Source organism: Mytilus californianus, unplaced genomic scaffold (genome assembly GCF_021869535.1).
Source record: "Mytilus californianus isolate M0D057914Y unplaced genomic scaffold, xbMytCali1.0.p SCAF_4, whole genome shotgun sequence".
NCBI lineage: Eukaryota > Metazoa > Mollusca > Bivalvia > Mytilida > Mytilidae > Mytilus > Mytilus californianus.
Window position 1 is genome coordinate 73,217,494 of NW_026262690.1, and position 118,169 is coordinate 73,335,662.

Sequence of the window (118,169 nt, forward strand, 5' to 3'; positions counted from 1 at the left end):
CTTTCGACATGATTGCTTTATGTTGTATTATGTCAATATATGGCTTAGTTTACACGCGATATATGGATGTAAATTATTTACGGTGTGTAACAATAATCTAGACCGACAAATGTAATACTGACCAGATCTCCCGGTATAAAATATTACACCTGTGCAACAATAATATAAGACAAATGTAAATATTGACCAGATATCCCGGTATAAAATATTACACCTGTGCAATCAATAAATACAAAATTGGCTCTTTAAGCGTTTGTTTGTTTGTTTGGTTTTTTTTTTATTATTATCAATGTTCTGTTAAATGCACTTGTAATTTCCAATCCAGCTCAACCGGAAAATGAAAAAATACCAAAGCAGTTAACAAAAATGTATTTTTGTATACATGAGTATAATTCAATCCAGACCAACCGGAAAATTGTTTAATACTAATGTACTGTCAGTTAAACTTAGTGTATGCTATAAGAACAAATATTAACTTGTAAATATTTAAGTGTGACTGAACAAAATTGAAATGAACACTTTATTTCAATATTGTTTTTGTTTTTTACAAATGTTCTGCTCCCTGTAATATTTAAACACGCAAATATTGAACAGAAAATATATGTTACTTCAGGGGAATCAATGTGAGTGTGTATGCAATAGTTTATTACAGACCCACGAGCGAAATCACGAAAATATAATTTCTGAATCCCGCCAAATATGAAAATGTCCGCGTCAAAATAAACACAGAAAAATCTCCATTTATAGCCACGACAGCGTTCACATTTGACACCAATGTTGTGTCTCAGTTACGGGCGTTAATACTCATGGCTACAAACCTTTAACAATCTGTTTATAGGTAGACTTCGTTGTCTTCGAGGTACCAAGATCAGGTAGTACGTCTTGTAGGGTTGAACTGTGTCATCGAAGTGAGGTTTCCGGTGTTGCGCACTGTCACGTAAATGTTCCTCCGTGATTGGAGCACCTCGATATTGAACTTTACCACAATATTACCAAATTTTTCATTTTTACACATTTTGATTTGTTTTTACCTTGAAATGGTCATAAAAGCCTCATTCTGTACAAATAAAGGTTATATATTGAGACAAAGTACAGTTGTTCTATATTTTTGTTCAGGAACAGTTGAAATGTTAGATAAATTTGGAGTTATAACATCTGGTGACCAACTGACCAAAGTCAGATTTGAAGGTGCAAAAAACCTACGTCTGATGTCGCCAACAGCATCGGGAAGACTTGAACATTTGAGACTAGTAGTTATTGAGCTGTGGCATCTTAACACTTACCATGCTGAATTGTTTTCAGAAAATGTCTAATTTCCGTTTATTTGCAAAAATATGCAAATTATATGCAAATGAGCTTTACCCTGCTGCTGAAGCATATTGATTCCTTTATATCTAAGGTAGGTGATCACGGGGCGGGGTGATTGGGGTGAGGAGGCGGGGGTGCGCGGGCGGGAATTTGCCCCAAAGTTGGTCATCAGGTGCAAAAAGCGTCAATTTTGACGATTTTTCATCCTATTTCTTGACCCTGAAGACAGAGGGATGCTGATATAGGTATCCAGCTGTAGTCTGCATGTACAGTGGACCCCAGTTAACACATTAACCCCAACAGTTCTTAGGTTGGAGTGAAACTGATCTGGGAACACCAGTCTAAAGAAGGTCATTTGGACAAAAAAATACGGAATTTCACGATTTTTTCTGATTTTTGACTTCAACTGGACCTGAAACCGGAAGTAGTCGTTTCCTATGCGTATTTCAATAATAATTATAATCAGTAGATATATGCCTGCGGGTTTACACTATTTTTGAAAGTTTTGGGCCTCTGAACTTCCTGTGTAAGACACCGAAGGGAAGCTAGCCCACCCCTCCAGAAAAACCAGTTTTATCCGATTTCAATTTCCAAGTTCGTATTTGAGCTCAAAATGCGACTTAAACATGAGAAACATGACAATAGATAGCCTCAGGTTGAGGGAACATGCATCAATTTCGAAATAAGTATCATAAAGTTGACCTCTAAAAGTATGGAGTGCCATTGGAGCCAAATAACGGTGGTTTGGGTAATCCCGTCATATGACGGGCACAGCATGGTAAGGGTTAAACAAGATTATTTAGAAGTTTTTATGAATAAAATATCATTTTAGTTATAGGATGCAGTTATAAATAGGGATGGGTTTGGCCAAATCTGACTTCAAATAATGGGAAAAATGCATCAGCAGGAAAATGTGCATAAAAATTAAAGAATAAGCGAAAAGGATCCCATAAAAGGTTCTCTGGTTTTTAATCTGATATTGGTGATCATCACGTTTTTTTCCCCTTTTCTTGACAATGTTTATTATAACTCAGTGCTAAATCATTTAGTCTGAAAATATTGGCTATTATGGAATTGCACTAATTAAATTGACCTCACATATGAATAAAAGGAGATGTGGGTTATCCAGGGATGAGACAGCAACCCATGGACAAATAGTAAAATTACATTTGAAGTCTTATGTTTTCTTTGTAATATAAGTTATCTACTTTCATATTAGTAGATTTGGATATTTTAACACCCTGAAGTATCCAAGAACAGGGTACTGAAGGGTGTTAAAATATCCATATCTACGGATATGAACGTAGATAACGAATTAATCCCCGGTCTGAGGCCAAATCTTGCGATTTTTAGAGAAATTCGACCACAAAGTGTAACGTGAAAGCAACGTTTTTTCATTATTTAAAAAAATGTTTTATTGAAATTTGGGAATTTGACATATTTTTAACGGGGTGTAGGGTACTACCTTTGGTAGAACCCTACAGGTAGTCAAATATAAGACGTTTTCAATCCAGAGACAGAGAAACTGGAATGGGTCAAATTTGGCTCTCAATGTTGTGAGAGTTACGTCATAGACGGTGTGACGTCAACGTAGGTCATTTGCATAGCTAGGTCAGTATTCCCATTCATTGACAATGTGGCAGCCAAGTGATACATTTACTAAAATGAGTGCAAATGATCGGCATAATAGGATAAAACCGTTAGTGGATTAAATATTTAATTATCATGGATAATCTACAGAATTCAAAATTTCACAAGGAACAACCATGGAACTAAGGAAAACGTGCGTGAAGTTCCCCGGTGTAATGGGTAGCAATGTCCAGGTATATGGGTTAGCAACACCCGGGGCTATGGGTTTTGTAACGACGTGCGTTAACCAATCAAAATCCCAGAAATATACTAAGCCGGGGATTATATGTTTTGTGTACTGTTGTTTGTCTGCTGATCTTTTTATTTTTTAGACATGGCGTTGTCAGTTTATTTTCAACTTACGAGATTGAATGTCTCTTGGGTATCTTTTGCCTTGCTTTTCTTAGACATGTTTCACATATGATGCAATATAAAACTGGTGCTTTTTAATTTTCAGCAGTATGCAATTTATCTCTTTAGGATTAATGAGATAGGAAAGTTATATATAGATGTTTTCAATACTGTAATTGAAAAGTATACTTACTGCAAATAAAGTAATATTTATTCTCCAATCACAGCTTTAATTTGAGACCTTACAATGTCTGAGGAGAAGTTACTGGTGACGTCACAATGTATGAGGAGACCTCATCAGGCTTGCTTTTGTCAAGCATAAAACTTCTAAGGGAGGGGGAAAAGACCAGTAAAAGGAGGTAAACAAGTTATTGGGTTTCCACATATAATGAAACTTCATGATTTTACTTCCCTTTCTAACCATCGCCCAATTAGTTTTGCAATGTTTGCCAATTTTTCATCCGAGCCTTGTGATTTACACAAACTAGACTCCTTGCTGGGGAAATTTCTTTGGACTGATGATGCAGTTGCTTCGTATACAGAAAATATGCAAAGTCAAATATTCAAAGATCATGAATTTGCAAATTTTATAAACAAAAGCTTCAATGACAGTGACTCGATTACTGAGTCATTTAATTCAATTTTACTAGACTGAACAGTCAGCTAAATTTATTAACAAAAAGCCCATACAAAAACTAAGAAAATCAACCAGGAAACCATGGTTTTCACATTCTTGTACTGATAGTTAAAAGCTATGAGAAACTGGTTAAAAAAAATTCGCAAAATGGACAATATAGAAAACTATATTATACATATAGATCAAAATTCAGAAGACTCTGTAAACATGAACAAAAAATGTATAAACAACAAATTTGTAATGATATTAATGATAATATTGAAAAGAACCCCAAAACATTTTGGACAATGTTAAATAAGTTAGGTAAAATACATGCCAATTCTGACTCCCTTCAGGACATACCTTATGGCAATTTTGTTCAATTCTTTAAAAAGTTAAACAAAAGTGATGATAACTATGGTAATTTCCATAAAACTATAATGGAACAATTTTACATTTCCAACAATTAAAAGATAATTTAGATAATGACACATCTAATAATATTTTAGACATTGATATTACTACAGAAGAACTAATTAAGGCTATTAAAGCTCTTAAAAATGGTATCTAATGAAATGCTTGAATATGGAGGACACAGTATATTAAATCCTCTCAAAAAGCTGTTCAATTTTATTTTAAACACTGGCCAATTCCCCCATAAATGGAATGATAGTTTCTTAGTCCTTTTACACAAATCAGGTAGTAAAATGGACCCTAGCAATAATAGGGGCATTTCTATCACTTCTAACTTGGGAAAACTTTTTGATAGAGTCATTCATTCAAGATTATTGAAATTCATTAGTAACATATCTCTAATCAGTCAATATCAATAGGATTTAAGGATGTTCGCTACTCTGTTTCAAAATAACAAACTTTTTAAAAGACTTTTATGAATTGATAGTATATAAATAAAGGAACTAAAAAAGTTAAGGGTCCGTGTGCTTGTTTTCGAGATATAAGCCATTGAAAATTTGGCGGGAAATTATTCTCTCTAGATTTTTCATACATTTAACATTGACACTTTTTTTCTTTCAAAAACTATGAAAAATTAACAAGGATTTTATAAGATTTTCATAAATGACATTTTAAACTTTATGTAATAAAATTATGGAAAGAAAAGTAGGGGTTAGCGGGAAAAAAATTTTAATGGCACTTCATGGATAAAACCAGAGGATTCCGAAAATATGGCAAAAATTCAAAAACAAGAGGAGCGAACATCCTTAAACAAAATTGTAGAACTGCTGATCATATATTTTCTTTAAAACCCATTATTGATTACTATAAAAGTAAAAAGAAGAAAGTATTTGCTGCTTTCATAGACCGTCGTTAAGCCTTTGATACCATATGGAGAGTTGGCTTATTTTATAAACTTTTAAAATCAGGTTTACCAAAAAAACTTTTTAATATTTTATCTGCTATGTATGCAAATACTACCACTAGAATTAAATTTTCAAATGGTCTTAGAACTGCATTTACTTCAGAGCGTGGTGTTAAACAAGGGGATGTTTTAAGCCCCACACTTTTTAAAATTTTTATTGATGATGTCGTAAAAGATTTAATCAATGGTAACTGTGAGCCAGTTAGAGTTGGTGATTTTTCTGTTAATTGTTTATTATATGCTGATGATATTGTATTACTATCAGAAAGCAAAACTGATTTTCAAACCAGCCTCAATATTCTTGGTACATATTGCTCGAATTGGAAACTACATGTTAATGTACAAAAATTCGTAAGGGTTCCGCGGAACCCAGTGTCTCGCCTACCTTTGCTGTTAATCGCAGGCTCAACAAAAAAGAGGAAAAAAATTAATAAAAATATTCCTCCCTATCTTTTGATTGTTAGAAGCTTCTGTCCAAGTTTGGTAAAAATCCAGGATAGTTTATGAATCTAATAAATGTTTTAAAAACTTAAACTGCAGACTGTATGTAATGTTAACTAGAAGAAAAACTAAGTCCATTTATAAGTTAAATGCGGAAAAAATGGAACAAAATTTTAACAAAATTTCCTTCTAGATACTAGCTTTTAATCATTAACAAGCTTCTGTCCAAGTTTGGTACAAATCCAGGATAGTTTACGAAAGTTGTTAAAATTTTAAAAACTTTAACCACAGAGAGAATGTAATGTTACCTGGCAGAAAAACTTGAGTGAATGTAATGTTAACTGGCAGAGAAACTAAAGTCCATTTATAAGTAAAATATGGAAAAAATGGAATTTTTTTTTTACAAAATTTACTTCTAGATACTATCTTATATCATAAACAAGCTTCTTTCCAAGTTTTTTAGAAATCCAGGATAGTTTAAGAAAGTAATTAAAATTTCAAAAACTTTAACCACAGAGTGAATGTAATGTTTCCTGGCAGAAAAACTAAGTCCATTTATAAGTAAAATACGGAAAAAATGGATTTTTTTTTTTACAAAATTTACTTTTGAATATTATCTTATAATCATAAACAATTTCTGTCCAAGTTTGGTAGAAATCCAGGATAGTTTAAAAAAGTTATTAAAATTTCAAAAACTTTTAACCACAGAGTGAATATTTGTGGACACCGACAAAGGAATGTAGGATCGCTATGTCTCGCTTTTTCGACAAAAGTCGAAGGCTCGACAAAAATCAAAGATATTAGTATTTAATTCTAATGGGAAAACACATTTAAATGAGTTTATTTATAATGATAATGTCTTACAAACCGTCTCAAAATATTGTAACTTGGGAATAATGTTAAAAGTGTAATGGCAACTTTAACTTTTAGAAAAATTATTTGATTCATTAGTAAATCCGATCTTGCTGTATTGTAGTGAGGTTTGGGGCGTTTTTGATAATTCAGGAGACAATTCCATTTTGGAAAAATTCCATATGAAGTTCATAAAAGAAATTTTAGGTGTTCATTGCAAAGCAATTAATGCTTCTTGTAGAGCTGAACTTGGTAGGCTACCATTGTGGTCAAAAATCTCATTTTCTTGTATTAAATTTTTTGAACATATTTTAAAGGTCTGAAAACACCCTTGTATCCAAACTTTTTCTGGCAACTGAAAAAAATAACCCCTGGACAAAGAAACTTTATTCTATTTTAAACAATCTAGGATTTTCAAACCTTGCTGGGAGACAATGTTCTATAAAATAATATCTACCAAGTATTAAACAACGAGTGATTGATCAGTGCACGCAGGATCAATCATCAAAAATTTACAATTCATCCAAACTAAAATTTTATCAAAAATTTCATAATTCAAATCAGCGTAGTTCTTATGTTGATGTTCTAAGGAACAAATAAGAAAGGTCATCTCTGTGTAAAATAAGATTGAGTGCACACAATCTTGCTATAGAAAATGGTGACATTTAGGTTTACCCACCAATGAACGAGTTTGAAATGTATGTAAATTGGGTGAGGTAGAAGATGAAAATCACTTTTTACTGAATTGTGAAAAATATTCTAACTACAGAATGAACTTTAAAACTATTATATTAAATATACTTCCTACAAGTTATAGTGAGAATCAGGTAAATATGAAATGTTGCATTAATAGCAATTCTTTAAAAGTCCTGAAAGTGACTAGTTCTTATATATGTAAATATCTGGATTATAGAAATGAGATTTTATCTTCTTAATCATAACATATTATTTCATTATGCTGTATTCATTGTAATAATGTACTAAAATATGGGCCTTTGCCAATTATTGTAATTGTGTTTGTGCCAATAAAATATTTGTATTTGTTTAATTCTTTTGACATTTGTTCCAACTCTCTCAGGCATATTGACCTTAGATAAATTTGGCTTTTGTTTATATGTCCTTTTTGGTCAAATAGCTCCAAATATTTCTATACACATTAACATAATTATTCATCCCTGGCTTTCTCCTCATCTTTAATGCGTTTTTTTCAAATGTTTAGGTTTGAGCATTCCTGCTGTTGGTAAATCCAGAAAAACGTTTTGAATGCACAAAATTTATATTGTTATCTTCAATGGAAATCAAAATTTAAATTGAAAATGACCATAGCATGAACTGAATGTACTACAAAAATCAAAATTTATAATCGTTGGGTTGCCATATGATAGATCCCTCCAAAGCATCTTAAATAACTACTTGATGGATATACAGAACATGACAATAACATCATGGTATATTAAGAATTATCTAACCTCCTATACATTTCTAAGAATATGATTGGTTAAAAGCAACCGTGTGGAGACCGTGTATATTTCATATTAGGTTAGTAGGCGGGGCTTACTTCAATAGACGGTTAGTAGTGGTGTTACGTCCCTTTGTAAAAACAACAAGGTGTTGAGGAAAAATCAGAAAGGTTTCAACAGACGAAGAAATTGATGATGAACGATTGAAATAAATTCATGAAACACATTTAAAGCTAAAAAGTTATTGTTATTGTTGCTATTTGTTTTTGTATAGACCAATGGAAGTAGGTTCTTAATACTGAGTACTGAAGACTTAATCACTTATATCTCATTGATAGGCCACTAGTCTAAATACCACATGTTAAGATATCGAGTCAGTAAGATAAATTAGTTACACAGTGTGCTAGTGACTTAATATGATATACATGTATATGGGGTCAGTAAATTCCATATGGGGATTCCAACTTTGCTATCACCCCATATGGAATTTACTGACCCCAGGAAACTAGCACACTATGTAACTAATAATATCCACACACCAAAGAGTGACCTTTTATATAAATTTCCTTTACTTAGATGCTTATTGGAAAATCTTTACCATTGATCTGAAGTGCTCACAATTTACAGCAACATCTGTAAAACTTTTAAAATGAAATTTCTATGTGGTTCCACTTGAAAACGGAAGATTCTTACCTAATTTAGGTTAATTTTTATACGCCCGTTTACGGGACGTATTATGGTATACCGTTGACCGTCCGTCCGTCGTCAACATGTTGGACATTAACTCAAAAACGCTTATACCAATATGCATGAAACTTTGGTGAATTGTTTATATCTATTGACGTGAGCTCCCTTTCGTTTTTTATAAATTTTGGATTTACCGTTTCCGAATTTTGGAGTTTTATTCATTAATAAAATGCTTCGCTGGGGCGCAGCTTGATACGACCGCAGAGGTCGAACCCTGAACAGTTGGGGCAAGTATGGACACAACATTCAAGCTTGATACAGCTCTGAATTTGGATTGTTATTAAATATTTGACACAGCATAGGTTTCTGACACAGAAAGAATGTGGTCTAAGAACTTGAATTTTTTTAATTTACCTATTATGGTCCAATGTCCAAAATCAAAATACATGGTTAGATTCAGCATATCAAAGAACCCCATATATTCAATTTTTGTTAAAATCAAACAAAGCTTAATTTTGGACCCCAACTTGGACAAACTTGAAAACTGGGCCCATAATCAAAAATCTAAACACATGTTTAGATTCAGCATATCAAAGAACCCCAAGAATTCAATTTTTGCTAAAATCAAACTAAGTTTAATTTTGGACCCTTTGGACCTTAATGTAGACCAATTTAAAAAACGGGACTTAAAATTAAAAATCTAAATACACGGTTAGATTTGGAATATCAAAGAACACCAATAATTCAATTTTTGATGAAATCAAACGAAGTTTAATTTTGGACCCTTTTGACCTCAATATGAACCAATTTGATAGCGGGGCCCACAAATAAAAAATCTAAATTCATGGTTAGATTCAGCATATCAAAGAACCCCATATATTCATTTTTTGTTGAAATCAAAAAAAGTATAATTTTGGACCCCAACTTGGACCAACTTGAAAACTGGGCCCATAATCAAAAATCTAAACACATGTTTAGATTCAGCATATCAAAGAACCCCACGAATTCAATTTTTGTTAAAATCAAACTAAGTTTAATTTTGGACCCTTTGGACCTCAATGAAGACCAATTTAAAAAACGGGACCCAAATTAAAAATCTAAAAACACGGTTAGATTTGGCATATCAAAGAACCCCAATAATTCAATTTTCGATGAAATCAAACAAAGTTTAATTTTGGACCCTTTTGACCTCAATATGAACCAATTTGATAGTGGGGCCTACAAATAAAAAATCTAAATACATGGTTAGATTCAGCATATCAAAGTACCTCATATATTCAATTTTTGTTGAAATCAAACAAAGTTTAATTTTGGACCCCAATTTGGACCAACTTGAAAACTGGGCCCATAATCAAAAATCTAAATACATGTTTAGATTCAGCATATCAAAGAACCCCATATATTCAATTTTTGTTGAAATCAAACAAAGTTTAAATACTGGACCCTATCTTGGACCAACTTGAAAACTGGGCCCATAATCAAAAATCTTAACACATGTTTAGATTCAGCAAATCAAAGAACCCCAAGAATTCAATTTTTGTTAAAATCAAACTAAGTTTAATTTGGACCCTTTGGACCTCAATGTAGACCAATTTAAAAAACAGGACCCAAAATTAAAAACCTAAATACACGGTTAGATTTGGAATATCAAAGAACCCCAATAATTCAATTTTAGATGAAATCAAACAAAGTTTAATTTTGGACCCTTTTGACCTCAATATGAACCAATTAGATAACGGGGTCCACAAATAAAAAATCTAAATACATGGTTAGATTCAGCATATCAAAGAACCCCATATATTCAATTTTTGCTAAAATCAAACAAAGTTTAATTTTGGACCCTTTGGACATTAATGTAGACCAATTTGAAAACTGGACCCAAAATTAAAAATCTAAATACACTGTTAGATTCGGCATAACAAATAAATAAATGTGATCAAAGATTTTACAAATCTAATGCGCCATACTGTGCAATTAAAGATTACTTCTTGAAATTTTTCAATATTTGAAATTTGAAAAAAAAATAATATTTGAAGAATAATTCTTTTTAATTTCTGAAATCTGAAATGAGAAAAAATTGGCCCCCCACAATTTCTTTTTATCCCCCCCCCCCCCCTTTTTCACCCAAAAAAATTCTTTCCCTCAAGATATGGTCATAATCTCAATTCAAATTTCCAATGGAGTTGGCAACCATAATTACCCATTTAAATTTACCATAGTGCTAACTTAATCTATTTTATAATAGAATTAATAAAAATATAGTGTCAAATCTTTCATATGGATTTTTTTGTAAAAAAAAAAGATGAAAACATTTGCAGATATTTTTACTGGTCTTCCTTTATAAATATGCATTTCTTTAAACATAATTTAAAAGCAGTGTAAGGGAAGTAACCAAAACTTGGTAATTTGGATTACCTCCCTTACACTGTTTTAGATTATCTTTATTGTTCATTAACCATTACTTTATACATAATTTAAAAGCAGTGTAAGGGAGATAATTTCAATGATGTATTTGATTTATCTCCCTTACACTGCTTTAAATTATGTTTTGTACTAAAGTATTTGACCATTAACCAGGACAACCTTGTTTTTCCCCCTTTTTTGCCCCTAATTCCTAAACGGTTTGAGCCATAACCCCCCAAAGCAAATCCTAACCATCCCTTTGTGGTATGGAAACTTGTAGTATAATTTCAGAGAGATCCATACACCGTTCCACAGTTATTGTCTGGAAACTAGAAAATGCTCATTTTTGGCCCCTTTTTGGCCCCTAATTCCTTAACTGTTGGTACCATAACCCCCAAAATCAATCCCAACCTTCCTTTTGTGGTATTTAACCTTATGGTCAAATTTCAAAAAGATCCATTCACTTAAACTAAAGTTAGAGTGCGAAAACCAATATGTATTCGGACGACGACGCCAGACGACGACGACGACGCCGGACGACGACGACGACGACGACGACGCCAACGTCATACCAATATACGACCACAAAATTTTTTTGCGGTCGTATAAAAAAGGGGGGATTTTCCAGTTTTCGGACAATAACTCGAAAACAATTTCACCAATTTGCAAGAAACTTTGGTGAATTGTTTAATGCTATCGACATGAGCTCTCTTTTGATTTTTATAAATTTTAGACTATACGTTTCTGATTTATGGGGTTTTATTCGTTACAAAAAGGGGGATTTTCCAGTTTTCGGACAATAACTCATGAAACTTTGGTAAATTGTTTATATCTATTGTTGTAAGCTCCCTTTTGATTTTTATAAATTTAAGATTTTACGTTTCCCAGTTATAAGATTTTATTCATAAATAAAATGCTTCGCTGGGCGCAGCTTGATACGACCGCAGAGGTCGAACCCTGAACAGTTGGGGCAAGTATGGACACAACATTCAAGCTTGATACAGCTCTAAATTTGGATTGTGATTAAATATTTGACACAGCATAGGTTTCTGACACAGAGAGAAAGTGGTCTAAGAACTTCAATTTTTTTAATTTACCTATTATGGTCCAATGTCCAAAATCAAAATACATGGTTAGATTCAGCATATCAAAGAACCCCATATATTCAATTTTTGTTGAAATCAAACAAAGTTTAATTTTGGATCCCAACTTGGACAAACTTGAAAACTGGTCCCATAATCAAAAATCTAAACACATGTTTAGATTCAGCATATCAAAGAACCCCAAGAATTCAATTTTTGTTAAAATCAAACTAAGTTTAATTTTGGACCCTTTGGACCTTAATGTAGACCAATTTAAAAAACGGGACCCAAAATTAAAAATCTAAAAACACGGTTAGATTTGGCATATCAAAGAACCCCAATAATTCAATTTTTGATGAAATCAAACAAAGTTTAATTTTGGACCCTTTTGACCTCAATATGAACCAATTTGATAGCGGGACCACAAATAAAAAATCTAAATACATGGTAAGATACAGCATATCAAAGAACCCCATATATTCAATTTTTGTTGAAATCAAACAAAGTTTAATTTTGGACCCCAATTTGGACCAACTTGAAAACTGGGCCAAAAATCTAAAATCTAAGTACATGTTTAGATTCAGCATATAAAAGAACCCCATATATTCAATTTTTGTTGAAATCAAACAAAGTTTAATTTTGGACCCCAACTTGGACCAACTTGAAAACTGGGCCCATAATTAAAAATCTAAACACATGTTTAGATTCAGCATATCAAAGAACCCCAAGAATTCAATTTTTGTTAAAATCAAACTAAGTTTAATTTTGGACCCTTTGGACCTTAATGTAGACCAATTTAAAAAACGGGACCCAAAATTAAAAATCTAAATACACGGTTAGATTTGGCATATCAAAGAACCCTAATAATTCAATTTTTGATGAAATCAAACAAAGTTTAATTTTGGACCCTTTTGACCTCAATATGAACCAATTTGATAGTTGGGTCCACAAAATAAAAAATCTAAATACATGGTTAGATTCAGCATATCAAAGAACCCCATATATTCAATTTTTGTTGAAATCAAACAAAGTTTAATTTTGGACCCCAATTTGGACCAACTTGAAAACTGGGCCAAAAATCAAAAATCTAAATACATGTTTAGATTCAGCATATCAAAGAACCCCATATATTCAATTTTTGTTAAAATCAAACAAAGTTTAATTTTGGACCCTTTGGACCTTAATGTAGACCAATTTGAAAACTGGACCCAAAATTAAAAATCTAAATACACGGTTAGATTGGGCATAACAAATAAATAAATGTGGTCAAAGATTTTACAAATCTAATGCGCCATACTGGTCTTCCTTTATAAATATGCATTTCTTTAAACATAATTTAAAAGCAGTGTAAGGGAAGTAACCAAAACGTTGTATTTGGATTACCTCCCTTACACTGTTTTAAATTATCTTAATTGTTCATTAACCATTACTTTATACATAATTTAAAAGCAGTGTAAGGGAGATAATTTCAATGATGTATTTGATTTATCTCCCTTACACTGCTTTAAATTATGTTTTGTACTACAGTATTTGTCCATTAATGAGGACAACCTTGTTTTTCCCCCTTTTTTGCCCCTAATTCTTAAACGGTTTGAGCAATAACCCCCCAAAGCAAATCCTAACCATCCCTTTGTGGTATGGAAACTTGTAGTATAATTTCAGAGAGATCCATACACCATTCCACAGTTATTGTCTGGAAACTAGAAAATGCTTATTTTTGGCCCCTCATTCCTTAACTGTTGGTACCATAACCCCCAAAATCAATCCCCACCTTCCTTTTGTGGTATTGAACCTTATGGTCAAATTTCATAGAGATCCATTCACTTAAACTAAAGTTAGAGTGCGAAAACTAATGCGTCTTCGGACGACGATGACGCCAACGTCATACCAATATACGACCACAAAATTTTTTTTGCGGTCGTATAAAAAGGGGTTATTTTCAAGTTTTTGGACAATATCCTTAAAGTGCTTAGAGCAGTTTTCATTAAACTTTGATGACTGATTTATATCTATTAAGATAACCTCCCTTTAGTTTTTTTTATAAATTTCTAATTCAACATTGAGAAGTTATTGAACTTTATTTGTTTATAGTCTGACAACAGATTTACTAGTATTGCGCAACAGCACAGTGTATTGCACAACAGAAAGAAATCTTTAATTGAATATAAATTCAATTCATTTAACCAATTTCAAGTTCTTTGACTACATTTATTCAGAAACCTATAATATGTCAAATATTTAATTACAATCCAAATTCAGACCTGTATCAAGCTTGAATATTGTGTCCATTTTTGCCCCAACTGTTCAGGGTTGGACCTCTGCGGGCGTATCCAGCTGCGCTCAGAGAAGCAGTTTATTTTTATATGATTTGATAAAATATGAAAGGCGGTCCCACAACCCCTAATCCCTCCTATTGATCTATTTATCATCAAATGGTTCCTGTTTAAGGAATTAAAAATCATTCTAGAACTCACAACCATTAAACAAAAAATTTAAGTTCATGTGCATCAAATTCTAGTACTTTAATAATAACATTAAATATAAATAACTTTAGTATTTTTGTTATTTTTACCTTTTTCCAACATTAAAGTAAAAACAAGTATGCTAAATTTACCTTTAAAGATGAACAAATTATTATTTAATGAGACAAAATATCACAGTTTATTGAATCTGAAAGCACTACATGTATATTAGTTTCCTATGTGTAACACATTTAACGTGAATCTCCTCTTAATGAGAAATTTTCTATCTGCTTCTTACAAACCCTTTTCTTTAATAGTCTTTGTTTTAATGTACATAATTCTCAAAGCAAAGCTTCCTTAATTTTTAATTTAGGTACAAAGTTAATAAAAAGTTCATTTCTTATATATAAAAATGTTATTCTTTTCAAAATAAAACACAACAAATAAATGAATAAAAATAGTATATAACTAGTCCAGCTAAAACAAGCAGACAAAAGCCAGTATAATGCATCATTTCTGTAACAGGAACTTTCCTCACAGCTTCCTTAGCACCAGACCATGCATTTGGTCCTTGTAATCGATACTGAAAGGCTCCACAAGAACCAAACATTAACCTGAAAGCAAAAATGAAATTAATAAGCATCAATTAGTAACAATGAAACCTGGCTATGAGTTTATTAAAAACTTTTGAAAATTTATCAATAACTATTAACCTTTGCTAAAACTTTGTTACAATCAGTAAAAATCAACACAAAGAAACAAGGTAGTGTGCAATAAACATATCAGAATGTGTATTTTAAGTGAAGTGAAAATAATACGTGTAGTAAAAAAAGAACAAATATTTTTTTCACTTTTTTTCTTCTTCATTAAATCATAAGGGCATATGAATTTTTAATGAGAATTTAAAGTAGATAAAAATGATCATAAAATTGACCAATTAAGATATGAATAAATAAATTGATATACAGTTGATTTATTTCAACAGAAGGACAATAAAAGACAAAATGGTATAAAATATGGTGTTCTTTTTAAAGAGGAACAAGACAGGAATTCAAAAATTTACAGAAGAAATCTACATGTATCACTAATGAATAATGAGTTAACCTTTACTCACTTTAATTATAAATAAATTTTAAAAGAAATGTATTTTTTTTACAGGTGAATTCAGTTGATTCTGACAAGATAATTCAATCAAATATATATACATGAAAATACTGTATTGTTATGGTGAAATTCAAGTTATTTTATATATTCTAGTTTTACCTTGTTGCCAAGGTAAATATTTGACCTTACCTCCAAGCTAATGTAGGATGTTTGAGCAGTTCTGGTTTTGCACCAAAATAAGATGAGATTTCATCATTATAAGTGATAGGATCTTTCTGAATCGTATGTCTGGCTGAGTGGTAGTATCTGTTCTTTGTTGCAATCTACAAAATATTTAAAGAAATGCTTTAATATCTAATGATTCTTCATTTCATTTACTCATGATAACATAATGAGCCATAATTACCATTTTATTTTGTTAAGGATTTATTTTTTTACATCTTGTTCAAAAATACCTTTAAAGTGTAACATGTTCCTACTGAAGTTTTCCTAAATTCTTTATTGTCCATAATTGACATATATTTTCATTGGAAATATCTGTTTTTCAATTAAAAAGGATAGAAAGTTGTTTACTCTAACCAAAAAAAAATCACTGAAATTTGCATAAAGAAACATCAGCATCTATTCGATCAACAAACTAAATTTGCAGGCAAAAGTTTCAATAGATAAAATGTTTGTTTGGTACAACTATGAGAGTAGTAATATTTCCTTTTTAAAATGTATGAGTCTTACTTTGACCATTAATTTTGAACAATAGGTAGCCCACTTAAAATGCAATATCAAACACAGGTACTTCGAGCAAAGCTCACAAAGTAACCCTTGCAAATATATTATGTGAGTAAGATTCAGTGAAAATTTCACAAAATTCTGTCCAGCAGTTCAGGAACAGTTGGGAATACAAAAGTATGCAGAAGGACAAACAAATGACGGAAATGACAGACAGCAGAGCATGACTCTTTAATCACGATATACACCCACTTTAGAAAGCAGCAGAGAGGGTTATAACTTTTTCCTGTTAAATGTTTGTTTTAGTGTTGATTGCTTAAAAAGCATCATGGTATTTAGGTTCTGAGTCATAGTTGCTGTTTAAATGCATTTTAAAGGTTTATATTCTCCTGGGTACAATAGCCATGCCCTTATATAAATTAGTGAAAAATATTTATTATGGAGTGATACACATTCTTCCAAAAAATCATATCGGTCTATGTAGGTGGACAATGTTTTTCTGATGCAAAAACTTTCAAAATTTAAGCTGAACTTTTATTTTTATCATAAAGTTATGTAATTATGAAATGCTTACATCATTACTGGTGGATTTTAATGAAGCTTGTTGGTTTTGTATTTGCCTGATATTTTTTGTACATTTTTTATGAAATATTTATGATAATTACTTAATCTCAATTTCTATAAATCTAGGGCCAATATGAATACTTTCCGGACATTGGCATTTGAGAAGTTTTGTTAAGTAAGACTTAGAAATAAAATTGTTTTGACTTAGGTAATTTGATAATGCCTAATAAAATGTTAATAATTTTGTTATGAGCTATATAATCCTACCTGTAGAGTAATTAGCATTCATTTTGAAATATTGCTAAGTATGAATTCATAATAAAGAATGAGAAACGATAGCGAAAATATTTTCTCCAGTACCTCTTCTGCTCTCATATTTTCTTCCATAGCCGATTTATTAGGTAAGCGAACACGACCTTTGATGAGTTCAGCATACCATCTAGCTTGTGTTTCTGACATGGTGAGAATTCCTCCTGATGCAGGCTGTACAAAACCAATAAAGGCTAATGATTGGCCAATATCTGGATTGAATACATTCTTGAATAACTGAAAGTAATGAAGTAAATTATATGGTCAATGAAAATAAAATGTAAGTCAATTGATCTCTAGTGGAAAGTTGTCTAATTGGAAATCATACCATATCTCCTTATTTTATATCGGTTTAAGATGTGAATCTCTGAAAAAACACATATATTTTCTTGAATGGTACATACATATTCTGCCATGATAAGGCCATTACACTTGCTCAATGATTCAATCCTAATTTATATTCGACTTACTATTATTTTAGAGGATTTTTTTATCAATTAAATTCCTATAAGGTTAATGTTTCTTTCATAACATGTACAAATTTTTATCTGGTTAAATCAATCATATTCTAGACTAATCAAGTAAGTTAAAAGGAGCAAAACAAGATAAGATTATTGTAAAAATCACTTATTTGATTAACACCAAAGAATCTTGAAATAAATGGGGAATGTGTCCATGGGACACAGATAATGCCTGTGCTTGCATATCATATAAAGTTATAAAGGGACATAACTGAAGAATGGTAAAAGTGACTCTACCCAAATGTGTACTTGATCTGAGTTTTGTGGTAATAAGTATTGTGTATAAGTTTCATAACATTTGGTTGAGGCAAACTTAAGTTGGAGAACGGAAACAAAAATTCAGCAATTTTTACATTTGTAAAGGGGCATAACTCTAAAAACAGTAGAAGTGAAGCCACCAAAATTCAAAATTGATCTGTATTTTGAAGTAATAAGCATTGTTTATAAGTTTCATAACATTTGGTTGAGGCTAACTTAAGTAAGAGAACGGAAATGAAAAATTCCGCAATTTTCCCATTTGCAAAGGGGCATAACTCTAGAACGGTTAAAGTGACACCACCAAAATTCAAACTTGATCTGTATTTTGTGGTAATAAGCATTGTGTATAAGTTTCATAACATTTGGTTGAGGCAAACTTAAGTAAAAGAACGGAAACGAAAAATTCAGCAATTTTCCCATTTGTGAAGGGGCATAACTCTAGTACGGTTAAAGAGACACCACCAAAATTCATACTTGATCTGTATTTTGTGGTAATAAGCATTGTGTATAAGTTTCATAACATTTAGAGGAGGCAAACTAAAGTTAGAGAACTGAAACGAAAAATTCAGCAATTTTTCCATTTATAAAGGGGCATAACTCTAGAATGGTTGAAATGACGCCACCAACATTCTAACTTGATCTGTGTTTTGTGATAATAAGCATTGTGTATAAGTTTCATAACATTTGGTTGAGGCAAACTAAAGTTAGAGAACGGAAACGTAAAATTCAGCAATTTTTCCATTTGTAAAGGGGCATAACTCTAGAACGGTTAAAATGACGCCATCAAAATTCAAAATTGATCTGTGTTTTGTGGTAATAAGCATTGTGTATAAGTTTCATAACATTTGGTTGAGGCAAACTAAAGTGAGGAAACAGAAACCAACTTTGGGAATACAGACAGATGGACGGACATACCTACATACGGACGGACAAGGGTAAAACTTAATGCCCCCTCTGCTACGGCGGGGGCATAAAAAATTAAACAGTCATAGAAATGCATAAAAAATTCACAGTATACATTTCCATCTTCTGTTGCAAAATCTTAACTCACTTTCAGATTGTTATTATTTTCATCCAAGACAGTCTGTTTGACATCATCACTCAGGAAGGGGAGATCAATCTTGTATCCAGTACAAAGGATGATGGTATCAAATTCTGCTGATTCTCCATTGATGAAGTATACTTTCTTATTTTCTATTCTCTGCAAAGATACGAAACAAGAAGTAGGTTAAATTTATACCTTTGTATTCATCGCTGAATAATAAAAAGTTAAAATTTCTAATAGGTTGATCATTTTTAAACAAGAACAGAAAAGTCTTACAAAATCTACGCAAATTATCTCGTCTTTGCCTACTCATGTGCTCATTCCAAAATTCAACAACAAAAGTATATAGGTCAATATTTGGTAAGATCAAGGGTCATTAACAGGGATTTATTTTATGATATCTACATGTCAAGTTAAACTCCAAAATGTTGATTTTTGACCAAACATTAATAACCTTCAAGTGATTTACAAAATGAAATCCCCCAAAAAAGTACCATTGCCAGAAGATGGGTGACAGATCTTTTGTGTTTTGACTAATTCTTTAGGTTAAAGGATTAAGCTGTCATAAATTTTTTATGTGAATTAGCAATTGTAGCTTTTACCTAAATTCTATTGAAAGTGTAGTCAGATTTTATTTTTTTGTTTGGTTATTGTGTTCAGTGATTACTTGTTGAAGTTGTAACAAGCATTGTTCTTTAGGATTGTGCATCATAATTTTTGTTTTAAATATAGATTCATTCAGCAGAGACTTTCAGTTTCAATTATTGGTCATTTCACTTTTACAAAAGGCAATCAATCAATAATACACATGATAAAATTGTATTTAAAATGTTAAAACTCATTGTAAATCAACTAAGTACAGTATGTAGTCAGGAAAGTCATGCTTTTGTTATGGAAGTTATCATACTCCTCTAGGATACATTCCAACACAAGATCAATGGTGTGGTCACATAGTAAAATGTATCCGAAAACTTTAAAAATAGGAGTTAAAGAATTCATGATGTTTTGTGTACAAAACATACAGTGATGTTGTCAATATCTGTTGGTCATGGAGTATTAAGTATTTTATTATCTTGGACATACTAAAAAGTGAAAGCAGTACGTCACATTAGAATTAATAATTGAGACCTACCTAACTAATTAAATGACTGAATGTATCAGCTTCTGAGAAGTTGCTAGATACTTCAGTACACCCCTTCTCGTAAATTAGCAAAAAAAGTTTGCAGAATTCCACACAAGCAGATAAACAGAATCACATTAAAACTTACCAAGTTATTGATGGGTATTAATAGTAGTTGATTTTTTTTTCTGGTCCAAGGAATATTTATAAATCACATTAATTTATGAGTCAGATCTCCTATTTCATATGCATTAAGGCAAGTAAATCAGTTGTGTCACCTTGTGTGTAGCTTCCTAACAATTCTCTAGTAGACTTTATGTATATTACTGATATATCATTTGCTGTTCTAGTGTTTCAAAAAAAGTTCAGCAGAGAGAGAGAGCTATAAATTTATTTTATTCTGCTACTTTGACTTTTACAAATGTCTTGATAGATTCCTACACCAATTATTTCTTGTTATGTAATATACCTGAATATTAGTAACAATGATAATGTTTTTCCTCTGAATATGATGGAGTAGAGTAGGACTAACTGTAGGCTGGGTCTGTAAAGCTCTCATTTTGGGATTCAATCCCCATCTACAGTGGGAAATAAATCATTGAAAATAAAAATAAAACATACTGGTAAGGGAAATAATGCCCTTTGTTTACTGTTGGTAAGAAAAGTTAAAACTTACATATGTAAAAGTGCTGAACTATATTCTATTGATATGTGTGTAAACTTAAATCAGAAATAAATACATAATAAATACTGTAAATTCAGAACTTTTTGGGATGCATTCATTATGGCAAAAAATATGATGGGGAAAGGTTTCACAAAATCAAAATCTTGCATTTTAAATATTGTTGGTTAAATAAGTGAGTTGGTTTAATAGTTAATAAATATGCAGAATTTTCTGAAATCACAATAACTAATCTTTCATTTCTGGCCCATTGTTCAATAAACACAATAATAAATGCATATGAAAATTTCTGAATTTACAATAATCTTTACAATAATCTTTGCAATAATGAACCAAGTATTCTAGAAAAAGTTGAATAATGAGTATGATAGAAATGTTTTTTGCTGGAATTTTGTTGTTGAGTAATTGGTGAAAAAGTCTGTGAAAAACCTACTCAGTTGTTGCTGTGATTGCAGATATGTTTTAGAGTATTCATGTCCATTTTTTTTTTAAATTTGAAACCCTAAAATCAATTAACTGAAAAAAAGGTGGTGCACAATGCCCTAATTAGAGATTTTGTGAAATTTAAAAATAATTGATTGAGTGATTTAAAGTGCAGGACCAAATAACCAATGGAAATGAGAACTGCCAATCTTTATAAAACTGCATACCGAATACCATTGACTTATCATAAGTCAGTGGCGGATTTACCGGGGGGGCACAGGGGGCACGTGCCCCCCCAGTCGGGGTCACCAAAAAATTTTCTAACATAGTTTTATTGCTACTGTATCTGCTTATCTAGATCGAAAATCAAGACACAGCTTGATTTGACTTCCTAAACTGGTCGTTAATTGACCCCAGCTTCAACATGTGTGATTTATGACAACTTATCGATGGGTGTGTAAATATTGACACCTTTGTGTAATGTCTATATCCAAAAGCATCTATGTAAACTATATGTGCATGTACATGCTGATTGGAATTAATTATTTATTGGTTTCTTATACAATATTACAGGATCAAGATCGATTAACAAGTGAAATCTTCTGATCAGAAAAGAAATTACCAACTAAAATCGGTCTTAAAAGAATATGTAAAAATAGAAGTTTAGTGTCAAAAATGTTAGTATCGATATGAGATACGTCTTTTTCACCAAACACTCACATTGTATACGGTTTCTGAGGAATGTGCCTTTCTCAGAACAGTTTTTTTTGGACTTTATTAAACAACAAACGATTTTTTTCAATGCATACATCATTTTTTTAAAACTGAATGTCGTGTTTTTTTCCTTTATTTTTTTTATGGAAACAAAACCTTCCACAAAACATGAATGGTCTGTGTCTTACATATAATCATTAATAAAATGATATTGTATCTTAGAAAACCTACTTGTATTTGAGATGAAGAACAGCAATAAAAGCTTATTTTGTGTTTTTTTGCTGTGCATGTACTGATTTTGTGTCATGGATGGATACCCCATATCCTTTGTTTTTCCATTATAGTACAGTAATATGTGTATATTTTTCTTGTTGTAATTACCATGTATGAGGGTATGAATATGTTACCGTGAATGAGGGTATCAATGGTTTACCACGAATGAGGGTATGAATGGGGTTTACAGATTAGAGAATAATGGTAAAAAATTAAGGCTAGAAAAAAAGGGCCCAAAAAATATAGAAAACAGATTAAAGCTGTGATAACTGTAAAGAATAGAGTACAATTGAGAGCAAATAAAAGAGTAGAAATAAATGGACCCAAAAATAATGAAAAGATATAAAAATGAAGACCCGACCCACCTTCCCCACCCTAAAAAGACCACCATCATCCACAATACATGACATCAACACCACCCACACTCGCATATATGCATATATAAAAAAAAATCTTTAATTTTGGTTTCATGGTGCCCCCCCAGACATCGAGGTTCTGGATCCGCCCCTGTAAGTGGTTCCCTTTACAATAACCTAAAATAAACTTTTAATTTGTAAACAATGTAAAAGTTTCAAATTCAATGAACAATGCTGCGGGGGTGGGGTCATTTAATCAGCACAGAAAAGAGACTTGCTAAAGCTAATACAACTGCATACCAAATATCATTGACTGAACATTAGAGGTTCCTTTTAAACTGTCAGAGCTAATCACAAACTTAACATGTAAACAATGCAAAACATTCAAAGTCAATATGCCACGACTGAGGGGACGAAGCGAAATAATTTTCATGGAAATAAGATTTGCCAAAGCTAATGCTTTTACCTTCTAAATATAATTGACCTACCAATAGTGGTCCCACTTAAACTGACCTAATCACAAACTAATTCATGTAAACTATGCAAACATTCAAAGTCAACAGACCATGACTAAGGGGGAGGAGCCAAATAATTTCAATGGAAATGAGATGAATTGATGGATGGAAGGAAGAAGGAAGGAAGGAATTGAAGGAATGAATGAATGAATGGGAGCTAGGGATGGATGGATGGATGAAATGAATGAATGAATGAATGAATGAATGAATGAATGAATGAATGAATGAATGAATGAATGAATGAATGAATGAATGAATGAATGAATGAATGAATGAATGAATGAATGAATGAATGAATGAATGAATGAATGAATGAATGAATGAATGAATGAATGAATGAATGAATGAATGAATGAATGAATGAATGAATGAATGAATGAATGAATGAATGAATGAATGAATGAATGAATGAATGAATGAATGAATGAATGAATGAATGAATGAATGAATGAATGAATGAATGAATGAATGAATGAATGAATGAATGAATGAATGAATGAATGAATGAATGAATGAATGAATGAATGAATGAATGAATGAATGAATGAATGAATGAATGAATGAATGAATGAATGAATGAATGAATGAATGAATGAATGAATGAATGAATGAATGAATGAATGAATGAATGAATGAATGAATGAATGAATGAATGAATGAATGAATGAATGAATGAATGAATGAATGAATGAATGAATGAATGAATGAATGAATGAATGAATGAATGAATGAATGAATGAATGAATGAATGAATGAATGAATGAATGAATGAATGAATGAATGAATGAATGAATGAATGAATGAATGAATGAATGAATGAATGAATGAATGAATGAATGAATGAATGAATGAATGAATGAATGAATGAATGAATGAATGGGAGGGAGGAAGGAAGGAAGGAAGGAAGGAAGGAATGGTTTTCCTTTTGTTTGATCTTTTTTTAATTCTGTAAAAAAAAATATAAAAATTCAACTGAACAAAATTTAGACAATGTTTAAAGGTTAAAACGTATTTTTTCCAATACATGTTAAGTACCACTAATGCAAGAAAGAGTTATCATATCATTCAACACCTTATAATTGTCCTGTTTCAAGAAGAATAGGAAGGAACTAAAAGTCTTTGCATAAAATTAAAATGTTTCATAAACAAACCTTTTAGGATTTCCTGAAACAACTTTTATCACAGTCTCAAATATCCATGTTGCTAGTTTCCATGGCAATGCTAGAAATAGTCTATTGGCATATAAATCTGTTGGCTGTCCAAATATGTAGTTAGGTACGACCCATGCACCAGATCTGGTACTCAAGTAAACTGGCTTCTTTCTGAAATTGTAAACGAAGAATATCATATTATATTGTAAGATACATAAACATGTGAGAAAGTGAAATACAATGATTCTGTGGAGGTTTTCTAACAAACCATTGATATTTACAATCCAAATAAGCCAAAAATATAGATTTTGATGAATGCTGACAAAATCTTCTGGATTTTAACCACATTTAGGCCTACGAAACACAGAGGGCAGGATTTGAAAAATTAAATATTCAAGTCAGAAAGGTTATTTTGTATTCTATATATGTGACCCGCCATGACATTTCCACCCTTGTGGCGGTAAACGTCATAATATGAAAACATTGATGTAAAGTCACATAACCTAATCGGGGCACCTGTTATTGAATGTCCATTTATATCATGCGGTAAAAGTAAGTTTAATTTGTTCATGACTTCAGGAAAATTGGATTTTGTATTAAGATATACAAAACAATTAGATCTATGACATAAAAAATTACTGATTTAGGTTAAAATCCCGTTTAGAATCGCGTTCTAAATTCACACAACTTATCTTTTAAATTTCATTGCGTAAATCCCTTTCCCCTGAATCATTAATATGTTTTCGATTATACAAAATGGTTTAAATTATATCACCATTGCATTGCTAGCTATTATTTAGAAAATTAAAGTACTGAAAAATTATAAAATTCCCTAATCAGATTGCAGCATGAACACCAAGCTTTTGGAGCAAATCTCATTGTTTCACATTGTAAGGGAAATATGAACATTTGTATGGACATATACCGGTACATGTAGATCAAGCAAGATATACCTACCCATTAGGACCCTAATAGTGTCTCATCCAATGTTTATTCCTAGTTTTTTTTAATATATGACTGTCTTAGAAATCCATAAACAAGATATATGTGTTGTTGAAAGTTTTCTTACATCCCTTTCATCTAATTCTATTGATCATGCTGTTTGATTTTTCACCTTACTCTGAATTTAACAGATCTTTGATTTAATCACTTTGTTAGGATACATGTACAAAATGTATCACCAATAAGATAATAGATGAACATAAGAAAGAATATTTAATAATACACAGCTCCTTGATGGTTTATTATATATCTTGCTATTCACTTTCTTAGCATTAATGTAGTTTTCCTTACGAAAGAAAGAAAAAAGTTTAGGTCATATTTATATTGATTGAAAAATCTCATGGCTGGTCACATATATGTAGAAAGATATTTTTTTAACATTCCGGCTCATAAAACTTATGATACTTGGCTTCAGCTTGTTCACAATGAATTTGAAGAAAACTTTTAATGTTAATAAATGGAACAAAGAAAGGTAATTCAAAAAAACAACTCTGCCCTATCTACTCATTATTGTAACTATGATATAGTGATAATCATAATGATCAAAAAATATACTGCTTTCTTTAAATTCTCATAAGTTAGGAGAAACATATTCATAAAATTGGATAAAAAAGATATCATATTTTAAAATCCCATATATTTTTCTTTAAAATTAGTGTGTTTTTTTTAACTTTACAAACGAACATCTGTTTTCAAACTTTCATTCTGTCACATTCAAGAACATAAAAAATTAAATCAATTATTGTTTTTCTATTATCAGTTGAGCATGTCAAAGCAGCATGTAAAATCTGAGCAAATTCTGTGATTTTGCTCTTTACTGGTCCATGACCATAAGTGAAATTTAATTTTATTTTTCCCCTTAGCAGAAATCTTTAACATCATACAATATTTTACCTTCCAATAGCAGCAATATTGACTGCTACATCAACAGCACTGTTACCAATTCCCACCACCAAAACTCTTTTATCTTCAAGATGATTGGTTATTACATCTTTATACTTTACACTGTGAATTATCTCCCCTACAAAATAAAGATCATATTTTTTAACTTGTAGCTATTTCTTTAAAGCAGAATGAAATTTTTTGTAGATTTATTACTTTTTTTTCTAAATTCAATTGTACATAATATGCATTCGTATAAATCCTAAACTCATCATAAATACCAGGATGATAAAATTATACACCAGACGCATGTTTCGGCTACAAAAGACTTATCAGTGAGGCTCTCATAAAAAATCTTATCTATTCATGCCATAGTTTATGTCTTATTTTAATTGTTCCTCATCAATACAGGATGTGACAGACAGTTGGTTTTGGTGTTTCTAAATGTGTGCTTTTCTTTATTCTTATCCTTCAGAAATTCACTCTTTTCATTGGTTGTTAACTGTAACATGGACAACACATAACATCTCATTATTTCCGTGTTATTATGGAGGCATTTTATTGAAACTTACATCGTGTTTAAACATATTTTACATTATCTAAACGTGAGATTACTTTATAAATATGTTAGACTCAGATCGACGTCCGGTTTCTAATCGACGTCTGTTCCTCTAATCGACATCCAGTGTGACATCACGTTCTCAAATCAGTGTCCAATATTTTTACCCTCTATTCGACGTCCAATATGACGTTGTGTATTACCAAGACCAAAACGACGTTTGCAATCGGAGTCTCCTCTCATCGATGTCAAATATCATTCAATCAATTATTTTAGTTGGATCTTTGTTTATATTATCTGTATTGTTTTGTCTGAGTGTACAGCTGCATGCTTAAAGAAACTAATTGTTTTCTTATATCTTTATCAAAATAAAAGGACAAACATCAGAAAATGATAATAAGACAACCACCGACATCATATTACATGTACATGCACATTTTGAATAATTAAGTGAAAGTAGTCCTCTCGATCTACGTTGTCGTATTCCTTTCACTTCGGTACTGACATGATTTATAACAAACCTTTCTAAAATTGTCCGTTAATAGATTTTGAAATTATAAGAAACTAAGGTTTCAAATCCCTCAGGCAAAGTTGACCTTAGATGGATTTGGCTATTTTTATGTCCTTTTTGGTGATATAGCTCTTCAACTGTTTCGGTTCTTATACATCCTTGGCTTTCAAATATTCGGCTTTGAGCGTTCCTGATGAAGGTAAATCCAAAAAAGCGCTTCGGACGCATGAAATTTATAACGTGTTGTTTTCATTTTTTTCATATTCATATAAATGTGGATATGCGACAAGGAGACAACAACCCAACAACAAGTGACATCTAGAGGGCAATATACACTGTCTTACAATAAACAGAATAAAAAAGTACAGCCAATTGTTAAAAAGTATTATCATTTGGACTCTTTTAGATTTAAAATTTTATATATATTTCAACAACTTTTTGAGTTTTAGGTTAAACCCACTAATTAATAAAGTTGTGATGTCATTGCGGCAAATCCGTAAAAAGGACATAGATTAGAGAAGCCAAAACTTGGACGTTGATTTGATAACAAGAAGAAAGACGTCGATTAGAGGGGCATATCATGAATCGACAGTCAATTTGGAATCTTATTTTATTATGACATCGATTTTAGGAACGGACATTGATTTGAGACCGGACGTCGATCTGAGTCTTACATATATTAAAAGAAACAATTTCATGTCTTTACCAAACTTTTTCTAGAACTAAAACTTGTGTCCAGATTAGACAAATGTTTAGTAAAACAGAGTCATCTTATAATAAATGTGTCTGTGTGTGTTTAGATACATGAATCTTGTTCAGGGGTTGCAATGAGGAAGTACCAGATACCAGATACTTTTGTCTTCTGAAATACATTTTGTAACTACCTGAAATTGCAGGATTTTTATAATAATTTTAGATCATAATATTGTTAAGTTATTTTTATCACAGAAAAGTACCATCTGATTAAGATTAGTAACACATTTGGTAAGACACTAAGAACTCATTATCAGATAAAAAATTTATCCTTATTATCCTTCAACAAAAACAGATATCAAGAAAATGCCTTAATACCAACTCTGATGGTTCACAAGATTTTAACATAAGAAACACACATTGGATGCCACTAATGAACCAGGATCTGTTCCATTTTGTAGCAGCTGAGTTCATATCGAGTTTTGATATGGCTTATGTTACTCATTAATATTTTTCTGTGTAGTGTTATGTAGAATTTGTTATTTTTTTTTTTTATGTTTTCATATTTTTCTTTTGTCCATTTGTTGTCTGTCCTCCTTGGAACTATAACTTTTTATTGCATCCTTATTTTTTAAAACATTTAAAGCAGCATTCTGTCAGAAAATAAAAATTAAACCTGTGAAAGAATCCTGTCCCATAAATTTTGCCATTGTTGGTTTGGCATGATGTCCAGATGCTATGGCAACATTCTTGGCTAAATACACTTCCTGTGTGTCTTCTTTGACTGTAATACCATCCTCTTCAACTTCCTGTACAATAACTTTCCAATCTTCTCCTAGGTTTAAGAGATACAAATGTATTAATAAAAAAATCTAAATTACATATTTTAATGAAAACTAACTAACCTATAATTTGTAGTACATAATATCTGATTATAGCTCAAGCCATAATCAGCTTCAGTCCAAAGAGCCAAATATTAGTGGATTTTTGGTGGATAGTTGTCTCATTGGTGGTGTGGATAATTGTCTCATTGGCAATCATACCTCATCTCCTTATTTCTATATTTAAAACTTCACTGATAGTTTCATTATTTACTATTTCACAAGCTGTTTTTTTTTGTTGAAGTGATATTTAAGTTTGTATAAAGATTGATTGATTGATTGTTGGTGTTTACTGATACATTCAGCTTTCTTGGATATATCATGGTAGTTACTTTTAAATGGTGGAGGAAACCAAACTGGAGAGAACCACCAACCTTCTACAGGAAAAGTTTGAACAAAGAAACTTTTAATTACTGGAACATTAAGGTTTTCAATGTAAATGTATTTGTTCATCAAATATGAGAAATCTAGTTTTCTTCATTTGGCTACTTCATTGTAACTTTAAGTGAAACTTCTGCCAATGTCTTCAAAAGTGACTATGATAAAAAAAAATCTAAATTTTTAAAGACACTAACTGCAACAATACTGTTTTGTCGATTTTCCTTAGTATACCATTTGAGATAAATTGTCTCATATTGTTATAACCCATTACATGTATAATCATGTTATTTACTTATGCATAAATGTTTATTGTTATGGCTATTTTTATCTCTTTCAAGTACATGTCATGATGTGAATATGACATGTATATGCAATAACGAATAGAAGAATACAAGTTAATTTTACATCTTTGAGGCTACTAGGGGTCAATTACAATACACACATTTATAATTTGAGAATGTAACATGTAAACCACAGACACATAAAATAGGTCTGTATAAATAAAGTTTGTATATAAATTATCATATTACACAAGATTACATCACAAAAAAGTTAAGTATGCTAAAAATGATAATTACATGTAAAAGCTCATTTAATTTATGAAAGGATGTACTGACCAAAAATGGTTGCCACATGCATGGAGCAAATATTATTAGAATTCTCTGTAAGAAAAAGTACATGTATTCATTTACATGATTTAATGCCTTGTTTTGAAAATAACATGAAAATTGTTAATGCAGATCATAAGATATTTAACATGGGCCGAGGGGAAACTGGACAATGCATTTTTACATACATGTATATGTTAATTCTATCTAGATTTGTAAGGCCCCAATCAAACAATTAGTTGTAGACCTCAACATGACTGAACAGACAATACAAAAAAGTCTTGCTTGTCATTTGAATTATTATACCAATGTTGTCTTCAATAATCTATGTACAATGTACGATAAAAATAAGATGTGGTTTGATTTCTAATGAGGTAACTATCCTTTAAAACCAAAGGAGAATGTATACTGTTACATGTCAACATATGCTTTCAACAATGAGCATAGTCTATATTTTATTGTAAGCTTTAAAAGGTAGATCATAATAATAATGGTCATTGAAATCCAAATGTATCTCAGAGTCCTCGAAAAGTGGTGGTTCAAAGGTTTTGACCACCAAAATTTTTCAAGGACAGACACAGTTTTGGTATTTTGCAATAGAAATAATAGTGAGGACCAGCAGACTTTCTTCAAGGACCACCAGGAAATCAACTGGACAATTTTTTCATGCTTATATTTCATATGATTCAAAAGTTGATTTGTGTAATTTTGTTCATTAATTTTTTATTTTTTTTTGTTAACAGTATTATTGAAATAGAGAATACAAATCCTGAACTAAAGGTCTTTCAAATAAATAATATATTATACCTTGTCTTTCAATGCTGACCACTTTTCTGTACAATTTGATGATTTCTTCCAGTTTAAAGTGGTTTGTATAACTTTTAATGTATTTGGCCATATCAACATTGTGTGGGTAATCTGGAACATCGTCAGGAAACGGAAAGTCTGAGAAACAGTAGTTGTACTTTGATACATTTCTAAAATTCATTTTATAGATTTTTATATTCATGCATATGTATCAAAGAGTACTTAATAAAACATCCATAAAATGTAGGTTAAGGTGACCCAAATGTTATGGAACTATTTTAGCCTTATTGTAAAATCATATACTAAATCAATTATTCATGAGGTGTTTTCAAAATAAATTCTGACTGACCAGACAACTTGTATTCTCAGAAGTCCTAATAAATGCAAATTTTTACAATATCTCATAAAACAAACAAAAAATAGATTTATAATATATAATAGTTTAGCAATATTGATACATTAAATAAATAACAAAAACTCAAATAAAATTTTCACTTCAAGTTTTCTTGTAAAAAATTTAAAATCCAGCCGTCTAATCTAACCATTTAGCCTAAGGCTCAATTTAGATCTAATTAGTTTACTGATAGTACATGTTTGAAAATTTAAGCTTAGAACTGCTTAAGAACCTCATTCAGATAAACACGAACTTTACTTTAAGGACCTTCTTTATATTCTTCTTCAGTGATTTCAACAAATCTTCATTATCAATTCGTCTCTTGTTTGAGGGTCAAATACACTACAGGTATAATCAAGTTCAAGTTTTGCTATTGCTAAAGTATGCCCTGGAATTGATGTCTGTGTTACATGTGCATAATACTAATATTTTTAATTTCCCCTCATTATCATAGGGCTTATTTCAAACATATCAATCAAGTTACAAGAAATAAGATAGAATGATCCAAATAAATATACCTACATGTAACAAGTATTGTTCAATAATTAGGGGGGAGGGGGAGTCAGTCCATAAGATATTCAAAGGGGGATAACTCCAGGTCCACATATATATATTCATACATTTATTGTCAATCATATTTTGTCAGGACAGAATAATGATTTTCAGGTATTTTGATCTTATTAATTCAGACAAAGAATTAAGATATAAATTATAATTACACATGTACATGTCATCATTTGACATTATTCAAATCAATAAATCATCTTTTGTTGATTCTTTCAAGTTATGACAATTATCAAAAAATTATTAAGATATGCTTCTCTAATATCATCATATTATAGAAAGCTTTTCAATATTAAATATCTTTAATAAGCTTTGTCTTCAACCTTGTTGAGTGAGAAAAACTGATAGCAGCATATACTATCTTGAAGAGGTAATACAACAAGTTGTTCTTCACTATCCACTGTTTTCTAATAAAGATCTCTCTTACAGACTCTCAATTTGAAGAGTATGATTGCTTAGTCTAAATCTACATAAATTGAATCACTTTTTTAAATTAACAAACCCTTCAAATTAAATTTGAAAAAAAAAAAATATTTTTAATTTGCTATGCTTACCATGGGACATGGAGTCTCTTATGCTTTTCCAATGCTTATAAAAATATAGATTGAGGCATTTTTTACAACCAAGTCATTGCAGCCCCAGTGGATCAAGCCCAAGTTGATCTAGCCCATATTGAAAGTTGATTTGGCCCTATATGAAGGATACTTACAAGGGATAAAAGTGACAAATATTTATTACTTGTAGAAGTTGTAGTAAATGAACATGATGATGGTAAATGAATCTAACCAATATAAGCAATGGTAGATGGATGATCAAAATTGTGTCTTTGAAGCAAATTGCAAATTGCAATCTATTTTTTTTAATTAAATGAAATATTTATTCCGATATTTTTTAAATATTAATATTTAGATTTCCAAGTGGAATCTGGCTATGACACACATCGAAATATATCATACTTTTGATGTAAAATATTTATATGAAAATCTTGTACATTGAATCCCCTTTAATGGGTAGGGATGATCAGATTATGCTGATGCAGCAGTATTACAATGTATATATACATGTACATGTAGCATTTACGTTGATTACGATTTTATCAGAAGTTATTACGCATAACTATAATAGAAAAACATATATTACAGAAGTGAGTACATGGAGTATTAGAACAAGTAAAGTCAACATTAATCAACATTTTTTCTGATGACTTTGATCTTAAAAGTCGTTTTTACTGGCGTAATAAATTTTGGTTACACACAATCTTTCTTTTTTGAAAACTTACAAAAAGCAGAATGGTGTGAATTTATCTATACAGTGTTCCAGCTTGAATCTCAGGGCAGAAGGGTGCTAGTTGTCTGAAAGGGCACTTTAGCGTTATAACCCAGATTTTAAGGGCAATGTTGGACAGTGTATAAATTACCTTGAATATTGCTAGGCTCAGCTGGAGAACATTAGTTGTATTTAAACCATATTCAGAAATTAATGTGTTCTTGATATTGGTTCCAGTAAGAATTTTTTCCATCAAATTATCATACCATGGAGCAAAGCATATCATTTTGATGTTAATCTAAACAAACTTGTACATTTGGTATGGAAAATAATCATCAGGAATTTTAATGTTTTATAATTTATACCAAAATAAACAAGTAGTTTTGAAAGATGGAGTTATACATTTAAAATTGAATGTTGAATGTAATTAAATTATCTACATTTAAATTACTTGTTCAAACATATAGTATATATATATTATTGAGAGTTATTTATTATCATTTGAATTGTTACAAAAAATTATTTTTAAGTGCACACCAAAGTGCTCCTCAGTAAGGAGTTTTATAAATATAACAGGTGAGACAGGAGATAATCATATTTTATATTGATGCAATTATATATTGCAGAAGGTATAAACAGTTACTTTTTTCTCCATCATTGTTAAAAATAACTTTGTTGAGTGCTCCTATGTCAGGAGGATTATAAAATACAAGAAGTATTAAAAACAGGAAGTGAATCTTGTTATGTTCAAAGTACAAATTTCTTTGATTCCTCTTTAAATTTCATACTCATGGTTATGAAACAAAACATTTTTTACCAATTAAGTCAAAACTAATTATGCCTTTAAAATTGTTTAAGATTTTATTTTTTTATGTTATGCCTACTGAGATAAATTTTTTCAGGTGTACATGCTGTACATAAACATTACAAATGGATAACATGTGGACATTTCATTCTGTATTAAATATCTAGTATTTGTTCAATTATCTTAAATCCACTAATTAGCAGTAAACAATCATTAACAAAGGTGATAAAACTGCCAAAGCACTAGGTATTTAACTTAATCCCATTGTCAGTTAATTAGTGTTACACAATCAGGTAACAATTCTACCGGAAACGCCGGTAGGCATGAAATTTGAAAAATTTTATTTTTTTGAAAAGGCAGAGGGGTGCATTCTTTTACTTTGGAGGGCAGAAGGGCGGGGGTAAGGGCACCAAGGGCGGGCCGCCCTTCTATTAAGGGCAGGCGGGAACACTGCTATAGTTGTATGTTAAACTTTCATCAATGTCCTTTCCTTAAAATATTCCTCCAATTATCAGCAACATTTACACAACTTCGCCACTTACCCCGACTCCAATATTTAACAAATCTCTTCAACTTTTAAAAGTCATTAGTCTTTAGTCTTTTTTTTAGTATGGGACTGAGTCGACTTAATACCCTTGTATGGAGACAATTAAGTGCTTGTGGTTGTATAACATTTTTATATTTTGTTTTAGAAATTCCCAAGTATTTGTAACAGTGGTTTGATTCCGCCAGTGTAGTTTATTCAGAGGAAGAAAATCCCCAGTGATTTTTATCCACCAACAAAAAATCACTAGGGTTTTCTATCCGGGTCCAGTGTAAAACATCCACCAGTCATTATAAGGTTCTAAAAAGGTTTTTTTGAAGGGGAAATATATATAAAATGTGGCTTAATACATTGTAATAGTTTTTAGTGTATTTGAAAATTGCATAGTTGATTTATGTAAAAAGTGGAGAGTTTTCATCCAAGGAATGTTCACACTAGTGTTTTTGAACCAGGAATGATTACACTAGTGATTTTGTACCGGAATGATTGCACTAGTTATTTTAAACTCGACGGGATTAATTACACTAGTGCTTTAGATCCATTCATTGTTGAAGTGATTAGTACTCATTTTGAACACACGATAACACAATAATGCTTATTAACGAATGAGATTTGAATAATTTTTCTATGCAAATCTATAAACTCATATGCTTTTAAATTGTCACTAATTGTAATATTTATATTTATTGGATTGCCGAAGTTTTTCTATGTATTTGCTTTTCGGTCGACTTGGATATTAAATCATATCTTCTATGTCAATATCAAAGGATGCTTCTGTAATTGAAACTTTATGTAAGAACAAATCTGCTCTTTAAATTTGGTTTGTATCAAGTTCAATGTCCTGATCATTGATAAAGTATTTTGAGTTATAAAAAATTTCCTCCTCATCATCATCAATATTATTTACTAGATTGACTCAGATGAATTAAACTGGTTCCTTGAAAATCATTTTAATTTTAACTCATTTAGTTACCCGAATAAATACACGACGGTTTACGTATTTACAAGGATTTGTATATTGAGATACAAATCCTTGGTATTTTATATCTTTATTTGATATAATGTTGTCAGTGTACATTTTATCATAAAGTAGCTTTGTGACTTACATATGTGTGAATCTCATTACACCATAGTCATTTTCTCTGAATGTCCATAACCCTCCAATATCACCAGATCTCTCTAAGACAACCACACTCAAACCAGCTTCTCTAAGACATTTTGCAGTGACAAGTCCTGATATTCCTGCACCAACAATTATAACATCGGGATGGTGGACACGATCTTGGGAGGACATGTTTTAAATGACATGTCAAGTTATTTCGGGGTAAGATAACGTAAAAAATGGTTCAAAGTTCATTTTAGCTCTTTTAACCATGTGGGTTTGTTTACATTTTTAACTTCCGGCTCTGCGCACCTGACCCGTGACGTCACTTCCTTCTTGAGTTCGATAGCTATCTTGTTCATCACTGGTAAGCATTTCTCTTTTCCTGTTGGAAAGGAAGCTTGATAAGCATTAGAATTACAGTATTTGTTTTTGTATCGTCGTAATATATCGTATTCCTTCAATTATGTAACCAACACTTTCAAAATATATTAGTGTACTGAAATGTCACAATGGATGAACATTCTTAGAATGCCATAAATTTGTCATAATTTCATTTTTACCCAGTTTTCTTATTTGACAGACAACCCAATATAGCTTGCTGCATGAACTTTGCAACTCTTCGAGCAATCTGTTATTCTTTTAATAGTAGAGTTATATACATGCATGATATGTAAAATGGTTGGCCACTTAGCCATAATTTATACTAACATGACAAAGGGTAATCCCTTTCTGAATCCCAAGCAATTTCAGACTTGGCCGCCCACAGAAAATTGCTTCATACTCAGCGGTAGGTCATTTCACCACCAACACTGCAACACATGGGTGAACATCATCAAACTCATCAAAATATCATCTAACACATGTAACATGAATTATATTCTTTTCAACTTATTTATATTTTTTTACACATATGTATACAAATTAATAATATAACCATAGAACCAAAAAGAACATCATTCTGGTCTGACACCTGCAGAATAATAAAATTTTGTACATATAATTATTGTGATAATCTCACTTTAAATACAATGTTTTCGCTTACATGACTACATTTGTAACTTGAACAATTTATTTTTTTTAATATAAATAAGATGTGGTATGAGTGCCAATGAACATGTTTTTTGAAAATTTAATTCCCAAACAGAATGTACTTAAAAATATAAGAAAATGGTAATAGGATTAAATTTTACATAATTTGATCTTTTATATCGTTTTATTGTGAAATTTTACTGTTTTCCTTCAGGGTTAGTAGTCAATGGGGTGTTCTGTGGTGAAAAGACCAACCCATTCTCCGATCTTTAAAAAGTTAAATAAGGAGACCCTTTACTTTAAAGTGAGGGATCAATAAGGGTTTGTTTTAGGTTAAGGTACATGTATGGTTTTTTTTATGCCCCAGCCGTAGCGGAGGGTGCATTAAGTTTTACCCTTGTTCGTCTGTACATACGTACATCCAAAAATTGGTTTCCATTCTCCAACTTAAGTCTGCCTCAACTAAATATTATGAAACTTATAAACAATGCTTATTACCACAAAACACAGATTGGTTTTGAATTTTTGTGGTGTCACTTTTACTGTTCTAGAGTTATGCCCCTTTACATATGGAAAAATTGCTGAAATAATTGTTTCCGTTCTCTAACTTATGTTTGCCTCAACCAAATGTTATGAAACTTATGCACAATGCTAATTACCACAAAACACAGATCAATTTCGAATTTTGGTGGCTTCACTTTTACCGTTCTAGAGTTATGCCTTTACAAAAGGAAAAATTGCTGATTTTTCGTTTCTGTTAGAGTTAGAGTTCCGTTCTCTAACTTTAAATTTTTTGACATCATACACAATGCTTATTACCACAAAATACAGATCAAGTTTGAATTTTGGTGTCGTCACTTTAACCATTCTAGAGTTATGCCCCTTTACAAATGGAAAAATTGCTTAATTTTTCGTTTGTTGTCTAACTTAAGTTATCCTCAACCAAATGTTATGAAACTTATACACAATGCTTATTACCACAAATCACAGATCAACCGTTCTCGAGTTATGCCCCTTTACAAATGAAAAAAATGCTGAATTTTTTGTTTCCAACTTAAATTTGCCTCAACCAAATGTTATGAAACTTATACACAATGCTTATTACCACAAAATACAGATCAAGTTTGAATTTTGGTGGTGTCACTTGAACTTTTCTAGAGTTATGCCCCTTTACAAAAGGAAAAATTGCTGATTTTTCTTTTCAGTTCTCTAACTTAAGTTAGCCTCATCGAAATATTATGAAACTTATACACAATGCTTATTACCACAAAATACAGATCAAGTTTGAATTTTTGTGGTGTCACTTTAACCATTCTAGAGTTATGCCCCTTTACAAAATGAAAAATTACTGATTTTTTTGTTTCCATTCTCTAATTTAAGTTTGCCTCAACCTAATGTTAAGAAACTTATACACAATACTAATTACTACAAAACTCAGATCAAGAACAAATTTGGGTAGTGTCACTTTTACCCTTCTTCAGTTATGTCCCTTTATAACTATATGATATGCAAGCAGGGGCATCATCTGTGTCCACATGTGGACACTATCCACATTTATTTCAAAAATATTATATCCGTTTATAACTTTATATGATATGCAAGCGGGGGCATCATTTGTGTCCCATGGACACATTCCCCATTTATTTTTCATCTTATGTAAATTGATTGAAGAATTTTGTGGTTGGTTTGTTTGTTATTCTGTATAAATTAATTTTCTGAATGATATATATATATATATATTGTTTTTGATGAAGCAAACTCCTTTAAAAACTAAGCTTAGTTTGTCTATTTAAAAAACATATATTTAGATTTCTGATTTTGGGCCCAGTTTTCAAGTTGGTCCAAATTGTGGGGTTCAAAATTATATTGTGTTTAATTTGATTTCAACATAAATTAAATATATATAGGGTTCTTTGAAAAGCTGAATCTAAACCTGTATTTATTTTCATTATTAATTAGATAATACCCCATTGACATGATTGAGGTCCAAAGGGTCCTAAATTAAACTTTTGTTTGATTTCATCAACAATTCAAAAATTGAATTCTTGGGTTCTTTGATATGCTAATGATAACAATGTTATTAGATTTTGGATATTAGACCATAATAGGTAGAGTTCAGATTTCAAATTTTTCAGTTCTTTGACCACATTCATTTAGTGTCACAAACCTATACTGTGTCAAATATTCAATCACAATCCAAATTCAGAGCTGTTTTAAGCTTAAATGTAGTGTCCAGACTTGCTCAACTGTTCAGGGTTTGACCTCTGCAGGAAAATCTGGTTTGCTGACACTCTGACAGCCTCTTGTTTATGTCATGTCATGACAATGAGGTTGCCAACTATGGTCACATTTAAAATGATTGGTGAGAGAGGGGCAAACACATATTTTTGATAATGGCCTCATTGTATCCAGTCCCCACAAAATTTGATCAATGTTTGATTCCTGTAATAATCAAAAGCTCCCTATTAATTTTGAAGGTTTTTTTAAATTGTTATTCCAGACTGTTAAAGAGTCTTTTTTATCTAAAAAAAGACACAATTTGACCAGTTTTGCACTGACCAATTTGCTTTCGCATACATGTATGTACATGTAATCTCATGAATAACAATCTTTCAGTTTTTAAATGGTTCTGCCTTTTCAATTTTGATTGTTCTAGAGTTATGTAACCTTAGTAGTCAAGATAAGGGAGACTGGCCATGGGCATATCATAAGCTTATGATGAAGCACTTTTATTCACACAAGAAATTTGCAATTCTACCTTTAATACAGAAATGCAGAAAAATTTGATGCTAATAATCAACCAAGTTAGTAGTTACACAAGAAACTCAAGCTCTTGAACATGTACATATACATTGTATATAAGTGCATTATATCATCATTCATAGAAGAACCTAGTAAAGTGCATCATTATATATACATTTGTACTATTGTCATGATTGTTCATACATGTAACATAATATTGTTATTTATTGCAGGCTTAAGTGGAAAAATAGGATCGTAAATCCTTATAATGCCCCTGTTTGGGAAGTCACAGAAGAGTCCCCAGGATGTGGTTAAGTCCCTAAAGGAGGCTCTCCTTGCTGTTTCCAAAGGAAGTACAGGGGAAAAGAAAGCTGATAAGGTATGAAGTAATTTGAGCTTAGTCTTTTAAGTGTAATTGAATGTCAAACCTTCAGCTGATCACTTGTAATGGACAAGGAAGTATTAGCATTTCATTTTTTTAATTTTTCATATACATGTATTAATCATTTTAAAGTATTTGGTGAGGTCAAATTATTGAAGCATAGAATTTTTTTATTTTTTCAAATAAATTGGTGTCTGCAGAGGCCGCCATTTTGCATCTTTCACATATCTTTTTTTTTTAACATGTTAAGCATGAAAATTTACTTATTGGGTATATATTTTCACCCTAACATTTTGTATTCTCAACATAACCATAATTTCATACATGTACATGTATGTATATGAAATCAGATTTTCTATTCTAAAGAATTATCCCCCATAGGTATGAAGGTGATTCAACTGTAGGAGTGTCAGAATAACGTTCATATTACACTTTGAATGTCCCATTCATAGTGTAATATAAAGGTTAACATTATAGTAGAGGTCAAGGAAGAAGGATCACAAATTTCTTCTTGTTGAACATATACATGTATATATTGTTTACTTTATTGCACGAACGTGATCGTCTCTTGTTTTCTAAAAAAAAAGACTGGATAGTTCTCCATAGCATATATGCTGAAGTTTTGAAAATAAATAATATGAGGCAAAAATTGCAAATGTTTTAATTAAAATAAGATACAAATGTATAGATGTTCATGTCAAGTGACAGGTACCTTTTCCCCTTTCTACGTTCGTGCACATGTAAACATAACTTTATGATATTAATACTTCCAAGTCTTTGTAATCCTTCTTTTAGCATATAACATGTATGTGTGCATATGATATTTCTGTATATCATTTTTTTTGCAGGCAACAGAAGATATTTCCAAGAATCTTGCCCATATAAAAGGTATCCTGTATGGAGTTGGGGACCAGGAGCCACAGACTGAGTTAGTTGCCCAGCTGTCACAAGAAATGTATAATCACAATATGTTGTTTATGCTTATACAGAATCTGCCTAAGGTGGATTTTGAGGTAATAATCCTTTTTTGCTCACCTGGCCCTAGCCATGTTAGCTTTTTCACCACTTGGTTTCTGTCATTGTCATAAATTTTTTCAAAAATATTCTTCTCCAAAAACACTGGACCAATTTCAATCAAACTTGTGAAAGTTTGCCAGGGGGTGTGGAGCAGAAATACTCAGAAATTCATAAGATCTACCTTCTTCACATCTCCCCCAAAGTTAGCAGAAAACTCCTTATGGAAGTTATTGGTCTTAAATGATAACTTTTTACAAATTTTTGTGTTTTTGTCTATGATCTTGAAACTATAATTAAAAAGCAAAGCAGGAATATATTAGCTGATGATAAGAGACAGCTTATTCAATGTGAGAGCTGAGTATTCAATCACTAAATCATAATGAATATAACAAGGATGCACAAATATATGGTCATATTTCTTTTCATTTCAAGCATGTTGACAATATGTATTTCTGTTTACAGGGCAGAAAAGATGTGGTTCAGATCTTCAACAACATGTTAAGAAGACAGATTGGTTCCCGTGCTCCAACTGTGGAACATATATGTTGTAAACAGGATATACTATCAGAATTAATGAAAGGGTGAGTAAAATGTAACATTCATAGATGTAGCAAACCAAAACAAAATTAAAAACTTCTTGAAAAAGTGATTGAAAAATCACTTGTTTAAGTGATTCCACTGTCAGACTGTAAGCAAGATGATCAGTGAAGAATCAAGATTTTTGTATTGCTTTTATGGAGTCAAAAGGGAGACTTGGGTACAATGTGTGCTGTTTCTAGTGGCATCAACAATTGTTAAAGTTTGTGATTAGGTCAGTTTAAGGAGAACCACTAATGTCAAATCAATAACATTTTGTACACAATTGTATAAGCATTTTATCTCATTCATAAAGGCCAACAGAAAACTTACAAAAATTTCTACTTTCAGTTATGAGAATCAAGAAGTTGCATTGAATTGTGGACAGATGTTACGTGAATGTTGTCGTTCAGAAGAACTAGCTAAGATTTTATTATCTTCTTCACAGTTTTATAAATTTTTTGACTATGTAGAAGTTTCAACGTTCGATATTGCTTCAGATGCATTTTCTACGTTTAAGGTAAGATTCGCATACATTAATATTTATTCAGAAAATACTTTTTACATTATATGTGTTCTTTAGTTGTCAAAGAAATTCTTTTTAATAAAATATAATTTATGTGACTTCAATTTAAATTCTGGTATTCCACACTTCAAACGATGCTCTATTAGTTTAGGGAATTGCTATCAAAGTACCAGTTACTGACAGTTCACAGAATCCATATCATATCCTTGAAGTATGCATTTAGAAACAAAGTCTATAGTGAATAAAAACAGGCTTAACAAATGAAACATGCTGCATCAGATTGTTTTTTTGGAAGCCTAGAAAGATTCACTATTAAATTCTGCAAATTTGAAAAAAATTTGAATAAAATTCATTTAACTTTGGCCCAAAATCTTACCTTTTCCTTTTCGTACCAAATGCTTTTTTGAAATTGTGGTACACACAGTAGTGAACAGTTATTCAGCTCATTTCAGGAACTTCGGGTGGATTTCCATTTTTATAAAACATCTCTTCAGGACACTCTTTTAAGAAGTGATCTAAAATTTTTATATTCCTTCAGGAAATTTAGAGAGAAAGGTTGGTGAATGTGTATTGGCTTTGGTTTAGCTGAATCACTAATCTGGCAAAATAAGCAGCAGTCTTGATAGCCTCTATAAAAGTCTTGTTAATATGTTTTAATTATGTTCACATAAGTTTTTGTATGCGAGTAATATATTGGTGAATTAATAATACTTATAATATTAAAATGATGTGGTATGATGGCCAATGAGACAACAATCCACCAGAGACCAAATGTTAATATTTGTTTTTGAGAATCACTGCTAATCTAAACAATCATATGATTGTCCCCCGTGCAATGCATTGCTGGATACATAGAAATATAGGGCGTTTGTCTGTCCGTCCAGTCCTGTCAGCGCTCTCACATGTACAATTCTTGCCAGATTTTTTATAAAACTTATATCATAGCTTTATATCAGCATTGTCTCGGACAAGTTTAAAAATCGGTGCCGATTAAGAATTTTTAAAAGAGTTATGCCCTTGGAAATATTGATTAAAGGGAAAATTGTATTGTTAAGTTTATATCAGCAATATCTTAGATAAGTTCGAAAATCAGTGCTGATCAACAATTTTTATAAGAGTGATGCCCCTTGGAAATATTAATTATATGGAAAATTGAATTGTTAACCTTCTCATGTGTACAATTTTTGCCAGATTTTTATGAAACTTATATCATAGGTTAACATCAGCAATTAATATCTTAGAAAAATTCGAAAATCAGTGCTGATCAATTTTTGATGCCCCACCTAGGGGCATTATGTTTTTCGGTCTGTGCGTCCGTTCGTCCGTCTGTCCCACTTCAGGTTAAAGTTTTTGGTCAAGGTAGTTTTTGATGAAGTTGAAATCCAATCAACTTGAAACTTAGTACACATGTTCCCTATGATATGATCTTTCTAATTTTAATGCCAAATTAGAGTTTTGACCCCAATTTCACAGTCCACTGAACATAGAAAATGATAGTGCAAGTTGGGCATCTGTGTACTATGGACACATTCTTGTTTTTAAAGAGTTATGCCCCATTGAAATATTAATTACATGGAAAATTGCATTGTAAGCGCTCTCACATGTACAATTTTTGCCAAATTTTTATCAAATTTATATTTAAGGTTTATATTAGCAATGTCTAGGACAATTTCGAAAATCAGTGCAGATCAAATACTTTTTGGGTAAAGATTGCATGAAATGCAATCAAAACCATTTGGTACTGAATTGATTTCTAAATCTTCCAAGGCTTATCACTACTTTTGCAATATACAAAATATAGTGCAGTGATCATAACATTCTAAACATCCTATCCATGAACATTTAAAGAAATTTATCAATGAAATATATGCTCGGATATTCAAGTTACAAAATGATGTTATACTTGTCAAGAAAATTACATAACTTGTGCAAGTGCAGTAATCTAATATTTGTTCTAAAAATATCAATGGTGTCACTGTTAAAGTAGTCTGTAAAATTTGAGTTATCTTTCTTTGTCCATACATGTATATATAATTGCAGTTGAATCAACTACAACCAATGATTTTACAATGCAATGTTTAATTTTACTTCCTACTGAAAAATTAAAGTAATCTTTACCCTTCAGTGCTTACAAGCACTTTGATTTAAGAGTTGTGCCCCTTGGAAATATTTATTATATAGGTAATTGCATTGCATTTGCTCTGAAGCCTTCATTTCTCTATGATATTTATAAAAAATTTAAAGAACAAAAAAAAAGTTTTTATTAGTTATTGCCCGTAGACAGATAAAATATGTGCAACTCTGGGGACATTTGAACTCTGTTCTTTTATTAAGGTTGTGATAGACGACAAATAAAAATTGTTCAAATTTAAATGTTTACTTGTTTCTTTTAATGAATCTGAAGGCATAATTTTAGGTTCATCTATATATACCAATCTGAACAATTTTAGTAGAGACTGACTTGAATCGTTTTATATATTGCCTAACACATTTATTTACCTTTTCCAGGAATTATTGACGAAACACAAAATGTTGTCATCAGAATTTTTAGAGGCTAATTATGACAGGATATTTGATAATTACCAGTCTTTGTTAAATTCTGAGAATTATGTTACAAGACGGCAAGCACTCAAGGTAAGTATTTATCTCAGATGGTTGAACACCCCTTCAAATATCCAGATACTACTACAAGATAACTTACATTTGGCATCCAATATTTTATTATATCTGTCTCATTATTTGTTATTGGAATAGGCAGTAACAGAAATTAAATATTTTTCCTTTCACATTTTTTTTCAGTTTAGAAAATAGAAAATTTTGTGTAGTCCCTTGTTTAAATTCTGAAGCTCATGTCATTTTGTATAGTATATATTTTTTGTTGAAATAGAATGCGACACATTAATCATTTCCTGTAGTGGAATAGAATTTTATGATGTGGCCTTTTTATGGCCATTTTGATTTTTTTTTGTCAGAGTTTTGTCCCTTTTACTTATAAATACAATATAAATAAAAGCTGTTGCTAAATGGTATTTTGACTAAAAACATTGAAAACTCATGAATGCCTGCATTAATTCTCTTTTATGACTATGAATATACTTTAGTGAGACTGCAACCAGTACAAACAAGAGTGCACACGCTGAAATGTCTCGCCTTCTTTACTAATCATTTATATTATGTTGATAGTCCTAAATATAAAGCTTTATTACAACTGTCACATAAACTTAACATTAACCAAGTAAACTAAACATTGACCAATGAACCATGAAAATGAGGTCAAGGTCAGATGAACCATGCTACGCAGGCATGTACAGCTAACAATTCTTCCATACAACAAATATAGTTGACCTATTGTTTATAGTTTAAGAAAAACAGACCACAACACAAAAACTTAACACTGAGCAATGAACCTTGAAAATGAGGTCAAGGTCAAATAAAACCTGCCTGACTGACATATAGATCATAAAATATTTCCATACACCAAATGTAGTTGAACTATTGCATAGAGTATTAGAAAAAAAGACCAAAACTCAAAAACTTAACTTTGACCACTGATCCATGAAAATGAGGTCAAGGTCAGATGACACCTGCCAGCTAGATATGTACACCTTACAATCATTCCATACACCAAATATAATAGACCTATTGCATACAGTATAAGAAAAACAGACCAAAACACAAAAACTTAACACTGAGCAATGAACCTTGAAAATGAGGTCAAGGTCAAATAAAACCTGCGTGACTGACATATAGATCATAAAATATTTCTATACACCAAATATAGTTTACTATTACATATAGTATTAGAAAAAAAGACAAAAACTCAAAAACTTAACTTTGACCACTGAACCATGAAAATGAGGTCAAGGTCAGATGACACCTGCCAGCTAGACATGTACACCTTACAATCATTCCATACACCATTTATAGTTGACGTATTGCATACAGTATTAGAAAAAAAGACCAAAACTCAAAAACTTAACTTTGACCACTGAACCATGAAAATGAGGTCAAGGTCAGATGACACCTACCAGTTGGACATGTACACCTTACAATTATTCCATATACCAAATATAGTAGACCTACTGCTTATAGTATCTGATATATGGACTTGACCACGAAAACTTAACCTGGTTCACTGATCCATGAAATGAGGTCGAGGTCAAATGAAAATTGTCTGACGGGCATGAGGACCTTGCAAGGTACGCACATACTAAATATAGTTATCCTATTACTCATAATAAGAAAGAAATTAACATTACAAAAAATGTTGACTTTTTTTTCAAGTAGTCACTGAACCATGAAAATGAGGTCAAGGACATTGGACATATGACAGACGGAAACTTCGTAACATAAGGCATCTATATACAAAGTATGAAGCATCCAGGTCTTCTAGCTTCTAAAATATAAAGCTTTTAAGAAGTTAGCTAACACCGCCGCCGCCGGATCACTATCCCTATGTCGAGCTTTCTGCGACAAAAGTCGCAGGCTCGACAAAAATCATAAAAGATGTGTATATGTCAACATACAGTTTCAAAATGTTCTGAAGTCAAAATGAGTCAAGGTATATATTGAATCCCTGGACACAAACATTTTCAAGATTTCTCAAAATTTCTAGATCAGGGGGTGTGCTGTTGTGGCCATGCTAATGCTACAAATACACATAATGCATAATTCAGGTATCCTAACTTCATAAATTATTAGGTGATGTGCCAAAAGGAAGTTATATTATATTAACAATAAGCCTGCTACACGACTTGTATGGATTTAGATTGGTAAAAATTCAGTGTATTTTTCGAGTTTCTCTTGATTTTAAATCAGCTACATGTATAAGCAATAGAACTGGAAATGAAAATTTTTGATTAAAAAGTAACAAAATGTTGGATTTTGTTTGGAGTGATGGTAAAAAAGTTCAGAATTATTTCAATGATAATGATGTGACAGCGTTAGCCAATTTAAAGGATTTGGACCAGAACAGAAGATATGACAGATGGAAATAGAAACATTTTAGCAAATTTGCCAATATAAGACTTTTCGTGCAAAACCACTGGGATTCTCAGACGATGTATGAAACGGATGGACATGAGTTGGAGAACAGAAACGAAAAATTCATCAATATTTTTCCATTTGTAAACGGGCATAACTCTGGAACGGTTAAAGTGACAACACCAAAATTCAAACTTGATCTGTATTTTGTGGAAATAAGCATTGTGTATATGTTTCATAACATTTGTTGAGGCAAACTAAAGTCAGAGAACGGAAACGAAAAATTCAGCAATTTTTCCATTTGTAAAGGGGCATAACTCTAGAACGGTTAAAGTGATGCCATTAAATAAAACAGAAACCATGTGCTCACCTCTTATAGTAGTAATTGTCCTTTAAAGATAATATTTAGCTCACCTGGCTTAAATGGCCAGTTGAGCTTTTCTCATCACTTGTTGTCCGGTGCCAATGACCCCGTCTGCAAACCAACATGGCTGACTCGGCTAAAAATAGAACATAAGGGTAAAACACAATTTTTATACGACCGCAAACAAATTTTGTGGTCGTATATTGGTATGACGTTGGCGTCGTCATCCTCCTCCGAAGACACATTGGTTTTCGCACTCTAACTTTAGTTTAAGTGAATGGTTCTCTATGAAATTTTACCATAAGGTTCAATACCACAAAAGGAAGGTGGGGATTGATTTTGGGGGTTATGGTACCAACAGCTAAGGAATTAGGGGCCAAAAATAAGCATTTTTGTAACTTCCAGACATAACTTGTGTGTTAGTGTATGGATCTCTCTGACATTGTACCACAAGGTTCCATATCACAAAGGGAATGCTGGGATTAATTTTGGGGGTAATTGCCTCCAAATTTTAAGGAATTAGGGGCCAAAAAGGGGCAAAAAACAAGCATTTTTCTTGTTTCATGACAATAACTTGTGTGTAAGTGTATGGATCTCTCTGACATTGTACCACAAGGTTCCATATCACAAAGGGAATGCTGGGATTGATTTTGGGGTTAATTGCCTCAAAATATTAGGAATTAGGGGCCAAAAAGGGGCAAAAAACAAGCATTTTTCTAGTTTCATGACAATAACTTGTGTGTAAGTGTATGGATCTTTTTGAAATTGTACTACAAGGTTCCATATCACAAAGGGAAAGCTGGAATTGAGTTTTGGGGTAATTGCCCAAAACGTTTAGGAATAAGGGGCCAAAAATAAGCGTTTTTCTAGTTTCCAGACAATAGCTTGTGTTCAAGTGTATGGATCTCTCTGACATTGTACTGCAAGGTACCATACCACAAAGGGAAGGCTTGGATTGATTTTGGGGGTAATTGCCTCAAAATTTTAGGAATTAGGGGCCATAAAGGGGCAAAAAAACAAGCATTTTTCTAGTTTCAGGACAATAACTTGTGTGTAAGTGTATTGATCTTTATGAAATTGTACTACAAGGTTCCATATCACAAAGGGAAAGCTGGGTTTGAGTTTGGGGGTAATTGCCCTAAAGGTTTAGTAATTTGGGGCCAAAAAACAAGCATTTTTCTAGTTTCCAGACAATAACTTGTGTTCAAGTGTATGGATCTCTCTGAAATTGAACTGCAAGGTACCATACACAAAGGGAAGGCTGGGATTGAGTTTGGGGGTGATGAATCATAAGGGGGTTCAAAAAATTTGGGGGGGAGGGGATTTTTTTTTTCCTTTAAAATTTCCATTTTAAATTGGTTATTTCTAATTTATATATAAAAGCAAATAATAATGATATGGTTTGAATAGGTAAATTTAAAATTTTTAAGTTCTTAGACCACATTCTTTCTGTGTCAGAAACCTATGCTGTGTCAAATATTTGATTACAATCCAAATTCAGTGCTGTATCAAGCTTGAATGTTGTGTCCATACTTGCCCCAACTGTTCAGGGTTCAACCTCTGCGGTCGTATCAAGCTGTGCCCCAGCGGAGCATTTTACTGTCAATTATCTTGAAAACCACCATGAATAGAAAAAATCTGTCTGGGACAGAAATGTTCAGAATGATGAGATCTACAGATAGTTGATTACTTTAAAACTGTCAGACGACTTCTTATTGGAGTTATTGCCCTTAAATGACAAATTTTACCGATTTTTAATGTTTTCCTAATATCTGAAAAATTATAATAGATAGAGAGAAATTTAATTACCAAAAATGATCAACAAGACAAGATCAACAATCTTGAAATCGTCTGACGACCCTCTTATTGGAGTTATTGCCCTTTGAAAATGATTTTTACCATTATTTTGTCTTTTTGCCTAATATCTGAAAAACTATAATAGACAGATAGAAACTTAAATAAGCGAAAATCATCAACAAAACTTGATCTACAAATAAGTCATATAAGCCGAAATCATCTGTCGGCTCCTTGTAGGAGTACTTGCTCTTTAATGACAATTTTTACCAATATTTTACATTTTTATGTCCCACCTACGATAGTAGAGGGGCATAATATTTTTCAGTCTGTCCATTCGTCCATTTGTTCGTTCTTCCGTTTGTTCATTCGTCAGTCTGTCCTGCTTTAGGTTAAAGTTTTTGGTCAAGGTAGTTTTTGATGAAGTTGAAGTCCAATCAACTTAAAACTTAGTACACATGTTCCCTATGATATGATCTTTAATGCCCAATTAGAGTTTTGACCCCAATTTCACGGTCCACTGAACATAGAAAATGATAGTACAAGTGGGGCATCCGTTTACTATGGACACATTCTTGTTTACCTACTATCTTGAAAACTATAAAAGATAAAAAAAAAAAACGCTTTAAATAGCAAAAATGATCAACAAGACATGATCTACAAACAAGTAAAATTTTGCTGAAATTGTTGGTTAACTCTTTATGGGAGTGATTGCCTTAATTGATATTTTTTTTACCATTTTTGTGTTGTGGCCAAAAACTAAAGAAAATAGAGAGAAAATGTACACACAAAAAAATATCAGCAATACAAGATCAACAAAAAAAAAGATTATTGTCATGAATTCTATTCTAGTCCACAATATTGGAGAGAGACCATTGTTTAAGGTCTCTTTAGAGACTATAGTTTACTTACTTTTTAGATTTTGCCTATTATAAAAAAAATTTTCACAGGATAGCGGTTCAGGCTCTTTGGAGCCTCTTGTTAAATGTTTAAAAAATAAACTTATTGACATAAACACAAGTGTCTCATTTTACAGATCTCTCAATTATTGTGATACATATACCTTAAATATTATGTTGTCATTTGACAATAAATATATTGACTGATCAAAACTTGGAATGATTGTTTGTTCAATGTATTTTAATTAATAATAGATAATAAAGACAATGATTTGATGGTTTTTTATATAAACATAAGTCTAAATTGAAATATATACATTTTATTAATTTTAATTGCCTGTTTTGCTGAATACCTATTTAAAAATAGCCAATAAATATTTAATGTGTTATGGGTATTCAAATAAGATATGATGGCACACATTTTTTTTAAAGAAAACTTAAATTTTAAAATATATGTGTCTAGTTGATGTTATGGTATTGTTGAATTTTTAAGGACTCTTTTACAGTTTTCTCTTTTTTTGTTTTTACAACAAAGAATTTATTTACTTTTGGAAAAATCACTGACCTCAAAATTTTCTTTCCGTCATATGAATTGCTACATGGCTGCTTAAAGCACTCCTATACAAAAGATCTTACATGCTATATTCCTAAATAGTATGAATAATTATGATGCTTTGGAAAGCCCTATAGTTTTCACTTCATTTGTCTGTCCATTAACAATTTTTTGTAAACACAAAAACTTCAAAGATAAAGGTAGGAGGCCAGTTGTTTTAAATCAAATGTAGATGTGTACATTATTTTTTGGGGAAAATTGACCAATTATTTTTTTTAAAACTTAGTTTATGTTTAAAATAACAAAAATTTTCAAAAACAGCTTTTAAAAACTCGTAAGTATGGGTAGGTTGGTCAGTCATGGGCTATTGAATGTTTTGCATAATTTACAAGTTAAAGTTGTGATAATAGATATAAGAAGATGTGGTATGAGTGCCAATGAGACAACTCTCCATCCAAGTCAAAATTTATAAAAGTAAACCATTATAGGTCACAGTACGGTCTTCAACACGGAGCCTTGGCTCACACCGAACAGTAAGCTATAAAGGGCCCCAAAAAATTACTAGTGTAAAACCATTCAAACGGGAAAACCAACGGTCTAATCTATATAAAAAACAAGTAACGAGAAACACTTATGAACCACATCAACAAACGACAACTACTGAACATCAGATTCCTGACTTAGGACAGGTGCAAACAAATGCAGCGGGTTTAAACGTTTTAATGGTACCAAACCTTCACCCTTTTTCTGAAACAATAGTGTAACATCACAACATAGAAAGACACACTATAAAATATCAACTGAAATAGCTTAACTCAATCAAAGGACATATTAACACCATTGAACATACACTGAACAAATAAATTTGACCTATGACACAATGTAAATACAAAATAAATAAACTAAGGGAAGAATAATAAAAGTAACATATTATATCGGTAAGAAATGTTAAACAATTAAAGAAAAACAATATGCTCAAACAAAAATACCATCCATTTGCAATAACTTTAAACACAGGTACCGTAGATACTCGCCTAATAGTCGATCCTACTATAAGTCGGGGTCCCTTTTCAGCTCCAAATTCTAAGGATTTAGTCTTGACCCTCGTATAAGTCGGACAAAATTTGGGCATTTTTTTTTTCAGCTGACAGTAACTGAACGCCGGTAAAACCAATGCAAATCCAGGAATAATATTCATTTCTGCATTAATGTTTGTTTGGTTTGAATTTAGTTGATGCTCATCATGATAATTTATATTGCTGTTAATAATAAAGATGTATTCATTTCTCTTGTTTTGTTCACTGTTCAAATGTTAGATTAGCCATGTGTTGTTTACGTAATGCATCAATGATTTTGTAGGGTATGACTAACAACCTATTGTTTGAGAAAAGCGAATATAAACCAATATGAACCTGAAAAATTTAAAGTCAATCAACACTTGATGAAAATATTTTTCACAGCATACATAACTCGGTGTTAAATGAGCATGTACACTTCATAATTCTTATTATATTGTGAAAATTAAGTGAAGCTAATCAATATATTAAAATAACTAACTCCAACTCATTAGTGTTATCTGTTTACCTATCACTGATAGTTTTCACACCTTTAGTGAATACAACTCTTTGTCTCTTAATTGGGGTTATCAATGGATTATATTGGCTTGTCTTTCAATTTTGTAATTTTTGTTTACCTGAGACACTATAATGAATAATATTTTGATTTTGGGAATGAATCTTAAAATTATTTTTTGATTATTATATGATTTATAAGCATTGAATTGATATCATGATATCACAATAATGACACAATAACTCCGCTGAAAACATCCTTTCACATATTTGGTACATTGTTATCTCCTTTTCATTTTTGGTTCTTGGCTCTTCTTTTGGGTTTATAGGAAAACCATGTGACCATGAAAATCAATACACAAACCGGAAACAGTAGAATTTCAACACGAATTTGCAGAAAATGTTTACCAAAGAACAAATAAAACACAAAGACAGTATTGAAGTCATTTATTTTCAACAAAAACTTTTTATTTATTGATTTATGTAGGTTTGGCAATCAAAAACGTAGTTTTGACCAGGAAATTCACTCCTGACCACTTTTCTCAAGCTTGGATTTTTCCTCTGGTCGCTAGATCTCGTCTATTAGTCGGCCCCCCTCTCTGGATTATGAATTTTACTCCCAATTTTCCGACTAATAAGCGAGTAGGAACGGGTAAATGAAAATAATTTTGTTGTTAGGTATACGTGTACAGTACCAATAGAGAAAGGAAATATTTTTACAAAATAAATAATTTAGAATACAAAATAAATAAACTAAGGGAAGAATAATAAAAGTAACATGTTATATAGGTAAGAAATGTTAAACAATAAAAGAAAAACAATATGCTCGAACAAAAATACCATCCATTTGCAATAACTTTAAACACAGGTAAATGAAAATAATTTTGTTGTTAGGTATACGTGTACAGTACCAATAGAGAAAGGAAATACTTTTACAAAATAAATAATTTTAATGTTCATAGTACGAAGTAAAAATTTATAGTTATACCAAACACTTATCAAAGCTGGTATATAGACCAGATATAACCCTGAATAACATTAAATAACAAAAAAGCAATACAATTAGTATCAACAGGTCAAATAAACAAGAAAGTACGATTTGAGAGTACTCGCAGTTACTGACAGCTAGTTAAAAGCCAAAACAATTAATAATAAAAAATCATGCATCAGAGACTAAAATCAACTAAAACACATCCCAGGGATTTAGTATTTTAACGTCATGGACAGTCAAAGAAGACATGACTAGTGCAATGCCAAAAATAAATGTATCGACAGACAGTAGGATAGTTAGGAGTTTAACCTCTTTATAGATCTAAACGAACGTGGGTGTGTCTTTATACATCCCACTTGAAAAAAAATACAAATTAAGTTATGTTTTAATTTGCTGATGACAAAATCGATATTAGTGCCAATGTAAACTATATTCAAAGATCTAATTACAACATTGGTAAGATAACCTTTACTAATGAGCCTGTTTAAAGGTTCGATGAGTTTACACGGATCACATAGTGATTTCCGTGCTTTAAGTACATTATTACCGTAAAATTTAGGATGTGAAATACCGTTTTTAATCAGTTTTCTACAAGTACAGCCAAATTTACTAATCAAATCTTTGTATCTATGAAAGCAAAAGTTTTACGTAATTTATGGTAACGAAATCCTTGATTTAATAATTTACCAGTGATGCATTGATTACGTTCGTTAAAATCTATGACATCACTACACACACGGGCATAACGAACGAGTTGGGATATATATACACCGTATGATGGAGTCAAAGGAACATCGCCGTCTAAAAAAGAAAAATTAACAATAGGGAATGAAAAATCGTCTCTTTTGTTGTAAATTTTCGTATGAAGTTTTCCTTTAGAGATTGAAATGTCCAAATCCAGAAAAGGACAACTACTGCTGTTTATGTTAGGTTTAGTTAAAGTAAGTTCTATTGGGTAAATTTCGGTAGTATATTTAGAGAACTCTGGATTATTTAACGAAAAAATATCATCTAGATAACGGAAGGTATTGTTGAATGTATCAACCAAATGTAACAATGACGTGTCTTTACTGAGTTTGGTCATAAACTGAGATTCATAGCAATACAGGAATAAATCTGCTATTAAAGGGGCGCAGTTAGTGCCCATAGGAATACCTACTACCTGTCGATACATTCTATCGCCGAAACGTACATATATGTTGTCCAGGAGAAAATTTAAAGCTTCAATCATATCTTCACATTTCCAGTAAGTGTTTCTAGCATACTTTCCTTTTTCGTTACAGAAAAAGGCTTTAAACGAGTTACAGGAAATAAATTTGTAAAGAGATTTTTCAAAAGACCATTTAATTAAATATGAAAACTTTTTCTTGATAAGATTGTGTGGAAGTGTAGTATAGAGAGTAGAAAAATCATAACTGTCAACAGAATTAAAAGGACCATCAAAAGCATGTATTTTATCTAAAACCTCTAAAGAATTTTTAACACTCCAAAAATAATGATAATGTCAGTTTATTAAAGATGAACCACTATGGCCACACCCTCCTCATCATGGTTCATTGACTTTTAAACTTTTGTATAGTTTACATGATAAAATTTGTGTCAAGGAAATTTTAAAGGGAACATCTTATGATAAGTCAATGGTATTTGATATCCAGTTTTAACAGCATTGTCATTTCTCATTTCCATGAAGGTTATTTGGCCCTGGACCTTCAGTTATGGTTCATTGACTTCAAATATTTTGCAAAGATCACATGTTTAAGTATTGCCATTTCAATTTTAACATTTACATTATACTATCAAAATTACATTAAGGCGAGATGTATCTCTGTGTCAACGGTTTATTTTAAATTCATTAAAAAATCTTACTCAGCTAAACGACAATTTATGAAACCAAAAAACCCTATTAAATGTATTACTTTGTTTGTATCAGCATTAATTATTTGTGCAAGTGCCTCACACAATAGTGTGCAAGTGCACCGTCAGTTTGTAGTTTACTTTGCAAATTCCAAATATGGAATCTATTGAAAGCAAATTAAAGAAACCTTCAACTGACGTGATGATAATGCATAGAGATCCCTGTTCAACATTCATATCTTGGGATTTACACATTCCTTAATAAAATTCAACTAAAATTCAGATTCAGATAATTGTTTTAAGGGATGTTATAAACAGTTTCGTATTAAATACATGGGGTTATTCTCAGAATCAAAAGACCAGGTAAAAATCTATGAAATTCATACAGGTTAAATTAATCTGAAGTGAAATGTTCCTGTATAATGCCTTTAGAGTACACATGACCTGATTTCAAGTTTTTCATACTGAGATAGTGCAATTTGTTTTCATTTTCTTCTGGTAGAACTTTTTTAGCTCACCGTTCCGAAGGAACTACTGAACCCATTCCAACCAAACTTAAGCTGAATGATGCTTAGGGTATCTAGAATAAAGTTTGTGTTTTATTTACTGTTTCGTCAAATAACATGCAACAGTATAGGTTTCTCTAAATAAAACCTCGCATTTTGAATTTGATATTATTTCTGTGCAGCATTTCTTTAAATCACAATAACTTATCTTGCATGTGTGTATATTGTTCAACATTTGCAGTAAAAAATTCAGGGAAACATTTCTGAATTAACAGTAATCTGGAGCTTTAAGCTGGACTGTTAATGGAATTATGTATATGCCTCTTAAACTTATAAATTAAAAATATGTACTGAATTAAGACCGTTTATTAATTATATTGGAACTGATGACTTTCCTAGCCAAAAAAAAACCTTTGGTTTTGGTTTTAAGTTGATTTGAATTGACTACATGAATTTGAAATCTTAGTTGGGGTCATCATACTTAAACGTGAACAAATATGTTAATCAATAGAATGGTCATTGTTCTTACTCATTTGTTTATGTATGTATGTATGGTTATAAGTACTGACTGAGTATGCATATTGGGATCTGCTCAAAATATATATATATATACATATGCACAAGAATTCCCAGAAATTTACTTTTTACTATAAGGCTGTAGATAGGGGAATTTGTGTTGACTTATACATCTAGGTTTTTTAATCATTTTTGTGCCCCCGCCGTAGCAGAGGGGGCATTAAGTTTTACCCTTGTCCATCTGTACGTACATACGTACGTCCCAAATTTGGTTTCCGTTCTCTAACTTTAGTTTGCCTCAACCAAATGTTATGAAACTTATACACAATGCTTATTACCACAAAACACAGATCAAGTTCGAATTTTGGTGGCATCACTTAAACTGTTCTAGAGTTATGCCCCTTTACAAATGGAAACATTGCTGAATTTTTCGTTTCCGTTCTCTAACTTAAGTTTGCCTCAACCAAATTTTATGAAACTTATACACAATACTTATTACCACAAAACTCAGATCAAGTACAAATTTAGGTAGCGTCACTTTTATCGTTCTTCAGTTATGTCCCTTTATAACTTTAAATGATATGCAAGCGGGGGCATCATCTGTGTCCCATGGACACATTCCCCAATTATTTTTTATGCCCCCGCCGTAGCGGTGGAGGCATTAAGTTTTACCCTTGTCCGTCTGTACGTACGTACGTACGTCCGTCCGTACGTCCCGAAATTGGTTTCCGTTCTCTAACTTGAGTTTGCCTCAAACAAATGTTATGAAACTTATACACAATGCTTATTACCACAAAACACAGATCAAGTTTGAATTTTGGTGGCGTCACTCTAACCGTTCTAGAGTTATGCCCCTTTATAAATGGAAAAATTGCAAATTTTTAGTTTCCGTTCTCTAACTTAAATTTGCCTCAACCAAATGTTATGAAACTTATACACAATGCTTATTACCACAAAACACAGATCAAGTTTGAATTTTGGTGGCGTCACTTTAACTGTTCTAGAGTTATGCCCCTTTATAAATGGAAAAATTGCAAAATTTTTAGTTTCCGTTCTCTAACTTAAGTTTGCCTCAACCAAATGTTATGAAACTTATACACAATGCTTATTACCACAAAACACAGATCGAGTTTGAATTTTGTGGCGTCACTTTAACCGTTCTAGAGTTATGCCCCTTTATAAAAGGAAAAATTGCAAAATTTTTATTTTCTTCTTAATATCAAGTTAGTTTTAAAATTGGAGTTATCTTCCTTTGTCCATGATTATATTTGATTATATTTGAATCAACTACAATCAATGCTTTATACAATGCAATGTTTAATTTGACCTCCACTGATAAAACACAAATCTAGTTGAATCTTGGTAGTGTCACTTTAACCATTATTGAGTAATGCCCCTTTATAAATGGAAAGATTGCAAATTTTTTAGTTTCCATTCTGTAACTTAAGTTTGCCCCAACCAAACATTATGAAACCTATACACAATATTCATTACCACAAAACTAAGATCAAGTACAAATTTTTTGTTTCCGTTTTCTAACTTTAGTTTGCCTCAACCAAATGTTATGAAACTTATACACAATGCATATTACTACATAATACAGATTAAGTACGAAATAAGGTGCCGACACTTTTACCATTCTTGAGTTATGTCCCTTTATAAACATAAAAATTGCTGAATTTTTTAGTTTGTCTCAACCAAATGTTATAAAACTTATACACAACTGTTCTAGAGTTATGCGTGTTTACAAATGGAAAAATTGCTGAATTTTTAGTTTCTGTTCTCAACTTAAGTTTGCCTCAACCAAATGTTATGAAACTTAAACACAATGCTTATTACCACAAAACTCAGATCAATTTCAAATTTGGGTAGCATCACTTTTACCGTTCTTCAGTTATGTCCCTTTATAACTATATGATATGCAAGCGGGGGCATCATCTGTGTCCACATGTGGACACTTTCCACATTTATTTTCAATTGTTAAAAAGCCATATATTCATGTGTGTTTTAAGACATGCCATATATTTCTTGTGTTTTTATTTTGTAGTTGTTAGGAGAGTTACTGTTAGACAGACATAATTTCACCACGATGACAAAGTACATTTCCAATCCAGATAATCTAAAACTAATGATGAACATGTTGAGGGAGAAAAGCCGAAACATTCAGTTTGAAGCTTTCCATGTATTTAAGGTATATGCATTGAATATGCCTGAATCCTTGGCTACCATTATAGCACTTTATGGCCATAAAAATTCATTTATAATTTATATATTCCTCTAATAAATTTCATTGTCACAATAGAAAAGCAATATGGAACTGATAATTTACACTGTTTAAAAGAAAGATTAATCAATATATGAATTCATTCATAGTAAGCTTTTAAAGAAATCATATAGTCGGTTTAAGCATTCCTAAACAGACTGCTGTAACAGGCTTATTTGACATTCAGTTCATCCGAAAAGCATGTTTCTTCTTAGCATCAAACTGTTTTTCCACTACACTTAAAACTTGAATGTACTGTAAATTAAGAAATTATTGCTTGCATTTTATTATTGCAATTTTTGAAGAATGGACAAAAATTCAAGATTATTTAATGCGATTTCAGGAAAATCTGAATACAGATATATGTATCAGATATCAGAATGTGAGTTCTTATTATTGCAAAACTCAACTAGTCACATTATTCGCATTGATAGAAACCTCGCAATAATTTCTGAATTTACAGTTATTGTCAGATTAAGAAATAATACAGAATCCTGTTACTTTACTTGGTTATAAGAAATATGTTATAACAATGATAAAATAAAAGAAAAGATATGGTGTATTCATACAGGACATAAACACTACTTGAACATGATAAAACCCAAAGCAAGGAACAAAAACTCACATAGTGATAGTCAGTTTAACTTAGCCGTTCCTATGCATAAGTACAAAAATATTGCCTATGTTAGTCTTGTGTGTGTGTTTTTTTAAATTTTGTTTCATTTATATGTGTCGGACTTTAGTGTGGCGTCCATTTCCCTAATCTAGTATACATTATTGTTTAGGGGCCAGCTGAAGCCCACCTCTAGGTGCCGGATTTTCTTGCTGGGTTGAAGACCCATTAGTCGCCTTGGGATGTTTTCTGCTCTTTGGTCAGGTTGTTGTCTCTTTGACACATTCCCTGTTTCCATTCTCAATTCTATCTTTATCTTTTAAACCCCTAAGAGATTTGAAATGAAACTTGGCATGATCACCTGACCTTGACCTCATTTCTAGGTTCAGTGATTCTTAACATTGTTATTATGTCATCTTCTCAGTTACTATAAGACATAGGTCGCTATATTCAGTGTATAGAATGATTGTAAGATGTACATGTATGTCTGTCAGAGTTTACCTGACTTTGACCTCATTTTCACTGTTTATTGTCGAGCCTGCGAAAATTATTTCGCAAAAGCGAGACATAGCGATCCTAGATTCCGTCAGGGCATCAACATTTAGGTTCAGTCTGTGGTTAAAGTTTTTTTAAGACATCAATAACTTTGCCAAACCTTCATGGAATTATATGAAATTTGGACAGAAGCTTGTTTATGATCAAAATACAGCAACTCTTTTCACAAAAAATCTTACGATTAAAATTGATCATAAGTTATACTGAAATGTGTATGACTTACGAGTATTTTTACTCTTTAGATTTTTTGTGAAAAGAGCCGCAGTATCCAGGGCAAAATTTTAAAAATATTTATTTTCATTTTTCCGTATTTTACTGATAATTGGACTTAGTTTCTTTAACACTTAATTTTCAGATTCAGCCTGAGGTTAAAGTTTTTCAGTCATCATTAACTTTGTCAAACCTTCATGGAATTATATGAAATTTGGACAGAAGCTTTTTAATGACCAAAATACAGTATCCAGAGAAAAAATTTTGAAAATAATTATTTTTATTTTTCTGTATTTTACTGATAAATGGACTTAGTTTTTTTTACAATTAACAAGTAGATACAGTCTGGGGTTAAAGTTTGTTACACATCAAATACTTTGTCAATTCATAGAATTTTAGGAAACTTTTTTTATGATTAAGGGATAATGTCTGAAGCAAACTTTTGAAAATATATTTTCATTTTCAGTATTTTTCTGATAGATGGACAGTCTTGGATTAAAGTTTTTTGACATGATAAGTTTGTTAACCTTCATGGATTGTTATGAATCTTGGACAAAAGCTAATCTTCAAGACAAAGAAATAGCATCTAAAGAGAAAGTGATATTTTTTTTAAATTCTGAATTTTTTTATACGCCCGTTTACGGGATGCATTATGGTATACCGTTGTCCGTCGTCAACATGTCGGACATTAACTCAAAAATGCTTTCACCAATTTGCATAAAACTTTGGTGAATTGTTTATATCTATTGACGTGAGCTCCTTTTGTTTTTTATAAAATTTAGATTTAACATTTCCGAGTTATGGGGTTTTATTCATTAAAAAAAGGGTGATTTTCCAATTTTCGGACAATAAGTCAAGAATGCTTTCACCAACTTGCAAGATAATTGTGGTGAATTGTTTATATCTATTGACATGAGCTCCCTTTCGATTTTTATAAATTTTAGATTTTACGTTCCGAGTTACAGGGTTTTATTCATAAAAAAAGGGGGGATTTTCCAGTTTTCGGACAAAAACTCAAAAATGCTTTCAGCAATTCTTATGAAACTTTGGTGAATTGTTTGTATGTATTGATGTAAGCTCCCTTTTTTACTTCATAAATTTCTAATATGACATTGAGAATTAATTGAACTTTATTTGTTTATAGTCTGACAACAGATATACTAAGTATTGCACAACAGCAAGAAATCTTTAATTGAATATAAATTCAATTCATATAACCAATTTCAAGTTCTTCGACTACATTTAATCAGAAACCTATAATATGTCAAATATTAAATTACAATCCAAATTCAGACCTGAATCAAGCTTGAATATTGTGTCCATTTTTGCCCCAACTGTTCAGGGTTGGACCTCTGCGGGCGTATCTAGCTGCGCTCAGCGAAGCAGTTTTTATTGATGAATGGACTCCCTTTTTAAGTCAACATTACACTTTTACACTGACAGCAGCAATCATAGGCGAGACACAGGGTTCCAGGGAACCCCTTACAAATTTTTGGTCAAAGCTAGCAAGTTTTCTTTATGATGTCAGTTATACCAATACCAGAAATAAGTCAACTATGGTTTATTTGTCAATGTTTATTTTCCATGATTATGTCAGAATCTCATTAACTATAAGTAACAAGTCAACTATTTTGTTTGTATAAAATCATTGTAGGGTATTCATGTCTGTTACACAGGGTTCATTTGACCCTGACCTAGTTTTCATGGATCATTTGTGATACCTATAGTAAGAAATTGCTCCAAAAAAATATCAACATTAAATTTGGTAAAGTAGGTGATGCACACTTTTTATCATCACTTGACATCCATCTGTTTTCTTTTACAAAAATCTTCTCTGAAACTACTGGCCAAATTGAACCAAACTTAGCAACAATCTTCATTGGAGTATCTTTTTTAAAAAAATTGTCTGATGACCCCACCTGCCAACCAACATGGCTAAAGATAGAACATAGGTGTAAAACACAGTTTGGTCTATTATCTTGAAAACTATATAAAGCTATAGATAGAGAAATTCTGACACACACACAATCATTCAGATTGTTGAGATCCAACTGCTATCCATTTATATGCAAACTGTCAGACGACTTATATATGTGTTATTGTCCTATAATGACGATTTTACCCATTTTTACGTTTTTGCCTATTATCTTGAAAACTCTAATAGATAGAGAGAAACTTCAAATAGTAAAAAATGATCAGCAAGACAAGATCTACAATAATAAAGCATTGCCAAAATCGTCAGTTGACTTCTTGTCCTTAAATAATGATTTTTACCAATTTTTATACGACCGCAAAAATTGAAAATTTTTTGGTCGTATATTGGTATGACGTTGGCGTCGTCGTCGTCGTCGTCGTCTGGCGTCGTCCGGCGTCGTCCGAAGACACATTGGTTTTCGCACTCTAACTTTAGTTTAAGTGAATGGATCTCCATGAAATTTTACCATAAGGTTCAATACCACGAAAGGAAGGTGGGGATTGATTTTGGGGGTTATGGTACCAACAGTTAAAGAATTAGGGGCCAAAAAGGGGCCAAAATAAGCATTTTTGTAACTTCCAGACAATAACTTGTGTGTAAGTGTATGAATCTCTCTGACATTGTACCACAAGGTTCCATATCACAAAGGGAAGGCTGTAATTGATTTTGGGGGTAATTGCCTCAAAATTTTAGGAATTAGGGGCCAAAAAAGGGGCAAAAAACAAGCATTTTTCTAGTTTCATGACAATAACTTGTGTGTAAGTGTTTGGATATTTCTGAAATTGTACTACAAGGTTCCATATCACAAAGGGAAAGCTGGAATTGAGTTTGGGGGTAATTGCCCGAAACGTTTAGGAATTGGGGGCCAAAAAGGGGCCAAAAATAAGCATTTTTCTAGTTTCCAGACAATAACTTGTGTTCAAGTGTATGGATCTCTCTGAAATTGTACTGCAAGGTACCATACCACAAAGGAAAGGCTGGGATTGAGTTTGGGGGTGATGAATCATAAGGGGGTTCAAAAAATTTGGGGGGGGGAATTTTTTTTTTTCTTTTTTTTTCTTTTTTTCCTTTTTTTTTTCTTTTAAAATTTTCCATTTTAAGTTGGTTATTTCTGATTTATATTTAAAAGCAAATAATAATGATATGGTAGGAGATACACACCAAACAGGATGTGTAAATTATTATATAATAAGTATTGTGCAATAGCAAGAAATTTTCAATTGCACAGTATTGCACAATTGCAAGAAATCTTCAATTGCACAGTATTGCGCAATAGCAAGAAATCTTCAATTGCACAGTATTGCGCAATAGCAAGAAATATCCAATAGCACAATATTGCGCAATAGCAAGAAATTGTCAATTGTACAGTATTGCACAATAGCAAGAAATATTCAATTGCACAGTATTGTGCAAAAGAAGATACTTCGTATAAATTGCTTATTTCTTGATCAATTTCAATGGGGTTTTATTCTTGAATTCTTGGGGTTCTTTAATTTGCTGAATCTAACCGTGTATTAAGTTTTTGGATTTTGGGCCCCGTTTTTAAATTGGTCCACATTGAGGTCCAAAGGGTCCAAAATTTAACTTTGTTTGATTTCATCAAAAATTGAATTATTGGGGTTCTTTGATATGCCGAATCTAACCGTGTATTTAGATTCTTAATTTTTGGTTCTGTTTTCAAATTGGTCTACATTAAGGTCAAAAGGGTCCAAAATTAAACTTAGTTTGATTTTAACAAAAATTGAATTTTTAGGGTACTTTGATATGCTGAATCTAAACATGTATTTAGATTTTTGATTATGGGCCCAGTTTTCAAGTTGGTCCAAATCGGGGTCCAAAATTAAACTTTGTTTGATTTCAACAAAAATTGAATATATGGGGTTCTTTGATATGCTGAATCTAACCATGTATTTAGATTTTTGATTTTTGGGCCCCGTTATCAACTCAGTCCACATTGAGGTCAAAAGGGTCCAAAATTAAACTTTGTTTGATTTCATCAAAAATTGAATTCTTGGGGTTCTTTGATATGCTGAATCTAACCATGTATTTCGATTTTTTATTTGTGGACCCGCTATCAAATTGGTTCATATTGAGGTCAAAAGGGTCCAAAATTAAACTTTGTTTGATTTCATCAAAAATTGAATTATTGGGGTTCTTTGATATGCCAAATCTAACCGTGTATTTAGATTTTTAATTTTGGGTCCCGTTTTTAAATTGGTCTACATTAAGGTCCAAAGGGTCCAAAATTAAACTTAGTTTGATTTTAACAAAAATTGAATTCTTGGGGTACTTTGATATGCTGAATCTAAACATGTGTTTAGATTTTTGATTATGGGTCCAGTTTTCAAGTTGGTCCAAGTTGGGGTCCAAAATTAAACTTTGTTTGATTTCAACAAAAATTGAATATATGGGGTTCTTTGATATGCTGAATCTAAACATGTATTTAGATTTTAGATTTTTGGCCCAGTTTTCAAGTTGGTCCAAATTGGGGTCCAAAATTAAACTTTGTTTGATTTCAACAAAAATTGAATATATGGGGTTCTTTGATATGCTGAATCTAAACATGTATTTAGATTTTAGATTTTTGGCCCAGTTTTCAAGTTGGTCCAAATTGGGGTCCAAAATTAAACTTTGTTTGATTTCAACAAAAATTGAATATATGGGGTTCTTTGATATGCTGAATCTTACCATGTATTTAGATTTTTTATTTTGTGGGCTCGCTATCAAATTGGTTCATATTGAGGTCAAAAGGGTCCAAAATTAAACTTTGTTTGATTTCATCAAAAATTGAATTATTGGGGTTCTTTGATATGCCAAATCTAACCGTGTTTTTAGATTTTTAATTTTGGGTCCCGTTTTTTAAATTGGTCTACATTAAGGTCCAAAGGGTCCAAAATTAAACTTAGTTTGATTTTAACAAAAATTGAATTCTTGGGGTACTTTGATATGCTGAATCTAAACATGTGTTTAGATTTTTGATTATGGGACCAGTTTTCAAGTTTGTTCAAGTTGGGGTCCAAAATTAAACTTTGTTTGATTTCAACAAAAATTGAATATATGGGGTTCTTTGATATGCTGAATCTAACCATGTATTTTGATTTTGGACATTGGACCATAATAGGTAAATTAAAAAAATTGAAGTTCTTAGACCACATTCTTTCTGTGTCAGAACCTATGCTGTGTCAAATATTTAATCACAATCCAAATTCAGAGCTGTATCAAGCTTGAATGTTGTGTCCATACTTGCCCCAACTGTTCAGGGTTCGACCTCTGCGGTCGTATCAAGCTGCGCCCAGCGAAGCATTTTATTTGTGTTATTATTATTTTGTATAATCTAACTAATTTGATTTGTTAGATCAAGTCACATGTTTAACACTTTTTTCATAGGAAGACTGAAAACTGCAGATAGAAAAGTGATATTGCGCAGTTATTTTTAAAATATCTAATAATTTAAATCTAAAAACCTCAATCCTTTGTGACACAATCATGACAACCAATCAAATGAATTTCTGCTCTATTTCAGATATATTGAAAATAATAATTGTAGCATTTGTATGAGGTCGATACGAGGATATGTCTACCTAAAGAAGTATATCAACCTCAGACTTTGTCTTTAGTCAATGTACTTCTTTCAGGTCGATATATCCTTGTATCAACCTCATACAAAGGCTTAATTGTATATATAATATTCTACCTGAATTCCATTTACTACATATTCAGGCAATTAGACTTCAAAGAAAGTTTTCTTTATATCATCATTTCTTTTGCAGGTGTTTGTAGCAAATCCAAATAAACCAAAGCCAATATTGGATATATTACTTAGGAACAAAGAAAAGCTTGTTGACTTTTTAACGAAATTTCACACAGAACGATCAGATGACGAACAATTCAACGATGAAAAAGCATATCTTATTAAACAAATTAAAGAGCTTAAATCAGTCGATGAGTCATAGTATTCAGTGTTGTGTAACAGGACAAGTGTGCTATAATGTTATATGAGTTGTCTCCCTTCTGATGACTTCTTTAGAATGGAAGGAAGATTTACTCTACAGTTGTAATATATATTTCATGTTTTATTGGACACATAGTGCTATATGTATTTAACAGTCAATCTATTTTCATGTATAAATGTATAAAGTATGAAAATTTGTTCTGTATGAAACACCAAATTTTTTTATATAAAAAATTGCTAATTGCAATAGGAAAAAAATTTGGAATTACTTGCCTGTTGTAGTTAATAGAAAACAAAGTTCTGATTAAAATAGAGGTATCCATATGCTGAATCATTATTTTTATCCCATTTTTTATCTAATGTTACAAATAATTTCTGTTATACAGAATCGAAATGAAAAAAAAAAATTGCCAAAAAGCAGACAAAACAGAAAAAAGACAATCCTGGGTTTCTGTGATTTTTAGTTCCATTTATATAAGTCAATATTAATTGTAATCTTTATTATTTTTGATGTACTTTTGAATTCATTAAACTCTTGGAACACACTATTTTTTCTGCACATTTACAACATATTGATATAACTCAAAGTATTTATTTGTCTATCCATTGTACATCATTTTCTCTTAAATTTCCTGTTTTATTTGAACAGTCTTAGTTGGAATGTTTCTTACAGCATCTCTGTAAATTTCTAATCACAGTAGTTAGTAATAAATGAATCTAATGAATTCTGCTATGTAAAGAAAATATTAAGTTCTTAAAACTGATGACAGTGATGTGTACTAGACATTTGAAAAATAAGGAAACCGACAATCAAGACTTTTCAGTCTTCATGGTTATTGTAACTCTTTTATTGCTTAATTTGATATTCATTTAACCCAATCCATTTTCATTTCCCCACTGGTTAACTATATGGCTGTGCTTGAGGACTATAGTGCAGTTTACATGACATTTTTTTTTGTTAATTGTCCCAGTCTAATTGATAAAAAATAATATCTTCCATACGATTGATTCAGATTTTAATATGGGTTAACTTCATCTGCAAAATAAACTCTTGATGAGACTGTTCCATCTGTCTTTTATCTGTTTGGCATTTTTGAATACAAGGAAAGTTTACTTAACTTGATTATGATTCATTTAACATCTACCTGCTAAAACAAGGTCTACATAAGACCCAGACCTTTATTCAAGTTGTATGTATATCCCTCTAAAACCTGAAATGAGAGCCTCTAACAACTGCCTTGAATAAAACATGTGTATTTACATGTATGGATATGATGCATTTGGTGATCAAGTCACATTGCCTGGCTTACAGCACTTTCAGTGCTTTTATTTCTTAATAGTTCACTTCTGTCCATAATCAAATATTTATTTGAATTTTCTTCAATTTACTTCCTGACATTTTTATGAGAATAACTACTCATGCATGAAAAATTCCTTTGAGATTTCATAGCCTTTCATGTGATATGCATGATTGAATGTTATAGAGAGAATAATTTTGTGATTATATTGAATATAATGGAGCAAAGTGTCACTCTGGTTCTTTTCCTTATATAATTTATATCCAGCATTGTGTCCTTTCATGATTGTATGTAAACTAATTAAATTTGGACATCAAACTTCAATTGACAGTGACGAAATAGTATTTCTGTAATTTTACACGGGTCATAATACAGTATATAATCAATTTTGAATTAAAGTTTCACATTTATAATTTATAACATATTTATATAATCAATACTCCATCCTAATTGATTCCATATTCCCAAGTTAGTTTTAACATATACCATTTAATATGAAAGTTTAGCTATTATCTATATGATTTCATCAAACAGGCGATATTTTAATCAGATATGTTAATGTTTCTGTTTGCTGTTTTGGTCATTAATATAAAATGCAGGTCATAGTTTGTTTTTATAATGCAATATTTTTAAGTTTATATGCCGAAGAGAGTTCCCTTATATCATGTTGTAATGTCATTCCAAAGAATTTTTTCAAATTAAAATTATACTTTCTTAAGGTGCATTGATTTATATATATATTCAATTTTAATCTTGCTGCATGCAGTCTTTGAGTAAAGATTGAAAATACATTGTGAAATTGTCTCAATTATCCATGAAAAATGTTGTTTTTTTAAATTATTTTTTGGATAGTCATATGCTAGTAAATATTTCTTGAAATTTTGACTTCAAATTTAATACATATCAAACCAAAGAAATTTCTAATTAACCAGATTTTATTTTCTTTATTTAAAAACCAAATAGATGGTTTACCTTCTAATAATAGTATCATTACTATGTTATAAAAAAAATGTGAAGTCATATTTCATTATTTGATTTCGTAAAAAAAATTACAATTACATAAAAAAAAATGTTAATCATTTCTTATGATAACTTGTATATAACTTTTAACTTATTAATCATAAAAAAATAATTTCCCAACCAAATTATTATTACTGTAAGTTGGAAATGTTTGTGATTGATTTATTTTCAAAGATGTAGTTAGTTCATAAGAAATTATAAACAAGGTAATTACATAGAAACTATAAAAATACAAAAGCACAAAGATCAAACTGTTTTTTTTTTATCAACTATTTCAGTTGTTGCATTTTTGAAAAAAGTTATTCTTTTTTGTGATTTTTATTCTCTCCTGTACAAATTGTTAATAAACTTATTGTCAGAAGGTGAAAACATTGTTACATTATCAATATCTTTAAAGTTTACCAAATTTATAAGTGCAATTGGAATATATAATTTATATTGATTACAAATAAGTATTATAAGATGAACTTATTCACTCAATTTCTTCTGCTTCTTTTGGATATGCCACTTTCCATTTTTTATAAATATTGACTCTTTTTAAGTGTGTAAATATTATTACGTCTGTCACTGCCAGCGACAGTTTTTCATCTTGAGCTAATTTCTTCGTCTATATGGTCACAAACTATGTATTCACTATTTTTAATCAGATATGATTTATGTGTTAAATTTTCTTGTGTTGAAAATTTATCTTTATATGTAGTGTTAAAATCCATTTATTTTGAAGGAATGTCAAGTTGTAAGTAATTGTACAGTATATTTGTATCAAATGTCTTCAGTGAAACAGGATATTTACAATGTCAATTATACTGGTGATGTATATAGCAGAATGCAATTTTTTTCTTATTCAGTCAGATCCATATCTTTTTGTAAACAAAAAATCCTAACAAGAACTGTGTCGGCAATGTTTTACTTTTTTTACCAAATCCTTAAAATCTACTATTGAACAAACCCTTATCTCAAACTAGTTATATTTGTCCTAATACCTTGAGAAGGATAGATCCATTATATGTTAAAGAATATTATTTTTTTTATATTTCTATGATATAAGTTTTAGTTCACACAACATTTTCTGGAAAATCTTCATAGACTCATTACTCATGTTCAAATTTTTTAAATCTAAATGCATAAAACATCTGTTTGTGTCCAAAAAAAAAGATGATACAGAATTATTTATAGCTTTACATTAGTAAAGATACACATAAATCATTGCATGTGGGAAAAGGCAATTGGCATAATTGAAACCTTTCAAAGATGAGCTAACTTTTTCCTATTGAAAAAATGTAACATGAATCAGATGCTTGACATGAATTGACACTTTTCTGGAGAGAGTTGCAACTTTTTTATCACTGCAAGCAACTCAGTCTGTAATATTTTATTCTTAATTTAAAACTACATAGAAGAAGTATATGTATATATTGTTTCAGTTCTGAATGCTTTTGATATTCAGGTGGTGACTCCATTTTGTTTTCATATAACTGTCATTGAGAGCAATGAATTGTGGGATGTTAACACTGTGATCAAGTAATGAACATAAGTGAAACATATATATTCCATCCATTAAAAATATTTAAAAAAACAGTTTTTGTGATATTTTATTGATTTTTGAGGTCATATTTATGACAGTAAAATTCTATATAGTCCTATGATTGAAAATATTTCTTACAAGGACATAGCCTAGAATAATATTGAGAGATATTGGTATTTCTATGTCTTAAGATCATGCCTTCAAAAATGCCTGAGGACATCTATATTCATAGGACTTATTCATGTCCTGAGGTGTTATAAAGATACATTGGTATTTTCTTTGCCTTAGGCCATGTTATCAGAAGTCTCATAAGGCTGATCGATGTCTTAGTGTGTTATTTTTCGAAGATAATAATATTTCCTTTACTTTAAACCATACCATCTAAAGTGTCCTGGGGGTGTATAAATGTTGTAATTTGTTATTAGGAGATACAAGTATTTCCTTTTACTTGGACAATGCCATCAAATGTTTCTTATGGCTGATAGATGTCATAGCCAGTAAGGGTATTATTTATAGAATCATGTAGTGTTTAGCAAATGAAAAAGTAGCTAAGGATAAAGACATACTGCCAGACTTAAGGGGCTATATTAGTATCAGTATAAAAAACATGGATTTCATCAGCAAAAATTCTCCATAGCTTGTTGACTTCTACTTGCAAAGTTTAATCAGACAATTATTTTATTGACCCTTTATAGTTGATCTATTTCACATGACATTGTAAAAGATCACCTTACTGCGAAAACTTGATATTGGTTAGTGAACAATTAACATGAGGTATTCAGATATCCATTTCAGTCATATATTTTCAAATTATAATGATTCTGTAGACCTAATATAATTGACCTCTTACATAAAGTAATTCAGCAGCTGAACTAATTATGAAAATGTTACATTTTCGAAAAAAATGGAAATGAGTTAGAGGTCCGGTAAACCCTGTCAGATGGACATGTGATTAATATTATAATTTTTAAAAGAACACCTATTATTCTCAGTAACTGAAACTTATCACATTGCGAAAAGTTAAGTTGATAAATAAACTATGAAAATTAGGTCTAATTCAGGTGAACTTAGAGGAAAATTTACCAATAACAATGGTTCTCTAGATCAATTATAATTTATCTATATCTTTGGATGTTGGTCAATGTACCATGAAAAAAGTTTAGGTCTGGTAAACCCTTTAATGATTTCCGACACCAAATACATGATTGATTGATGTTTGCTTTATGCCTCAACAGCTCAAAAAGGCTATAACATGCTACTTTTATTATTCTTCCCTTAGTTTATTTATTTTGTGTTTACATTGTATCATAGGTCAAATTTATTTGTTCAGTGTATGTTCACTGGTGTTAATATGTCCTTTGATTGAGTTAAGCTATTTCAGTTGATATTTTATAGTGTCTTTCTATGTTGTGATGTTACACTAATGTTTCAGAAAAAGGGTGAAGGTTTGGTACCATTAAATTGTTTAAACCCGCTGCATTTGTTTGCACCTGTCCTAAGTCAGGAATCTGATGTTCAGTAGTTGTTTTTTGTTGATGTGGTTCATAAGTGTTTCTCTTTTCTCGTTATTTATATAGATTAGACTGTTGGTTTTCCCGTTTGAATGGTTTTACACTAGTAATTTTTGGGGCCCTTTATAGCTTGCTGTTTGGTGAGAGCCAAGGCTCCGTGTTGAAGACCGTACTTTGACCTATAATGGTTTACTTTTATAAATTTTGACTTGGATGGAGAGTTGTCTCATTGGCACTCATACCACATCTTCTTATATCTATATATATATTGTGACGAAATACAGATATTTATTAATATTTATTAAAATTTCTAACAACTTACTAAAAGTAACACCTTGAATATTATTGATGGTTTTTTTCTGTCTTTGGGCTATAATCAATAGATCAAGGACAACAGACATATGCCGGAGTGAGAAGGATTAGACCAAAAGGCAAAGCACAACAGACATATGCCGGAGTGAGAAGGATTAGACCAAAAGGCAAAGCACAACAGACTTATGCCGGAGTGAGAAGGATTATACCAAAAGGCAAAGCACAACAGACATATGCTGGAGTGAGAAGGATTAGACCAAAAGGCAAAGAACAACAGACATATGCCGGAGTGAGAAAGATTAGACCAAAAGACAAAGAACAACAGACATTTGCTGGAGTGAGAAGGATTAGACCAAAAGGCAAGGAACAACAGACATATGCCGGAGTGAGAAGCATTAGACCAAAAGGCAAAGCACAACAGACATATGCTGGAGTGAGAAGGATTAGACCAAAAGGCAAGGAACAACAGAAATATGTCGGAGTGAGAAGCATTAGACCAAAAGGCAAAGCACAACAGACATATGCCGGAGTGAGAAGGATTAGACCAAAAGACAAAGCACAACAGACATATGCCGGAGTGAGAAGGATTAGACCAAAAGGCAAGGAACAACAGACATATGCCGGAGTGAGAAGCATTAGACCAAAAGGCAAAGAACAACAGACATATGCCGGAGTGAGAAGGATTAGACCAAAAGGCAAAGCACAACAGACATATCCCGGAGTGAGAAGGATTAGACCAAAAGGCAAGGAACAACAGACATATGCCGGAGTGAGAAGGATTAGACCAAAAGGCAAGGAACAACAGACATATGCTGGAGTGAGAAGCATTAGACCAATAGGCAAGGAGCAACAGACATATGCTGGAGTGAGAAGGATTAGACCAAAAGGCAAAGCACAACAGACATATGCCGGAGTGAGAAGGATTAGACCAAAAGGCAAAGAACAACAGACATATGCCAGAGTGAGAAGCATTAGACCAAAAGGCAAAGCACAACAGACATATGCCGGAGTGAGATGGATTAGACCAAAAGGCAAGGAACAACAGACATATGCCGGAGTGAGAAGGATTAGACCAAAAGGCAAGGAACAACAGACATTTGCCGGAGTGAGAAGCATTAGACCAAAAGGCAAGGAACAACAGACATATGCTGGAGTGAGAAGGATTAGACCAAAAGACAAAGAACAACAGACATTTGCCGGAGTGAGAAGGATTAGACCAAAAGGCTAGGAACAACAGACATATGCTGGAGTGAGAAGGATTAGACCAAAAGACAAAGAACAACAGACATTTGCCGGAGTGAGAAGCATTAGACCAAAAGGCAAGGAACAACAGACATATGCTGGAGTGAGAAGGATTAGACCAAAAGACAAAGAACAACAGACATATGCCGGAGTTAGAAGGATTAGACCAAAAGACAAAGAACAACAGACATTTGCCGGAGTGAGAAGGATTAGACCAAAAGACAAAGAACAACAGACATTTGCCGGAGTGAGAAGGATTAGACCAAAAGACAAAGAACAACAGACATTTGCCGGAGTGAGAAGCATTAGACCAAAAGGCAAGGAACAACAGACATTTGCCGGAGTGAGAAGCATTAGACCAAAAGACAAAGAACAACAGACATTTGCCGGAGTGAGAAGGATTAGACCAAAAGACAAAGAACAACAGACATATGCCGGAGTGAGAAGGATTAGACCAAAAGGCAAAGCACAACAGACTTATGCCGGAGTGAGAAGGATTATACCAAAAGGCAAAGCACAACAGACATATGCTGGAGTGAGAAGGATTAGACCAAAAGGCAAAGAACAACAGACATATGCCGGAGTGAGAAAGATTAGACCAAAAGACAAAGAACAACAGACATTTGCTGGAGTGAGAAGGATTAGACCAAAAGGCAAGGAACAACAGACATATGCCGGAGTGAGAAGCATTAGACCAAAAGGCAAAGCACAACAGACATATGCTGGAGTGAGAAGGATTAGACCAAAAGGCAAGGAACAACAGAAATATGTCGGAGTGAGAAGCATTAGACCAAAAGGCAAAGCACAACAGACATATGCCGGAGTGAGAAGGATTAGACCAAAAGACAAAGCACAACAGACATATGCCGGAGTGAGAAGGATTAGACCAAAAGGCAAGGAACAACAGACATATGCCGGAGTGAGAAGCATTAGACCAAAAGGCAAAGAACAACAGACATATGCCGGAGTGAGAAGGATTAGACCAAAAGGCAAAGCACAACAGACATATGCCGGAGTGAGAAGGATTAGACCAAAAGGCAAGGAACAACAGACATATGCCGGAGTGAGAAGGATTAGACCAAAAGGCAAGGAACAACAGACATATGCTGGAGTGAGAAGCATTAGACCAATAGGCAAGGAGCAACAGACATATGCTGGAGTGAGAAGGATTAGACCAAAAGGCAAAGCACAACAGACATATGCCGGAGTGAGAAGGATTAGACCAAAAGGCAAAGAACAACAGACATATGCCGGAGTGAGAAGCATTAGACCAAAAGGCAAAGCACAACAGACATATGCCGGAGTGAGATGGATTAGACCAAAAGGCAAGGAACAACAGACATATGCCGGAGTGAGAAGGATTAGACCAAAAGGCAAGGAACAACAGACATTTGCCGGAGTGAGAAGCATTAGACCAAAAGGCAAGGAACAACAGACATATGCTGGAGTGAGAAGGATTAGACCAAAAGACAAAGAACAACAGACATTTGCCGGAGTGAGAAGCATTAGACCAAAAGGCAAGGAACAACAGACATATGCTGGAGTGAGAAGGATTAGACCAAAAGACAAAGAACAACAGACATATGCCGGAGTTAGAAGGATTAGACCAAAAGACAAAGAACAACAGACATTTGCCGGAGTGAGAAGGATTAGACCAAAAGACAAAGAACAACAGACATTTGCCGGAGTGAGAAGGATTAGACCAAAAGACAAAGAACAACAGACATTTGCCGGAGTGAGAAGCATTAGACCAAAAGGCAAGGAACAACAGACATTTGCCGGATTGAGAAGCATTAGACCAAAAGACAAAGAACAACAGACATTTGCCGGAGTGAGAAGGATTAGACCAAAAGACAAAGAACAACAGACATTTGCCGGAGTGAGAAGGATTAGACCAAAAGACAAAGAACAACAGACATTTGCCGGAGTGAGAAGGATTAGACCAAAAGGCATTTGTATACAAGATACCTAATATCCAGTTCTTCCACCTTCTAAAAAATGAAGCTTTATACAAATATTATACACTGCCCATGGCATGAATAAACGCATTTCAGAGGTCTAACCTGCAGACAAAGCAAAGTTACACATTTTTGAAAAGGCACCATAACTCAATAGACTTTTCAAACATTATTGAGCAGACCACTAACCAAAAAAAAAGGAATTTCGAAACCCAAAAGGATGGTAATGGTAAAATTAATAGTCTACATAGTTTCATGGTTTATTAAGAAAAACACAGCCATAGAAGACTGGGTAGTAAGAGCACCTTACTAAATATATAACACCACATACTTCATAAAATAAGTAGTAAGTTTAATACATATAGAATAATGACATTTTTGTTTTTGGTACTGACTTAATCAGCAAGAATATCAAACGAACCTGCAAGGGCGAGCTGATATTCAAGATGATGAAGTTTGTATCAAAAAATAAAATGTCATTATTCTTTTTTTCAGCAATTTGTCTTAGAACTAAGTTTTTTTGGTTGAGAATATGAAATAAAATGGATTAGTTCATGTGTACAATATCTTGTGATAGTTGTTCAGTTGTATCAATGAAATTGCGTGCATTTCATTGATAAATTGACGCGGATTGATATGACCACGGGACGTTGCTGCACTGATACATGATGACATTGCCTAATATTTACAAGTATCTAGTCCTGTCCATGATCTAAACAAATATTAGGCAGTAGGATCAAAGATAAACTGTACAAATTGCCAATAAACAACATTGTCAAAAATAAAGACATTATATATAAAAAAAAAGTTAACTTTAAGTAGCATCTTTTCTACCGTTTGGTTAAAAAGTTATATCCTATACAACAAATTGTTATTACGAAATTTTAGCATACCAAGCACCCTTTTATGATATTTGGTATGATATACATTGTAGAGGTATAAACTTCTCTCAATCTTTTACTACAATAATTTTACATACACATATATAAAAATATAAAGCATCCCCAAGACCAGTTCCACAAATTGAACAAATTTTCTCAATACTCTATATTTCTCCATCACCAGGTTTTAACGGGAAACTTAATGTTACGCACCCTCAATTTACTAATGTGACCAGTTTTAATTTCAAACGGTTTGGTTCTAAACAGAAATCTGTTTTGAAATTTAAATACCCCTTCTTTGACCAGTTGTTTATTTTTTTAAACAAATCTCTTTTTTCAGAAATGAATTATCTAAACTTCAAACAAAAAATTGTACAACTCTTTTCAAAATATATATACTATTTTCGGGTTCTTTTTTTATTTGCCATTACATACCTCAAGATAGTGAACATTTTCATATGAACTCAAAACAGTTGGAAAGAAGACAAATTTCTAATAGAATATCATTTTTTCCTCATTATGCTTTTTGCTGACATTTATTATCTCTCTGAGTTGTCTGTCTTTCTAAAATGTCATACTTTGTTTAGCTTACAATAAAATTAAATATCAGAAGTTGATGTCAGCTGGGACTATTATACTAACACTACAATTACACTGATTGGTATAACGGCTTTCAGTCCCGTAAGTACTGGGACTTTTATACTAACAGTCCTTGATGTCAGCAACTTTTCCAGGTGACAAAAATGATATCAAAAATTCATAAACGAAAAGGTATATCCAGAGACATATAATAATTGTATTATATGTCTCTTTTATATCTAAAGAATTTTCCCAGAAATATGTGTTCAAAATATTTTCTTATATCAACTTCTATATAAGAGGTGAAGTAATACAATATTCTCATAATCTGAAGTGTTTTACAGGCGTCACAATCTTAAGTGTTTTACAGCACGTCACAATCTTAAGTGTTTTACAGCACGTCTAAATTTGTGAACATTAAGTTTAAACACCAGACGTACCTTTGTCTAACAAACCAAATATAAATAACAAAAACTTAAACACGCACTCATGTATACACGGCTTTTATAATTGTTTTGTCAACAAAACATGACTTATTCGATGGTCATGTTTCTTCATAAGTTAAAACCGCGCTAGAAAGCCGTTCCAATTATCACGGATCATTGCCCAGTGTTGTCTAAATGATATCAGATCTGCTAATACAAGTGCACACACTTCGATGGTCAGAAAAACAATTCCTAACACACCAATCTGTTTCGACGATTTCCGCTCGTCGCCTTTGCTGACTTTTGTATTTAGAAATGATGACATTGTTTTGGGATCAACAGTCAAGTTCTTTTTCATTTCTGCTAACTCCGGTGCCATTTCTTCCTTCAGTTTCTCCATAGACTTTTTCTCTCGAGTTTGGTTTTTAAACATTTCCATTTTATCAAAGTAAACACAATCACAAGCGCAAACAGTTTCATCTGAAATATATTAAAAATATTTATTCCCGTAACGATATCTCAAGCGTTGTTAGGCTCATTTAATTCTGTTTTGCCGTTTTCCCGTTGCTGTTTTAACAAGGATTTTTGAGACTTGTAACCCTTCCAGCTGCTGATTTCGGCCCAAGTTTTCTATGGAGTTCGTGTTGTTCAATCAATAGTTTTCTTTCTGATGCATTATGGAACTGATTTGTCTTTTTGTCTTGTTTTCTTTTTGTCACTGTTGTTGTCTGTCTTTTCTATAACTTTTTCTAGTAATAGACCATACGTAGAAAAGTTATTTGAAATATTTCACATTTCTAAGGATTTTTAAGTTCACATGCATCCCAAACACAAAGCTATCTCCTTCAAATTCACATTTTACCTTGATTTAAAAAGGTTATTTTCATATGAAACCACAAGAAATCAGAAACATGACAAACTTAAAATTTCAGATAAAACTGAGGATGCGAAAAGGAGATTAATATATTTGTTACATGTAACTCAGGACAGTCACCCTACCATCAATACAATGTAACTCAGGACAGTCACCCTACCATCAATACAGTGTAACTCAGGACAGTCACCCTACCATCAATACAGTGTAACTCAGGACAGTCACCCTACCATCAATACATTGTAACTCAGGACAGTCACCCTACCATCAATACAATGTAACTCAGGACAGTCACCCTACCGTCAATACAATGTAACTCAGGACAGCCACCCTACCATCAATACAGTGTAACTCAGGACAGTCGCCCTACCATCAATACAGTGTAACTCAGGACAGTCACCCTACCATCAATACAGTGTAACTCAGGACAGCCACCCTACCATCAATACAGTGTAACTCAGGACAGCCACCCTACCATCAATACAATGTAACTCAGGACAGTCACCCTACCATCAATACAGTGTAACTCAGGACAGTCACCCTACCATCAATACAGTGTAACTCAGGACAGTCACCCTACCATCAATACATGCTGTCTATGTTAATTCAAGCCCTCATATCATAACAATGCCCAACAATGGTCCTGGATACTGATTACCCGACAAATGATGTTATATATCGAGCATAGACAACCTTATCATATAGAATTGTTGCCTAACTTCCCAACCGACAACTGTCATGTTAACCAATTCCTTACTATAAAAACAGTTAGCTGCTGGTGGACTATCAGTCCTCGAGGGTAAAACTATCATCACCTCAGTAGTCAATACTTTGGTACTTACAGGATTTATAACAAACATTACTAAAATTGTCCGTTTATACTTGAAATTTAGAAAATAAAAAGAAACCAGACCACCATACAAATAGCATATCAAATTATTACAATATAGCTATACTACTTCCATATATACTTACTGTAAACGCCCACAACGAAAAGATGGTTTGCTGATATGGGGTTTCCTGAAAATTAAAAGAACATTATGTTAAAATATTATACCGTCTAAAGGAGTAGGCCCAGTAAGACCCTTTTTTTGCCACAAAATATAGCAGTTTTACAAAATTGTTAAAATGTAAATTTTTAGCTATTTATTGGAAAGAAGAATACTTCTGTTACATAAATATGGGCTGTTTTTGACAATACAATGCACATTTATTGGGTACTAGCATCATCAAGTCATGCTAAATTACTGAAATCTTCGAAATTTTAGCATTTTGGTTAATTTTTAGACGGTTTCAGTCTGAAATGGAAGTGGCCGCATTTGTGTCCATTCTTAATATTTAAATGCAAGTTGTATTTGATGATAATACATAACATATATGAAGGTTGAGAATGAACACGGATGCGGCCACTTTCATTTCTGAAAAGTGACATATTATGGCATATTTGATAGATTTTTCATATTTAAGCTTGAATTTGAGCGTCTTTAATGACTAAATCAGTTCAAATCATTCACATAAACTAATTGAATCGACTGAATTAGACACTTGAGTGTTTAAAAAGTGTCCAAAATCTTTCTTCAGATGAACCTGAATTTTGAGGCCATAATCGGCCCTTACCTGACCTACTCCTTTAACATTTTGTTTGTATATGTTCGTCCGTAACAGATGGGTTCGGGTAAGAGGACACGTCTACTTTTAAAGATAACTTAACATTTTGTTTGTATAGATACGTCCGTAACAGAGGGGTTCGGGTAACTTAACATTTTGTTTGTTTATGTACGTCCGTAACAGAGGGGTTCGGGTAAGAGGACACGTCTACTTTTAAAGATAACTTAATTTTTTCATTATTGAATTCCTAAAATTCCAACAATTGAAATGATATTTGCACAATATTTGTCTGTGTTTGGTTATTTTGTTTAATTTATGAAATCGCAACAACAAACACAAGCATGAAAAGCTAACTACATTAGAAGCAAACAATTTGACATTGAGATCAAGGTGAACAAAGAACAAGTTGTCAACAAAGAGAAAAAGAAGGGCATTCTTGTCTGCCATTAATTAGATATAAGAAGATGTGGTATGAGTGCCAATGAGACAACTCTCCATCCAAGTCAAAATTTATAAAAGTAAACCATTATAGGTCAAAGTACGGTCTTCAACACGGAGCCTTGGCTCACACCGAACAGTAAGCTATAAAGGGCCCCAAAAATTATTAAGTCTTTATTGGTCTCTTTCAGAAGTTGCAGCAAATGAACCAATTGAACTTCTTATCTCGAGCCTAATGGACACACGTGACAGGATAAAGTCCGATATATGGAACAATCATTTGTTGTTTTATAAGTAATATACTTACCACCTTGTTCAACTATGTTGAACTGTCTATCTTGATTTTTACTTATCTCAATTTGTCTGTTAACTATATTGATAGTGTCTCCTATAAAACTGGAAATAATAGGTTATGATTCATTATACAATGTTTTATTCGAAGTTCATTAACCAATTCATATAGAAAAAGCATACTTCTTTTAAAGATAACTACATCTCTTTATTTTTATACTAAAATACATGTAATACCAATGTTGTATGATATGATATTATCTATTTCCATCACATATCATGTATATTTTGTCATGGTGCGTTATTTGGTTGCTGTCTTGTCGTTTTCCTCACATCCCATCTTCTCCATACGAATCAGAGCAGTCGGAACCATCTTGTTTTTTCCCGCTAGAGGGACAGAAACGAAGTGGAACCATATTGAACTCTAATAAACAGTGAAAAATAATATATATGGGGCGAAAGTCCTGAAAATATTCAGCGATAATCATTACATGTATTATTGTCGTCAACGCGATAAAAATGTTTTTGTATTAAATGGTTAGACTTCAATTTGGAATTTCAGGAATTATACGAAATAACTTCAGTCAGCGTAGCCATGGTAGATCATTTCACCGTTTCATTATCCAATACATTCAGAGAATACTAGCATTTTCAAAAGCGTACACCGAAACGACTTTTTTTGGATAAAAACGTCATTAACAATAATGTGGTAAATGGCGGTAAGTTCTTTTCATTTTGAGGCGAAAGTTTTGAAAATGCTCTTCATTTTCAAAGAGACTTATTGACGCGGACGTAAATGCCATGTTAGACATTAAAAAGGTATAAGTGTATTATAAAATGTCTTATTCCATGGCAAATCAGAATACATAATTCGTTACTTCTTTCAACAGAGCAGTTAAATGAAGTAAAAATTGTATTTTTTCAAAGCGCAACTGTTTACAAAAACATCGTGCCACAATTTACTAGAAAAAACTGAGTTGTAAACATTTTTAATGCAAAAGTACGTAACTAAGTGAAAGAAATCGACGAAAAACACCAAAAGGATCGGGTGGTATTCTTTTTCTTTATCATATTGACGTATACTCAAAATCAAGGAAATAAATGTATTGTACCTTATTATATCTTAACCTACGTAAACGTAGGTTTTACTGTCGGAGATCGATGCTTAGTAGAACTAGTTAAATAGACGAGATAGTAAAACTAGAGTTTTTCATATATATAGCAGCTTAAAAAACATTTTTTTATGCAAAGTGATAAAAACATTCGATTATAGATAGATCATTTAAGCACCGGCCGTTAATATTTTGTTTGTTTGTGAATTATTTTATTCTAATTTCTTAATAAAACGTAATTTGTTTCGAAGAGAACAGAAAAAAGAATTCTTGATAAATAAAAACAATTAAAAAAAACAGCAGGAAATTAGCTACATACTAGTAATGAATTGTTCATTCAAATCCCAGGTGGCATACACAATATAAAAATAAGGAGATAAAATTGAGAATGGAAATGGGGAATGTGTCAAAGAGACAACAACCCGACCAAAGAGCAGTAAACAGCTCAAGGCCACCAATGGGTCTTCAACACAGCGAGAAAATCCCGCACCAGGAGGCGGGCTGCAGCTGGCCCCTAAACAAAAATGTGTACTAGTTAAGTGAAAATGGACGTCACACTAACCTCCGTAACATATAAATGAACTAACATGTAAAAAAACATACAAGACTAACAAAGGCCAGAGGCTCCCGACTTGGGACAGGCGCTAAAATGCGGCGGGGTTAAATATGTTTTGTGAGATCTCAACACTCCCCTATACCTCTAGCCAATGTGGAATAAACAAATACACAGCTATACGCACAGTAAAACTCAGTTTAAAAGAAGTCCGAGTCCGACGTCAGAATAGGTAACAGAAGAAACTAAGCAAAATGACAATGATACATAAATTAACAAAGGACTACTAGCAGTTACTGACACGCCAGCTCCAGACATCAATTAAACTGATTGAAAGATTATGTCTTCATCATATGAAAATCAAGCACGTTAGGGGGGTTAGCATCATACCATCATAAAATATATGAGAAGAACATAACCCGAATCATGCCAACAACTGGTTTTAGAATAAATGTGTTTATTTCCAATGCAAGGACCCTATGAGTGAATCAATATTAATTCCAAAATATGCCATCTTGAATGACCTGACAACAGTATCGTAACTATATTCCTTCTGAATAAGTCTGTTTAAAGGTTTGGTTAGCTTTTGAGGTGAATGACAACATTTTTGTGCTTTGTATAGAATATTACCATAAACGATTGGATGTGAAATACCTGAACGTATAAGATGTCTGCATGTTGATTTATATTTACGAATGATGTCCTTGTACCGATGATAAAATTAAGTAAATGTTTTGACTTGTTTGTGATATCAAAAACCCTGATGTTATAATTTTTCAGAAATACAGAGATTTGTTTCGTAAAAATCAAATACGTTGTTACATACACGAGCCGTGCATGATTATGAAACTTGTTAATTATATCTATCGTATATATATTGAGATGCGATCCATGTAAACTTATTTGGTCTTTTGAATAAGTTATCAATGTAACGTTGTAGTAAGATCTTTGAATATAGTTTTAATGGTTCTTACATTGACTTCATGCTAAATAGTTTGAAGTGTAACTAGCCATGTTTTCTATCCAATTTTTAACATTGATGATCCTAAATCCTGCCGATGCCTAGATTTTTGCATTGCACAATGACACGCTTTTCTTATAGTGGTTATTTCGTCTAAATCCGTTTAAGGTGTACGGATAAATATTTCAGTCCAAAAAATATGGCTTATTTTTTGTCGAAATTTGAGTCTAACTGCGAGTACTCTCAAATAAATACTTTGTGTATTTTGTACTTTCCTTTTGTTACCTGTTTTGTGCTTATAATCGATCTAAAGTCCGTTCAAACTCATTTTTTTTTCTGTTTGTTCTTTTTTTGTGTTGTTACGCCGCTGTGCAAGATTGGGAAGGATTGAGCGCTCACAGACATGTCTAATTACTCCATATTTTTTATGTGCATGTGTCATGCTAGCTAGGGGCCTGTAATCCAGTGGTTGTCTTTGGTTACCGTCTTCTATCATTATTTTTCGTTTATAGCTTTAGTATAAATCAGCCCGTTAGTATTTTTTCACATTTTCTCCTGATGTTTTGAACTTTTATGATATGGTAGGAGTTTTGCTCATTGTTGGAGGTCGTACAGAGAGCCTTTTTCACATCTATTAAAAGACAAAAGGGACAATGATGCGGGTTCTTGGATTGCATCATTTTATATCTCGACATGCAACTAAATTGCCATACCTGCAACTGTCGTCTGTTATTTTAGAGTTGTAGTCAGCCTTGCATTGTATACCATCCCAATTAGAAATATTTCCAACAAGTGAAGTTTGTATTACATCTATAGAAATAGCTAGTATATACTCATTTTCGTCACAGTTCGGATAGCCTGATGTGCAGAAATACATATTAATCTGAAATTTGAATCAATTGTTAATATGCAATTTGAAAGTTTCAATAAAATTGTACATATCTTAAAAGTTTGTTTTTTTATTTCTTCAATCTTTTGATTTTAATTCAGTTTGTACTTTTCAAGTCTGATCTGTAACCCAATAAGATAACAACTGATGATGTTCTTAACTTTCGACACGCTTTAAGTGAATTGCTTGAATAACCTAGTCGTTTCCTTCCCTTATCTCTAAACTAAGGATAATAATAGTTTACAAATAAATAAATGAGTATTGTTCACTGAACCGATATGCGATTGGACGACACTGACAAAAGAATAAGAACATTACCATTATATGACAAGATCGCATAGAGTCAGATATAACGTCTTTAGAACATACTCACCCATTCTCGTCCAATGGAAAATCAGTGTTTTCCCTTCTATTTTTCATAGTTCATGCACTGTAAAAATGGTGTTTAGATCCTAAACACATTTCTAAGCACATCTTTTGTGCACTTTTTTTTACATGTTTAGATCTAAACGTGTCTCAGTACAATGTGTTTAGGATTGTGTTTAGAATCGTGTTTAGCTTAGAAATAAGTGTTTAATTTCTAAACACTTTCATTTTTAAACACATTAAAAGTGTTTAAATTCAAGACATGTTTAGATATTATGTGCTTACTGAGAAATATGTTTAGAAATTAAACACAATCCTAAACACGTTTAGATCTAAACATGTAATACAAGTGTTTAATTTCTAAGCACGACTTTTACAGTGTGGCTTTCCATGCGCTATAAAATGCTACGCATGAATGACTTTTCATTGCAGATTAATTATGAAAGTGAACTCTTAAAAACTGCACTAACGAAATGTACAATCCCCGGGGAGAGGCAATTTCCATAGGAAGAGAGCAAAAGAACAAAATCATGAGCACTGTTGTTTGTCTAGTTATCATTAGAATATAGCAAAGTGCTCTCAACCAATGAAATTGTAGGATTGGGTGCCTCTTAATTGTGAAGAATGAATGTAAATCATGTTCTTAGTAAGGGATTATCTTATTATTTGGGTCTATTTACAGTTCAAAACAAAGAGTTTCTATAAATGAGTTACAACTGCCCCGAAGCACATTTATCAGATTGGAAGGATTTATCACACAGTGATTGAAACTGACTAAAAGTTGGATTGTGAAACAAACAAAAATCTCAAAATAAGTTGAAGTTAACTGGTGCAGTAAAATTTGTACCGTGAATGTTATTACGAAAATATTAATAACTTCAAATTACTAAAAAAATTAAACAATACCAAAGCAAAGCAAAAAAAGAAAAAAATCTTTCAGATAAAAAAATAACCTAAATGTTTAGCTTTCAAAAACTTTGATTACTTGATCAGTGGTTGGGAAGAATAGTTATTTCCAATATTTATATAAAAAAAAACAGGAATTTAATTTTGAACATATTAAAAACTTTTAAAGGCATTATTTTTGAACATTTCCCTGAAATAATGAAATATTATTTGATGTAAAAAGCCGGACCAAAATATTGGCTGTGAAATAAAATTTAGTTGTAACTCAAATGTATTAATTGATTTAAACTGTAAATAAAAAAAGGATAATTCCTCACTAAAATATTACATGATTTACATTCATACTCACAATCAAGAAACATATCCAATTCCTACCTTTTCTTTCTACTGTTGTGTCACCTAATATCTATATGGCTTTAAAAAAAATGATATGAAAGTCCTTACATCACTAAAACTAATCCATAAATGACATGCCCAAAAAAGAAGTCATTCATCAATTATAAACATTGCACTGACAATGAAACTAATTCTTGAATAGATCATTTGGGCCTTGAGCACTTTACAATATTCTAAGTTTGTAAGAGAATGATAATCCCTCGCTAATGCTCGTACTTAATCATGAAGAAAGGGATTATCATTCTCTTACATATACTAAATGAAGAATAGAAGTAAAAAAGCATTTTAATTAAAGGTTAGATAATACTTGGTCATGTTTTATGAATATTTAAAGCCCGAGGCGTAGCCGAGGGGTTTAAATGTTCATTAAACATGACCAAGTATTGTCTGACCAATTTAGAACATGTTCACACCTTCGAGTGACATAACAAAATTAGCCTCTCATTGTAATAATTAAACTTTGATAGTGTTAACATGTGAAGTAAAAGTGATGTAAATCATTTAATGGTCATTTCAACAGCTGGAATAAAAAGCAATGAGATAGTTTTGTGATAACAAAAAAGGATAAATTATTCAAAAATGGAGATTTCTTCTGCTTCTTGTACAATTTAATCTTATATATTTAAAATTCTTCATTTTAAAAAGCAAAAAATGTTACATAAATCAGCTTTTCTAAAATTGTTTTTTTTTTAATAAGGACAATAAATTTTAACTTACAATCGTTTCAACATCAGATGCTTACTTTTTTATTGATGAGTGTATTGGTTTTTTTTCAAAACCTTCCCTTAATTTTTTTTATAAACAGTCATTGTTTCTTAAAACATTGAGTTTGAGGTGTGGTATAAAAAATATATTAAATATTACATTTATTTTACCTACACCTTTGCCCCCTTTTCAATTCTTTTTTTTGGGGGTGGTGTATATATGTACCATTAAAAAACATTTACAATGTTGAAATCTCAACTTAAATAGCGTTTGCAGTTCTATTCTTCTGATTTAATTTATAATACTGGGTAATTAGACAAACAACAGTACTCGTGATTTTTTTTCTTTTGCTCTTTTCAATTGCACATTACCTTGGGGGTTGTACACTTCGTTTGTGCAATTGTTAAGAGTTCATTTTCATAATAAATCTACAATACCGACCGTGCGAGGGCTGTATAGCCAGTCAAGGTCGTTAAAAACTCCCATCGTCATAAATCTACAATGAAAAGTCATTCAAGTGTAGCATTTTATAGTGCATGGAAAGCCATGTACTATGAAAAATAGTAGGGAAAATACTGATTATCCATTGGACGAGAATGGGTGATTATGTTCTAAGTTGAGATTTTCAGTATTGTAAACGTTATATAATGGTACATTGAGAAAAACAAAAGTTTGCGTCAGACATTATCTCTTAATCATAGATAAGCTTCTGCCAAAGTTTCATAAAATTCTATGAAGGTCTGAAAAAGTAATTGATGTGTAACAAATGTTAACTCATGACTGTATCTACTTCTAAAAGGAAAAAAAACAAAACTAAGTCCATTTATCAGTTGAATACGGAAAAATGAAAATAAATATTTTCAAAATTTTGATCTAAATACTGTATTTTTGTCATAACTAAACATCTGTCAAGGTTTGACAAATTTATTGATGACTGAAAAGCTTTAACTTCAGACTTTATCTACTTGTTAACTGTAAAAAAAAAACTAAGTCCATTTATCAGTAAAATTCGGAAAAATGAAAATAAATTATTTTCAAAGTTTTGTTCTGGGTATTGTCTTTTAGTCACAAACAAGCTTCTTTCCAAATTTCCTAAAATTCCATGTAGGTTTGACAAAGTTAATGATGACTGAAAAACTGTATCCTCAGACTAAATCGGAATGATAACTATAAAAAAACTAAGTTCATTTATCAGTAAAATACGGAAAAATGAAAATAAATATTTTCAAAATTTTGCTCTGGATACTGTACTGTGGTCATAAACAAGCTCCTGTCTAAATTTCCTACAATTCCATGAAGGTTAGACAAAGTTATTTATGTCTAAAAAAAAACTGTAACCACAGACTGAGCCTAAATGTTGACGCCGCCAACGCCGACGCTGACGACGGAGTCTAGGATGGCTATGTCTTGCTTTCGAGACATAAATGTCGCAGGCTCGACAAAAACAAATACATTCATCAATAAAAAAAAAGTAAGCATTTGATGTTGAAACGATTGTAATTTTAAAATTTATGAATGAAGTTTTGTCATTATCAAAAATTATACAATTATAGAATAGCTGATTTATATAACATAGTGTGTTTTTTTAAATGAAGGAATTTTAGATATAAAAGTATTAAATTGTGCCTGAGGCAGAAGAGTTCTCCATTTTTTAAATAATATAACCTTTTTTGTTATCACAAAACTATCTCATTGCTATTTCATTCCATCTGACCATTAAATATGATTTACACCCCTTTTACTAACCATGTTGACGCTTAAAGTGAGCTCATATTAGGTTTGGTTATTACAATGAGAGAGGCTATTAGTAATTTTGTTTTGTCACTCGAAGGTGTGACTATGTTCTAAATTAGTCAGACAATACCTGGTCATGTTTTATGAACATTATAAACTCTCAGCTACACCTCAGGCTTTAAGTATTCATAAAACATGACAAGGTATTATCTAACCAATACATAATCACTGGCAAATAGTAATAGCAAAAAAAAAGCATTGGTGATTGCAAATGTTAAACCACCAGTAATGAATATTTAATTTAATGGTGAAAACGTTGAAACTGTTAAATGTCACAAGCATTTAGGTGTCACACTTTCATCAGATGGAAACTGGACTAGCCATATAGATAACATTACAAAGTCTGCATTAAAACAAGTAAATGTACTAAGGAAACTAAAATTTACACTTTCCAAAAAAAGCTTATCCTTTATCTATGTCACTTTAATAAGACCACTATTGGAATATGGATGCGAAGTATGGGATGGGTGTTTTGAATATGAATCTAATAAACTAGAAAAAATACAATTGGAAGACTCAAGGATAGTAACAGGGCTTACAAAATTTTCAAGTTTAGAATCCTTATATTTTGAAACGGGCTGGGAAACTTTAGCAGAAAGGCTTAGACAACGAAAATTAACAATTTTCTATCAAATGCATAATAAATTTTGTCCCCAATATTTAATCGACTGTCTACCTCCAGTTACATCTGATGTCAGTGGATACAACCTAAGAAATAATGATAATTATATACCCCCTAGATGTAGACTACGAATAACTGAAAAGTCATTCGTACCATCTACTGTCAGAATATGGAATAATTTAAATCCAACAATAAGAAACGCACCAACTATCCCACAATTTAAACGAAAAATAAAGGGTGAACTATTTAGACCTCCAACATATTATGGTGAAGAGCCTAGAAAATTAAATATACTGCATACAAGACTAAGGCACCAGTGCAGTTCATTAAATGCAGACTTAAATAAGATAAATGTAGTGAATAATTCTAAATGCTCCTGCGGTTCTCCTGTTGAAGATGCCATCCATTACTTTCTAGAATGTCAATTATATTATAACCAAAGAATATCTCTGATTAATGATCTTACAAATATGAACATACACATTGATATTGAAACGCTATTGTTTGGAAAAGATGCATATAATTACGAAACTAACTCTTAAATTTTTGATAAAGTTCGTTATTTCATTAAACAGTCAAAACGATTTTAACGTTCTAAGTCAGCAGCTTTCTTTATTCTTTCTGTCCTATTTGCTTTTTTGTTGCAATGCAAATGTACTCCTTCCTTTATTTTCTATAACTGTCGCTATATTATGTTTGTGTTTGCTGTCATCATATATGTGTATTGTATATGTAAGGAGAGGACTTAATATAAGTTGTTATAACCTGTGTCCAATCCTATTGCTTGATAAATGCAATAAAATTTTATTAAATTAAAAACCAAATTAATAACATTACAAACAAGAATTAGTGCATTTTCGTGCTAAGCATACCGCAACTCGTAATAAAGGTATTGGAATATAACAGATATGAAAAGAGCACACACGTTAAACGCATTACTGTTGAGCTGGTTGCCAAATATGAAATAATTCTGTTCAGTAATATTGCAGAAATATGCATGTGATGCAAATTTAAGTTTAAATTATTAAAAAAATTCAAAGTATCGGCAAACAGGAAGTATGTATCTGACAGATTCTAAAAGCGCTCACAAGTAAAACCGATCACTGTTAAGTTGCTGACCAAATATGAAGTAATTCTGTTCTGTAGTTTCAAAGAGAAAAGTTAGTGTGACGAATATATGTGTTGGGCGAACATGCGGAAAAGGTAATTGCAATATAGAGTTGGAATTTAAAAACAAATTGATTACTAGTATCATTATTTCTGATTTTGTAGTGGAAAATTCCACTGAAAAGACAGTGCATAAAACTTTTTTATTTTGCACCGAACTTCCCCTTTATGTGACAGTACGTTTCTCGAATAGAATTGGCGGCAAATCACTCACGACAATTCAGCATCGTATGAGTTTAAAAAAAAATCCAAAATGGCCAGAGCCAGTATCAATGAACGAAGACTTAGAAGAAAAAGCATTTCCAACCATTGTAATTGGGGTGTATCAGATAATGTTACCTACAGTTAGAGGTCTCAATTCGTTCCAGTCATCAATTATTTCTCGTCTTCTATTATCGTCTGTGTCGTGTCCATTAAAACCAACCTTGTTCCATAAACTGTGATACGATACATCAGAACTAGAATGCACTCTTAATAAATCTGTAAAAAGTGAAAATATAAGTTGTAAAAGAGAACGAGCATTTGATATAGATTCTTCGAGGGGGCAGGAGGATCTTGAAAATGAATATACAGGCGTGGTACGAACTGAAAATGAATAATCTTGCCCATGACACCAGGTGAAATTGACTATTTTGAAACACTAAATGCACCCATTTTCAGGAAATAATTGAATACGTAATAGAAAATAAAATTTCGCTTGGCTTTGCCTCGCATAAACAATTAGCGAGTCTTGCAATAGGTCAAAAAATAAGTATTCCGTCAGAAAAACTATTCCTGTCATCCATCAAACTCAAACACAAATCGATCGATGTCGATCTCGAACTTACCCTCGATGGTTGTTGTTGTTCTATATTCATGACGGTTTTTCAGTGTTTATAATAATCATTGTTTTTTTCTGTAAATTTCTATGTATTCTACACCATTTTGGTATACTTGAATACAGATGATTAAGATAAAAAAAACACCCAAATATTCAACAATATTAACCGTTTTCATAAACCGAAATTGATCCTGTGATATATATAATTACTTCCGTTGTACGAATTGATTGTGTCATCTTCTGTTATACGAATTGATAGTGTGATCCTCTGTTATACGAATTCTTTAAACAGAGACCAGCTTGCCATACAAGATAGTTTTAGAATAGTATGCGGCTATTAACACTATCAATTCGTATAACAGAGGATCACACAATCAATTCGTATAACAGAAGATGACACAATCAATTCGTATAACAGAAGATGACACTATCAATTCGTATAACAGACGATAACACTATCACTTCGTATAACAGAAGATAACACTATCGATAACACTACCAATTCGTATAACATACGATAACACTATCGATAACACTATCAATTCGTATAGCAGAAGATGACACAATCAATTCGTATAACAGAAGATGACACAATCAATTCGTATAACAGAAGATAACACTATCAATTCATATTACAGAAGATAACACTATCAATTCGTATAACAGAAGATGACACAATCAATTCGTATAACAGAAGATGACACTATTAATTCGTATAACAGAAGATGACACAATCAATTCGTATTACAGAAGACAAAAACTTTCCGGTGTCATATAACACTGCTACCTTCAGTTATTAAAAAAGGAATTTCGCGCTCTTTTGATTATTACCTCTAGTAAATTTATGGTGTGGCAAAGTTTGCAGTTTTCTGACTGAATTTATTTTTTACAATCGACTATTTGAATTTTGGAAAATAAAAGTCAGAAATATAGAAGAAGGAAGATAAACATACGCAAAAATTAATTCCAGTATATGTAATAACATCTTTAAATATTTGGTTATGTTTACTTCTTTATTGTCTCGCCAGTTACGAAAGTTGTGGAAAAGAGACATAGCTGTCCTGTATTCTGTCGTCGTGAATTCGTCATGTCGACATCAACATTTTGGTTCAGACTGCGGTTAAAGTTTTTTTTCTTTCTTTCAAACCTATATTGAAAACGTCGTGATCGAAAGAGGGTCGAACTTTTTTTTTTCATTATTTTATTGATAAATGAACTTCGTTTGTTTGGCAGTTAACTTTTAGATTTAGTCTGGGGTTAAAGTTGTTTATACAGTTTTCAATGAATTTTATGAAACTTGGACAGAAGCTTCGTCATGATGAAGATGAAGCAATATATATACCTTTGTAAATATGTTTTTATTTTTCCACCGTATTCTGAAATACCTTGTTTTTGTTAACAGTTAGATACAGTCTAGAGTAAAAGTTAAATTTAAAAAAAAAAATTTTTTTTAATTCATCACGGAGTTGGAGGAAACTTTTGCAAAAGAATCATATAGATTTAAAATTGTGATTGATTTTTTTTTTCTCGTATTTTGTTAATGAAAAGACATAGTTCTTTTTCCATGGCATTATTCATGCGCAGTCTATGAAATCACAAATTAATGTAAAGTATAGATAATTTTCACCAATAACGAGTCCATGCGTTGAAAAATCTACTAAAGGGCCGTCGTTAAAATTATAAATTATTAAACATCAAAATATTCTCCTTTTTTGGAATTGGAGATGTATATGTTACAGTGAATTTGTATAATCAGGGATTATGTAGAATCCCTGATTTTTCGGGGATTTTGCAAAATCACTCAAATCATTAGTGGTTATATATATTCCCTGAAAATGATTAGTGATTTTACATAATCACTGAAAACTTTAAGAATTATTCTACAAATTCCCTCAAATGATTTTAGGGATTATCTATAATACAAAGATTCTCTGTTTTCATTCCCTGTTCATTTATCAAATCTTATTAAAATGGACAGTTTTTCTGGTGATATTCTATTTAACTGTGGTAAACCACAGTAACTCATAAACAAAACAGTATTTTAAATTGAAATTAATAATACCAACATAAATGTACAGATTATGTAATTTGCTGTAAAACAAAGGGGATGAAAGGTAACAAACATGAAACCAGTTGTAGGCATGATACGGGTTATGGTCTTCTCATATATTTTATGATGGTATGATACTAAACCCCTAACGGGAGAGATTGTGCTTTATTTTCATATGATGAAGACATAATCTTTCAATCAGTTTAATTGAGATCTGGAGCTGGCATGTCTAACTACAGTAACTAGTAGTCCTTTGTTAATTTATGTATCATTGTCATTTTGCTTAGTTTCTCGCTGTGTTGAAGACCCATTGGTGGCCTTGAGCTGTTTTCTGTTCTTTGGTCGGGTTGTTGTCTCTTTGACATATTCCCCATTTCCATTCTCAATTTTAATTCAAACTTAGCATAGAAATGCAACAAAACGTCTCGAAACACAAACAGAACACATGCTTGACAGATTGAACATAATTTTGGAGGAGGCTGTGATGCCGATTCCGCATGTTGATCGTGGAAAGGGAAACCCCAAAAATATAATGTCCATCGTTCATAAAAGGGCTGAAAAGGATAATGACTGACTACGAAACATGAAATTATGCTCAGATAATACACAAGAAATCAATTTGAGGTATCTGATTGACCTTTCTAGTACCTTCAGATGTTTCTAATGAACACTTTATTGTACCCCGCGTAACGCGTTGCGGGGGACATGGAAATACCGGGCGTCCGTCCGTCCGTCCGGTCTTGTTAGCGCTCTCACAGGTACAATTCTTGCCCGATTTTTATAAAACTTATACTATAGGTTAATATCAGCAATATCTCGGACAAGTTCTATAATGGTGGACGATCGACTTTTTTTAAAAGAGTTATATAACCCTTGGAAATATTAAATTTATGGAAAATGGCCTCGTTAGCGCTCTCACGGGTACATTTTTTTTTATAAAACTTATAGTATACTATAAGTAATGCGCTTAAAGGTCTGTTTGAAATATTTAGTATACAATAAAAAAAACTTTTTTGTCCCCCGTGCACGCTTTTTATTTATAAATTGTTTTAAAGAACAACAAAAAAAAAGTGTTTTTTTTTTGTATTTATTGCCCCTGCATAGATAAAATATGTGCAACGCGGGGGACATTGGAATTTTGTTCTTTTATTTCTCTTCAATGTGCAGTAAAAGCAGATTCAATATTTGAAGGCTAAGAATTTTGTTTAGGTTTATTTTGTTGCATAAAAAAACAATTCAATAGTAGAGAGTCTGGATGGGGTTTACAGAATAAAGAACAATGTACAACCAGTGCAAAATAAAGAAATAAAGTGCTAAAAAAATAAAGAATCAAACAAAAATGGGGGAAAAAAAAAGAATAAAGAATAAAAGGGTGCTTAAATATACAGAATAGAGACTAATGGGCAAAATAAATAGACAGAAAAAATATTACAGTCATTTCTTATAATTTAATTCTAAATTCCATTTTAAACCGGAGTAAACCATGAAAAACGTTGATGACGTCACGGTCACATAACAAAATTATGTCTATGAGCTGATAAACAAAACAACGTCACCAATCAGAAGACGCGTTACATCCAAAATTAAATTATTAAAGAATAAAGAAATGAGGGACACCCCCAAATCCATACCTTCTTCAGTAGAAGATATCATCGAAATTTACAAATGTAGTTTGTAAAAATAAATGATTTGTATTATAATATTGTGCTTAACTCTTTCAGTGCCAGGGAATATTCCGCAATTTTCCTTTTACTGCCAAGCTTGTTTTTTTCTAAAGTACACAAGAATATTGCCGTCAGTGACGATAACAATAACGTCGCGTCATAAGATTTTGCGTAAAAGGGTACGACGTCTTTCAGTGATTGCATTTGAACGGCAATTTTGAGAAGTTTTGCTTCCGTATACGTAGAAGTAAATTGTACTTTTTCGGTAATAATTTTATTAAAAATCTCAGGGGCATAGGTAGGTTTTAACTTTTTTATTTCTTGTTAAATTCGAAGAGATGGTTCCACAGCGCTCAAACAGTTGATAGTTGAGCTTCCTCACGGGGTTTTTAATTATGTGATTACTTGGACGTTTTTTAATGATTATTTGATTACCAGACCAAATATTTCATGATTATTTGATTATTTGATAATCTAGGAGTGTATTTTTTATACGCCCGTTTACGGGACGTATTATGGTATACCGCTGTCCGTCCGTCCGTCTGTCGTCAACAAATCGGATATTACCTCAAAATCGCTTTAACCAATTTGCATAAAACTTTGGTGAATTGTTAATATCTATTGACGTGAGCTCCCTTATTTTTTTTTTTTTATAAATTTTAGATTTTACGTTTCCGAGTTATGGGATTGTATAATAAAGAAATTTACCAAATTAAAAACTGTTATCTTCGAATCGTGCTGCAAAAAAAGTTTCAATAAAATTTTTATTGCGAAAAATAAAAGCGGCAAAATCAAGAGAATTAAACACCGTATTTGTTCACTCTGCGGTCTTTATTTTTTTTTTTACAGCAGATATATTTTTTTAATTTTTTGAAAGAGAGAATGTTTAGATGGATGCAATTTAGAAGTTCGATTTAAAATGCACATGTATCCTTTCGTTCGTATGTTATATATAATTGGCAGTGATTGCGGTTAAATTCTGGTAAACTTTACATTAGTTAAACAGAGAAAATTCGACATTTTCCTGCAATTAAAAAATCAATAAATATAGCTTTTTTATGACTGCATAAAAAGGACAATTTATATCATATTTACTTTGATATTCTAAAAGAAAACTTGCATTCACTGTCCTTCTTTTCTCGCTATTGGAGAAAAACATATTTTTTCCTATATACACTGAACAACACAAACGAAGCACCACTTCTTTCCATACATAGCAATTTTTTATAAAATATAATCTTAAAATGAATCCCCGGGTTTAAGGGAAATTTTCGTTTTTGTGGCGACAATGTGGATTTCAACCAAACAATACTCAAAAATCAAAAGTAAGTTATTTTCAAATTGGTCATTACAGAAAAATAAGATCAAAATTTTAACATCGTACTAATTTTTCATTGTTTTTAGGTGAAAAGATTCACGCGACTTTCGTTTTTACAACATTTTTATGCCACACCTATAGGGACATTGTGTTTTCCGGTCTGTGCGTCCGGTCGTTCGTCCGTCTGTCCCGCTTCAGGTTAAATTTTTGGTCAATGTAGTTTTTGATGAAGTTAAAGTGCAATCAACTTGGAACTTAGTACACATGTTCCCAATGATATGATCTTTTTAATTCTAATGTCAAATTAGATTTTTGACCCCAATTCCACGGTCCATTGGACATAGAAAATGATAGTGCGAGTGGGGCATCCGTGTAGTGTGGACACATTCTTTTTCATTTTTGTGTCGACAAATTGATTTTTTTGAGAAGTTTTTGTTGATGTTGATGACCCCAGTAACATTGTGTAAATTTTTGGACTCATTTCAAGCACTTATAAAGCAATCATATATTTGGCTGATATGATCATAGGTACATGTACTTGGGGACAGGACGATTTTTTTTACCTTCCCCTATTTTCCAAAAAATATAGACACCAGTAACAGCTGTGGATAGTAAACATGGAATTGATAGTAAATAGCAAATACAAGTTATTTATAGTATATTTATCATTTTATGTTCTTATAAAACAGGAAAAACGCGAAAATAATTGAAATTAATAGAAAACGATAAAATAATGGATTTTGGAAAAAAGGGAGAGGGCCAAAAAAAAAAATTGTCCTGTCCCCAAGTACCTATGGATATGATGACAGAGAGTTATAATGATGGACGAAAAACTTTAAAAGTATGGAAAAAGGTAGTTGTTTAATCTTATGCACCGTATGGTTATCAATGCATACACATTATACCAATAAAATACATCGGATAACCTTAAACTGTCAAGATTAGCTTTCACGCAGCAGCTTATTGAGGATCTCGTCAAAGACCACATGATGCAAAGAAACGAAAATCAAGACAATTTAGACAAAATAAGAATAAAAATGGAATAAGGAAGTTGCCCGGTCATCGAGAGAAAGATTGTGATGTATGTTCAGACAGGAATGGTTACGGGGGTCGAAGGAGGAGTAGGACAGTGTGTCGAGTATGTCGTAAGGGTGTGCGCCGGGATTGTAAAGATAATCATTAGTGAGTTGAATCTTGATTAAAAATATATTATATGTTTCTGATAAAAAAAAACGTTTTTATTGTAATACCAGGTATCGTTTTAAAATGGAGAAGTGAGAACATAAGACAATCCACCACACTTACATGAATAAATGATTGATAATGCATCAAATCCCCATCCCCTCACATAAATATGACTCTGTAGGATCACGACAAGCACTTTAATTACTCAAGTTTACTTATCCCTAGATGGTAAATTTAATTGATATTTCGGTCATTCTGGTATATGAAATCGCTCTTCGAACGTTTTTAGGCTTCTTGTTTGTTTGATAATTCCATAATTCGGATCTGGACCACTACTGAAGATTCATTATTTCATGAAACGTGCAAATACAGTGCAACAAAATTGGTTTCAGTAATTAAACATTTCGACTGCTATCATTGATGAGGGGCGTAAAGGGGGGTATCTGCACGGAAGAACGCGAAATAAAATTGCCATTTCACGATGAACGAACAATTGAAAATTTATTGCACGTTGATCTTTTTACCGATTTCACGAAACACGGTGAATAACGATACTTTTTCACGACTGCACGTGAAATAAAATGGCAAAACACGTTGCACGAAAATAACCCTTTACCACCCTCATTAATGAGTGAAACTTCTCCATTTCTTTAATATGATTTTTTTTTATATAAAACAAAACAGAAAAATCAGCAGAAAGTCCACAAAATGAAAACAAATTGAAATAATTTATATATATACTCGGAAGTCCATTACTAGTCTAGTAATGGACTTCTGATATACTCTATAAAAGTATGGCCGACGCAACTAACATGAAAATTTGAAAGCACTTTGCATGCATAACGTTACGTGTTGTTACGGCACAGTTCTTCGTCTGTGTAGCCACTCCCATAGTACACAAAAGAGGCAACGTCACTGAAGCCTATTGTTTGACGTAAGGAAAAAAACATCGGCCGAAAATCGGCCCGTGGCAGTCAACGTAGTATTTACAAATCGGCCTAAAATCGGCCCGTGGCACAGAAAACGTTAAGCTTTTAATATTTATGTTTCTAAGGATGTTTAAATATGATTTTATAGAATAAATTATTTTGCTTTTATTCATTGTCTCTTCATTCAAGTTATGATGTATAATCCCTGACATTTTTTCTTCTGATTATGCATAACTCCTAAAACATTTAGTAATTATATATAATCACTAAAGTTACTAGTGATTAAACATAATCCCTAATTCTAAAAATTCACTGTTACATATATTCGAGTGTAATTGTAATGCCTTTTTTCATTTGCTTTCATCCTGTTTGTTAAAACAAAACGCTTATGAATTCGAAATTCGATTGTTTTACAAAACTTGGATAGACAATTTTTCATAATCAAGAGATAGCACATTGATCCTACAGGGAAATGACATATAACTAACACTTACCTTCGGAAATTAATTCATAGCTCTCCTCTACTGTGTCATAACTCACAGAGGAAGGTGTAGTAGTTGATTTGACTTTACCAACGAGAAAAAGCCACATAAATAGGTACATGGCTCTCAAAACCACCCGTTAAACCATGCTTATTCGGACCCTTCACAGTGAATTTTCTTATGCTCTATAAAACAAGACTATCCTTAGGTGTATTACACCTGCATCGTGGATCGCAAATTAATGTAAAGTATAGATAATTTTCATCAATAACAAATCCATGCGTTGAAAAATCGACTAAAGGGCTGTCGTTAAAATTATGAATTATTAAATATCAAAATATTCTCCTTTTTAGAATTAGAGATGTATATACGACCGTAATTTTATTGCCTTTTTCATTTGCTTTTCATCCTGTTTGTTAAAACAAAACGCTTATGAATTCGAAATTCGATTTTTGTATCTAGATATATGAGAGTTTTGTTGTTTTGTTCGTAACTGTACAATGCGTATTGATAACGTATAATGCACATGATTTAAAAAAAATCATGTTTTATAAACTTGTTAGAAACATTTGAACAACATGTTCTTTAGGCTTTAAGGACAGTCTATATCTACAGGACAGCAATTGGATATTTTATTATCTTCATATTGGATCTTATCATGAATTATTCAGCAATCGTTGACAATTGTTATTTTTCTACAAAAATTACCTTTTTTTAAAATCTAGGACATCTAAAAGTAAAGTTGTGATTACATTTCTAAGGAAACTATTAACAGAAGCTTATTTTTTTATTAAAATGGCTTCTAGTAATATTATAGTCCGTTATACTACAACTATATCAGTCATCACTGTATTATGATTTTCACCTTGGCATTTTTTTGAGTAAAACAAAATCTAACTTACACACATACACACACAAAAAAAAAAAAAAAAACACGCGAAAACGTAAGAAGGAGAAACCGAAATAGAGTGAGAAAAGTAGACATGGTTTTAGTTTCGCATTTTCTTTATTTCGTGTTTACATGATTACAGTATTCGTTTTTGCAATATCACGTTTTCGTTTTTTTTTGTTCTTTTCTTGTTGCAAGTGTATTTATAAATTGAGTGTGACGTTATCTATATATATAGCCCGATAAAAGACGATAAGCGTAGACCCTCTATATACATGTGTAACAATCTTTCTAACTTAATTTTTTCAAATGAGAAATGAATACTTTTTAACAATGTCAAATACCAGTTCAAAAGATACAATTAAGAATAAAAATTGAAACTAATCTAATTATAATCAATATACTTGTATATATCGACAACAATTCAATCTTTAAGATTAAAGCTACTTATATGACTGTTTACTTCTATTTGTATATTGTCCACATGAGTGCAACAGTTAGGACCAACCATAGGGCTGAGGGACTCGGTTGAAAGAACCAAATAGGAAATATGTCTAGAAAGTAACAGGCATTCATATGGGCGTCCTTTTGGTTGTTGTTTTTCTTCATTTGATTGTTGTCTCATGACGCATGCATGCCTTCTTTTATTCTAGTGTCAGTCAAAACAAAAAATCCAGAGTGACAATACAAGAAGGGAGAAAACCTTATTCAGACACAACTATCATAAATATTAGAGTAAACTAGTAAATTGTATCAAATTACTTCGATCGGTTTTGTATTATCCTAATCATAGAATCAAAATGTAAAAAGAAAACCGGGAAATGTATTTGCTAATTAACTTTGATATTAATAATTAAGTTAGTGGGTTGATGGAATCTGAATCGCTCACTCATGCCAACTTCCTCTGTGGGTATACTATATAGTTTATTACCTTAAGCTTTACAGCTCATCCGTGTATACATGATATAACAGTTATACTTGCAATAAAGCATGTAGACAGAGAATGTAAAAAAAATATATTTGTAAAATACTGTCCCTAATTTTAAAAGCCAGGATAATAATTTTCCCTTAAAAGTCAACAGTTTAACATTTTGTAGACCAAACAACTGAATCAATTTAAATACGCTCGGTCTATGCAGTAGTATTGTTTTATAAATTTTAACCGCAAGGTTCTGTATGCCGAGCAAACAAAAATGAAGTGGAACTCGTCCTCAATACATTGTCCAAATACTTTGCATAAATGATCAACTACAGGTACATTTAGAAAACGACCAGTGTCGATATTTAATGAATGTGAAGATAGTCTTTTTATTTGTAATAGCCTTCCGGTATAAAGGAGGAATATATTTAGACAAGTAATATTGTAAATCAATGTTTGTGATGATATTTCTGTAAACTTAGTAACACACTTGCTACTGTTTTCCAACAAAGAATATAGTTCTTGTGTTTTACATCTATTGGACGCTGTTTTTATTAGTGAAAAGCGTTTTCAAATACCAGTTCAGTCTGGCATAGCCACAATTCACCTAATCCCATGTTGTGTAATTCAACCTTAATCAGTTATACCCAATTCATCGACCTGCGAATTGTATTTGCGCAAGGAGCTCTTAGTTCCTCTTAGACACGTTTCAGAATAAAGTTATTTGTGTTCAAAAGTTTGAGTCAATATTTAAAAATCTGCAGTTTACGTTTCACTATTAAGGGAATTCATCCCAGCTCACAACACACCATAGTCGTTTTGGTTGATTGATCTTTTACAAAAACATAAATGAACTTGTTCGAATCCATTCTGCTTTTGAAAATCCCCAGACTTCACAGGCATAAGTTAAAACACTACCAACGTAAATATCAAAAGACGACGAGAGTATGTACGTACAGATGACAGTTTCTGCAATTAATAGAAAGCAGTGCAAACAGCATTTTTTTCCTTGTTCAGCAAGTTTCTTTTGTGCATTTGTAAATTTTCCGTTGAAGTTTGAAATGAATCCTAGATAACAAAACTTGTCCACTTTTCAATACTTTTGTCGGTGTAAAATAATTGTTCATCTTCTCGAATAATACCCCCAGTAAGGGGATACAACTTTTTTTGTCTGATCAATATTTACAGTTAAATCGAAATTTGTTGTGTATGATTCTAAAGATTCAAACATAGATTGTAGACCTTCTGGTGACTCCGCAAATAACACCATATCGTCCACATACATCAATAAGGCACAGATCCGTTTTTAACGCTTTTGAGAAAAGAAATTTCGAAATCATTAACGTATAATGAGAATAGTAATGGCGATAAAACCTCGCCCTGTGGGAGACCGACCTTATTAAAAAAAATCAGAATACGATCATTTGAATTTTACACAAGCCTTTGTAGATTCATACATTTAACGTAGTGTTTAACAATTTTCCCCGAATCCTGAGGATCGTTCTATTAATACTGTCAAATTCTCGCTTATAATCAACGAAACAACAGAAGAGGCGTTTCTTCATAGCTAATGTTTTACTTTTTATACACTGAAGTACAAAAATTGCATCAACGGTCCCGTGTTTCTGACGAAAACCAAATTGCGCATCGGTAAGAATGTTGCTGCTTGCGGCCCACTGTATAAGTCTGCTCTTTATGATAGCTGTTAACAATATTGCAAGATTGCTCGGTAAACTATAATGCCTCTGACATTATTTGGGTCATTTTGTCCCCTTTATTTTAAAGACCGGAACCAACAAATCGTTAGATTAACTTTGAATGGAACTGTCAAAATATTTCAAAAGGAACCTTATAGATTGTTCCGATATTATGATCTATAATATCAACATAAAAAAGAAAAAGGGTAGATGCAAAGGAAACCTACCTGTGTATACATTTGCATACCAAATAGCACTGTCAATCAATTTGTTGGAAAGTATTGTAATTTATCTAAAAATGTGAAACAGTATTACCATGATTTATTTGAAAATGATTGGAAGACTAAAATATTCAATTCATCTAAATGTTTAAATTACAAATGTATAAGGCTGAATTTGGTATGGAAAATTATTTAACTGTATTACCTTTTGATTTAAGACACAACTTATGTAAATTTAGATGTGGTAGTCATAGATTATCCATTGAATGTGGTAGATATTTTAGTATAGATATGTCAGAAAGAGTTTGTGATTTATGTAATAAAGAAGAACTGGGTGATGAATTCCACTATATATTTAACTGTACTTTTTTCAATGTAGAGAGACAAAATTTTTTACCTGCAGAGATATAATGTAAAGTTAAACTTGTTGATAGTTTCTATGAACTAATATATAGTAATGATAAAAACACTCTTGTTGGCTTGTCTAAATTTTGTAAAATTGTAATGTCAATATTTAAGTGAATATTTACGTGATATTTACCTTCCTGGATAATTCTGTACATGTACATATGTTTAATTTTGTTCATGCATTATATTTGTTATATTGTATTGTTTGTACTATCATGCCTCATGTGAGGCCTTTAGTGAAATAACAAGTTTCAAAAGTTTCAAAGTTTCAAAGTCAGTAAGACTTAAAATGTAGAAGTATTAGTGAAATAATATATAATGTAAAAAGTCTTTAGATAAAGGATTTAATTTCCTTAATCTAATATATGTTAATTTCAACAACCGGAGACATGATAGGTTTTACGATTCTGCATTATTATAGAATTGAATGCTGCTTTTTAGCTCACCTGGCCCGAAGGGCCAAGTGAGCTTTTCTCATCACTTGGCGTTCGTCGTACGTCGTCCGTCGTCGTCCGTCGTCGTCGTTAACATTTTACATTTTGAACTTCTTCTAGAGAACCACTGAATGGAATGAAACCAAACATGGCATGAATGTTCCTTATGAGGTGCTGACCGAGTGTTGTTACTTTGAAGCCGATCCATAATCCAAGATGGCCGCCAGCGGGGGGACTTAGTTTAACAAGGGACCCTATGGGAAATACATACAAACGTCTTCTTTTAGAGAACCACTGAATGGAATGAAACCAAACATGGCATGAATGTTCCTTATGAGGTGCTGACCAAGTGTTGTTACTATGAAGCCGATCCATAATCCAAGATGGCCGCCAGCGGGGGACTTAGTTTAACATAGGACCCATTTGGAAATTCATACAAATGTCTTCTTTTAGAGAACCACTGAATGCAATGAAACCAAACATGGCATGAATGTTCCTTATGAGGTGCTGACCACGTTTTGTTACTATGAAGCCGATCCATAATCTAAGATGGCAGCCAGCGGAGGACTTAGTTTAACATTGGACCCAGTATGGGAAATACATACAAATGTCTTCTTTAAGAAAACCACTGAATGGAATGAAACCAAACATGGCATGAATGTTCCTTATGAGGTGCTGACCAAGTGTTATTACTTTGAAGCTGATCCATTATCCAAGATGGTCGTTAGCGGAGGACTTAGTTTAACATAGGACCCTATGGGAAATACATACAAATGTCTTCTTTTAGAGAACCACTGAATGGAATGAAACCAAACATGGTATGAATGTTCCTTATGAGGTGCTGACCAAGTGTTGTTACTTTGAAGCTGATCCATTATCCAAGATGGCCGTTAGCGGGGGGACTTAGTTTAACATAGGACCCTATGGGAAATACATACAAATGTCTTCTTTTAGAGAACCACTGAATGGAATGAAACCAAACATGGCATGAATGTTTCTTATGAGGTGCTGACCAAGTGTTGTTACTTTGTAGCGGATCCATCATCCAAGATGGCCGCCAGCGGGGGACTTAGTTTAACATAGGACCCTATGGGAAATACATACAAATGTCTTCTTTTAGAGAACCACTGAATGGAATGAAACCAAACATGACATGAATGTTCCTTATGAGGTGCTGACCAATCGTTGTTACTTTGAAGCTGATCCATCATCCAAGATGGCCGCCAGCGGGGGGACTTAGTTTAACATAGGACCCTATTTGAAATACATACAAATGTCTTCTTTTAGAGAACCACTGAATGCAATGAAACCAAACATAGCATGAATGTTCCTTATGAGGTGCTGACCAAGTGTTGTTACTATGAAGCCGATCCATAATCTAAGATGGCCGCCAGCGGAGGACTTAGTTTAACATAGGACCCTATGAGAAATACATACAAATGTTTTCTTTTAGAGAACCAGTGAATGGAATGAAATCAAACATGGCATGCATGTTCCTTTTGAGGTGCTGACCAAGTGTTCTTACTTTAAAGCTGATCCTTCATCCACGATGGCCGCCAGATGGGGACAATGTTTAACAATGGACAATACATACAAATGTCTTCTTTTAGAGAACCACTGAATGGAATGAAACCAAACATGGCATGAATGTTTCTTATGAGGTGCTGACCAAGTGTTGTTACTTTGTAGCGGATCCATCATCGAAGATGGCCGCCAGCGGGGGACTTAGTTTAACATAGGACCCTATGGGAAATACATACAAATGTCTTCTTTTAGAGAACCACTGAATGGAATGAAACCAAACATGGCATGAATGTTCCTTATGAGGTGCTGACCAAGTGTTGTTACTTTGAAGCTGATTCATTATCCAAGATGGCCGCCAGCGGGGGACTTAGATTTACATAGGACCCTATGGGAAATACATACAAATGTTTTCTTTTAGAGAACCACTGAATGGAATGAAACCAAACATGGCATGAATGTTCCTTATGAGGTGCTGACTAAGTTTTGTTACTTTGTAGCGGATCCATCATCCAAGATGGCCGCCAGCAGGGGACTTAGTTTAACATTGGACCCTATGGGAAATACATACAAATGAATTCTTTTAGAGAACCACTGAATGGAATGAAACTAAACATGGCATGAATGTTTCTTATGAGGTGCTGACGGAGTGTTGTTACTTTGACGCCGATCCATAATCCAAGATGGCCGCCTGCAGGGGACTTAATTTAACATGGGACCTTATGAGAAATACATACAAATGTCTTCTTTTAGAGAACCACTGAATGGAATGAAACCAAACATGGCATGAATGTTCCTTATGAGGTGCTGACCAAGTGTTGTTACTTTGAAGCTGATCCATTATCCAAGATGGCCGCCAGCGGGGGACTTAGATTTACATAGGACCCTATGGGAAATACATACAAATGTCTTCTTTTCGAGAACCACTGAATGGAATGAAACCAAACATGGCATGAATGTTCCTTATGAGGTGCTGACTAAGTTTTGTTACTTTGTAGCGGATCCATCATCCAAGATGGCCGCCAGCAGGGGACTTAGTTTAACATTGGACACTATGAGAAATACATACAAATGTCTTCTTTTAGAGAACCACTGAATGGAATGAAACCAAACATGGCATGAATGTTTCTTATGAGGTGCTGACGGAGTGTTGTTACTTTGAAGCCGATCCATAATCCAAGATGGCCGCCAGCAGGGGACTTAATTTAACATGGGACCCTATGAGAAATACATACAAATGTCTTCTCTTAGAGAACCACTGAATGGAATGAAACCAAACATGGTATGAATGTTCCTTATGAGGTGCTGACCGAGTGTTGTTACTTTGAAGCCGATCCATAATCCAAGATGGCCGCCAGCGGGGGGACTTAGTTTAACATGGGACCCTATGGGAAATACTTACAAACGTTTTCTTTTAGAGAACCACTAAATGGAATGAAACCAAACATTGCATGAATGTTCCTTATGAGGTGCTGACCAAGTGTTGTTACTATGAAGCTGATCCATTATCCAAGATGGCCGCCAGCGGGGGACTTATTTAACATAGGACCCTATGGGAAATACATACAAATGTTTTCTTTTAGAGAACCACTGAATGGAATGAAACCAAACATGACATGAATGTTCCTTATGAGATGCTGACCAAGTGTTGTTACTTTGAAGCCGATCCATCATCCAAGATGGCTGCCAGCGGGGGACTTAGTTTAACATAGGACCCTATTTGAAATACATACAAATGTCTTCTCTTAGAGAACCACTGAATGCAATGAAATCAAACATGGCATGAATGTTCCTTATGAGGTGCTGACCAAGTGTTATACTATGAAGCCGATCCATAATCTAAGATGGCCGCCAGCGGAGGACTTAGTTTAACATAGGACCCTATGAGAAATACATACAAATGTTTTCTTTTAGAGAACCATTGAATGGAATGAAACCAAACATGGCATGCATGTTCCTTTTGAGGTGCTGACCAAGTGTTGTTACTTTGAAGCTGATCCATAATCCACGATGGCCGCCAGATGGGGACAATGTTTAACAAAGGACCCTATGGACAATACATACAAATGTCTTCTTTTAGAGAACCGCATACTGAATGGATTGAAACCAAACATGGCATGAATGTTCCTTATGAGGTGCTGACTAAGTTTTGTTACTTTGAAGCTGATCCTTCATCCATGATGGCCGCCAATGGGGGGACTTCCTTTAACATAAGAACCTATGGGAAATACATACAAATGCTTCTTCTAGAGGTGCACTGAATGGAATGAAACCAAAACATGGCATACATGTTTCTTATTAGGTGCTGATGAAGTGTTGCTACTTTGTTGCCGATTTACTGTTCAAGATGGCCACCAGGATTTTTTATCAAATTACAGGACCAATATTAAACCAAATTTGGCCTCACTCATTATTAGGGTATCTGTTATGATTTTAATCTATTTTTACATGAGTTCCAAAACCAAAGTAGAATCAGGTGAGCGACACAGGCTCTTGAGAGCCTCTAGTTTGTCGAAATGAAAACAAGCGCCAATCACATTTGGCATGAAGCGCAAAATCGCTTCTGGATAAAAATATGATGATCACTTGCTTTCGTTTCTAATAAATTTTCTACAGCATTTAATTCTTATATTTTGTTTACAGATTTTCGAAATAAACAGATACATGTTATTCACATATTTTAAACACAAAACTTCGACAGAAATTGTCTATAATGAGCTGAAGCTAGCACCAATCAATTATAATAGCTGAAATTGTCACACGAATATGTCGATTTCAAAGTAGATAGCTCGTAAAATATTTAGCAAATTCCAATCATTAGTGTACATGTATATCATATCATCAACAATCTGTTGTTATATCCATATTTCAAGATATATTGTCAACTATTTTTTTTTTTCGAATGAACAAAATTTGCGATTTGTTAAAAACCATAAATGCAGGAAATGCGCGAACAATGCGAAAAATTGTGTTGATTAATTAAGAAGACGGAGCTGATTATTCTATAATCTTGTATTGCATTCATACGGTATGGATTGCTTTCAAAAGACATGGCTTGTTTTTATACGAAATGAAAGCATACGACGGAATAAATTGATTTGTCTTAAAGTCGATAAAAGATCAGCATTTGCATGAATTGAACACCCACTGTAAATATAAGCACTTAAAATGTGTAATACTTTATGATGTAACTATTGATTCAGAAAATAGACTTTGTTGCCAATAAACAAGTTTGAATATAAATATTTTTTAATAATTTAGTATTTTTGTTGGAAAATCGACATTCAATCCTTTGAAAAATATTTAAAAGGCCAAAAACATAATTTTAATTCGTTTAAAAATATTACTTAAAATCATTATTATAAATCATGTTTTTAAGTCGGCACTTATCATTGGTTTTCTGCACAGGTTAGAATGTCAGCCCTGCATTTATATACATGTATTAATTAACAACTTTAACTTTTGGTTGTTAGGGATGAGGGATGGATAAATACCTTACCACGTCCGGCCTGTGTTTTTGTTTGATGTTTTCTGCTTTGAATTGATCTGATGAGTTAAATTTTTTTTCGACTGATTTTTACAGTTTGTTCTTATATTGTGCTGTAACACCACTGTCCAAGGTTAGGGGAGGGTTGAGAGCTCACAAACATGTTTAACCCCACCACATTCTTGATGTGCCTATCCCAAGTCAAGAGCCTGTACCTCAGTGGTTGTCGTTGGTTCATGTCTGTCATATTTGTTTTCCGTAAATTGTTTTGTTATAAATCAAGCCGTTAGTTTTCTCAATTGAATTGTTTCATGTCCTTTTATAGCCGACTATACGGTATTGGTTTTTCTCATTGTTGAAGGCCGTACGGTTGTCTATGATTGCTTACATCCACTTAATTTGAATTTTGGTGGATAGTTGTTTAATTGGCAATCGTACCTCATCTCCTTATTTTTATATCAATCAGATGTATAAAAAGAGAAATACTTGTTTAAATGTGTTGACAGTCTTAATTGTCTTATGGTCCTTATCGTTCCTCTAGAATATTTCTCCTTTTTAAAAATGTATCTCAATCTCCTGAAACATTTTGAAGGTTAGTGAATTTTGAAACTGGAGGTCAAAGTTAAATGTAAGAAGTTACATGTAATGAATGTGCACATAACATAATTTTAACAGAGACCTCGTCTATAAATTACACCTAACAACTGGACAAGGACGTATACTTAATAGATGAAATATTGATCCTTAAACTGGAGCATATAAATTAGGTCAATGTCATATAGCACGTACGTGGCAGATATGCATATTCTCATAACAAATCCGCTCAGTGTCAAATGTTGCTCACATACCATGTCCAGTTTCATAGGAAAAAAAAACGTCATCCATTAAACTCAAATGACCAATGGAGCTCGAAAATTAAGGAAAACCTAAAAGATATGTGCTAGAACAGCATTAATTAGTAAACAAGAGTACACACGCTGAAATGTCTCGCCTGTTTTACTAACAATGATTGATTTATGTTGATAGTCCTAAAGATAAAAGTTTTACTACAAATATCAAATAACTTTACATTATCAATCCGTGAAAATTGGTTCAAGGTCAGATAAACCAAGCCATACAGACATATAAAAATAAAAAGACGTGGGATGATTGCCAATGCATGAGACAACTCTCAACCAGAGACCAAGTGACATAGAAGTTTACTTTACAATCATTCCATACACCAAATATGGTTGACCTTATTGCTTATACATGTAGTATCTAAGAAACAGATTTACCAAGAAAACTTAACATTGACCAATGAACCATGAAAATCATTCTACAAACCAAATATGGTTCACCTATTGGTAATAGTTTCTGATAAATGGACAAAATTGATCAATTAACCATGAAAATGAGGTCAAGGTCATATGATAACTACCAGACAGACAACCATTCCATACACCACTGTAATATATATATAGGGGGTTGAATCCGCGTTTCCGGAAATACTGTTCAGTCCGTATACGATTTTGTTATATACATGTATGTAATCGTAATCACATGTACTGTCTCTTTTTCGTTTTGCAAGCGCCATTAAAGGATGTAATTTTATGAGCTAATATTTTGCCTCTCGTATCCCCACACAGGATTATTACATGGCGGAGGACCCTAAATATAATTTCAAAGGACTTTATTTGTGTAAAACTGAACTGAAACCATGTGAACTGACATTTTTTTTTCCATAATTTTCACTGAAGTGGGAAAACCACGTGGGTGGTCAAATTTTTTTTCACTGCCCGATATACTGAAAATAGACAGTTTTTCATTGACAATATTTTTTTATGTGTGTCCGAATTATTAGAAATAACATTTTCATTTATTGACAATATATTAAATGTACTTGACAATTTCCCTATGAGTTTATCGAAGGTGAACAAGCAAATTCGGAACCTCGAACCAAGGTTGAATTCCTTGGGAAATTTAGGGAAAATTCCTGTTATACTCTCTGACAGCAAGGGGATATATCTACAGGAGGTCGTTGATTCACAAAGACACCCCGAGAAAAAACTTTATTTTTGGTGTAGGCGTGGTGTGGGTGTTGAAGAACAATATAAGTGGCTTAAAGACAATCTAGCAACCAAAATTCAAGAACTTGACTCTAACCACATTACACTCTACATTTGGCTCGGGACCTGTGATCTCACAGAGAAAAAGGGAAAATTTATTGATTTAAGATCGGAGGATTTCACGACCGTACGACACGTGTGTCAAACATATAAACAGATATATGAATATTTGAAAGATTATCCTACAATTTCACTGGTATTTCTCGAAATCCCGTATTATTCCATCTACTTGTGGAACGAGCGCCACGACCACGCTTCTCCAGAAAAATTTCGAACAGGATAAAAAACTTGAACATCAAATTACAGAAGTGAATAAATATATTTCACAGTTAAATACACTTTTTCATAAAAACTATCCATTATTTGGTCTTGACTTGGAACGGAACAGAAAACATAGAGAGCGTTCCCAAGCATCATATAATTTAAATTACGCACTTTATATCGATGGAATTCATCCTATACCAGAATTAGCCAGGTTATGGGTTATTAGAATCGCCTTGCGTCTGCCTGCTGACTGTCAATAAGTTTCTACATTTCCAGTTTTCGTGATTCAGATACGTGAGATTGATCTCATTATCTGGTATGTTACTATTTAATAAATAATAAACTTTGTGTGTTTAAATTGTGTTTTGTATGCAGATTATGATTTTCTTCAAGTTGCCTTATGTTTAATCACATGAATCCCAGTTTTCTGTACGTGAGATTCATCTCATTACAGGCGTATTATTTAACATTCACATTTATTTTTTTATCTGTACGTGAGATTTATCTCATTACAGTGTTGGTTTTTTTTCTTCGTTGATGTCGGCGCCGAAATATAGCAATTTAAATGATATGAGCGATGGCGAGTCTACTTTAAGTTTACATTCATTAGTTGAAACGGACGACGAATTTACCGACGATTCACTTTTAAGTTCATATTTATTGGCACCGACTAGGCCTTCTCAAAACCAAGAATTAGATCAAAGTTTACATTTATTAGCCCCGACTAGGCCCTCTCAAACCAACAAATTAGATCGTTCTATGCCAATTTTAACACCACAAATAAGTTTGGTTAACAGATTGCATCAAAATAATTTGACTTATAACACAAGTGCATGTTACACTACAAGTACGCCTAGATTAGAACATACAAGTATACCTAGAATAGTACATACAACTATCATGGAAAAATTAGCTCCGTGTAGGAAATTCGGGGGATATCCCCATGAAAATGGACTTGTTTTCTTGCGCGAATTTGACTCTTTCGCTACACTACATAATATCATGCCTTATGAAAACCAAAGGCGAATAGCAGCTTTTCACCTCTAGTTAACGGGCCCGGCCCTCACGTGGTTTAACTCATTAACATTCAATGACAAAAGCTCCAGGGAAAAACTTATTGAACTGTTTAAGAGAAAATATGTTAATCTCGATTTGCAAAGTCCAACAATCATGCTAGAAAATGAGGTTTTTGAACACATAAAGTTGTCACCGGGTCAAGCACTCGAAGATTTTTACTGCCAGCTTGTAGAAAAAGCTCAATTATTACACAAAGCTGATCATGATATTCTCACCAAATTCATCAAGGGTCTTCCCGAAAAGTTAGCTTTCTTTGTAAGGGCAGGTAACCACAAAGACAGTAATAGTGCACTATCAGCTGCCAAAATGGGCGAAGCATACGGGTACAGGTTACATGATGAGATATCTGTTTCTGCCATCAAACAACAAATTACACCTAAAGCTGTTGTTGCCGAACAAAACCCGTCAGTCGTACATGAACTGAAATCACAAATTCAAGATTTGACAAGTGCAATACAAAAACTTTCAGCTCAATCAGAACAGCCCAGACAGCAACCTCAAAATCGCAGGCAAAATTATCAAAATTTCCGTCAGTCTGATTACCCTAAAGAACAGCGGGATTACAATTTGCACAGACGGCCCGAAAATCGTCCACCCTTTTATTGTCACGCTTGTAAAGGGCCACAACATTTTAGGCGCGATTGTATGTGGGATGGTGAAGGTCAGGCTAACCCAAGTTCACAATGTCAGCTCTGTAGTCAGTATGGGCATTCAGCATCACACTGTTTACGTTTTTCAAGACAACAGGGAAACCGTCAGAACCCGGGTGACACTGGGCACGCTCCTCCGGGCGACCACCCTTAAGTGCGAGAAGGCGTAGTCGCTCTCCTAGTAGACAACACAACGTACATGTAAAATCTTGTAATTATACTTGTGACAATAATGAATCTGACTCATATGATAGTACTTGTTCTGAAATAGAAGGAGAGGAGTCATCTCGCCCCAAATTTTTATATATGCCAGTTACTATAGACAATATAGAGATAGCCGCACTTATAGATAGTGGCAGTTCCATAAATGTAATATCACAACAACTTTTTAATTCGTTGCCAGAACATTACCGTAATTCTTTTACAAGTGCAAACGAAAAGATACTTTTGGCAAATAATGCGTCAATAAATATTGTTGGTACAGCACGTATAAAGATCAAAGTTCCGACTGGCAAACATTGGTTACATGTGTACATACTATCTCAAACCTCGAATCCGTTGATATTAGGTACCTATTATTTATTTACTAACAAGATAGTGCTTGATTTTGGTAAATTGTATATAAATACTAAGACTGTGAAGGTTAAGTGTCAAAAACGAATTTCTGTCCCTGCAAATTCAGAATTTTTTATGTGGAGTAAACTTGGAAAGAATGTATTATACGGTACGCAGGGCATATGTACTACATGTAGTAGTGACTATATGAACAAAATAGGTTTATTAACAGCTAAGGCTGTAGTGTCAGTTGATCAGAAAAACTCAGTGCCGGTAAAACTAATGAACGTTACTAATGAACCTATCACAATTCAAAGAGGGAAAGTTTTAGCAATTTTTAAGATATTAGATACTGATTATTCAATCACGTCATTAGAACCGGACAATGGTAAAATGTAAAGTGTGCAAAATGTTCAGTTAAGTCATAGAACGGAGAATGAAAGTGATGATAGCAAATTTTTTATCTTACTTTGATATACCTAGTCACTTGTCCGATACTGAAAAATCAAAACTTAGTCAGTGTTTGCAGTCAAATAAATGTTTGTTTGTAACGGATGAAAATCCAGATTTAGGATACACAGACATTGTTCATCATAAAATATGCATGAAATCCGACTTTAAACCTAAAAACCAAAGACCTTATAGACTTCCACCTGATAAAAAAGAGGCCTTACGTGAACACCTTGATGAACTCCTTCGTCAAAATATAATAGCGCCAGTCAGTGAAACTGAGGAAGTTCCAATAATCAGTCCTTTTGTTTTGGTTTCAAAACAAGATCGAAACAAGAAACAACAAGAAAATTTACAAAAGAGCAGTGCTAAGTACAGATTTTGTTGCGACCTTTCGCTATTTAAACTCCCAAGTTCAAGATTTTTCGTATTTTATTCCTGATCTGACCGAACTAACTGAATCATTTTCTGGGAAAACTCCAAATTATCTGGCTTCAATCGACTTAAGCTCAGGATTTTTCCAAATGCCTGTAGATAAAGACAGCCAAAAGTACACTGCGTTCAATACATGTTTTGGAACTTTCAAATTTCGTAGACTTCCAGTGGGGTTAAGTTCTGCGCCTTCATCATTTCAGTTATTGATGGATAAAATTCTACAGGGATTGACATTTAAAGTGTGCTTATGTTACTTGGATGATATTCTTATAGCATCAGAAATTTTTGACCAACATATCGATGACTTGAACACTGTTTTCGGCCGCTTGAAAGAAGCCGGTCTTTAACTAGGACTCAAGAAATGTAGCTTTGCACAGCAGTCATGCGTTTTTCTGGGGCATTTAGCCATTCAGCCCCCACCGGAAAGGTTGCAAGCGATCAAGGATTATCCTTCTCCAACATCTGTTAAAGAACTACGCCGTGTCGTCGGTCTACTAAATTGGTTTAGAAAATACATTCCAAATTTCAGCTCAGAAATAGAACCAATGACAAAATTACTTAGGAAAAATATGAAATTTCGGTGGTCTGCGGAGCAAGAAAATGCCTTTCAAAAACTGAAAAAATTGGTTTTAAATTCACCAGTTCTTGCATTTCCAAATTACAATATACCATTTCATTTGGCTGTTGATACATCCAGTAAGGGCATAGGATACGTTCTTTACCAGATTCATACTGATGAACATGAGGAGGACATGATCAGAGTGGTCCGTTTTGGGTCAAAATCATTAAGTCGTTGGCAAAGATCTTATGGCCCCACCAAACTTGAATTACTTGGAATGGTGACTGCAATTCTTGATTGTTCTGTATACTTGCGTGGGCGTAGATTTATCGTTGAATGCGATCACCAGGCTTTAAAGCCTTTGTTTCAAAAACAGCTGAAGGGAGCAATTTATGAGCGCTGGATCGCCATACTCCAACAATATAATTTTGATCTTCGCTATAAACCAGCAAGGGATATGCAGGTTGCCGATGCCCTATCGCGTATTCCGCGGCAGGAGATTTCCGATGGATTTATTAGTCCTGATATTGAAGACCCATAATTCCCGTATAAGGAGGAAATCGTAGGTGATATAAACATTGAAGGTGGATACAAATTTCCATCATTTAGACATTCGGATTCTAGTGAAAACGACCAGATAAACAATATTCGAGTTGATCAAAATTTAACATCAAATTTCAATTTATTAAATCCGGATCATCAACACAAACCCGACTTACAAACGACAGCAGAATATGATGCCGATACGGAAGATGATGTTCCTTGCAAACAAAACAAACTAAAACGCAAAATTGTTTCAAAGAGAAAATTACTTTCCATTCCAAATTTGAGAATAAATCCGTCCGAAAATAACCCAGTTTCAGTAAACAACACAGATATAGAGAGCGTTTCCGACAATGATATGAAACAAAAATCCGACAAATACCGTAGATACCGATATAAGCGTACCATCAACAGATCGTAGTAGTGATGATCAATCAACTGTTTTAAATGAACATGATATTTTCAATCTTACAACGGATGTGAATACGGATCAGGATAACCAAATGAGACGTCAAGTTGAAATGATAGATCTGTTCGAGAGATCTGACTTTAGTGTAGAAAGTTTAAGCAATCTACAACGGAAAGATTCAGACTACGGAAAATTTGTTTCGTACTTCGATAAGGGAGAACTGCCGAAATCACAAAAAGAGGCCCGAAAACTACTTTTGCAATCGCCTGATTTTATGTTGATAAACGGATTATTTTTTCATTCTCGAATTGCAAAATCAAAGCGCGCTAAAAATCTAAAAAATTACCAACTAGTTTTACCAGCAGTTGTAGTGAAAACCGTTATTTCTATGTATCATGACTCATCTCTTGGCGGACATGGCGGAATACAACATACAATTGACTTAATAAAGGAAAAATATTTCTTTTCAAAATTGGCGCAGAAAATTTCTGACTATATAAAAAGTTGTCCGGCATGTCAAAGAAGGAAATTGACAAAAATCAACACTAAGGCCGGAATTGTCGCATACCGTACGCCAGATTCGCCGTTTCAAGTGTGGCAAATCGACATTTTTGGACCAATAAATCCAATATCTCCAACAGGAAATCAATATGTTTGCACGGCGATTGACCTTTTTAGTAAGTTTGTATTTGCCGAGGCTATTCCTACCGCCGATACTATTACAGTGTCTGAAGTTTTATTCAGGATGGTTTCGCAGTTTGGTGTATTTGATACTATAATCAGCGATCAAGGCTCCAAATTCATCAGTAAATGTTTCAAAGAAGTTTGCCGGTTACTAGACATAAATCATGAATACACCCCGAGTTTTGCACATCACTGTCTGGGTGCGTGCGAACGTTCGCATAGAACTTTAGCCGAACGCATGACTCCATACATTGCAGATGGTAAGAACTGGCAAGATTTATTACCTTGTATTCTTTTCTCAATGAACAATACCGTTAACGCCAGTCTAGGATATTCTCCATTTGAGATAGTTTACGGCAGGAGGCCTAATTTTCCATTAACCGGACATTTTAGACAGGATATAAACACGCTTCCAAACGATTGTCATGAATATGTTCAAAATTTGTGCGCAAGATTAGAAATAATTCGATCAGAAGTGAAAGAATATGCATTAACTTCTCAAATAAAAATGGTGGAACGTGTAAATGACAGTTTGAACCCTCTACAGTACGCAGAACATGATTATGTTTATCTCAGCAAAAATCCTACAGGACAGGGACAAAAACTGAAATACCGTTATGCTGGGCCATATATCATTCATAAAATTCACAGTCCTCATATGGTAGTTTTGAAGGACCCAGATTCACAAAAATGCCTTCCGAATTCTATTCACATTAATCGGATAAAACCGGCGTACGTGCGTCAACCAAATCCTGCACAATACTTCATGGATCAAGTTGAAACAAAAATACATGTAAATACAACCACGGACCAAAATACTGCATCGGACTTCTCTGCAACAAGTGAATTATCGAATACGACAGTGTCACATTCTGAAATAAATGACAATGATTCAAATGATACAGAGAACGACACAGGAAAAATTTTGATGAATAACAATTCAAACAATGCGACAGACGAACAAACAAAAAAGTGCAAAGGGAAAAGTATTCAGTCCCCAATCCGGAAATCAACCCGATTAAAAAAGAAACCAGCTCGTTTTGAAGATGAAAGTTTCACCGATCCAGGAGACAAAACTGTTTCGAGTGATGAAAATCGTTTTTACAAAGTTAAACGAATACTTGCTAGGAAAATTATGGACGGAACAATGAGTTATTTAGTTCATTTTATTGGAGAACCGGCTCAAAATGCCCGTTGGCTAAAGGAGTCCGATTTTGACAAGAAAACCCGTGATTTGATAAACCACCGACTACCTCCACAAATTCTTTGAGTCGTTTTGTGTCCGTGAGGTTTACCTCATGATACACCGTTTTTTTTAATGTTTTATTCAGTGATAAATTTTATGGAATGCTCATATTGTACATATTAAACGAATTTTGTTGTAAAATTCCAGACAATTGCCAATTTGAACAATTTATACTTTAATGCTTGACGAGGATGTTTATTTCGAACCTTTTTGTCCTTGAGTTTTATCTCATGACAAGTTACCCGGATGTTTACAGTGATGCTTTACTGGAACTTTTTGTCCGTGAGATTTATCTCATGACAATTTATTAATCTGTGTACAGCGATGCTTTTCTTGAACTTATTGTCCGTGAGATTTATCTCATGACAATGCCCTATGATGATGGTACAACGACTTTTTCTGGCGAACTTTTCATGTTTTTGTCCGTGAGATTTATCTCATGACAATCCGTTACTATGATGTCAGATGAAATTCAGTACAGAGCGGAGCCCAATTTCAATGTTATTCAATAAGAATTTTTTTTTTTTTTTTTTTTTTTTTTAAATATACGGACATTAGTTTGTTTGCATATATAATATACATGTACATGGAAACTGCTTATTAACTGCTTAAGATTTTTTTTTATTTTGCATATCTTGATATTACTTATCTTTTTAAAATACTTGAACAATTCGTATTAGGTATGTTTGCTTGATTTTTTTCTATTATTCTGATGAAAATAATGAACGATTGTTGATATTGCGTATACATGACATTATGCTAAACACTTGTGCATTTTTATACATGTAGATTTTTTATTTCAATTTCATTTACATAAGTATCAAGTTTGAATTATCTAGTCATTAATATTTGATTTATTTAATTTTGTAACATAATAGCAGAAAGTTGGTACTGCGTTTTCAGATTTGTAATTCAATAATTATTTTCTATGAAGAATGCCGAATTTTGTATGTTTATATTGAACATCGATCTTTACTATTTTTGAAATATGTTGATGAGATCGTATGAATATGGTTCATTTTGTATTTAGTGGATTTTTAAGGAAACATGATAGTGATATACAGTTTCATTAGCGAGCAAATTAAGGAAAATGTAGAGAGAATGTTTTTTTTTTTGGTTTTTTGGGTTTTTTTTTGCATGGTATAAAGACGGAAATCTGTAGTTAACGTCCTTTTGGAACTTTTATGAGGAGTGTATTATCTAGGATCTATGTTAGTGATATCGAGATAATTTAAAAAATAAACCCCGTGAATTGTATCTTTCTGATATGTTTTATCTGTTAGCAATTTTATATTTTTTATGAGAGTGTGTGTGTGCGTAAATGGGTTTGGTGCACCATGATTCTGTGAGAGATAGTTGATATATTTTTTTGAAACTTGCAACTTATGAAATGTGATCATTATAGGACATTTTCACAATATTGTAAGAGTTAGGGGCTCTGTTGAATTTATTACTCAATGATACATGTATCACGAAACAATTTCGGATCTGTAAAAATAAACTTAACTACTAACTTTCAAAAGTTGAGATTTCGCAACGTCAGATAATTGTCATTTTTCGTGCTGTGTTTTGAGATGGTATATGAGTTGGTGCATATATATTGTAAAGCGAATTCAACCCTGAGAAAAATTTACATTTTTCTTTTGTCGGGGGGATGTAATATATATATAGGGGGTTGAATCCGCGTTTCCGGAAATACTGTTCAGTCCGTATACGATTTTGTTATATACATGTATGTAATCGTAATCACAGGTACTCACTCATTCAATTCAATCAGTCACGTCTCAGTCATTACAACTGAACGGACGTTCTGGGTCAGCTCTCCTTTACCCGCTATCTTCGATGAGGGTTTACTGTTAGATGGATCAACGACTTACTACTTTCGATGACAGAAACCAATCCAACGCTGTACAGACTACGTTAGGCTATAATCCGCGTAGGGCAAATTCCCGCGTCAACATACACTCCAAAACCCATTATGGATGGGGGAGTGGTATGCCGAGTGACGTCCGAGGGCTGTATCCTAGGTGTTAGATGATGGACCACCATTTCACTGTCTCACGACTTTGGTCCTGATAATGCTTCCTGTCATCGATATTTCTATGTCCGAGACTCATCGACCAGTACTCCATCATCGTGGTTAGCGGGCTGACAAGCAGGCTGACCAACCTGGCCCTGAAAGCAGCCGTTGTGAAGTAAACAACAAAATAGTCAACAAAACAAAAACAAAACAACTCACCAAATCCAAGATGGCGGCCTACCAAAATGGCGAATTCCAACTGTTCCTGTCCGACTGCAAAAATATTTAAACGCTCACCAAACGCCTTCGGGCACCGAGCCGACCGTGCAAGGGCTGTATAGCCAGTCAAGGTCGTTAAAAACTTCCATTTGTTGTCACAGGTACTGTCTCTTTTTCGTTTTGCAAGCGC

General features: G+C 32.5%; 4 protein-coding genes and 1 long non-coding RNA gene across 6 annotated transcripts; 2 read left to right on the plus strand and 3 right to left on the minus strand.

Moving 5' to 3' along the window:
• Nucleotides 1–8,841: 8,841 nt before the first annotated feature.
• On the minus strand, nt 8,842–13,691 carry LOC127738519 (uncharacterized). The gene is made up of 2 exons (XR_008000097.1): nt 13,387–13,691; nt 8,842–10,299 (listed from the first exon to the last, which is right to left on the minus strand). It is a non-coding gene; the product is annotated as an uncharacterized LOC127738519 (long non-coding RNA).
• A 1,138-nt stretch (nt 13,692–14,829) lies between these two features.
• On the minus strand, nt 14,830–35,736 carry LOC127738492 (flavin-containing monooxygenase 5-like). 2 transcript variants are annotated; one of them, XM_052249776.1, is made up of 10 exons: nt 35,434–35,736; nt 30,755–30,924; nt 28,754–28,912; nt 26,327–26,453; nt 24,431–24,601; nt 20,786–20,894; nt 19,203–19,352; nt 17,424–17,609; nt 15,963–16,096; nt 14,830–15,283 (listed from the first exon to the last, which is right to left on the minus strand). In XM_052249776.1, exons 1-10 carry the CDS (start codon nt 35,619–35,621, stop codon nt 15,094–15,096), a joined length of 1,584 nt encoding a protein of 527 aa, XP_052105736.1. In that variant the 5' UTR covers nt 35,622–35,736; the 3' UTR covers nt 14,830–15,093. The 2 variants fall into 2 exon arrangements, with proteins under 2 accessions (XP_052105736.1, XP_052105738.1); XM_052249778.1 differs by having other exon boundaries at nt 30,755–30,892; nt 35,434–35,580.
• LOC127738501 (protein Mo25-like) lies at nt 35,736–69,199 on the plus strand. The gene is made up of 8 exons (XM_052249787.1): nt 35,736–35,796; nt 39,437–39,582; nt 40,434–40,598; nt 41,065–41,183; nt 41,530–41,698; nt 44,213–44,338; nt 57,783–57,926; nt 65,122–69,199. Exons 2-8 carry the CDS (start codon nt 39,472–39,474, stop codon nt 65,302–65,304), a joined length of 1,017 nt encoding a protein of 338 aa, XP_052105747.1. The 5' UTR covers nt 35,736–35,796; nt 39,437–39,471; the 3' UTR covers nt 65,305–69,199.
• Nucleotides 68,348–74,183, plus strand: LOC127737070 (uncharacterized). The gene is made up of 3 exons (XM_052247601.1): nt 68,348–68,357; nt 71,041–72,192; nt 72,316–74,183. The coding sequence occupies exons 1-3, from the start codon at nt 68,348–68,350 to the stop codon at nt 74,181–74,183; spliced, it is 3,030 nt and encodes a 1,009-aa protein (XP_052103561.1).
• Nucleotides 74,184–74,415: 232 nt separating this feature from the next.
• Nucleotides 74,416–97,479, minus strand: LOC127738502 (uncharacterized). Its single transcript, XM_052249788.1, has 6 exons — nt 97,197–97,479; nt 89,080–89,216; nt 82,605–82,774; nt 79,282–79,370; nt 77,904–77,948; nt 74,416–76,534 (listed from the first exon to the last, which is right to left on the minus strand). Exons 1-6 carry the CDS (start codon nt 97,303–97,305, stop codon nt 76,191–76,193), a joined length of 894 nt encoding a protein of 297 aa, XP_052105748.1. The 5' UTR covers nt 97,306–97,479; the 3' UTR covers nt 74,416–76,190.
• Between the last annotated feature and the right edge of the window lie 20,690 nt (nt 97,480–118,169).

What these genes read in the sequence shown, in the direction of transcription:
- LOC127737070 (XM_052247601.1), top strand. An exon ending in GAGAAGGATTAGACCAAAAG is followed by an intron (nt 72,193 to 72,315) that starts GCTAGGAACAAC and finishes CATATGCTGGAG; the next exon opens with TGAGAAGGATTAGACCAAAA.
- LOC127738501 (XM_052249787.1), top strand. Translation starts at nt 39,472, where the DNA reads ATGCCCCTGTTTGGGAAGTCACAGAAGAGTCCCCAGGATGTGGTTAAG. An exon ending in CTATCAGAATTAATGAAAGG is followed by an intron (nt 41,184 to 41,529) that starts GTGAGTAAAATG and finishes TTCTACTTTCAG; the next exon opens with TTATGAGAATCAAGAAGTTG. An exon ending in CAAGACGGCAAGCACTCAAG is followed by an intron (nt 44,339 to 57,782) that starts GTAAGTATTTAT and finishes TTTATTTTGTAG; the next exon opens with TTGTTAGGAGAGTTACTGTT.
- LOC127738492 (XM_052249776.1), bottom strand. Translation starts at nt 35,621, where the DNA reads ATGTCCTCCCAAGATCGTGTCCACCATCCCGATGTTATAATTGTTGGT. An exon ending in AATATTGCTGCTATTGGAAG is followed by an intron (nt 24,602 to 26,326) that starts GTAAAATATTGT and finishes TTACAATTTCAG; the next exon opens with AAAGAAGCCAGTTTACTTGA. An exon ending in AAAATAATAACAATCTGAAA is followed by an intron (nt 17,610 to 19,202) that starts GTGAGTTAAGAT and finishes CATTACTTTCAG; the next exon opens with TTATTCAAGAATGTATTCAA.
- LOC127738502 (XM_052249788.1), bottom strand. Translation starts at nt 97,305, where the DNA reads ATGTACCTATTTATGTGGCTTTTTCTCGTTGGTAAAGTCAAATCAACT. An exon ending in CTATGAATTAATTTCCGAAG is followed by an intron (nt 89,217 to 97,196) that starts GTAAGTGTTAGT and finishes CACTTTTTACAG; the next exon opens with ATTTATTAAGAGTGCATTCT. An exon ending in CAACATAGTTGAACAAGGTG is followed by an intron (nt 77,949 to 79,281) that starts GTAAGTATATTA and finishes TTTAATTTTCAG; the next exon opens with GAAACCCCATATCAGCAAAC.